The sequence below is a fragment of the Cricetulus griseus genome (genome assembly GCF_003668045.3).
Source record: "Cricetulus griseus strain 17A/GY chromosome 1 unlocalized genomic scaffold, alternate assembly CriGri-PICRH-1.0 chr1_1, whole genome shotgun sequence".
NCBI lineage: Eukaryota > Metazoa > Chordata > Mammalia > Rodentia > Cricetidae > Cricetulus > Cricetulus griseus.
Window position 1 is genome coordinate 194,010,441 of NW_023276807.1, and position 108,305 is coordinate 194,118,745.

At 49.0% G+C, this 108,305-nt stretch overlaps 2 protein-coding genes across 3 annotated transcripts; one reads left to right on the top strand and one right to left on the bottom strand.

The window, feature by feature from the left end:
* The first annotated feature begins 33,181 nt into the window (after positions 1-33,181).
* Positions 33,182-83,689, top strand: Zcchc24 (zinc finger CCHC-type containing 24). Its single transcript, XM_027389085.2, has 4 exons — positions 33,182-33,616; positions 43,753-43,953; positions 75,703-75,867; positions 80,001-83,689. The coding sequence occupies exons 1-4, from the start codon at positions 33,371-33,373 to the stop codon at positions 80,112-80,114; spliced, it is 726 nt and encodes a 241-aa protein (XP_027244886.1). The 5' UTR covers positions 33,182-33,370; the 3' UTR covers positions 80,115-83,689.
* Positions 83,690-94,977: 11,288 nt separating this feature from the next.
* Positions 94,978-101,199, bottom strand: Ppif (peptidylprolyl isomerase F). 2 transcript variants are annotated; one of them, XM_027389084.2, is made up of 6 exons: positions 100,919-101,194; positions 99,661-99,691; positions 99,076-99,164; positions 97,700-97,796; positions 97,005-97,080; positions 94,978-95,886 (listed from the first exon to the last, which is right to left on the bottom strand). In XM_027389084.2, exons 1-6 carry the CDS (start codon positions 101,108-101,110, stop codon positions 95,751-95,753), a joined length of 621 nt encoding a protein of 206 aa, XP_027244885.1. In that variant the 5' UTR covers positions 101,111-101,194; the 3' UTR covers positions 94,978-95,750. The 2 variants fall into 2 exon arrangements, with proteins under 2 accessions (XP_027244885.1, XP_035308700.1); XM_035452809.1 differs by lacking the exons at positions 94,978-95,886; positions 97,005-97,080; positions 97,700-97,796 and adding an exon at positions 97,803-98,091 and having other exon boundaries at positions 100,919-101,199.
* Between the last annotated feature and the right edge of the window lie 7,106 nt (positions 101,200-108,305).

The following is a 108,305-nucleotide window of genomic DNA, read 5'->3' on the forward strand; positions in this document are numbered from 1 at the left end:
AATATGCATAATGGAATGTTTTCCAGCCCTAAAAAGGGCTATAATACGGATGTACGATGAAACTAAGTGGACTTGGGAACAGCCCCTCAGTGGGAGAAGCCGGATACCACAGTCTTGTATGTAGACACTTGTTCATCTGAAGCAGAGGGAAGCTGGATGTGGATGTGGTGCTAGCTGTCATGTTCATATTGTCCCTCCCTCTGTGTTCATCTCTCTGCCTAGCTTACTCTCCTGAAGTGGCTCATGGCTCTGCTACACTCTGGCCTCAGTGTTCAGGTGGGGACTTGCACAGAAGCCCACCTGCTTCTGTGTGGTTGGTGAGCAGAAAATAATACAGATGCAGAGATCACCCAGGCAGTGTTCCCATCTTGGCTTTGACTAGAGTTTGTCCTGTCTCCCTGTGTAAGTCAAGTTCCTGGTTTGTCATCAGGTCCTCATTTGTCATATGGGGAAACATGGTGGTTAAGGAAAGAAGAAAATAAGGTTTTCCTGTCATAAGCCTTCAGGATACAGTAGTGAGTGCAGGAGTACATGATGGCATATGTGTAACACACACACACACACAGACAGACACACACACAGACAGACACACACACACACACACACACACACACACACACACACACACCTCTGGTGTGGGAGTGTGATAGGAACAAGGAAAGGACAGTCAGATGCCAGACCCTTTCGAGATAGACCAGAGGGTTACTTGGGATCTGTGGGCCAGAGAAAGCTTATACATGGGGTTCTACCTACACCAATAGGTTCCCACCCCAGAGTCAGGCCTTGCTCTACCAAGTTGGACAGTAACTTTCCTTGGAGGCCCAGCCAGCCAAGGGAGCATGGAGTTGACAGAATGCCACAAATCAAAGCTGGGCCCAAGGTTTTTGGCTAAGAGACATGCTTCGGGAGAGGCCCACAGCCTGAGAACCCACGGAACCCCAGGTATCTGAGACTCCAGGCTTCACAACAACTTGGGTTGAGTGGCTACAGCCTCTGCATTCTTCTCAGACCCCTGCCTGAGCCTGTTCTGCTGTCTCTGATACTCCTGTTGGGGTGGGGGCAGAGGAAAGTTAGGGGGGCTGGGAGGGGAAGTCAACAGCTGTTCCTGGGCTGAGGGCCTGGGAAATTTGAGCCCAACCACAGGCCACCTCAGGCAGGAGAAAGCCGACTGCTGAGTGCTAGCCCAGCCTCCTGAGCAGTCCCAATTAGCTCAGCAGCCTTCCCTGAGCCCTGAACATCTGCAGGCTGGAGTCTGCTTCCCTATCTCCCAGATCCATGGGGGTGAAGGAGGAGGCAGTGACAGCTGTGTCTTAGAGCCTGGGCAACAGAGACGGGTCCAACAACAGCACTGGCGCTATCTGGCCTCATTCCAGAAATGCTTTCTTTCCCCTTGCTTATGAGCTTGAAGGCGTTTGGATGGGAGGAAAGGAAGAGGAATGACCCTTGTGTAGCCCCAGACACAAGGGCACCACAGGTACTTTACCTCGTTTTAAAAACTCTCTCATGGAGGTCATTATTTATTGCCTTCATTTAGAAGACAGGATCAGAGAGGTTAAGGAACTTACCCAGAGTAACCCAGTGGAAGTATCAAGATAAAAATCCAGGTTAAAAGTACTTACATCTGTATCTTAAAGCCCTTCGAAAAGCCAGAAGGAGGTAGCAGGTTGCTCTGTTTGCTAACTGAGAGCTTCTGGGGACCCTGGCTACATCGCTGGGGTGGCATGCTGAGAAGAGAGGCTTTGCAAAGGCGACTGGATGACTAGATGATCCTGTCCAGTTTTTGCAGTGCAATGGATCTGGGAGAAGAGATCAGTTGAGAAGTTAAAAAGTAGCAAGTCAGCTGGAAAAAAAAAAAAAAGGGAAATTTGGCTTAGAGAGATCTTTGAGGCAGATTGATTGTTGCTGGCCTGGAGCAGACTGACATGTACTATGGGACCCAGCTCAGCCAGGACAGGTTAGGTTTTGCTGCAATAGCAAACAATTCCCATCAACTCCAGCAACTCTTTGTTTCCTGTTCCTGCTACTCATTCAGCACAGGTCAGTGCTGGGGTAGGGTCCGTGGGGGTGGAGGGCTATGCATCATGGTAACTTGTGGATTCAGGACAAGTCAAGCTTCTTCCAGACATAGTCACCCCCAAATTTCAGCAGAGATAAAACTGCACACTGGCTTTTAAATTTTTCATCCATTTTCTTTGGTCGAAGGAAAGCCACACAGCATGTTAGCCAGCTTTCATTCACTGGAAAGATATCTGATATAACCAACTTAGAGAACAGTTTCATCTTGGCTTATGGTTGCTTGGCATCATTGCTTTGGGGCTTGGGTTGAGGTAGCACCATGGCAGAAGCATGTTGGAGAGGAGCACAGTACCCATCTCATGTCAGCAGGGAGGAGGGGCCAGGGTCCTAATACCGCCTTCAGGGGTATTCCCTGTCTTAGTTAGGGTTTTTATTCCTGTGAAGAGACTCCATGACCACAACAACTCTTGTAGAGGAAAGCATTTTATTGGGGCTGGCTTATAGTTCAGAGGTTTAGTTCATCGTCATCATGGCAGGAAGCATGGTGGCATCATGCAGGCAGACACAGTGCTGGAGAAAGAACAGAGAGCATTACATCTGGATCAGCAGGCAGCAGGAAGAAAAAGTGACAATGGGCCTGGCTTGAGCTTCTGAAATCTCAAAGCCTACCCCAGTGACACCCTTCCTTCTCCAAGGCCACACCACCAAGAATACCACCCCCCATGAGTCTATGGGGTCCATTTTCATTCAAACCAACACATACCCCATGGGACTTTCAACTAGGCATCACCTCCCAATAGTGCCAAAGGTCATTATCACTTACCCAAACCACACCCAGGCAAATATTTAACTTGATGGTGAACATAAGTGCACACACCCCACCCTGCCACTGCCCAGGAGCAGATGGGAATGTCTGAGGGACAGCAGCAATGACTGCCACAAAGTCAAAGGGACAAAAGAAAAGGATGTGGGGAGAAGGGGGAGGGCACATTTCAGAATGGTCTTCCCAGCGGTGTCTCTCAACAGAAGCATGTAGACCAAGGCAGGGGGGTGCATCACAGGAAGGCACTAGAATGTTCTCATAGTCACTGCAGACAGTTAGGCAGAGGGCTTGTCAGAAGGACTTATGCTCACACCCTGTTCTTTTTTTCTTTCCTTTTCTTTAATTGAACTGTCTTTTTATGTATTCTCCATGTCTTTCACATCACGCATCTCGATCCCACTCATTCTCTGTCCCTTCGTATCTGCTTTCTGCTCTTGCAACCTCCCTCCCCAAATAAAATTTAAACAAATTAAGAGGAAAAATTAAAAAAGGAAAATCCTGTCATGGAAGCTGTATTGTGACACAGAGTCTCTCAGTAAACCCTTTTTTTCCATATATCTTTACGTGCAAGTGTTCATTGCAAAGAGTCATTGGTCTGGTTCGAGGCCTCTCACTGGAATTCCTCTTGGATATCCTGTTGCTGCCCTGTGTCATGGAGATCCTGCAGCTTTGGGTCTTCAGGACTAGTCCCTTCATTTCCTCCAGCAGATCATAGATGGGGTGGATGTTGGGGCGGGCCAGCACATAACCCTGGTTCTGGGCCTGGGTAGTTGCAGGTTTGGCCAGCCAGCCAGCTCTCCCCCAGGGTTAGCTCTCCAGCATCACCCTGGCTAGTTCACTCCTTGCAGAGATCAGTAAGGGGCAGGGCCAGTTCTGCTTTCACACCCTTAGGGTCAGTCAGCTCTCCCCAGCCTTCAGGGCCAGTTCTACTGTGTTCTCCAGGTGAGGTGCAGGAGTCAATCACCCAAGTGCCACAGCTAGTGAGGGGTGGGGACAGCTCTCCTGCTCCTAGGACCTCAGGGCCAGCTCTCCCACCTGCCACAGGCAGCAGGGGCCTGGAGGAGGCATCTCTCTCCTGCCTACACCACCATATGGCAGACCTCCCATGCTCACCCCTACCCGTCAATAGGGTCAGTTCTACTGTGCTGCCCAGGTGAGGAGCAGGCCCTGCTTTCCTGAGTGCAGCAGCTGGTGAGGCGGAGGGTCAGTTCCCTGAGTCTGTTTCAGGGGGAGTGGGGTAAGGGGGGGTATGTCTCTCCCACCCACATTGCCAAATGACATATTTCGGGGCTCGCTCACCCACAACTCCGTCCACAGGGTTGAGTCTATTATGCTGCCCAGGTGAGGTGCAGGTCCTGTTCACCCAAGTGCTGCAGCTGGTAAGGGGCAGGGGCAGCTTTCCTGCTCTAGGACCTCAGGGCCAGCTCTCCCTCCTGCCTCAGGCTTAGAGAGGTAGGGGTGCAGGAGCCTTGTTCTTTTTCAATGGCCATTGTTAATGTGCAGATTATTTACTAGCTCACAGCTCTTATCTGTTTCCCATAATGTGGGAGTGAGAAATCTAGTAGATTGCTGTGGAGATTAAATGAGCTACTATAAAAAAATGCCTATACCTTGCCTGATACCTGGCAAGCCCTCTCCAAGCCCTTTGTCCTTCTTGTTGTTCCCATTTTACCCTAGATCCTGTGACCTGCCCCTCCCAGAATCCTTGGCCGCATCCCTTCCTCAGCTTCTCACATCCCTAAGACATTAGTCAGCAGCCAGGGCAGGGCAGGGCAAGGAGAAATCTGCATGCTGGCCAAGGACACTACTTTTTCTGCACTACTGCCCCACGGGCTGGTAAGGTTGGAACCTTCTCGATGCAGCCTTTCCTCCCTTACCCACCTCATCCCCACATGTTCCTCAGTTGCCGTGGTCCCGACAACTGCAAAGCAGCTACCTTGTTTAGCTCATCTTCCATTCTTCCCCGACAGTAATGGAGCCAATTCACACACCCGTGCTTTGTGCATTTAAACAGAGCCTTTCCGTAAGAGCCTGCCTGTAGCCAGCTGCTGCATTTGTGGCAGGTTCTGATGGAAGGTCTCCTCTCCCCACCCTAGCCACCACGTCACTATTTGCTTGTCACACCTCAGACTTTTCTGCTTGCAAATGTGGACAGTGTCCCTGGGTTCTTCACTTTCTGTCCACCCCCCTCCCCCGACCCTTCCCATAGAATTGAATATGAACATTTGGGAGACATCAACAGCTGTAGTGTGGTGGGCCAAAATGGGGGCCCCCAGAAGCATAGAGGGAGTTAAGGGAGCTTTTGGAGGAGGCAGACTGACTGAGGTTTGCTTACCTCCCTACAAGTTAAGAGTTCACCAGTCACTGCAGGTCAGTGAGCTTGGTCTGCAGTACTGGCTTTGGACAGTAGGGGAGGACTAACGACTGTGCTGGGGCCACTTAGCTGGGCAGACGCCAGGTTCAGCCCCTTCTCTTAGGTCCGTTTGAGCTGCACCTCATGGCAGGGTTCTAGGCTCTCAGCTCAGCTCTTCCCACCTTTTAGGAGGCTCCCATCCAAAAGGGCTGTTGGAACTGCGGCTTCCACTTCTCATCCCTGGAACTGTCTCTTCTGAACTCCCTACCTCCTAGGGAGTGGCCTCTAGGACCTTGTAAACAAATCTGCATATTTAAGATCCAGAGCTGTGTGTTTCCCCAGTCAGGATAGCCTGACAACCTCAGAATCAAGGCTGTCCATGGTCTCAGCCCTTGGCATGGCTACATCCTCTCTCTCTCATTTGAATGGCAGGTAAAGGGTCTGTCATTTGGGAAAATAGGTGATTTCTAGCAATCTCTGGCTCATAGCAGGGTTAAAAGCCCTGTAGTAAAGAAGCCTGCACCAGGAACTTAAGACTAGCATTTCCAAATTATTTGACAAGCAAGGCTGTTTCCTCATGTTGACTAATACGTTTCACCTCACTCAACAGAGAGAGACACTAGTGACCACTTTCAGCTCTGACATCAGGTGTGGGTGTGTCTCCCCCACCCTGTCCTGTGCCTGTGCCCCACCACCACCACCGTCAGCCTCCAGCACTGCTCAGCTCCCTCAAGAAGGCATCCCGGACCTCAGCAGTACACCTAACTTGAGTCTTCTTGGGACACCAGCTTCAGATAGTTCCCCACTACATGTCACTTTTCAGTGACTTCTGATGGCTTTTGTTGTTCCAGTTCCAGCCATCTCCATTAAGGAGCCTGCTCTCTCCTCCCTTTGTTCTTGTGTGCAGCAAAAGGACCAGCCCCCTAAAGAAGCCCTCCAAGGAATAAAACGACTAGGCTTGTTCTATCTCCCAAGAGTCCAGCCCACTAGCTCAGTCCCCAGTAGGTGGGCCTTCTCTCCCAACCTCCACCCCCAGTTCATCTCATTCATCAACCCTGTCTACAGCAGAGCACTGGCTGGCTTGCTACTGCCTTGGGACCATCTCCAGAGCAGCAGAATGAACCGCAGGGGCTCAGAGGGAACCGGAAGCTGCTGCCCCTGAAGTAAGGGACTTCCATTTACCATCAGCCAGCACAGTGGTTCCAATGGTTGGAATGTGTCCTTTGAAGTTCATGTGTCAGAAACTCAACCTTCAGTCACATGTTCCTAGTGTTTGGAGATGGGACAGTTAGCAAGTAATTAGGATTAGATGAGATCATGAAGGTGAGGCCTCAGGGTGGCATTCAAGTTTACCTCAAGAGGGAGGGAGCTGAAGCCATCACAGGAACTGCCTCACCATGACGCTCTCTGCCATGTTGGGGCTCATCACAAAGCCCCCTCCAGATTCCAGTGCTGTGCTAGACAAACAAAGGCTTAGACTATAAATTAACTGGTTCGGTGTCCCATGAAAACAGACCAAATCAGCCTGCAAACTCATTGTACATCTGTCCCATATGAAGTGCACAATGAGGCTCATAACTTTTTATTTTAAAATTTTCACTTTTGTCATTATTATTGCTATGTGTGTATACAATGTGTGTGATGTATGTGTATGACTCTGTGATGTATATGGATGAAAGTATAATATATGTGTGCTGTGTGTGTGTGTGTGTGAGCATGCTCAACTTCCAGGCATTGATTCTCTCCTTCCACTGTGGGATCTAAGAATCAAATTCAGGGTCTACGCTTGTGCAGCAAGCACCTTCAGCCAGTGAATCTTATCTTGGGCTCACAGTTTAAAACTTTGGTTTGCTAATCTGCTCTTTAATTGTTATTTGATATGCACTCCAGTCCTCCCAAAGTGTGGCTCTTGGAGTCTTTGAATGAGAATCATCTATCATTGTGTCAAATAATTTTAAGACAAAAAGTAATGATAAATGTTTTTTATTTAATTATTAAAATATGTAAAAACAACAGAATTTTAGAAAAGAAGGAAAAGCTCTCTAATAAACTCAGTGGTGCAAAGTTGCTATATTGTCACCATTAAAAAAAATCTGAGGAAAAATACCCCCTCTGTGTAAACAAGTGAAAACCTTATCATACCAACTTGTAGCCTAGGGCCAGTGCTTGGGAATGAAGAGATATGCACACCTGCTGTGGTACAAGTTCACCCGGGGACAGCGTTATGACGCCATGCAAGACTGATGGCTAGTTCTGGACTTCTCTAAACATTTTGTGTCATATGAAGATTTGATTTGATTTTTGGTAAGTGTGCATGTGCACATGTGTGTGCTTGCACACATGTGTATAGGTGCCTACAGAGCTCGAGGCATCAGGATCCCTTGGAATTGGAGTCACAACCAGATACTGTGTGCTGGAATCAGAACTCAAGTCCTCTGCAAGAGCAGTATGTGCTCTTTTTTTTTTTTTTAAGATTTATTTATTTATCATATCTGTCTGCATGTATCCCTGCAGGTCAGAAGAGGGCACCAGATCTCATTACAGATGGCTATGAACCACTATGTGGGTGCTGGGAATTGAACCCACGACCTCTGGAAATGCAGCCAGTGCTCTTAACCTTTGAGGCATCTCTCCAGCCCTAAATGAACTAATTTCTATTAATCTGTGTATTGCCACCAGACTTTGGCTTACCAGTAATGCTCTGACATATTACTCATTTGGTGTCTACATGGTGTCTCCCCCGACTTCCACCTTCCTTCTCTCTGCATCTTTGTTTGGATTTCCTGCCTAGCTATATTTTGTCTGGCCATTGTCTGAAGCAGCTTTATTCATCAACCAATAATAACAACAGATATTCGCAGCATACAGAAGGACATCCCATACCATCTCCCCCTTTCTATCTAATTAAAAAGGAAGGTTTTAACTTTAACATAGTAAAATTATATATAACAAAACAGTTATCAAGCAAGAAATATAGTTACAATATTTAGTCTATTGGTATTTGGCAAAATTAAAGGAAATACTCTATCATCTAGCCTATCTTTGTGAGTCTAAAGTTTTATATCGAATTTATCTTTTATCATAACTAAGGAAAACTATAAGTATCTAGTCTTCCACTCCATCAAAGACCCCAGGAGGATATAATATTACTTAAGTAAACTGGAAGTGCATTGTAAGCAACTTCCAAAATTCTAGAAATGACAGAAACATCTGGCTGGCTGGATAGTCACCCAAAGTTCCTCTGCAATGTTGAGACATTCATCTTCAGTCTATAGGTCTAGAGTGTCTGGCAGGCTTTTCAGTGAAACAGGAAATTTGAAGATTTGATCTGCCTTGTACTGGCAAAGTTTGTCAGTTGTTTTCTTCTGTGTTCTGCAGAATGTCTGGCAGTTTCCTCTGTGAAGCAGGAACCCTGAAGGATCATCTTGGCAAGTTTATCAGTCACTCTCCTGTGGGTCCTGTATGTTCAGTTTATACAGCACACCGTCAAGAAGTCCAGGAAAGAGCAGTTTCTTGCTCAAATGGTTAGCCCTGGCACACTGAAGGCAAACGCCATAACAAGTTTTGTCAATGCCCATCATCCCCTCTGAAGTAATTGGTGCTGCCAGGAGCAGACATGTCTCACTGTAGAGAAAAGTCTAAATTCTTAAAACATTTTAAATGTCATATTCTGTAGGTCTTTGAAGTGTTTTAAGATTGCCTATCCATCTGAAATATATCTCTGTACATCTAGAAAACCTAACATGACTATAAGTTTGACTATTATAGATAATGATTAATCTATTTCTTAATTATACATTACATTTTTTTATGAGTGCTCTATCTGAATTTATGCCTGCACACCAAAAGAGGGCATTAGATCTAATTGTAGATGATTGCAAACTACCATGTGGTTGCTGGGAATTGAACTTGGGACCTCTGGAAGGGCAGCCAATGCACTTAACCACTGAGCCATCTCTCCAGCCCCATACATTACATTTTTAAATGAGCTGCATAAACATAATACCTTAAGCAAGAGTAGAAATATATACAATATAACAAAGTTGACCTGAAGTTTATATCAATAAACTAAAACCCATACTAGTGTAAAGAATTCATTTCTATATCAGTAGGGACTGGGGGAGATGACCACACACACAGTGAGTAAAACATTTTCTGTGCAAGCAAGCACAGGGACTAGAATCGGATCTCCAGAACCCATTTAAATGCCAGGCAGATGTGGCAGCCTGCCTTTAATCCCTGTGCTCAGGAAGGAGAGATAGAGGAGTTCTAGAACAAGTTGTCTGGCTAGACTAGCTGATTTATCTCACTCTGATGAGACAAGTAAGACATCCTGGCTCAACATATAAAGGTGGAAATTGATTCTGGAAGAGACTAATGTGTCAACCCTTGACCTTCACACACCTTGAATACATACATACACAAAAAAGGAAATACAATGTAATTCACTATTTTCATGTTTTTTTGTTTGTTTATTTTTAGATTTGATTATCCATCCCTATCAAATAGGCGAAGACGCTGAGGTTAGGAGCCTGAGGTCACAAAATTTGGGGTAGAAAGGGCAGGTGATGCCCCACACCCCCACCAAGAGCCCTTCCACTCACCATCTCTCAGGTCACTCTACCTTGACAACTGCTATTTTCTCTGCCTGGTGGGTCCCTCATAACTCCTTTCCCTAGCCCATGCCACCCATTTTTTATGAAGAAGCCCAGAGTCAAGTCCTCCATGACTATGTCTCACCCACACTATCACATTGGTGTCCAATGTCTATCCATCTTACTGTCTCATTTGCCAGACTGACCTCCTCAAAGAGCAGCCTACATGTGGCCACCCAAGCACCAGCCAGCAGGTATTTGGCGGTCTGTGAACGGTGAATGGGTGGAGTATGCACACTTCCGAGGATGATAAGATGCTGGTTGGTGGCCTGAGGACCAAATCCTGGCCACAGGCCTGCCAGTTTCGGAGGAGGCTGCTTCATCAGGTCCAAACTCATCCCCAAGGGACTCTCCCATCCCTGGCCCATGTACTCTGCCACCCTCCGTTTCCTCCTTCACCCCAACGCTTATCTACAAATCTCAGCGCTCCCCAAGGCATGCTCAAGAGCCAAGTGGAGCCTTCCATCTGGGTTGAATTAAAGACTTATGTCCTGGAGTCAGCAGAGTCAGCAGGGCTGGAGGAAGACTTTTCAGAAAGAAACCTGACCTTCCTCCTCAGAGAACTAACTCAAAAGAAAAACAATGAACTGATGGAGTAGGGAATGTGGGGAACGAATGATGGGCAAGGTCTTTGCTAGCTGTGGAGGTTCTGAGTCTTGGGGGCCTCTTTTCTCACCTGGGCAGTATGGATGGATAGTGGTTCATGCTTTGTAGTGGAGGCTGAGTGAGGCCAATGAGAGGTGGAGTGTGCACAATTGAACCCACAAATCATTTTATGACAACAAGCCCAGCTCCCTACCCTGTGCCCCACCTCCACCCCTGCAGGAGGCAACCACTCTCAATCCTTTTTAAAACAATTTTTTGGGGGTTTTATCTACGCATCTCCACTGAAATAACTTGTTTGCATTAATGCTTTTGAAGTTTCCATTTTAAGCTTTTCCAATTGACTTTTTTTTTCCATGTGAAATGAAGAGCTGGTTTCTCATATACATCCTCCATCCTTATCCTCTATCTGTCTCTCTGTCTGTCTTTTACACATGTACTTACATGTACAAACAAACACGCGCACACACACACACACACACACATTCTTCCTGTGCTTGCCCCCCCATTATGACTGTGTCCTAACACTGATGAGAGTCACTTTCAGAATTTACATCTATTATGATTATGTAAACAGTATCCATTGCTTAGACATAAGTTTCACCACAGCTACTTTTTCTCCCCTAAGCAGCAATTTTTTTTTTTCTTGTGGAATTAGTAACTATGATTTTGTTCAACTGGGTTTTGGATTGCTTGGTGAAGTTTGTCATCCACCCGCCCCCCCTACACACACATTGTGTAACCAGTCCTCTTTCAGTGGCATCTGGGAACCCAGCCCTCTTTTTCCTCTGTATTCCCTCCCCTCCTCCTAGCTGGCAGCTGTCCTGATCTCTGCACGGTCAGCCGCAGGGCTCCTCTTTCGTTTTCATCCCCCTTCTCTCTTCTGTTTGAGCTCTGCTTTCTAGACCTCAGTCCTTTCTCTTTCTCAGTTTATAGCCTCATTTTCAGTGGAACATATTCCTTACTAGTGTTTTTTTTTTTTGTTTTTGTTTTTTTTTTTAAGGCAATCAATGAGGTAAATATCCAAAGTTTTTTTTTCCACCCTCGAACTTGATTGATGGCTTAACTGAACCTGGAGTAAAATCCTACACAACTAGAATGGTCGGGGATGATTTTTCTTTAAAGCCCTACACTCCAGCACTTTTGTCTAGTTTACTGAGTGCTGGCGCTGTGCTGCCGGCTGCTTCTGTTTCTCGCCAAGGCCGTGTTTCTAAAATCTTTAGGATTTCCTTTTTGTTCCATGTGTCCCCAACATTCCATCCTGTCATCCTCTAGGCACAGATCTATTTTCCCCCAGGTGCAGAGCCTTTGCCAAGTCTTGTTGACCCAGGAACACCCAGCATTTGGGTCTAGGAGATGCTCTTGAGTTATTTTGGGGTGATTTTTCTTCCTATTGTTCTCTCTGATCTCTGGTTTCTGGTGCTATGATTACTCAGATGTTGGACCCTGAGTGGGCATCCCTCTGCCTCAGCTTTTTCACCCTGATTTCCATATCTGTATGTTTGTAGAAAATTATTGAGTCTACCCTTCCTTCCTTCCTTCCTTCCTTTCTTCCTTCCTTCCTTCCTTCCTTCTGCTCTTCCTTCTTTCCTTTTTTTTTTTTTTTTAAAGCTATATGTGGTGGCTCAAGCCTGTAATTTCCATTGCTCAGGAGACTGAAGCAGGAAGATCCTCATGTATTTTTAGGTGAACCAGAACAATATCGAAACACTTATAACAGGGATTGATGTGATAGCTCAGGGGGTGTTTAGGGTTCTTCCAAGCTTCTTCATAGTTTAATAGTGCAGTTCTTTTTATTTTTTTAGATTTATTTATTTATTATGTATACAGTGGTCTATCTGCATGTTTGACTGCACACCAGAAGAGGGCATCAGATTTCATCTGATCTGATGTGATCAGATGTGGTTACTGAGAATTGAACTCAGGACCTCTGTAAGAGCAGTCAGTGCTCTTAACCTCTGAGCCATCTCTCCAGCCCAGTGCAGTTTTTCTTAACTTATTGTAAAGTATTTCACTGTCCAGATGTACCACAGTTTATCTAGTCACCAGTCAAAGGAATCTTGGCTGCCTCCAGCATGGAGCAATCATGAATAAAGTAGCTATACACACTTGTGTGAAGGTTTTTGTATTGACATAATTTTCAAGGCACTTGGTTTAACTTAGTGTGAAATGGTGGGTGTATCTTCTAAAGTACCACCATGATCTGTCACTGGCTGGGAGTGGGGGCCCCTGTCCCCACCCATGCTTAGCAGCATTTGGTGCTGTGGTGTTTGTTTTTTTTTTTGCCATTCTAGGAGAGTTATGGTAGTGAGCCACTGTTGTTTTAATTTGTGGGCTGAGCACTCTCTATCTGCTTATCTCCTCTATTTGCTATCTAGTAGTTTCGCCTCCTGTATCTTTGGAAATAAGTCCCAGCAGCTTCCACAGATGCTCAAAATCTCAGATAGCACCACACCCTCCTTGGGGTGCATGTCTCTCATCACACTCACTGGCCTGGAGAAAAGTTGAATTTCTATTAAATCCGAATAAGATGAACAATGGTTCACAGCCAACCCTCAAGTTTTTAACAGTATATTGTAATGCAAGTTATTCCAAATTTTGAACTATTTATTCTAGAATTTTCTATTTAATATGTTTGGAGGGTGGCTGATGAAAGATAACAAACTTTGGAAAACAAAACCAAGGATCAAGGGGAACTACTGTCTGTCTTTCTTTTGGTCCTGGTGTTTCATCACAGCAACAGAAAACCTAACTAAGACAAATGGGTACCAGGCTGTGGGGTATTGCTATGACAGAACAGGTCACATACATGTTTTGGGGAAGATCATGGAAGGACTTTGAAACGTTGGCTTAGAAAAGCCAGAGAGTTCAAAGCTTGGTAAGCTGTTGAGGGAACGTGGATGGTGATACTGAGAGCAATGCAAAGGATGGAGGCTTGGCTTGTACCAGGGCTGTCTCCCAAGTATTGGGATTACAAGCATGTGCTATAATTCCTGGCTGTATGCTGGGTTTATGTGGCACTGGAGATCAAACCTAGGGCTTCCTGTACGATAGGCCAGCACTCCACCCACTGAACCACATCCTAAACTTATTTTTTTTTTCTGGGGGCGGGGTTTTTCTCTGTGTTGCCCTGGCTGTACTGGAACTCCCTATATAGACAAGGCTGGTCTTGAACTCAGAGAGATCTGCCTACCTCTGCCTCCCAAGTGCACCACCACTTCCCAGCACATCCTCAGCTCTTAATAACCCTCTTATAATAAAAATGCGATGGTATTATTTTTTGTTACTGAAAAATAAGATTCTACTAAAACAGACCTTCAAAGTCTTGTACATTAGCTTGAAGATTTTAATTCTAGCACTGGGGAAGCAGAGGCAAGAGGATCATGAATTCTAGGCCAACCTGGGCTGTATAGCAAGACTCTGTCTAAAAGAAAAAGCATATATATATATATATATATATATATATATATATATATGTACACTTCTTTGTCATTGAAGATCTAGCCTTTTAACTTGAAGTCTGTTTAAACAATGGGTGATTTTGAAGGAATATTACTACCAGAAGCTATTTCTGTAGCTTCTGTTTTGTTTTCTGAGACAGGGTCTCTCTCTATAGCCCTGCTGTCCTGGAGCTTGCTGTATCAACCAGGATGGCTTTAAACTCACCCAGATCCCCCTACCTCTGCCTCCCAAGTTCTGGCATTAAAGGCATGCACCAGCATGTCCGCCTAATAGCTCTTGATTCAATTACCAGGGAAGTTCAGATTGAAGATAACATTTTCGGGGTGTGGGGGGGTTCGAGACGGTGTTTCCTTGTGTAGCTTTGGAAGCTGTCCTGGAACAAGCTCTTGTAGACCAGGCTGGTCTAGAACTCACAGAGATCCGCCTGCCTCTGCCTCCCAAGTGCTGGGATTAAAGGTGTGTGCCACCATTTATTGTTCCCATATGTTTATTTCATGTATATGAGTGTTTTGTTTACACACACACACACACACACACACACACACACACACACACACAATTATATGTGCACATGTGTGCTTAGTGCTGTGGAAGCCAGAAGAGGGGATCAGATCCTCTGGAACTGGAGTTACAGATGGTTGTAAACTGTCATGTGGGTGTTGGGAACCAAACGCAGGTCCTTGGCAAGACTGAGATTCTAGTTTGTTTTCTGTTGCTGTGATAAAACACTGATCAAGATCACCTTGGGGGAAGAAAGAGTTTGTTTGACTTACCGCTTTCTGTTCACTATTGAGGGAAGTCTGATATTGAACTCAAGTTGTCAGGCTTGGTGGCAAACTGCTAAGCCATCTCACCAGCCTGTTATTTTTATTTGTGTGTTTGTGTGCTTTGTGGTGTGTGTGTGTGTGTGTGTGTGTGTGTGTGTGTGTGTGTGTGTGTGTACATACGTGCCACAGTGGTTAGTTCCCTTCTTCTACCAGGTGGGTACCCAAGTAAAATAGTCCACAGTCCTAAGATGTCCCCGTGTTTACTCATCTTTCCCTCCCCACTTGCAATCACTGACCTTGTTTCTTTCTCTGTAGTTTTGCTTTTTTTCAGAATGTCATATGTCAGGGGCCATACAGTTCACAGCCTTTTCAAATTTGACTTTTTTAGCAACATGTGTTGAAGATATGTGTACATTTTTTCAAACACATGGAGGTAATGCAGTTCTCTTGTCCTTCACATACTGCAGGACACATTGGTTGATGTCAGTTGTGGGCCATTGTGGACAATTTGTGGACCAGATTTTGTGTGCATTCAAGTTTTCAATATTTGGGAAACTAAGCAGACAGTTGGCCTATCACTTCTCTTTCTTGTTCCACCTCCGTGTTTATCTCTAGCAGAAAGAACGCCTGCTGCTGAGTCCATAACATGATTTAGCCTGCTTTACAGCTTCAAAACCTGCTTAACACCAGCCAGCTTCCTGTAGTTTACTACTTCAGTTATAGTCTTCCAATCAGTTTTGCATCACCCCCCCAATCCTCATTATTCTAGTGCGTTTCCCATGTTTTCATGCCTCTTACTGTCATTTCAAGTGGGATGGAGTGATGGAGTGTGAGTATCAGCTTCTAAAGAACTAACCTGAGTCAGTGATGGCTCTCTTTCCATTCCCTAAGACTGACATTTGAGTTCCACAGGCATAAGGAAGTCTCTAGGGCTCCCCTGCTCACACGCTGTGGCTATGACAAAATGCCTAAGGCTGAATATAATAATAATAATAATAATAATAATAATAATAATAATAATAAAGAAAAACTTCCTTAGCTGAGTGCTTTGAAGGTTGAGAGTTCAAAATTGGGCAGCCCTATCTGTCCAGTCCATGGGAAGGGCCTCTTTGACTGGGTTACAACCTGGCTGAAAATAGAGAGGGGTCACTTACATGCAGAAGAGGCCAGATGCATAGGGTGTATTAATAATAAACCAATGCAAAGGAGCCAGCACTAATCCCTTCCCAGAAAGTACCCCATGATGTAATCATTCCCCATGTCTTAAAGGTTACACATTCCCTCAGTGCCACCACACTGAGGACCACACTTCAAGCATTCGAATCCTTTGGAGAGGGTGGTCACCCCATCCTAACCCTCGCTGGCAGTGAGGTCATGTCTAATTTGACCTACAGAATACTCTGTGCCTACAAGCCTCCACCCCTTGTCCCTGCTAGGTTCAAGGTCCAAACTTTTGGCCAAGTTTAGGGCTTTGTTGGCCCAGACCTATGGATGCTGAGCTGGAGGTCTCAGGGCATGGTATCATCTGGATATGGCTTAGCCTAGGGAATGGGTGCAAATGGGGATGTAGGAAGGGGTGATGCATGCAGTAGGAGCACCTTGAATGGATTTGTGAGTGTTTCTCAGTGGGAGCATCCTTAGGCTCCACCCCAAAACAAAACAAAACAAAAACCAACAAAACAAAAGAAGGGCGGTGAATAGATCAATAGATCAATGACACCCAACCTCTTGCTAGTCTCTATTTGGTACACCATGTGCAGTTCCTAACAGTATCTCATGGCCATTTTTCTGGGGAAATGACAGAGAAAGATTTGTTCAAAAGACTTTGAACTCATGATAATCTTCCTGCCTCTGATTCTCAAGTACTAGGATTACTGTTATGAGCCACCATGCCTTATTCCTGGGATTCAAACTTGGAGGGTCCTGTGACTTTCCTCCGTTCCAAATCCTTTTCGGTGTTTTGGTTTCTTTGTTGTTTTTAAGATAGTTTTATTATGCAGACCAGACTGTCCTTGAACTCGCATAGATCCACCTGGCTCTGCCTTCTGAGTACTGGGACTAAAACTATGTGTCACCATGTGTTGCTTGGTGTTTTGCTTTAAAACAGAAACTCAGCGGCTGGAGAGATGGCTCAGCAGTTAAGAGCACTGACTGCTCTTCTGAAGGCCTTGAGTTCGTTTCTCAGCAACTACATGGTGGTTCACAACCATCTATAATGAGATCTGATGCCCTCTTCTGGTGTGCAGACATACACGAAGGCAGAGTACTGTGTACATAATAAATAAATAAATCTTAAAACAACAACAACAAAAATCCCAGAAACTCACCTGGTGGTGGTGGCACACACCTTTAATCTCAGAATTTAGGAGGCAGAGGCAGGCAAATCTCTGTGAGTTCAAAGCCAGCCCTCTCTACAGAGTGAGCTCCAGGACAGCCAGGGCTACACAGAGAAACCCTGTGTTGAAAAACCAGCAAACAAAAAAGAAAACCAACAAACAAAAACCAGAAACTCAGTATGTATCCCCAGTGGGTTTAGAACTGGCTATGCCGAACAGGCTGGCCTCAGACTTGCAGTAATCCTCCTGCCTCAGACTCTTAAATGCTGAGATTTCCAACTGAAACACCTTTTGAACAAGTCCACGACTATCTTCTGTCGGGGGAAAATGATTGTCAACTGCTCTTCAGAGTGCAGTTTGGGGTCTTCCAGCCTGTAAATGCTTTTCTTGGGGTTTATTTTAACCATTGTTTTCTGCTGGGTCAAGAGCCTCCCAGTTGTTCTTTTTTCCTCTCTGGAAAACATGCTAGGGGTTTTGTTCCCATGGGAAGGATGGGATGAAAATCTGGTCCCTAGGATGACTCCATAGCTATTTAACCAATTACTGGGGGTTTAGGCAATGTTCCCACTGTCCTCAAGCCTGTGCCAGTAAACTCCCAGCTCATAGCACATAGGCCTCCTCCTGGGATCACAGCTACCCACAATTTGCACATTAATCTTTCCTCTGGCTGCAAAGAGTCCATGGAATGAGTTTAGGAGTGGGGATTGTAACCTGGGTCATAGTCAGAGTACCATGCAGTTGCTGTGAGATGTCACACAAGCAACTTTTTTCTGTGCCTCAGTTTCCATTCCTGTAAAGTGGGAGGTGACAGTCAGAGTGTCCACTTCATGGAGCTTGGGGGAGATCAATCGGAAGAGTTCGGAGCAGTCTGTGTTCCACTGGGGTTAGCTATGTCCTTCCTGCCTCACTTCCTGGAACAGGCTTCCTCTGGGGTCCAGCTGCTCCGGAGCTGCTATTGGCCAGTCTGCAAGGACCTAGAGAACTAATGGGTGAGTTTCAACCTCTGAGGCACTGGCCAGTCTCCAGGTCAGCTGCAGTTTACTGCTCAGAACCAAATGGCCTCCATCATAGGGAGGAGCCCCAGTTGTCTCGTGTCTGTGCTGATTTGGAGAGTGTGGCCCCTAAGTCACCTCAGACTCCCACAGAACCTCCAGTGCTTGGGGTGGCCATGTGCTCTGTGGCATCCCTTGCTGGATTTAGGCTTCCCCAATCTGGCCACATGCACTGTGGGGGTGCACTGGACACACAAGCCTGCAGCAGTCCCAGGGGGCTGCAGAGCGTCCCCGGGAAGGTGCCCCTGGTGCTCCTCTGAAGTTGGAACCCATTGATTCTTCCAATCCTGAAACAGTGCCACCACTTGTAACTCTCCCAGCATCCTGCCCTCCCTCCAGGCCCTCTCTTCATCCTTCTCTTTAAAATATTTTTTTGAGAATTTCATACATAAGTACACTGTGTTTACATCATTTTTACCCTTCCTTCTCCCCCCTTCAACTTTTTCCATGCCCCTCTTCCCCTCTCAAATTCATTACCTCTTCTACAATTATTGTTACACACACACACACACACACACACACATGCACACATGCATGCACACACACAAACCCATACATGTATATATACACAGCCTACTGAATCCAGCTAATGTCATATGTACATGTATTTAGTACTGATTACTTAGGATTGGGAAATTTATCAGAGGTTTCTTTCTGCAGAAAACTGGTTATCTCTCCCTCAGTAGCTACTGATTGCCTGTAGTTCTTCATTCTTTTGTTTTTGTTTTGAGACAGAGTTTCTCCATAGCTTTGGAGCCTGTCCTGGAGCTTGCTCTATAGACCAGAATGGCTTCAAACTCACAGAGATCCACCTGCCTCTGCCTCCCAAGTGCTGAAATTAAACTGTGCCTCTTCATTTAAGTGTGGAGCCTTGTTAAAATTTCCCCATCCATGTTGGCATATAACTGTTATGATCTTGTATGAGCATCCTTGTCATTTCTAGAAGATACTATCTCAAAGCAATCATCTTGGTGCTCTGGCTTTTACTGTCTTTCCATTTCCTCTTCTAAGATGTTCCCCGAGCCTTTGGAATAAGGGGTTGTTCTGTGTAGGTATTCAAATTGGGTTAGGGCACCCAATGTTCACTTATTCTCTGCCTCCTGACCAATTGTAGATCTGCTGCAAAAAAGAAACTGATGAAGGGTGAAAGATGCACTACCTAAGGATATAAGGGTAAATATTTAGCACACAGTTGGAGGCGACGCAGGAAAATGTCAATAGTCAGTTCTCCTCCTCTGTCCAGTGGGTCTCCATAGAACTCACAGCCTAAGCTGGTTAGGACAGAGTTCTCTTTTCAGATTCTTCAGTTGGTGTTGAGACCTCCAGAGAAGCAAAAAACAGAGATTCAGCTGGTGTTTTTAAGCCTTGCCTTTTCCCACAGCCTGATGGTACAACCAAGAGACAAGGAACAGCCCTTCCCCACCCCTTTAGAGGTCCAGCAGTTTGGGGTGGATGCTTGACCAAGGAGAATGATTTCAGAAGCCTAGCTGATCTAGTATCTCCTAGCATTGAAATTAAGTCAAGGCCAGGTGTCTGGTGATGCTCAGCTTGTAGGTGAGCAAAGAAAAGCTTTCAGGCAGGCTTGAGAGTGTGACACAGTTGAAGGACAGTAGCAGCCACACTGAGGGAAATTTGAATGGAGCCAGTTGGGAGAAGGGTGCTGTGCCTCCAAGTGGCTTCCCCCTCAGCTTCCTCTCTCTCTCTCTCTCTCTCTCTCTCTCTCTCTCTCTCTCTCTCTCTCTCTCTCTCTCTTGTCCTGCCCCTATGGGTACTATTGTACCCAGACTCCTAGCAGCTCTTCTTTTTTGCTCCAGATGCTGTGACAGGGTTCTAGTGCTACCACATCTCTACATCCTTAAACACCACCCAAGATGAAAAAAAAGTCCATACCCACCCATAGGGGGTGCAGTAGAGACACTTCCTGTTTTGACCCTTGGCCTTCTTTTTTTCCTTTGATATAGGATTCCCATGCAGAAGAGTGGACCATTAAAGTGTGTTGTTTCTTACTGTAGTCCTGAGTTGGGCAGCTATCTTCTTTGGAGAAATGTCTAATTGGATTATTTGCTCATTAAAAACAGAATTAGTTTTCTTTTGCGGGGAGGAGACAGGGTATCATTCGCCTTGCCTAAGTTTGCCTCAAACTCCCTATGTTGTAGCTAAGGATGACCTGGAACTTCTGATCCTTCTGAGGGTTGGGATTACAAGTGTGTACCACCATACTTGGTTTATGAGGTTCTGGGATTAGATCCCAGACAAGCATTCTACAAACTAAGTTACAGTGTGTGTGTGTGTGTGTGTGTGTGTGTGTGTGTGTGTGTGTGTGTGCGCGCGCGCGCGCGCGAGCACGCATAGGGAGTGGGGTGGTCTGCTTGTATGCAAATGGATGTTTGCTGCTATACTCACCTATGCATGAACATGTAGAGCCCAGAGGTCAATGTCAGGTGTTTTCTTCTTCTCTTCCCACGTTATCTTTTTATTTATTTTGTTTTGGTTTTTCAAGACAAGATTTCTCTGTGAAGCAGTCCTGGCTGTCCTGGAACTCACTCTGTAGACCAGGCTGGCCCGGAACTCACAGAGATCCACCTGCCTCTGCCTCCTGAGTGCTGGGATTAAAGGCCTGCACCACCACGGACTGGCTGTTTTTTATTTTTAAATTCCACTGGTGGGTTGATTCATTATGAAAGGGTATGTGTGCCTGATGCTTCTGTAGAGGTCAGAGTTGCTGCAGACGATGGTTATTTCCTTCCATCATACAGGCCCTTTGGGTCGAACTCTGGTTATCAGTTGGCAGCAAGTACCTTGACCTGCTGAGCAATCTCTCCAGCCCCTCACTTTATTTTCTGAGACAAGGTCTCTCAATGAAACTTCTCAGCTAGACTGGCTGGCCATAGAGTCTCTGGCTTTCCTGTTTCCTCTGCCCCAGCACTGGGGTTAGAGGCATAGCCAGCACACCCAGAGTCTGTGAGTGTAGGGATCCTCATTTATGTCCTCATGCTTGCACAGTCAGCACTTTCTCCATAGAGCCATCTCTTCAGCACCTACCTTGTCTTTTTATTAAAAAGCTGAAATTGTTTTGTTTTTTGTTTTTTTTTGTCTGTGGTGGATGCAAGTCCCTCTGGTGGCCCATGAACTGCAAAATGTCTCCCTGTCCTGTGGGCTTCCCCCTCACTGCCTTGATAGCATGCCTAGGAACACAAAAGACTCTCATTCTCATAGTCTCACTTGTCTACTGCGTGGCCACGTGAGCCTTTGGTGTCATATCCAGGACATAAGTCGTTTCCCCTCTGTTCAGATCCTTTCCATCTGCTGGCTTCCAGATCCCTTCCTCATGTTTGCAAGCCTTGCTTCTAATGCTTGCATCTTGAACAAGTTTATCTGTCTCAGATAACTAATGCCCCCAGGGGTAATGACCAGCCCTGAAAAAACAAGCAAACAGTATGTAATTAATTAAAGCTTTTAATGATGACTGTTGACGATGACCAAGGGTCACCAAGGCCCCCCTGGGTCTGCCTCACACTGCAGAATAATTCCATTTTATTTTCACAGAAGACAACCCTGAGATAGGGGACACCCTGGCATACAGTAGAGCAGAATCCAAAGATGCTATCCTACTTGAAATAAGACCACCATCCATCCTGGCTTCCTGTCAAGCTCAGGGCAATGCTTTTGCTAGGATAATAGTGTGGGGTCCTGAAAAATGTGGTGCCTGCACAGGATCAGGGCCCAGTGTTCTTAACACAGGCTTGAGAGGTGGGGGACTCAGGAAGGTGCTGCTTAGCTCCTGGTCTCAGATGCTCGCTCTGCCAGCTGGAAATTGGAGCCTATCCCACAGGGATATTCCCAAATCAGTTAAGAGCCTTTGCCAGGGCACAGGGGCCCACAGCATGCCAGCCTCAGCTTTCAGGTCTTTCACCCTGAGAGGCTCACTGTGTGTCTGGATGGTATTTCAAGTTCTGCCCTTGCCTCTGCCCAGGCCAGCATACCTGTTTGACTCTGAGGCCACAAGAAGAGTCGAAGCTTGCCATGTTGGATTGCCACTTAACAAAGATGATGCAGAGAAAGAAAATCTTATACAACTGAGAAAATGAGGTGACGGCAGCATTTCCGATAGTGGTGTGAGTACGTGAGGCAAGACATGCAGGAGCCAGGTGCTCCACAGAAACAGCTGACTGGGTAGAAAACAAATGAAGATGGAGGAGGGAGTTTAGAGCTCATGATTCTGGAGGCTAAGAATTCACATGGCATGCCAGCAAGCCCAAGATGCCACCCTCAGCCTGAGACTGAAGGCCTGAGAATTCAAAGCTCTGCTTGTCTTAGTCTTATTGTCTCTGCATCAAGAACATAGCCAGAATTGCCTCAGTTTACCACACAGCTGCTCAGCAGCTCTTCTCAGCAGGCCCCACATCCTGCCCAGTGCTCATCTTCCCTTGCTGGCTTCTAGTCTAGCTCAGATCACTGCACTCAGGGCCCTCTGGAATCTCTCCACCCCACTCAAAGTAAGATCTTCCATCTTTACAGTGACTCATGAAGCTAACTATTGTTCTCATTCTCCTCTGCCACCCTCTACCCTCCACTGTGCTCCTTCATTCTTCTTGATGTCCCCTGGAAACTTGAAACACAGTTCTACCTTGCAACCCCTAACTTCCTGATTTCTGGCTGTGGGTCATCTTCCTCCTGTTGTTTCCAGGCTTTGCTTCATCCCCTTATTCAGCTTTTCATTAGCTGATTCTCAGATGTGATGGGGGATGTCCTTCTGTATATATGTTTCTCTTATTGGTTGACGAATAAAACACTGTTGGCCAATAAGGCAGGAAGATAGATAGGCAGGACTAGGAGATGAGGAAAATTCTCTGGGAAAGGTAGGCAGAAGGGGATGCCATGTAGACCAGGAAGATATGATGCACCAGGCATTCTCCAGTAAGATAAGACCACGTGGAAATACTTAGATTAATAGTTATGGGTTAATAATTAAGCCAGAGCTAGCCAATAAGAAGCCAAAGTCATTGGCAAACAGTTTAATAATTAATATAGCGTCTGTGTGTTTATTTGGGGCTGAGAAGGGCGACAGGACAAGAAACATCTCCAGCAAAGAGAGGCTCTCCCCAGAGGCTTCATCAAAACAATTCTTTTTGTTTTGAAGGACCAAACCCAGGGCCTTGGCGCTTGCTACTACCACTGAGCTAAATACCCAACCCCCATTAAAACAATTTGTGACTTGATTTTTTTTTCCTGAGACAGTGATTCTTTAGTTAGCTCAGGCAGACCTTGAACTTTTTTGTTTGTTTGTGCTTTTTGTTTTTAGACAAGGTTTCTTTATATGTATCTCTGGCTGTTCTGGAACTCTCTCTGTAGATCAGGCTGGCCTCGAATTTAGAAACCTGTCTGCCGGAGGCAGAGGTAGGCAGATTTCTGTGAGTTTGAGGCCAGCCTGGTCTACAGAGTGAGTTCCAGGACAGGATCCAAAGCTACACAGAGAAACCCTGTCTTGAAAAAACAAAACAAAACAAAACAACAACAACAAACGGAACCTGTCTGTCTCTGCCTCCTGGGTGATAGGATTAAAGGCATGCACCACCATGCCTGGCTTGGCCTTGAATTTGTGATTCTCTTGTCTCAGTCCTCCAAGAAACTAGAATTAAGGCAAGGGCCATCTTGTACAGGTGTTTTTTTTTGTTTTGTTTTTTTTTTTTTTTCTCGTTCTCTTTCTCCTCCTCTTCTTTTAGAGGCATGGTTTCAGGTACCACAGGCTAGGCTCAAACTCACTGGGTAGCTGAAGATGACCTTGAATTTCTCTTTCTTCCTCCTCCCCCTCCTTTTCTTCTTTTTTTGAGACAGGGTTTCTCTGTGTAGCTTTGGCGCCTGTCCTGGAACTCGATCTGTAGACTGGGCTGGCCTTAAACTCACAGAGATTTGCCAGCCTCTGCCTCTCAAGTGCTGTGATTAAAGCCATGTGCTGTCACTGCCTGGTTAACCTTGAAATTTTTATCCTTCTGCCTTCATCAAGTGTTAGGATTACAGGCCTGTGTTGCCATGCTTGATTTCTGGGGGTTGTGTCTAGGGCCTTATGGATGCTGGGCAGGTAACTAGGCCATCACTTCAGTCTCCACACTTGGACTTTTCTATCCCACATCCTTGCTTTTTTACTTTCTGTTTTCTTTTAATTTTTCTTAATCTAATATCTTTTATTTATTTTGACAGTTTCATACATTTAAACAATGTGTCTCCATCATATCCATCCCAACTCCTGTCCCCACCCAGGTACCCTTAACATTTTCCTCTCTCCATTTCATGGCTTTTCTTTTTGTTTTTAAATAACACACTGAGTTTGTTTCTTCTTTTTTCTCTCTTTCTTTTTTAGTAACATACTGAGGTCAATCTGTGCTGCCTGTTAGAATGTTGACTAATCTTGTTGGCTTGATCTTGGCAGGCAGCCATAGATTCAATGAACTCATGTGTGCAATGGCCGTGTCGTGTCCAGAAGACAGCATTTCACAGCCCTCCTCCCCATTCTCCAGCTCTTACATTCTTTCCACCCTCTCTTCCCCAATGTTTCCTGAGCTTTAAGGGAAGGACTGATAGAGAGGTCCATTTAGCACTCAATATTCATTGTTCTTAGCACTTTGGCCACTTAAGGGTCTTGCCAATAAGTGATGATCACTGAAGAGAGAAGCTTCTTTGGTTTGAGGTTGAGGCCAGCATTCATTCTATCTATCTATCTATCTATCTATCTATCTATCTATCTATCTATCTATCTATGATGGAAGATGTTCTTCTGTATATATGTTTCTCTTGTTGGTTGATGAATAAAACACTGATTGGCCAATAGCCAGGCAGGAAGCATAGGCAGGGCTACCAGACCAGGAGAAGGCTGGGGAGAGAAGGCAGAGAGAGGCCTCTAAGAGACAACATGTTGCTGAAGGAGTAACATGCTGGATTATGGGTAAGCCACAGCCTCATGGCAATACATAGGTTAATAGAAATGGGTTAATAATTACCTCAGAGCTAGCCAGTAAGAAGCCCTAACCATTGGACAACAGTTTATAAATTATTAAAAGTCTATGTGTGTTTATTTGGGGCTAATCTGCTGTGGGACCAGATGGGACCGAAACTTCCATCTACATATCTATCTATCCATCTATCTATCTATCTATCTATCTATCTATCTATCTATCTATCTAAACAACATAAATGTTTAAGAACTTGTACACTTAGCAAGATAACAGTTGTAGGTACTGCCTTAGGCCCATGACTGTCCTAGTCATAAGCATGTGACAATGTCTACGTTACAGGTTTGAGTTCCTTCTCTGGCTCAAATCCAATTAAAACCAGTTGGTTAATGGTTAGGATTACAGACCTGTGTTGCCATGCTTGATTTCTGGGGGTAACCGTCATGCCACTATTGCACCAATGGGTACATCTTTCCTGACGGGTTCATATTGGAACATGCTGGGTTTGCTTCTGAGTGATATCATTGATGGCTTTTCTTCCCGAGTGATTTGCAAAGCACATTTCAGGACCATGACATTTAGCCAGCAGGAAGGATGTTCTCAGTTTCAGCTTGGTTTCTCTGTCTTGGAACAGAAATGTGTTGTATGTTCAGCAATGGGCCTCACCAGTACCCTCACTTTCTTTCTTTTTTTTTCTTTTAAAAGATTTTATTTATTTATTTTTTTAAGGATTTTAATTATTATGTATTCAACATTCTGCTCCCATGTATATCTGCACATCAGAAGAGAGTACCAGACCTCATAATGGATGGTTGTGAGCCACCATATGGTTGCTGGGAATTGAACTCATGACCTCTAGAAGAGCAGCCAGTGCTCTTAACCTCTGAGCCATCTCTCCAGCCCCCTACCCTCACTTTCTAACATTCTGTTGATCACACAAAGCAGAGACTCTGTGAATTTGGATGAATGAGTAACTCCTCTTCCATCTAGACCAAGCTCACACAGCAGCCAGTGCCCTGACAGGAGTACATGGATCACACCACTTCCTCCCTTACGGCTTTTCCACAACCCTGGCTCTGGCCATCTGTTATCAGGTCATGTCTGTCTACTCCATCAAACTCTATACACACAGAGAGACACACATGCACACATCTGCACACATGCAATGAAGAACAACACAGACAAAATCTCTCCTTAAGATTTGGGATATGAACAAACCATCCTCTATATGGAACCCTAAAGCTGAGGGAATCTTCCATCACCAGAAAGCCTGCTCCTTAACAATCATCATCCCAAGATCCACAGTTGCCTCCGCTTGTGCTGGGGTGGGAGGGAGAGCTAGGTCCTTTGTCTTTCATTCTACTTTCAATGTGTCTCCCCAGGAGTGGCATCTCAGAGTGAGTGACCTGCAGCAATGCTGATGTGAGAACTAGAATTGCAGGAAGCTGGGTGCTGTGGGTTGGGGAGAGTACTGTTTATGGCCATTCATAACAGCTGACATCTTGAAACAAGATGGGCTCATGTCTGAACTTGACCCTGGAGCACTGGGGACTCAAATGGCAGGCAAACTCCACATCTAAGGAGGTTTTATTTGAGGGGCCATTGGAGCAGGGTCTCACTCTTAGCCCAGCCTGAAACTCTTTGAGTAGCAGAGGTTGTCCTCAAACTCGGATTCCCTCTGCCTCAGTCTCCATGATTTCCATGTTCAGTGTTAGACCTTGTCTCAGAAAAATAAGGTAAAGAGTGACTGAGTGAGACACATGCTGCACATGCAAGCATACTCCCTACACCTACATATAATTATATATGCATTCACATATACACATACGTGGAGGCAGAAAACTGGTATGCTGCCTAGCTAACTTTACACAGCTAGATGTGTCTGAAAGGAGGTAACTCAATTGAGAAAATGTGTCCATAAGATCTGACTGTAGAGCATTTTCTTAATTAGTGATTGATGGAGGAGGGCCCAGCCCATTGTGGGTGATGCCATCCCCAGGCTGGTGTTCCTGAGTTTGCTAAGAAAGCAGATTGAGCAAGCCATGAGGAGCAAGCCATTAAGCAGTTCCCCTCCATGGCCTCTGCATCAACTCTTGCTTCTGGGTTCCAGGCCTGTTTGAGTTCCTGTCCTGACTTCCTTCAGTGATGCGCTACAATGTAGAAGTGTAAGTCAAATAAACCCTTTCTTCTCTATAGCTTGCTTTTGGTCATGTGTGTTATCACAGCCATAGAAAACCTAACTAGTTTGCCAGTGACAGTTGGCATTTGTGATAAGCCCCATCCCTTCACAGTATTAATGCATTCATGAAGCAGAGCCCTCATGACCTAATCATCTTTCCTTTTTTGAGATGCGGGGGATCGAACCCAGGGCTTCACACATGCTAGGCAGACACTCTACTCGAACCACATCCCCAGCATCTAATCACCTCTGGAAGGCTCCACGTCTCCACACTGATACTGCAAGGACTACATGTCCAGGACAGGAACCTTGGGGCACTTTCAAATGCAGCAGTGGACACAGATGGCCAGCACATGCTGGCAGTCTCTGCTGGAGTTCCTTGCCATTGTTCAATCCCTGTGTCTCTGAGCTGTTCCACAATGTGCCCAATAGTTTCCATTTCTGAGCCTGTAAACCACAAGGATGCACTGAGTTTGTTATGTTATCCGGTAAGTAAACAGAAGGCTGGCTCTGGGGCAGAGCTGACTGAGCATAGGCGCTTATAGCTGCCAAGTGGCTCAGAGTCCAGTGGTGGGCTGGGTGGGAAGCAAGAGGAGGGTGGATTTTACACCTGTCACATCATGGGAACATGGCAGAGTCAAGAATAGAGAGGAGCTATTTAGTGGGTAGGAGTGAGGGTGGGGGCTATGATCACACAAAGTCACTTTTCAGCTAAGCTTGAAGAGTGAAATACAACAAGAAGACTCCCTTAGCAGGCTGTTCTAGAGGCACTCGTCTGGAGGATGGCATCTGTATGTTAGAGGTGGGAAACAATTTAGGTAGAAACAGGTGGGGTCAGGAATCAGATATAGACAAGTCCCTGAAGTCCCTGAATACTGTGCCCAGTCAATATTTGGATTTTGATGCAGATAACTACCATAAAAAGAATCTGGATATGAAAAGAGGATATGAGGTGACTAGTGGGGGGCGGGGCTCAAATTAACATCAGCTCTGCCTTTGCCCTTTGAGAGGGCAAGGATTTTCTCAAAGTAGCATGGAGAGTTCTGCTCACTGAGCTTCAGGGCCGGTATCTTAATCCCATCTTCCAAACAGATGTCCTGTAAGGTCAAAACACAGAAGGATTCCAGACTGCTTCCCATACTGTGATGGGCAGAAGCCTATATTCTTGTTTGGACCACTGACCCTGCATGACCAGGCATCTCTGGAGTGACCAATACCCCCTGGAGACCTGGGGTCCCTCCAGAGGTGGAAGCTTGCTGACAGACCGTTGATGAGATGCACAACATCTTGTTTTGTTTTCTTTTCATTTCTTGAAAGTGAATGAGATCGGAAGGTAGGAGCAGAGTGGCTGCTGTCTGCCCACTCCATTTTGGAGGATGCCCCTAGGCCTGTTTTCAGTGACTTCCAGGTAGCAGAAATTTAGGGAACTCTGCCAGGTTGCCTGAGCTGTGTGGACAGGTTGCCCAGGCCTCCTGCCCACAGGTTTCCCCTCTCAAGCTCATCTCTCATTGTCCTTCAGCCCTGAGACCAAGCAGGTACCCACTGAGGCCTTCCAGTAGCAGGCCCCCAGGCCACCCATGCCTCCTTGTGTGGTCCTGAGATTCAAGCAACAGCAAGAGATTTTTTGTTTTTGTTTTTCCAATCAGGATACTGTTCAGGTGGGACACTCTGCTTGTCAATGCTTCATAGCTGGGAAGAGTTTGATGTTTAAGACACCAAGCCCTTCCCACCACTCAGAACCTGCACCTAAAGGAGACTGAGCCCAAGGTTGGTGAATGTGTTCACCCTTTGCTCCTCTCTCTCACCCCTCTCATTCCACCATCTCTCTTTCTTTCTCTTTGAGGGTTGGGTATGGAATACAAGGCCTCACCCATACTAGGCAAACAGTCTTCAACTGAGCTACATCCCTAGTCTCTTGCTTGATCTCTTAAAGTCTTGTCAAGAGCCTGTGTGAGGGCTGCAGTGTAGTTAGGCTGTTCTAATGGCTTCACCATCTGCTCACTGAAGCAGGACATCTGGGGTCACTGGGGGAAAAGTCTATCCAGTGTCTAGTAAGTTGTATGCCTTGATGATAAGAAGTTGCCTTCAGTGTACATATGCAAAGAAGGGGAACAGAAAGCTGGGGTGCAAAGGAACTTTTATTTTGTTAGTAAATGCACAATGTGGTCAATGTGGGGACCTGGAGTGTTGCATTAAAGAGGACCTGAAGTCAGGTCTGGGAAGGTCTGTCTGCCATGGAGAGAGCTATCCTGGTGGGGGATGGGACAGGAACAGGAATAAGGAAAGCATTTGTCATTTGCCCTCTCTGCTGTAAACTGACACCTTCTGTGTCAACACACAGTCTAAAAGCACCCAAGTGCCCTGGCCCTGGGGGAGAAGAACCTCAGGCCTGTCCAGTGGGCACTTCATTGTAATCCTGATGCTATTTGGGAACACCAAGAGATCTGCAGACTCCCGGATTCCTCTGTGTGATAAATCACCACGCTCTGTTTTCCAGAGAGATAAGCAGCATGATTTGTACAGAATAGTAAAGTCCCATCTTCCAGGAGCATTTCCTTTGCCTTACTGGCCCCAAGTGAAGACCGATTCCCTCCCCAGGGCCCAACTCCCTCTCCTTTCTTTGTTTCTCCTGTTCTTTTGACTTCAGAGTTCTTGTCTAAAACCCTGTTAGGACTTCTCAGACCCATTTCCTGGGTGACTTCAGGACAGAGATGTCCCTGATACCTCTTCTGTCATCTTCTGAGACAGCATGAGTATTACTGTTATTGAACTGGCCAGTGCCACCCTTCTCTGCCACATGGTTGCTAACAGCTAGCAAATCATGTTCTGGTTACACCCTCTTTTCATTTCACTAGTCCCTGGAGAAGTGGGTAGGGATGGGCTAGCCACCCTCACAGTTTAAAGAGAAGGTAGGAACCTGCCCAAGATTCTCTAAATCCCCATTTCTTTCCTTTGTCCCATCTTGTGGACCATAGACTAGATAGAATACCCAGGTGACTGGAGCCTCACACGAGAATTATCCTACCTCCAGTTCCAAGGTTACCAGTGGGGACAAAGCTGCCAACCTGGGACCAGCAAGGAAACTCAGAGTATGGTTAGGAACAGGTGACTTTGTAATCAGGATTACTGTGTGACCCCAGCAAGTGCCTTTTCTTGCCTGGGCCACAATGCTGCCTCTTGTTAAAGTGTGTGTGTCTGGGCAGGGAGGCACAGGGATGGATCTGGCCCAGCCTATTGGTCTAGTACCAGTCCTCTGGTGCCACCCTGTCACTTCTACCCACAACGCCATCTCACAGCCCATGTTATCTCAGGAAATTTGTAGTATTTGTTTCAAACAGCCATCTTGGGGCTGACCTCAGGCCAGCTGACTGCTAGACAAACAAACTGCCCAAGGCTGTTCACATTTATTGATCACTTATTGGGTACAGAGCCCACATGTTGAGCAAGTATGCTAAGGACAGAGAGAAGGAGAGATTTGCAAACCCACAGAGGCCACCCAGGCTTCCAAGAAATCCAATTTTGCTATCCTTTCATTTGCTTGTCTCTCAACCCACCAAATATTTCCCTATTGATCCATAGTCATGCACTAGGCTCTGGGTAGGAACTGCAAAGAGAGAGAGGGGAGAAAGAGGCAGAGGTGACCAGTTAAACAAGCACCCTCCTGGCATCAAATCATTCTGGAGGCCAGGAAGAGACCAGTGTCTCTTTCTAAGCAAGTGTTGGACAAATCTCAAGGTGAGAATGGGACAGAAGTGTCCTGTTTGGCCAACACCATCTTTCTACTTTTATCTTGTGGTTACCTGTCTGACCTCTACCGGAGTCTGGGTCTGCAATTTATACTAGGGGGGAAATGTCAGTATTTTTGACAGCATAGGGAGACTTTCCAGAAAGCTAGGGAGACAAATAGAGCTGAGTTGCTGGGTGTCTCAGGCTCTCCTCTGGGCTTCCCAACTTCCTAATGTGCAGCTGGATGATATCACCTAGCTTTGAAAAAAAAAACTCATTATTTTACTTTGAATATGTGCATGTGGGGGTGGGGTGGGAGTATGGTATATGGGCATGTTTCATGCAGGTGCTTAAAGAGATCAGAAGAGGGTGTCAGAGTCCTTGGAGCTGGAGTTACTGGTGGTTGTGAGCCACCAGAGAGGGGCATTGGGAATCAAGTTCTGGTCCTCTTCAAGACAGTACTTGCTATTAATTGCAAAACCCTTATCTCTCCAGCCCTTATCACTTACCTTTATAAAGTCTGTGTAGCGTGGTTTCAAATCCTAATTCATATATTTAGAAGCTCAAGGTCTCTCACAGAATTGTAGAAATGCTGAGGTGTTTTGTTTTGTTCTGCTTGAGACAGAGTCTCAAGTAGCCCAAGCTGCCCTCAAACTCAACTAGGTAGCAAGGACGACCTTGAACTTCTGATCCTTCTGCCTCCACCTCCCTGATGCTGGGATTATAGACATGCACCTCTACATCCATCTTACAGATATGTCTTTGATGAATAAAAACATTGAGATTTTATTGGCATACATATTGCCACTTCAATTAATAACTGCCAATTATTTGATAAATGAATTCTTTCAAAACATGGAGATCTGAAATCAAAGGGGATCTTGGTCGGTGACACCGGACAGCTCTTGGTCATCACGGTCTGGTCCAAGCATCTACAGATGTGCTGAGGTGCCCTGGCATGGTGGTTGATGGGAGAGAAGTGGCTTTCCTGAAACAGTTTCTACTTACCAAATCCAAGCTCCCACCCAACAGATACCAAGTCCTAATATGATCATTTCCACTTACAGAGAACACAGGCTGGTTGGCAGAGGTGAGGTGTCTACTCAGAAGTCCCCTTTCTGTCACTTTAATTCTAGGCTGAATGGCTTCAGGGCCAAACTGAAAATGGAGGTGACGAGTCCCCACAGGGCACTCAGTTCCTTTGAGTAGGCACTGAGAGGCTGCACCTGGTTGTTAGGTGCCAGGATATGGGGCAGCACACACCATTCTGGACCCTGAGGTTAAGGCATCGGGATCTGAGAAGTCAGGGGCTAGTGCAGGCTTCTCCTGGCAGATAGGGGTTTCTGAAATCTTCTAGGCCAGGTTGGGGTCCTGGAACACCCACAAGAGACCAGGGAGGGCTGAGGATGGAGCCAGGGAGCAGAAGAGAGGAGAAAAGCCTAGGCCAGCCTGGAGCAGAATCAGAAGTGCAAGGGGTGAGGGGAGAAGGGGAGCCCTTCTTCGGGCAGGAACCCGGGGGCCCCCCTCAGCGCAGGCCGGCAGCAAAGCGGTTCTGCAGATGGAAGGAATTAAGGGGGAGGGGGAGGGGGGAGGAGCCTATAGTGATAGCGAAAGGAGTGTGTGTGTGTGTGTGTGTGTGTGTGTGTGTGTGTGTGTGTATGTGTGTGTGTGGTTTGAGGGAGGCAAGGGAGAGAGAATGAAGCTTCAAACCAGACACTTTTAAAGAGGCGTTGGAGAACACCAAGACAGTCACAGAAATACAATCAGACTAACAGCAAGAAGAGGGAAGAGTGGAAAAAAAAGGTGTGAAAACGAATTAACTGGAGTGCCTGGGAAGTGATGGGAGCCAGTTTACGGTGGAGCAGGCTGAGTGTTTGGGCCCAGCCGGTTCTCAGCTCCGGCTGAGAAGCTGCGCTGGCCAGGGGTGGGGGCGGGAGGAGGCTCGGGAGGGGCCATTCCTGGTATGGGGGCGGGGGGGATGCTGCAAGTGCGGACCCGCCTTCTTTCTTGCCCCTCCCCTACATCCATATTTAGCCAATGGGGGAGCGAGGAAGGGGGGGCAGACGGGTCGGGATGGGCGGGGTCTTGGAGGACCCCACCCTAGAAGCGGTCTCTGGAGGGGTCAGCGCGGAGGCAGATAGCGGATCCCCTGGCGGGGCGGGGCTGGGCTGGGCTGGGCGGGGCGGGGCAGTTAGCGGGCGGGGCGGGGCCAAAAGTTTCCTGCCCAACTTTCTCTGCCTCCTTCCTCCGCCCGCGCGCGCCCACTGCTGCAGTCCGGGGAGGCGGCGGCGGCGGCGGCGGCTGCGGGCAACGCGAGGGGAACCGGGCGCTGGGCGATAGCCGTCGGGCCGGGGCCGCTGGCAGTGGGCACAGGCTCCCCGGTGCCCGCCCCTCCGCCGGGAGGGGGGCGCGAGCGGGCGGCCGGGGAGGGGCCGGCACCGCCACGGCAAAATGAGCCTGCTGTCTGCCATCGACACGAGCGCCGCCTCGGTGTACCAGCCCGCCCAGCTGCTCAACTGGGTCTACCTGTCGCTTCAGGACACACACCAAGCTAGTGCTTTCGATGCCTTCCGGCCCGAGCCGCCCGCCGGCGCCGCGCCCCCGGAGCTGGCCTTCGGCAAGGGCCGCCCGGAGCAGCTGGGCTCTCCCCTGCACTCCAGCTATCTTAACAGCGTCTTCCAGCTGCAGCGCGGAGAGGTGGGTGCCCCAGAGCCAGCCCCGCGCCCACTGCTCCAGACCCCTTTCCTATCTGTTCCGCTCTTCCTGGCCTGGCCCAGGCTGGCCCCACATTGCCCAGCGCCGCTTGGCTTGGCTTAGATCAGCTTTGCCAAACTTGCCGCCCGAAGTCCCTGGGGCGCCCGGAGCGCGTCACCTCCCGGCCGAACCGCTCGGAGCAGCTCAGGCCTGGGCAGGGCCCTCCCGCCCCCTCTTCCAGCTCCCAGCTTACCTAGTAAGCAGACTTTGGGGTGTCTCCGGATTCTCCCGCCCTCTCTCCTAACTCCCAGCTTACCTAGTAAGCAGACTTTGGGGTGTCTCCGGATTCTCCCGCCCCCTCTCCTAACTCCCAGCTTACCTAGTAAGCAGACTTTGGGGTGTCTCCGGATTCTCTTCAGACTGCCAGGGTGCGGCTAGGGCGGGGAGCCCCTTCCTAGTCTTTACTTCGCCCTATGCTATCAACTTTTCTAGCTGCCGGCAGCTGGAACCGAGGGTTTCAGAGCCGGCTCTGAACTCCTCTGGAAGGGCCTAAAAGCATTCTCCCTCGACCTCCATGGTTCTTCGCATGAAGGGCTCCCTGGAAAGCAGTGACTCTTTCAGGGCCTTTTCCTCCTGTTCCCACCATTTGGGGACCCCTAAATCCACCCTGCAATTGCTTGCCCTCCCCCAGCCACATAGGAAGTGGTTTTTGAGGGCTTGACCTAGCAGACTGCTCTGTCCCCTGCCTTCCCAGGCTGGAAGGAAATGAAAGGGAAATCCTTGGGGGGGGGGTGCTGTGGCGATGGGAGAGAGGGCTCCAGCTGCCTAGTGCCTTCTCCCAAAACCCTGGATGTGTTGCAAAGGCTGCCTGTTCAATGGATTCGGTTACAAAGTCTACTGTCGAGTGCTTGCCCCTAGTTAGATAAATACACAGGTGGCCATGACCTCCTCCCAGCCCCTTTTGGGGTGACTTATCCAGAGTCTTCCCAGAATCTATCTACCACCGCCCCCTCACCACCCCCCCCGGCCCCCCCTTTACTCCAGTTTGGGAATTGCTGATACCCTCCGTGCCCCTTTCACTTGCCCCCTTGTGGTTTTCCTATGTTAAGGAGCAGGAGGTAGAGGTATACACATGGGGGTCACTTTCCCTCTTCTTCTGGCCTAGTGGTGGTCTGGGAATAAGACGTGTGTATTCTGAGGCGTGTTGGGGGTGAGTTGTGGAGCCAGAAAGTCACCCTTTCTGGTCTCAATACCACCACGGTTTACTGGAGGACTCACAGACATGTAAAACCCTGGTGCAAGGCCAGCATCTCCCAGGCTGCCCTGCTGACCTGTGGGGTAGAAGTGGTGGGGGGGTGGTGGGGGTGGGGGGTGGGGCTGGGTGTGGTGGCAAGGCTGGAAAAGTGTCAGCAGAGCTGGGGATAGCATCCGTATGCCAAGGCTCTTTATAAATCCTAACACATGTTCTCTGCCCTGAGGAATGGTCCTGGCTGGGATCTTTCTTCCTTATGACACTTTGTTGTCTCGTGAGGAGCTGGCTTCAGGTGACCAATGATTTTGGGGAATTGTTTGTGGAGTGTTTCTTTAGTACCTGGATCTTTCCCATGATTAGTTCTCTTACCAAGCATTTCTATGTAATGGTGGGAATGAGGAGCCTGGGGCTAAGGAGGGACATAGACAATCCTGTGGGAAAGGCAGGTGACTGGATGGGGCTCTGTCAAGGCTCATAGTTGGATGGAAGTGCACTCAAGGGAGGGTCTTTCATCTAGGGATCCAGCGGGGGTCCAGCAGGGACCCAATGAGCTTTTAGTAGACTCCCTGTCCTCCTTGTTCCTCACACGTGGTCTCTTTGCTGCCCATCAGTCAGTGATCCTCTTGGGAAATTTTAACCTCCAGGATCCCAGCTGTGGTTCAGTGAGACCCGTCTCCTACTGTGTTCCTCAGTTTCCCTCAAGAAGGGACCTGGTGTAGGAGGAGCTGAAGCCATGGGGGGCGGGGGCGTCTCTTGTAATCTAACTCCAGAGAGCTCCCATCTCTCCAGGCCTTGGCTTTCCCATTGAGTAGGTTTAATCTCTGCTGTCACCCAGGGTGGTATGTTCCAGGTTGGAGGCATACATAAACAAGAGAATGTCTGCCAGCAGACAGCGTGGACCGAGGAGATCAGAGGGACTTTTCACACTTGAAGACCTATGGTTTCCTTGGGGGCTGGAGAGCTGTGGGCTCCTGGGTTCTGGCTCCCTCAATCTCACCTCCCAGTCCTTGACCTCTTAAATCCTTTCAAAGCTCCAGTTATGGTCTTGGGCATGGGTCTTTCCTGAACTCTGGGTTTAGTTGGTGACTTGATATATAGCTGAGAAGGTGAGGACTCCCTGCCCCCAGGTCAATGCCACCACCAAGGGGCTGGATGCAAAAGCAGCAAGTTTCATGTCACAAGAGGGGACTTTAGGAAGGGACCCAGGGTCCACAAGCATTGCCATTCTGTTCAAGGCCTGGCAGTCCCGGTGGCAGTGCCTGCGGATGTGACTTGCATGCTGACCGCTGACCATAGCCGGTCTGCACCAGCCCCTGTGCCAAGAGCCCACCCCCTCCTGCACCGCCCCCAGGCAGCTCCCTCCACAATAACAAAACACCATGAATGCAGCTGGCATTGGGGGAGGTGAGGATACGGGGGCACAGAAGCCTATTGTGCCCCTGGAACCTCAGCCCTGGGAGCTGAAGATAAGCCAAGGGTCCTGAGTGGCCCTCTGGCTCTGGGAGCAGAGAGGAAGGTGGAAGGATTTACGTACAAGGGCAGGACAAGTTCCAGGAGGTGACTTTCAAGTGGGACATGGACACTTTGTAGTGTCTTAAAAACACTTCTGGGTTCTGAACTGAGACCTGGCAAACCTGACTTTCAGAAACGGCATCTGTGGTCACAGCTGTGTGTCTTCAGAGAGAGACTCCTTGGCTGAGCCTCTCTGTCCAGGTGCTGCAGGAGGAGGCGGGGCTCAGAAGGGGGGTTGGACTGCGTGGATCTTCCTTGCCAAATTCTGCTTGGAATTTAAATTCCCAGCAGTGTAACCACCAGGAATTCCATTTCTGGAAAAGTAGAGTTAAGCATTACCTCTTGGACCCTTGGAGGGTTTTTCTCAGCCGGTCCTGGGCAGTCTTTGTACCCCACTCCCTCCACACCAGGGAAACGAGGCTGCCTCATATCATTTAATTCAGATTCTTAAAACAGCTTTCCCCTTTTCTCTGAGAATAGAACGAGCCAGAAAGTGCAGCCCCACTGTCGAATGACCACCCCTCCTTTGTGAGCATCTGGGGGAAATGAGGACTCAAATAAGCTTGGAAAGCATAGCGTACTTACTGTCTTTTAGTTCACACAGTGCCCGCTAACACAGTAAAGGCTCGGAGAAGTTCAGCAATTCAAGATATGTTAACAGTTCCTCATCCCAACATTTCTTATAGCCAGTGTTCTTCCAGCCATCTGCAGGTCCAGTGATGTCCCACACTGAGTCAGACATGCAGTTCTACTGTGTCATCTATATAGCCTCCTGGGCTGCATAGCTCTAAACTGCAGGAAGCTCTTCTTGGTGACCTACTGAGACTTGGAGACCCCTGAGTCCTCACCATCAATTTCCACAGTGCTGCAGAGCCCACTCTTTGCCATTGTGGCCTGCTCATTGCAGGTTTGTTAGTGGTACCTAGGGTCTTGTACAAGGTTCCAGCTGGAGGACGTGGCTCATATCTGTATTCCTAACATAGGAACACTGCCATGAGTTCAAGGCCAGCCTGGGCTAGAGTAAAACCCTGTCTCAAAAAATAAAGTAGGGCTGGTGAGAGGAATCCGTGGGTAAAGGCTCCTGCCACTAAGCCTGACAACCCGAGTTTAGTCCCTGGGTCCCACATGGTAGGCTGAGGGAACCAACTCCTGCAGGTTGTCCTCTGACCTCTGTGTGCATGCTGTAGTGTGTGCCCACAGACACACAGATAAATACTACGCATAGACATTAAAAACAAACAAACAAAAGTCCTCAGCCTACACAGCTGTTGGGAGTTTGGTTGAAATACCACATGTTCCTACAGCAGGTGCCCAGAGGCTCCCAGTGTGGACATGTGGAGCAAAATCACTCTCCTCCCTAGCAGGGACTGAACTGGATTCCCACAACCTTTGTGGTCTGGTGGAGATGGAAGGCAGGCAGCACTAATACTGGGAAGAATGTCCTAGAGGTATACTAGGGAAGAGTCCCCAAATGTCTCGGGATGCAGAATGGTGACTCAGGCAAGGAGACTGCCACTTGGGAGGAGTTGGCACAGGCAGCCTGACTATCTGCAGTCAAGCTAAATTGACTGCATAGGTCTGGGCTCAGAGGGAGACCACTTAGGAGGGAAGGCCAGTTAAATCAAGTGGTGGGAGGGCAGGGGCTTCTATTATAAGTGACCAGTGACAACAGAACCCAAGGCAGCATACATGAGTAGGGACAAGTGAAAGCAGCAAGCAGCCCTGTTTTGTTTTTTAGAGACAGGGATTCATTCACCCTAGCCCAGGCTGGCCTTGAACCCAGGGCAATTCTCCTGATTTAGTCTCCCAAGTGCTTGGAATACAGGTTTGAGCCACCAACTCATCACTTCTGTTGTATAGAGAGCAAAGAAGAGGCCTGTATGACTTGAGTCATCAGTAGAGCTAGATAGAAACCAATTCTGCATCCCAGCCTAGAGCTATCTCCGTAGCCTGGGCTAGCTCCTACCTGCATCCTCCTCCAGGCTCTGTGCATGCCAAGCACCTCACCTGAGATTTCCTATCAAGCCACAGTACCTCTGATGTTTTGTCTGCATCCACATCCTTTTTTTTTTTTTTTTTTTTTTTTTGAGACAAGGTCTCACATAGACCAGGCTGACCTTAATTTTGTTGACTCCACAAGTACTGGAATTACAGGGGTATGCCATTATGTCCTGTTTAGGCAGTGTTGGTGACCAAATCCAGGGCTTCATGCATGCTAGGAAAGCACTCTCCCACAGCCACATCCTCAACACTGGATCCCAACCCTTTCGAAGAGTCATGGGCACTTGTGTAGGTACTAGGTTCCCGAATGTGTTCGTACTCTGATTGTCCTGGTTTAGGAGACACAGAGGAGTAAAATCCTATTTTCCTATTTTATTCCCATGTCTCTGCCTGGGGAAGCAGCCCTATTGTCCAGAGGAAGAGGTTGCATCCAGAGAGCTAGGGACAAAATCAAACATGTGCCATTGGATCTGTTCTCCAACTCCGGCGCACGTGCTTGTGTGTGTGTGTGTGTGTGTGTGTGTGTGTGTGTGTGTGTGTGTGTGTTGCCAGCCAGCTCCCAAATCATGACTTACTATAATGAATGCTTGGCCTTAGCTTAGGCTTGTTCTACTAGCTCTTTTAACTTAATTTAACCTGTTTCTATTCATCTACATTTTGCCTCAGGGCTTTTTGACTTTCATTCTGTATGCCCTGCTTTACCGCTTCTTCCATGTCTGTCTGCTTATCTGGCCCCTGGCATCACCCTGGCATCTCCCTCTCTCCCTCTGTCACTCTCAAGCCTAGATTCCTCCACCTAATTACTCTCTCTGCCCAGAAGTCCTGCCTATACCTCCTGCCTAGCTATTGGCCATTTAGCTTTTTATTAGACCAATCGGGTGCCTTAGGCAAGCACCACAAACAAATGCAATGCATTTTTACATAGTTAAACTAGTATTCCACAACAGGTGAGGGCTGAGTGGCTTTGGGTGCAGAAGTGAGGGGTTGGTGACTTTAGGAGATGAGAAGATAGTTGTCTGGCTGATAAAAGGAACTCCATAGAACTAGGGGCTAGAATCAGGCTCCTTCCTCTGGGCCTGTCTTGGGTGAGAGCGGGACATAGAGCATCAATGTTTGCCTGATCTCCCTGGGGTAACCTGCCTATGGCCCAGCCATGAACACTGCCTTCACCATTGGCCTTGCCCATGGCTGTGTATTTCCTGGAAGAGGCTGTGTCTCACTTCCACCCGCTGTCCTGCTTCTCCTGCCTCTCTGTCTGTCATCCCATCTCTATGGTTCAGCATTCCACTCTCTCTGAGCCACTTTCAGAATTCTCTGCCTACCTATGCAGTGCCTGCCAGTTCCTCCCTTGCCTATGGTGCCTTCTAATAGTCCTGCAGGAGAGTCCATCTGGGCAGGCTTCTCTGGGGAGAGGGCGACACAGACTTGGGATTCTGCCTCTGTCGTTTACAGTTTACAACAGAACTACCTTCTCCAGGATCCAGCCCTCTTACAAAATCCAAAGAATCAGGTACCACGTCTTGCTTAGCACCAAGGGGCTGTACATCACACCTGACATCATCTTCTGACTACTTTTTTTATAAGTGGAGACATGCCTTGGAGGCTGTGTGGGAGTGGAATCTAACTGGACAACACATTTTGCCTGGGTTGCCTTGGGCAAGTTACTAAGTCTCTTTGAGTCTCAGTTTCCAGCTCTACAAAAATGAGATCAGTGGTCAGATGAATAGTGTCTTAGCAATCAAGGGGAACTAAGAAAAAGAAAAGATTCTGTTGATTATACCAGAGGCACTAGTGGTCAGAACAAACCAGTGTCTTCTCATCTACTTTTCCCTATTAACCCATCAAGAACCTTGGAGAAGGTTCCAGCAATGACCATGAGTCTGATGCTGTGACTCCCCACATATGGTGGAAGGATCCCATGCTTCCCGCCAGCTTCTGCAGCCACTGACCCAGGATGAGGATGTAGTCCAGTGGCTTACATCTATCACATAAGTGGGCCTGCCCTCCTTGGACGACAGGGCCTTGGGAACTCATGCGTCTGTGCTCTGCTTGCTGGCCCTGTGGCATAGGTGAATAGCTGATCACCTTTTACACGCTGGGTCCTGGGTACTTTTCAGAACCCGAGTGTCAGAATGCAGCAATGGTGCACCTGCCCTCCCACCCTTCTGTTCCAAGAGGGCAGGCCCAACCCTATGCTCTGCCCAGTCCCTGCAGGCTAGAAAAACAGCTGGGCCTTGCCTTTCACCTCTGTGGCCAGAGCTCAAATAGGGCTTTACAGAGGAGACGGCTTTCTGACATGCCAAGCCTGCCCTGACCAGGCAGAGTTGGACTCCTGGCTCATGGTTCCAACTGGGTCTGAGTCTCAGCTCTCAGAACCTCCGTTTCTCTCTAATAACATGGGAATGTGGTTGAACCAACTAACTGCTCTCTGAATTCTTAGTCCCAAGTGGTACTTGTCTTGGGTTGGAGCTTGGGCAAGAGAGCTGCAGCAGTTATATAGACTGGCTGGGAGACAGTGGAGGCCAGCATTCTGGGAGGGGGGTTCTATCCTTTCTCTGTCCGTGGAGCTGCTAGGGCATATCTGTGACCCTTGGTGATATCTGGGACTGCTGAGCTGCCAGGGAAGGGAGTGGCTTGCTCAGAGGTCTTTGGCTGTTCGGGGATGCCCGAGGGGCTGTTGTGAGCCTAGGAGTGTGGCCACAAGCCTGGGAAAGGACTAGTTAGGGTATAATTAGTGTGTTTTTGGCATCCACCAAACTTCCCCTTCCTCTTAAAACAGTCTTGAAGGCTGTGGACTTGTTTAGATCCTATCCAGCAAAAATGAAAGAAAGGAAAGGGGGGAATAGAAGAGGGTTGTTATTTTGTGAAATTGCATTTCCCAGCCGTGAGTGTGAGTCACAGGGTTTGGAGCTTCAAATTTCTTGTTTGGATGAACTTTTCTCCAAGAGGCTGGGGCTATGTTGCACCAACTCAAGCCGCTTTGGGATGATAGAGCCAATAGCCTCCTGGCATGGGACATGTCTCCCAGTCAAGATGTAGAGTGACCCAGAAGTTGGTGCTCTGAGGCCAGTGAAGTGGTTGTTGTCGACCAGGTTTTCTGGGTGGGGGTGCGGGGGCTGGGCAAAGCAGATTTGGGTCAGGAAGGAGGTCAGGAACTACCATCTAATGGATTCAGAGTTTTGGCTTGGGGAGGTGGGGGAGTCTGGGGTGAATGGTGGTGGTGGTGGTAGTTGTATTTTAGTGAAAATGTGCTTAGGGCTATGGAACTGTATACTTTTAAAATGTTAAACTGGTAACTCATTATGGATATCTGATCACACACCAAAATATGCCCTTGGTCCCAAGCCACCACTGTGGTGACTCTGAGGTGGGGCCCAGAAAACTGTTTTTGTTACTAGTTTCCAGGTCATTCAATACAAGTTTGGAATACTCATTTCATGTGTGAAGTAGGGGGCAGTGACTGACTCACACGGGCGTTATGGGAACCAGCTATCTCCGTCAGTGCACAGTTCCTAGGGTTTGGCCTGTCACTGTGGCCACCTTGTCTGATTTCTACCAGAGCTGTACCCCTGTACTTTAGAAAGTGATCCTATAGGCCCATTGCCTCCAGGATTGGGACTGTTGCCTTTCAGGGAGCCACTCCATTCTGGGCTTGCCCAGGAGCTAAAGAGTTGTCCCAGACCACATGCTGGCTGGTGCTGATGCTCTCTGTCCTGGGTTTCTTGGTGTGCCAGGTGGCTAAATAGAGGTTCATCAGGACCCACGTGGTTCCCTCTCTGCAGGAAAGCTGTCAAGGAAAGCCTTGGGCAGCTCCAAGTGTGGTGTCTTTGTGTTCTTCCATGGCCAAACTCTGGTCACAATGATGTAATAAGGAGTAAAGGCCCAGAGACAGAAAGGGCCAGTTCAGGGTCACCTCACAGGTGTTCCAGATACTGTCTTACCTGGAAGATGAGGGCTGAGTGACCAGCTTCTGAAGATGGAAACATGAGATTAGTTTAGAAGCTACTCTTGTTGGGTTAGGAACGGTGTACTCCACACCCTAGACTGCTGTCAATTCTCGCCTCCCCCTCCCCATACTGGGGAGACAGAGAGGACTGCCCCTGCCCTACTCTTCCCACCCCCTGCATCTAAGTTCTTGGTTTCAGAGACCTAGTTTCTCTATCCACCTAAGGACTCCTAAAACATGGCCTCATCCATATCAGCCCAAGGCCAGAGCTCATCTCTGCCACTTGGGGCATCTATAGAGGGCTCAGAGGACTACAGCCTTTGTGCCCAGGTTCACTAATGACTTTCTCAGGGAAGCTGCTGCTTTCTAGCGTTGGCCCTTCACGAGGAAAGGGGAGCCCTTGGTCATTCCTTGCCAGCCCCACCACAGGCCCCACCCCCACTAAATTCCAGTGTGCCATGCCATCTGGAGCCCGTGATGCCTATAAATAGAGGCTGTATACACCGGGAGGGCCTGAGTTGTGTATGCTTGGGAGCTCAGCAGGGTGTCTGGTTCCTGTCATGTGGAGGTGGGAGAGGTAGCCACTTCCCTCACCAGGCTCTCAGGGAGGTGGCTCAGGCTGGCCAAGCACCTCTGTGCATTGGCCTCCAGTTCTGCAAAATGGTAGCCACACTGCAAGCTCCCAAGTCTCTTCCGTACTAGATGGGGAATAGAGTAGGACAGAGATGTGTCTGAAGTCCCTCCATGCCTGACAAGTGGTTTCCCATGATGCCATCTGTATTAGTCACTTTTCTTGTTTCTGTGTCAAAATACCAGGCAAGAGCAGCTTAAGGAAGGAAGGGTGTGCTTCAGCACACATCGCACGGTACTGTCCATCATGACAGGCAAGTCGTGCCGTTAGGGGCCTGGGGCTGATGGTCACATTGCCGCAAACCTGATTTGCCTGCCTTTTCATTGAGTCCAGGACCCCAGCCCATGGAATGGTGCCTCCCATATTTAGGGTGGGTCTTCCCAAATTATTTAATCCAATCTGGAAACTCCCTCACAGACATGCTGAGGGATTTATCTCCTAAGTGATTCTAGATCCTGCCAAGTTGATGGTATTAACCCCCACATCTGGTGCAGTGTGTCAAGAACTGATAGTAACAACAGTCACAGCTGTTAATATCATCACCATGTACCCAGGGGTCCTAGGGCCCAGCCATGTGACAAGCACTTTAGACTCATGACCTCACTTTACCCTATGAAGCCTTAGGAGGTCATCCCCATGTTCCCATAGTATAGGCAGGGTCCCTGAGGCCAAACCTACCATTAGAGTTAGGATTTGAACTCAGGCTTTGAGGTTAACTGAAGGTTCTGTGTGAATTGATGTGGGTGGTGAGTGAAAGCCTCCTTCACCGCAGCCCTGAATGGCCTCTGTTCCCACAGGCGCTGAGCAGCAGTGTGTACAGGAATGCTTCACCCTATGGCTCCCTCAACAACATCGCTGATGGCCTCAGTTCCCTTACTGAACATTTCTCAGACCTGACGCTTACCTCTGAGGCCCGCAAGCCCAGCAAGAGGCCTCCGCCCAACTACCTATGCCACCTGTGTTTCAACAAAGGACACTACATTAAGGATTGCCCTCAGGTAATCAACTGGGCTCTCTGAGCTTCCTTCCTGCCTGGGTTTGTGGGCAAGTGGACACCATGGTTTCCCCTGGACCTCTGTTTCCCCGATGCTGATAAGTGAGATAAGGCTGTCTGGGGTGGAGGGACACAGACTCTACTTGGGTCCATTTGCTTGCTCAGCAATCTGCATGGGGGATTCTGGACCCAAACCAGGACCCCACGTGAGGTTCTGGCCCTTTGGGTCCCACAAGTGTTCCTGCAGGGTGGGTTCCATTATAGTGGGGGCAGGAGGCAGCCAACAACCTCTTCATAACTCTCCAGAGGCCCCATCTGCTCACACTCACCAGGAAGGAATGTGGGCTCCTGGCCAGGAATCCAGATGTGCACCCCCTCCCTCAGATCCTCCTCTGCCTAGAGCAAGGAAGGATCAGGGTCCTGGCCTATTTGTGCCCCAGGATAGGCCTGGGTAAAGGCATTGGGTGCAAAGAGACTTGGCATCCCTCTCAGGGTGCAGGATGGGGAGATGGAGGGTGTTGGGGGCAGCCCTACTCTGTCCCCTATACTTTGCTGCAGCTGATTCCACTCTTTGGATGACAGACTCCCCAATACAGACAGGATCCCAGGAGCAAAGACAGCAGCCATCCTTTTCAGTGCAGTTTGAGCTTATCAGTGATTCTTTCCCTCTACTTTTTTTTTTTTTTGTTTTGTTTTTTTTTACATTTTCTGTTTTATAATGTGGTGCTGGATTTATTTTATATATGTAATAGAAATGGAATCCAATCAACTCTGAAAAGCCATGGAGTATTACCCACCAGATGCTGGAAACCAGAATGGAGCTGGGTGGGGAGCCAGGATGGGCTTGCCACTCATGCATCCCAGGCACTTCTCAGGAAGGGCTGTGCCAGGCTTCGGGCCCTGGTGCTTCAAGTCTAGCCCCTACACAGCTGTTAATGGTTCCAGATAGAAAAGCAGAACACCAGGCCCACCCTAGACCTACTTGCCTCTCCCACTGGAAAGGTTTGGAAGCTCACCACTGATAGTGTCCCCCATACTCTACACCCCATCCTTCCATGGGAGCCGTGAGCAAGAGGCCCTTGGGATCATGTGACTTCACTGGAGGCTGAGTGCCACTCCTCCCCCAGGGCTCTGGGTAGAACTCTGATCAGGCAATTGATAAGGATTTAGAGTCTGCCAGTGGCCCACTGCCTGGCAACTCCTTCCCATCTAAGAGCTCCCATGTGCAAGCCATTCAGGACACCTCAAGAACCACCCACTGTGGGCAGCTTGGGAATGGGCCAGCAAGACCTACTCACATTGAGGAGAAGACCCTGTGCCAAATGTACCCTGATAGCGTGTCATACAGTGCAAGTGACTGACTGTCTGTCAGGCTCACATAAGCCTCTTTCTGAGAGGCCGGGTTGAGTACTATGGGCAAGGAAGGAACTCATGCAGAAATTGAACTGGTCAGGAGAGGAGCCAGGATTTTAACCCAGGCAGGTGAGAGTCTTCTGAATACTAGGACAGAGGGGCCTTGGTTTCCAGCACAGTGCTGACACTGGCTTTCCTTCCCACAGATCATTCTTTCTTAGCTCTGTGGCAGGTGAGGGAGGAGGGGCCAGTTGGCAGTGGGACAGATGAGTCTCTGAGAGCTATAGAGCTAGGAAGACAAGAAATTGCTGCTTGGTGTCTCCATGAGTACCCAGGCCACCCCTACCTGAGACCTGTGGTCTGTGCAGCCTAAACCTGCTAGAGCTGGCTGAAAGTGTCCCATTCTGGTACCTTCTCAAACCTGATTGTATTTGGGACTCCTGGAGGCCCAGGGATCTCCCTGCCTGCTTTGGTGGTGGAGGCAGAGTTGGGATAAGGCAAAGGAGAACCCTAACTAGCACATGGGTGCAGTGACACAGGCAGGGGGCGTACCTGGCAGGGCCGGGCACAATGGAAATGCTTGGTACCAGCTGTCAGGCAGTGCTCTCTTTGCTCAGACACCACCATGAAGAGAGCAGCCCTCAGCTGGGTGCTAGATGGTGGGGATTTGCATGGACTATCCACCCTCCGCTGCTGGGCCACGTTCCTCCCTGTACCCTTGCCCTCTGACTCCTGAACCAGCTGAGATTCTTATGGTTTCAGGTGTTTAGCACAAGTCTTTCTGAAGAGAGGAAAGGGGTGAATGAACTTTTATAAACCAGTGATTCGAATGAAATGTTATATACAACAGACCAAAATATGTAATGGTAAGTGAGTTGTGGTGACCCACTACTGGGGAGTGTGAGACAGGAACATCACCATGGCTCATCCATGTTGTATCATGGGTCGTAATTTCTTTTTTAAGACTGAGTGGTATCCCACTGAACTGATACGCCTTCTCAGTCTTCAGTGGACAGCTGGCTGCTTCCACCATGGATAGTGCTGCTGCTGGGGGTGTGGGCTTATAAGTATCCCCAAAAATCCTTGATTTCGGTTTTCTGCTCTGAACTTAAATGTGAATTTTCTTAGTTTATCTTTATCCTTGCTTCTTGGTGTGGGGGGCAAAGGTTGGTTTCCTGTCTGTGCATCTTGTCATTGTTAATGTTTATTTGTTTTTGTTATGAGATATTCTCTCTCCACAGTCCAGGTTGGCCTCAAACTTGTGATCATTGTACCTCAGCCACCCTTGTGCTGAGTATGTTTAAGCCACCATACTTGGCCATATCTTCATTTTTGTTTTTTTCTTGTTTGGAGACAGGATCTTATATAGCTCAGGATGGCCCCAAAATTGCTAGGTAGTACCAGCTGGCCTTGTAATCTTTTTTTTTTTTTTTTTTTTTTTTTTTTTTTTTTTTTTTTTTTTTTTTTTTTAGATAGGGTTTCTCTGTGGCTTTGAAAGCTGACCTGGAACTAGCTCTTGTCGACCAGGCTGGTCTCGAACTCCCAGAGATCCATCCGCCTCTGCCTCCCGAGTGCTAGGATTAAAGGCGTGTGCCACCACCGCCCAGCTGGTCTTGAACTCTTGGTCCTCCTTCTTCTGCTTCCCAAATGTTGGACTTGTGCTACTATATCTGCTTTCACATCTTTGTGTGTGTATGTGTGTGTGTGTGTGTGTCTCTGTGTGTGTGTGTGTGTGTGAGAGAGAGTGATATGTGCATATGTGTGAGCTCCTATGTGAGTCCAGAAACTGGCATCTGGTGTCTTTCTCAGTCACTTCTCTAACTACTTTTTTTTTTTTTAAAGATTTTATTTATTTATTATGTATACAACATTCTGCTTCCATGTATATCTGCACACCAGAAGAGGGCACCAGATCTTATAACAGATGGTTGTGAGCCACCATGTGGTTGCTGGGAATTGAACTCAGGACCTCTGGAAGAGCAGTCAGTGCCCTTAACCACTGAGCCATCTCTCCAGCCCCCTCCAACTACTTTTTAAGTCAGGTCTCTCACTGGAATTACCCAGTTGAGCTTGATTGGCTGGCCAACAAGCTCCAGGGACCCTCCTATCACTGCCTCCCTGTGCAGAGAACGTAGGCATACACGGCCACACCAGGCTTTTACGTGGGTTCTAAGGATCCAAACACGCAGGTCTTCATTCTTTCATGGCAAGCACTTGGACCACAGGGCTACCTCCCAAGACCCACACATCTTCCTTCATTATTGTAAATGTTTATAGCTGTGACTTATTCTGTGAGCTACATCCCATGTTTCAATGTGTCATGTCTTTTATATGCCACCTAGTATTTTTTTTTTTCAGTTTTCCTTCTGGATCCACTGGTTATTTAGCAGTATGATGTTTAATAGCCACATACTTGTGAGTTTTCCAAATAGCTTTTGATGATTTCAGAATTTATTCCACTGTGGTCAGAGGACATGCTTTGTATTGTTCCATTCCTTCCAGATGCATTGTGGCTGTGGTGGAGCTCAGCATGTGGCTGGCCTGGAGACTGTCCTGTGAGAAGGTTGGGTGGGGTGTTGTGGGGATGTCTGCTGGGCATGCTGGCTTACAGTGCTGTTTGTGTCCCCTGTTGCTTTGTTGATGTTCTGCCCAGTTCTCTATCCATTAAGTGCAGATATCAGTGTCTCCAACCATTATGACTGAATTACTCCTTTGTCTTCGTTGTCTGTTTTTCTTCATGTGTTTCGGTGTTCTCTTATTAGGTATGCCCTATCTTTCTAATGGTTATAGCTTTCTGATGAATTGATCCTTTTACCATGATAAGATACTATTTTTTTCCCTCTAGTAACATTCATTTTTGTTTTAAAGCCTATGTTTGGGGTAGTGATAGAGCACTTGTCAAAAACATGCAAGGTCTTGGGCTCAATTCTTAGGTTTCAAAACCAAAACAAAACCCATTAAGTCAGTTTTTTTTTTTTTCTGACTGGCTTTCTAGTGATTGCTTTTAATCTATTCAGATATTTGAATCTGAAGTGAGTCTCCAGAAGATAGCAATGATTGATGGGATATTGAGTCTTCTGCTCAATCTGAAAAATTCCTGCATTTTGATTGGGTTCTTTTTTTGGTTTTTCAAGACAGGCTTTCTCTGTGGCTTTGGAGGCTGTCCTGGAACTAGCTCTTGTAGACCAGGCTGGTCTCGAACTCACAAAGATCCACCTGCCTCTGCCTCCCGAGTGCTGTGATTAAAGGCATGTGTCACCAACGCCCGGCTTGATTGGGTTCTTTAATCCATTCACCTTTAGTATTATTGGTGTAGTTTGATTTATTTCTACCATGAGTTTTTATTTTAAACATCACTTGTCCTTTTATTTCTCTATTACATTCTTATTTCTGTCCTTTGTGTTCATCTCCTAATGTAATATTTTAATTTCTCTAATGATTTTAATGCTCCTTTGTAGTGATCTACTTGTTGGGTGTGGTTTCCATCATCTGTTTTAATTCACCAGCACCATGCACGGAGGTACCACTCCTGCATAGCTCTGTGAGCTGCTGGTTTGGCCTTCAGGTGTTCAGGTGTGCTGGGTCTGTTTCTGTGTCCATCTTTCAGAGTCTGTTGGCTGTTTGGATGTATTGATAAAGCTGTCATTAGATTTTGAGAGTTTTAGGCCATTGTTTCTTCAAATATTTTTCTGTTCTTTTATCTTTTGTTCTGTAGGAGAATTCCTAAATGATCCAAATGTGTTTAAATTTCTTCATAGTTTAGCTGGGGTAGACTATACTTTGCCAGGTCCCAGAGTTGCCCATGAGCCCTGGTATTTCACAGAGGCAGCAAGGAGTATGCAGCTAACACCTTCACCAACAGTGGCCCTGGGCTGGTAGCATGTGAACTGATTCTTTTCCAACTTAAGAAAAGGATAGAGGAGCAGAGGGTGTAGCTCAGTTGGTAGAATGCTTGCCCAAGATGCACAAAGATCTGAGTTCAGTCTCTAGCACTTCATAGGCCAGGGCTAGTGGCTCACATCTGTAATCTAAGCAATCAGGATGGGGAGGCAGGAGGATCAGAAGTTCTGTGTCATCCTCTGCTACATATCAAATTCAAGGACAGCTTGGGATATATGAAACCTCATTTTAAAGAAGAGGACAGATAGCAGGACAGTGGTGGTGGCGCACGCCTTTAATCCCAGCATATGGGAGGCAGAGGCAGGCGGATCTGTGAGTTTGAGGCCAGCCTGGTCTACAAATGTAGTTTCAGGACAGCCAGAGACATTACATAGAGAAACCCTGTCTTGGAAAAGCAAGTAAACAAGCAAAAAATACAAAGAAGAGGACACAGTGAAAAGAACAGTATAGCAGTCTCCAAGGCTCTGTTCACATGACTCTGGGGGCACTGAGTACTACAAGAAGTGTGGAGCCCCCAAAATACAGATAGAAGGTGATGGAGACCAACTGCTCAAGGGGCATCACCACTCCTTGTGGGTGAGGCTATGCCAGGACCTATCTCTACTAGATAGATGTCAGTACGTGTCAAGAAAAACTTACAAGCCAAGAGTGGTGTTGGAAAAAACAGAGCAGACAGCCTTGTAGTCCCTGACTTTGGGTGTGTGCAGTGATGTTTCAGTTTTGAAGCCTGAAGGTAAATAGTCAAGTCACCGTCCAATAGCCCCAAAGCCTCTCACCTTCTCAGTAGTTACGATAATGTTCTTCAGTTTCTATTTCACAAATCTGTGGCTCAGGGAAGGTCAACGCCTTGCCCCTGGTCCCACAGCTAGTAACTATATGAACAGGAACTCAGGTCCTCTGAATCTAGGGCCCAGGCCTTTTGTTTATGTCCTCCTACATACACTGTTTTTAAGATCAGAGGTTTTTGATTTTTGTTTTTTGAGACAGGGTTTCTCTGTGTAGCCCTAACTGTCATGGAACTCACGCTGTAGACCAGGCTGGCCTGGAACTCAAGAGATCCACCATCCTCTGCCTCTTGAGTCCTGGGATTAAAGCTATGTGCCACCACACCTGGCAATATCAGAGGTCTTTAAAAAAGAGAGGCTGCTGGAAATGGAGGACAAAAAGCCATGCCTGCCCATTCTGACCAAGTTGGTGTGCTTCATGATTCACCACGGGTCCAGCCTCGAGGTCTGCTGCCTTGTAAAGCAGAGGGGTCAGGCTAGCATTGGGCTGCCAGATCTGGTGGCAGTAGACACCTGTTGTCTGCAGGGGAGGCCTAGGCAGTACCTGCTAGCTGCCTGCTTGGTCACCTGGGTGCCTGGTGTTGACATCTGCAGCCTAATAGGGCAGGACCCTGAGGCTCTGAACCTCCAGTCCTTCCAGCTTGGCCTGTGTGTTTGATGGGGGTTATAAATGCAACCTTTCTAAGTGTCTCTTGGGTGTAGGCATGCTCCTGGGATAAGCACAGCCAGGTTGGTGTGGCTGGTTTGTCCCACTCTTCCTGCGACCCTGTGGGAGGTTTCAGAGGGGAGGAGCAAGACCAAGGAGGAAAGGCATCTCAGGCCTTCCTGGGCACTGCATGCCCTTGTTCACTGCTGGCACTCCCAGAGGAGAGGCAGGAGGTGTGGCCAGAGCAGGTGGCAAGGGCCTGCATGCCAGGCTGTAACCCTGGGCTTAGTGTTGAGGGCAGGGAAGCCATCTGGGTTTAGGCAACGGGGCTCATGTTAACAGTGTGAAAGATCATTCTGGGGGTTGGGTGGGAGGGCGCCTGGCTGCGCTAGAGGACAGCCTGTGAGGATGGGTAGAAGGTGAGACCAGAGAAAAGGCTGGGGGAGCAGAGGTGGAAGATGAGGCAGCCTGGAACACCACAGGGAATGAAAGAGGAAAGACCTATTCAGGACTCAGAGGCTCAGTGCATTGCAACAAAGTGGGAATGAAAGCCCAAATCAGGAAACATTATACCTGAAAGAGAGCCAAGAGATCCCTCCTGGCTACCTCTCCATAGCACAGGCAGAAGCAAGGTCCATGGTCTTTTTAGGGGTTCATAGAAATGGCTCTTTGTAGGATTATAGTCTCTTTATTTAAAAAGACACCAAGGCAAGACACAGGCCAGAGCTAGGTTATAGAACCCAGCAAGCGCGGCCAGAACAAAAGGGGCCAGGGTCCCCACGTGCAGCCCCTTAAGAAGCTCCCTTATGTCACCCTGGCTTTCCTTCACCACGCCCTTATGGGCGAGTCCCGGGTCCACCTGGTACCTGTCCCAGGACTATTGGGCGGGGCTAGAGTGTCTCCCTACAGCTCTTCTCTTATGTAAGACTATGAATGGAAGTAAATATAATATACACAAAAATATATAATTAGAATCTATCCTGGGTGTCTACACTGACACGGTTAGAAAATACAATTTTTAGTAACTTATAAAGGAAGGGCCACACAAAAGAACGAGTACCTATGGGCATGAAAATCATCAGGTAGACCAAAGAGGGACTGGTGGCTGCTTGCAATTGGATGGTCTTGCTGATTACTGGAAAGCATGCAGGGTCTGCCTGCCATCAGTAAGGGTTCTGATGCCAGTAAGGGATTCCATTAGGAAACAGGAAAGAGCTTGCATTTATGAGCTAAAAGGCCAAGTTCAAGTCATCCTTCTGTGTGTTGCTCTCTACATTGGATGCATTGCCTAATCTGTCTGGGCTACTTCTCCACATCTGCAGTTTGGCCTTGCACTTCTGTTGACTTATAGGCTGTGTTAGGAGTCCGGACAGTACACTCAGGACCTTTCTCTAAGACCCCCCCCCTCCTCCCAGCCATGCCAAGTGTGGCAGCAACCCTGCAAGCCCTCACCTGGAAGCAGAAATTCTCCAGCCTGTACCTCCCTTAAGACTCCCCTCTTCCCAGCCATGCCAAGCCTGATAGTCACCCTGCAAGCCCTAACCTGGAAGCAGAAATTTTCCAAGCCCTGTACCTCTCCTACTCTCAAAACCATGATGAGCTATGGTCTGTGTCTTGAGGGAGCGGGTGGGGTGGGGCGGGGGTGTCACCTGTGCCTTCATGTCCAGCTAAGAGCTGGAGCCCAGGGGAGCCTGGTCCTGAGTCAGCATGCCTGGCTGCTAATGTGATCCAGATGTCAGACGAGCAAAACCATCACCCCCACCCAGCTGGCAGCTCGGGTTTCTTGGAGATTGCAAAAGAAAAAGAAAAATAGAGCAGAGAGAGGCTCAGATCCCAGCAGAGCTGAAACCTTAGGATGTAAATAGTTTCAGGGTCTTGCTAAGAGAGGGGCGTTGGCCCTTCTGCCTACCCTGCTTCCACTGCTCTTGGGCCTCAGCCTTGCCCCTCACCACAGGCTGGAGAAGCCAGTCCCTGAGGGCTTGGGTGTTCAAAGGCAATAAGCAAGGCTGACTAGCCATGTCTGACACCAGCCTGGGTTGTCAACCCCTCATTCCAGTCCTGACCTTGAAGCAGGTTTGAGTATTCCCTGGTGTCAAAGAGGGTGGAGCTGCCCAGGGGACAGACTGAGAGGGACCGAGGATCTGTAGGGTTTCCCCTGCAGAACTCAGGCCAGGGACTAGAAGTTTCTTAGCGTCTCTAAGCTGAGTGACATGGAAAGCTGAAAGAGGTTAGCCTGCTCATTGAGCCCAGCTGCCTCTACTTGTGAGCACTTCGCATAGGAGGAACAGATGAGGAAAGTTCTCAGGCTGAAAGGTTTAAAGCCTCTGGCCAGTCCAGAGCTGCTGTGGCTTGGGCTTGGTTTGAGTGTGCCTCTCAAGGGCTCATGTCTAGGGAGCGTGGCTCCCACTGTGTTGATGGACTAAGCAAGAGGTGGTGGGCCTTTAAGAGGCGGGGCCTGGCTGGAGGCAGTTAAGTCATTGGAATAAAAGGAGGACCCTGGTTATGTCTTGAGATAGGATTATTAAGAAAGAGCAGACTTCTCCCTTTGTCAGGTGACCACTTGGTCTTTCTAGCATTGGTGTCCTTCTCCGTGGGAGCTTCAAAGGACTTGATGTTTGGACTTTTAGCCAAAACTGTGGGTTAAATAAACCCATTTTCTTCATGAAGTGTGAGCGTCAAGTATTATAGTAACAAAACCTAGAAAGTGAGCTGGTGGGGAAACCAAGGGCTCTCCTGCAGAACCTGAGCTAGGATGACGTTATAGAAAGATCTGCAGAGGGAAGGACAAGAGCCAGAAGCAGGAAAGGGAGGAGGAGGAAGAGAGGAGAGAAAAGGAGGAGGAGACTAACTGCATCATTTTGTGATTCCCCTGAGGAACCCTGGGCTGGAGGCAGGTAGGAATGACTCTGCTGGAACCCAGGATGGCTGCCTGTGGGGATCTAGGCTGTGATGTTCTAGCTCCTGGCACAGTACCTAAAATGCCATGAGTGCTCAGAAATGTTCTCAGGGACATTGCTGGGGGCTTGTGGCTGCTGCTTGGCCTAGGGTTTCATGGGCCCTGGTATTGGAAAGTTGTCCTAGAAGGCCAGGACTCTGGTTGTGTCCCAGCCTCTCTCCCTCCCTCCCTTCCAAGACCCCATGCTGCCTCATACCACCCCTGTGTGGCCTCTTACCAGCTGTGAGCTCTGGGAAAGTAAGCCAGTCTTTCCAGGTCTTGTTTCCTCCTATTTCTAGTAAGGATACCGAAAATTTCGGCCTCAGAGTATGCTGGGAGGCTGCTGTTTACCCAAAGCACCTCCTGTATTCTCCAGGCACTTGCACTAAGTCGTAGTGGCTATCGTTATTTTTAGGTTGCAGTTCAGCTCTTTCAAACTGGTTGGGGGTGTCCCAAAGTCTGGAGTGTGCCTCAGAGATGTGGGGTTCCCAGGGGGCTCTGGGCTTCCCCTCCCACCCTCTGCCCACAGAAGGGGCTACTCCTGGGATGGGTTGTAGGGGGCCAGATGACAAGGCTGTGCTTCCTCAGGGGTTTGGGAAGAGACAGTTTCAAGTACTTGGGACCATCCAGGCAAGATTCCTGGATGAGGCTCTGAGGATCTGGTCTACCCAGAGTGGAAGAGGGCTGGTGGGAGCACGGCTGTCCAATCCTGCTGGCTCCAATGGAGGGATGGATTTGCCAGGTCTAACCCTGCGGGGCACAGACAAAAGGGGGCAGCTGTGGAGGTGGCATGAGAGTGAAGGAAGAGGGGTGTGGTGCAGGACACGTGACAGGAAGGAGCTGTGGAGCCAGTTTCACATCCTCAGCTGTCATTCTCTTTTTAAGCATCATATACTGCAAAAAAGAGTCCCCATGATCAGTGCTTCGTCTCCTAGATCCTGAGGGACCGGGATGAGGGCTGAGCCTGGAGGGAGGACTCACCTCCAGCCTTGAGCAACTAGCAAGGCCTGGGAAGCAGAGTGCTGAAACAGAGCACTGCCATCTGTGTCGGTCAGCGTGTTGTCACTATCAGAAATGACACAAGCTGACTTTCTAAACCGGTTTATTAATAGAGCCTGGAGCTTCCACTGAATGGTGTGGCTCAGGCTCAGGCTGGGGCCACCCGTTGGCTGCATGGCTGCATGGCTGCATGGCTGGTGGCAGGAACACACATGAGAGCATATGAGTGATTCAGTACAGAACAGAGGAGAGAGGCAAGGACCGGTTTCCACTTTTATAAGCATTCTCTGGGAGAACCACCAAGGAGTCACATGAAAACCACAGTGATGCCTCACTAAAGTATATCCTAATGATCTAGAGACCTCTTCCTGGCATGTACCACCTCCTACTGCCTCAGCCTCTGGGACTGAACTCCCAACACAGGACCATCAGGAGACATCCAAACCACAGCAGCATCCTTGGACTGGGTCACCTCCTCCAGTCAGCCTCCTCTGATTCCTCCTGCTGTGCCTGCTAAATGCTAGAAGGACTGTGAGGAGTCCCCAGTGCCCGGCTCTTGGCCTATGCTTCTCGCATGGCTTGTATTTATCTCAGGACTGTTCAAGGAAGGGCTGGCTTTGAAGGCTCATGATTCTGGCTAGGCCATCCTTCAAGTGGCAGAGCTTCCCTGAACTGGACTGAGATTTTAATCTTGTGCTTGCCCACCTTATAGCCTTGGTGAGGAAAGGGTTCTCTCACCTTGCAGGGTGCAGTGGAATGTGTGGGCCACGCTGCCTCCCTTGCTTGGCCTCCTTTAGTACTTGGTGTGCAGCTGCTCTCATGAGCTTTGTTGTTGCTCTTGAGATCTTAGCCCCAGAGCCTCACCCACTCGCTAGTAAAGCAGACACTGGGCCCTGTTCCCTTGTCTTCTCCCTACCTCCAATGTCTGTTGAAACTATATTCTTAGGCTATTCTTGGGTGGGCACATGCGTGCACACACACACACACACACACACACACACACACACACACACATGCACATATGCACACACGCACACTCACACACACATGCTCACACACACATGCTCCCACACACATGTGCACACTCACATTTGGTGTTTCTGAGCTACTAAGCCCTACCTTGTGCTGCATCCCATCTTTGCCTTAACTTAGTTGCTTCCCTCCTGTTTCCGTCAGAGCCCAACTTGAATCCACCTCCCTGGGGACTCCTCCCCAGCCATCCCCAGGCCTGTGGGAACCTGGCCTTATGGCTGGGCTGATTCCTGATTCCTTCGTGATACTCCCTGCTCAAGCCCCTGAGGGCCAGAACAGCAGCCAGAAGGTCCTCTAGGATCAGCTGGAGAGCGAGGAGTTCTCAGGCCCTGCTGAGTTGAAGGCAGGAAGGGAAGTTGTACGCTAGGCAGGGCTGCTCATTGCCCTGTGTCTGGTTCTGACCAGCTACAAGGAAGTTTAGAGGCAGGATAACCAACTGGGTGACCTTGAATAAGTCTCATGCCCTTGCTCTGCCTTGGTTTTTCCTTCTGTATAGTGGGGCCATGAATACACATCCAGCCTGTCCCTTAGGGCTTCTGTGAGGATCTTCTGAGCTGACATCTACAATGAAAGGGAACCCAGATAAGCAAAATAAGAAGCAAAATGGCACTTCTGGACCTCAGGAGGCTAGCTGGAGTGTGGTACTTGAAGCAGCCGCTCCTGCTTTAGCAGAGGCTTAGAAATGCAAGCTCAGGTTGAGGGTGTAGCTCAGTGGTAGAGCTCCACCTAGATGTATGTTCCATTTCCCGCAGCAGCAGAGTCCATGTGGTCTCAAGCCTTCTGGGTCATTCCTGGTCACACTGGAGTTCAGGAGCTACTGTCCCACAGTACAGTGACCCCTACTTTCCTTGTCTTGGAGTCAGGATAGTGAGTCTTCCTTCTAGAGCCTGATGAGAGTCTTGCCTAGGAATTCCCATCTGGTTACAGGAAACTCCCTTGCTAGTCTGCTTTGGATCCACACTGGGGTGGGGGGGTGGGCAAAGACACTGAAGGCACTTGTGGGACTACCCCGATTGGCTTGGGAGTCAGCAAGGCCACCAGATCTGGGACAGGGCAAGGTGGGGGGGGGGAGCACCCTCAGCTAGGTGCAGGAAGATGGGGCTTCCTCCAAGCAAACCAAAGACATTTGTACCCAGGTAGTCTCCTTCCACATAAGACAGGGCAAAGGGCCAAAAGTATAGCTGAAGTGTCTGGGTTAGACTGATGACATGGCTCCCTAATCAATCAATCAATCAGGAACATGCCAGTAAGGACACAGAGGGCTTCCATCCCCTGAAATGGTGGACTTGCTGTGTGAGGTCCTGCACATGCCAGCAATGGGGCAGCAGAGGCCTCTCTCTGTCCAGCCTTTCACTCTGAGACTGTTCCAGGTGTGCTTGACATTTTTCATTATGACAAAACATTGTCATGTACAAAGGCCACGCTGAAGACCATGCATGGGATTGAGTTATACACACACACACACACACACACACACACACACACACAATGTTTGAGTTGATCTGCATTCAAAGCTATCCGGGGGGGTGTGCACCTTACAGGTTTCAGGTTGGACATGGAGCTCTAGACAAGAGAGACCACATCATTTATCCAAGGCTGTCACAGCAGGAGATGGATTTTAACTGCCATCCCCAAAGCTTCTCTTTATTATAGGCTTCCTAGGAGTGAGGATCAGCCTTAATGGCCTTGGTGGCCCTTCTGGAAGCCATTTGGTTATGACTGCACATATGTGAGGCCAAAGGCTGTCTTGAAGCCTAGAAGACCTATGTGTCTCCCTCTGTTCTGGCCTTTTTGGTACCTAGGATTCTAGAAGCATCCTGAGGCAGACGTTCCTCTTGGGAGGCATCGGAACCTCTGGAGCTAGAGGAGTGCAAGAAGGAAGATACAAGGAGAGGCTGGGGCCTTGACCTTGGTGTAGGGGCTGGGGAAAACTGCTGTGTGTCCTCAGGCCAGTTGCTTGTAGTCTCTGTTTCCCTTCAACAAGAAAGAGGTTGAACCCAATCAATGATGCTCATCTGGGATTTCCCCTTAAGAGTGCCTGGGATATTTTATCTTTTTTATTTTGGGGGTACTGCAAGTGCTGACTGGGGAGACCTAGAGCAGGCCTAGACACACAGCTTTATCTAGATGTTCAGAAAATTGTGATGGGCAGCTGGGCAAAAGTATAGTGCCCAGTGTGACCTGGGATGGGCCCAGATGAGAGGATCCATAGGTGAGCAAGCTACATGTCCTTCTAAGGTCCCCAGGGCTCCTACTCCCTCATGGCTGTGCTTCATCCTAGAATCCTGGTCCAAGTAGCCATAGAGCTTGTGTCTTGGAAGCAGGCTTCCTTCTAGATGGCCCTGGCTCTCAGGGCTGTGGATTGTGTGATGGCAGGTCTAAGACTCTTTGATCTGTCCCATACCTGAATTCCAACATTCTAAACCTCATATAAATATCTGGGTTCCCATGGGCTTTCCTCTCTGGTTTCTTCCCTGCTGAGGGACAGTGGAGTGTGACTCATAGAATGACCATGAAGATTCAGCAAGATCCTGTAAGGACAAACCTGGCACATCGCGAAGGGACAGAGGCTACCCAAATGCCTGCCAGCTTATCAATCTTGGCACAAAGTCTGCCTTGGTGAGAGCTTGTGTTTGCAGAAGGAGACTGACCTTTATAGTCACTTTAGGAGTGAAATTATGTTTTCTCAGAAAATGGGGTTTTCTAAAAGGCTATCAAAGTACAGGAGGAAGAGTCTAAGGCTATATGAAGTACGAGGCACATTGGTAATGGTGAGGATGATGACGATGGTGATGATGATAAAGATAGTGATGAGGTCATAGTGCTGATGGCGGTGTTGGTGATGGTATTGATGGTAGTGGTGGTGATACCAGTTATGGTGATGATGATAATAGTGACAATAATGACTGCAATGATGGTAATGGTGATGTTGACGGTGGTAATGATTATGGTGATGATGACGGTGGTGGTGATCATGACTGTGATGGTGGTTACTGTAAAATGAATTCCAACCATATGTCAAGCATTTGTTTTCAGTGACTCCGATCGTCATCCTCCCCACTTGGATGATGGCAACCTAAGACTCAGAGAGATGCAGAAATTCCTAAGTACTCTTGCTGCTGCCCAGTGGCATTGCCATTCAAACCTAGGTTCCTGTGGCTATGCATGAAGAGATCTGTTTTCATTTGCCATCACTGGATAAGAGGTTGCAAGCCACTAGATGAGCAGTGGCCACTTCTTTGTGGGGCCACAAACAGCTCATGGCAGGGAAATAGGAGACATATTTTCATTTTTTCCAAGAGAGATGGGACAACTGTGGTTTCTTTCCTCCTTCTGCACGATTCTCATTTCCCATGGGGCTCCTTTTTTTTGGCATTTTTAGGAATCCAGAGCTGCCTGTGGCTGTGGACCCACCCCCAGCCCACCTTGGCTATGGAGATGTGCATGTGCACAGAGCCCCTTAGGCGGGTGGTTCATGGGGAGTGGCCGCATGCTCCTCATGCCAGGCTTGTGCATATTACAACAGGGCCAGGGCCAGGGCCAGGGCTGTGCTGTGTGCCTGCTGCCTAGCCAGGAGCTGGAGGTGGGGTGGAAGCTTCACCAATTGGCTGCCTCACAACCCTGCAGTTGGCTTAAGATGCTGCCCTTTTCTTGGCCACTCTCAGCCACTCATTGCCTGTCATTTGACTTTACAGGGGGATCCAGGTCATTCTGAGGTGTGAGGGACAAACTCTCTCATGCTTTATTCCCTGCGCTCTATGATGCCCAGCCTGGCCTGCACACAGATTCAAGGCCTATCTGAACAGAGCTGAAGCACACCTGCCCGCCCCCCTGCCCCAACCACCTGCCCACCTCGATCTGCTCACCAAGATCCTCAGGTGGCACACCAACTCCTGGGATTCTTGCATTTTGGGCCACTGGGCACACAGCCAAAATGGGACAGTGAGGATCAGTCATGGCACATTTGGGCAAGTTGCAGGAACTGGGGACACAAGACCTGCTGGGCACTTACTTACCCAAGGTCTTTGCATTAGCCCTAGACCTAGGAAAGTACTTCCAGAAGCCTTTGTGGGGTGTGACAGCAGGCCTTTGGAGGCAGGAGCCTCAGAGGCTATGGTGAGTCCCAGAACAGCAAGCCCCCTCGAAGCAGGACTCTAAGAAATGCAAGGGAAGCCAGCAATCCCTGTCTCTCACTGTTTCCCCAGCACTTAGTGCCTGAGCGCCATCTTGCTTCTCAGGGTTTGGAGCTGCTAGAGGAGCCAGGCCTCTGGCCACAGTACCTCTGCTGTGTGGAGAGCCAGTGGGAAGTGATGAAGCCTATGGGTATCTGTATCATGTGTCCAGTAGGTGCCTGGTGGCTGGAATATTGAGCTTTCTGTCCTTTTGGCTCTGGTCTCACTTGTCCCCTGCCCCTTGGTGGGAGGGCTGCTTCTATTGTGGGCTCAGCCTTTTTCTCATTCATCCCTCCTTCCTGACCCTGGGAATCACTCTGGGGCCTGGCAGGCAGCTGGGAACCTTGAGGCCTGCCTTTGGGTGCTCCACCTGCTCTTCTAGCTCACCTATGGGGGGAGGGGTAGAGTCTGCATCTGTGTAATTACAGAGTAGCACCAGAGTGCCCAACCCTGTCCTTAGACCAGCTTTGGAGTAGACCCATCACTCCTGTCACTGTATGGTCATCTCATGTGCTGTTCTTCCTCCACACTTGGCCTGATCTCTTCCATCCATCTCTATTGGAGAAAGACATAGCCGTGGCCAGGCTCTACCCCCATCACTGGCACATTTGCAGAAGCTTGACTGCAAATGCTACTTCAGACTTCTTAGTCTTCACTGTCTCTCCCTGCCTGCCACCATCCATCTGCCACATGTGGCCAGAGAGATTTCAAAAGGCCATAGGGACCTATCCATACCAATCTTTTGTTTTGGTTTTCGAGACAGGCTGTCCTGGAACTAACTCACTCTGTAGACCAGGCTAGCCTCGAACTCAGAGATCCACCTGCCTCTGCCTCCCAAGTGCTGGGAGTAAAGGTGTGTATCACCACTGCCTGGCTATGTCCATGCCAATCTTAAACACACTGTAGCTACCCATGACTCCTAGGCTAAAATACAGCGTTGTGATGGAGTCCTGCCCCCCCCCCCAGGTCTTTGTCCCTCCAAGGCCTTCATCCTCGTGTTTCCCGACACCCAGCTCTGCACTGAACCCTTTTCACTGTGACTTCCTCTGGGTCCCCTGACACTCCCTGACCCTTCATCCCCACCCCAACACACAGGCTCCTGCTTTTCCCCAGCATGCCCCTAGATGGACAAGTCAGTGCTCGAGTGGTTTCTCATCTCTGTTCATTCACTGTGTATTTGTTAAGCTCCTACTGTGTGCCTAGCATGGACCCAGAGAACAAAGAGGACAAGGAAAGAGCAATTCACATTCCTGTGGGGTGACTGCAAAGAAATAGTCAGGGACACCATGATATAAGTCATGTTCAAACAACAGGGTTGTCAGGGACCATCTCTCTGAGGATGTGGCAACTTGAGAGACAAATGAATCAGGGAGAAAATGTTTGGTGACCTGGAGCAAGATCATTCTTGGCAGAGAGAAGAGCTAAAGCAAAGGCTCTAGGGACATCCAGACAAGGAGGTTCTTAGCCTGATGGCTCCAGCACAGCAGGAGCTCAGGCTGCCTGAGAGGAGCTGAGGCCCACAATTGAGAATGTCTCCAGTGCCACTGTCCCTTCTCTCACTCCCTCTGCCTCAGGCTGGGCCGCTCTACTCTAGGGAACACAGCTGGGTGCTTGTCTGAGAGCCCCCTTCCCCCACTACCCCAACATGTGCAGTGGGGACAGGAAGTGTCGGATCTCGCCTCCCAGCTGCCTGGTGGGATGCCACCAAGCCAGGATGGCCTGCTTGGGAAGGGACAGAGGCCCTATTGAGCCAGCTCTCTGGGCCAGCAGGGACAATAGCCACACTGAGAACTAGGAACGTCGGCCAGCATGCTTGTCCAGGAAGTTGCCAGGCCGCTACCGCCCCCTTCTGTGCCACCCCACCCCCAGCCCTCTCTCCTCTGGCTTCTCAGTTTAGGGATGGTAGATGCCAGTGGCCACTTTGCACTGGTGCTGCCTGCTTTGTGCCAGACCCATGCTGTCCCCAAAGAGCGAGAAGTACAGGATCCTGGGCATACTGCCTACAGATAGGCACAGGTGCAAGGACTGGAGGGGGCCACCGGGGAGGGGGTGTACACCCTGAGAGCTGGATGTGGGGAGCTTCCAGGAGGAAGAATCATGGTTCTAAAGCATGTCTGTAGCCAGGGTCAAGCTTTGAAGGCACAACACCCATGAGGCATCTGCAGAGCTAGCTGAGTGACAGGCCAGGAGGAGGAAGAGAGAAGCTATGGTCTGTTGCTCAAGCCTGAGTGCTGTCTATGGGTGGGACATTTATTCCAGAAGGATCTTTGCTGGCATCCTGCCACACTTGCCTTCCATGTCCAGGGGCAGCTGTAAATCCTAAGTAAATCCCTGGTAGAAAGCACTTGAGGTAAGCACCCAGGTGCAGCATTGACCTTCCTAAACTCCAGCTCCCCACCCCCACACTCGCTGAGAGATGGGGAAACCGAGCCCTGGGTCACAGAGCATGGTGGTGAGTGTGTTGGGATCACAAAGGAGGTTAGGGACATCAACACGATCAAACCAACTTGTGAAATATCAGATTCAAGGGAGGGTCTGAATTGTCCCGAATACCTTGCAGTGTGACTTCTACTCAGAGTCAGACTCCTGTGGGGCTCCGTTCTAGCACCCTATTCCTTCTCAGCAGCCAGAATTATTTGAATAAGATATTTGCTATGCATCCTTGTCCACTGGCTGCAAGTTCACAGGGCTGGAGTCCTGTCCTGTTCCAGTGCTTCATGCACAGTGCTGTCCCGCACATTCTGGTTGAGAGTATGGATGCAGTGTCATGGAGCAAGCGGAAAAAACACACCCAGTCATTGTGTGACCGTAGCCTAGTACTTTCCAGGTGCTTGTTTGGCCACCACTGACCAACAGAAGACAAGCTGGGGACAATTAGGTAGCCAGACACATGCCACTACATAGGAAGCAGCCAGGCCAGCTTTGACAGACTCTGCAGAGAAACTGAGGTCCCGGGAAGCTAAGTCACAAACCATAAATGTGACAGGCAGGGCAAGGAGTTGAGCTGGGGTCCAGCCTCTGGAGCACCCTCTCTGGCCGTCAGCCTCCATGTCTGTAGTTCAGGCTGACTGTTCCCAACAGCTGAGTCCATCAGGAGCCATGTACAATGGTGCCAAGGCAAACACTGGTGGGGAGGTGGGGGCAGGAGGTGTGGCTGCCCCATTCCTCTGCTTTCTGAACAGACCGCCGCAGAGCCTAGCAGCCAGGTCTGCACTGCAATCGTTGTTCCTATGATTGCTTCCAGATGCTGTGGACTCACAGGTTTGGGCCTTGGCCAGGGAGCCAGCCCTCCCTCCCCCACTCGCCACCCCTGCCAGTCTGGTACTACAGAGTTGGGCCAGCCAGCCAGCCTCAGGCTGTCACCTTCAAGCCTGCAACCTGCCCAGCTCTTAACTTCCTATGTGGCTTGAGGTTAGGTTGCCTGCCTTCTCTGGGCTATAGAAGAATGGGCATCTTAGGGCAGCAAAAGGACAGAATCTGATTGATGCTACTACTTCACCTCACTGTGCTCAGGATCCTTCCCAAAGTGGGACCACAGACCAGCAGCAGCCCCCAGGGATGAATTGGAAATGAAGATTCAGGGACTTTAGGGGTGGGGCCAGCACTGTTACCATGATGCCTGGGTGCAGCTCCAGCATGAATAAGAATATCCCATCCTCCAGATCCTGAGGTAGGGCCCCTGGAGTCAAAAAGATAAGAGCTGACTTCAAAGCTGTGTGGAAGAAAAGAGGCTTGGCTTAGGTTAGGAAAAGGGGTTAAAACACTTACCTCAGTGTGTGGCAGGGTGTCCATGCTGGTTCATTCTGACAGCCAGCACCTAGCCCTGAGGAGATGCCAGCTCTAAAGGTCTTCTAGGACAGGCACTGCATGAGAGCAGGCCTATGCCTGCATGCCTGCTGCTCCACAGAACAGCAAAGGAGCTGTGTGCAAGAATGTGTGTACCCCTATGACTCAGCAGCCTACAGTGAGTCCTGGCACTGCATGAGGGCCTCTATAGGAGGGGAGAGATCAGAGTGCTCTGGGCATACAAAGCAGTCAGGGAAGCTTCTAGAAGAAAGTGCAACTTCCATTAAATTGACTGGGAGACACAACACGCCAGGTTATGGGACTGAGGTGGGCGCTGAGTGTAAGAGTCATCAGTCAGCCACCAGCCCTGACCTTTGCTAATGGGTTCCTCTCCTTCCTCCTCTGGATTCTTGTGGGATGAGGCTGCCCACAGACAAGGGCAAGGAGAATGGTGGGAAAATGAGACTGTGCAAGAAGCATGCGATATAATGGGAGAAGTCCAGCAGGGGTTTGGATCCCAGCTCTGCTGCTACCTTTTGGCTATGTGACCTTGAGTGATCTGCCATCCTCTGTGTGTGTGCCTTGGATTCCTCATCTATGGGAGTTAAGGACCAGTTGTGGGGAGGAACTGGCTCCAGAGCAGGAAGCTGGCAATTTGTGGAATATGCCATCCTTTGGTCTGCAAAGCTACCTGCAGAAAGCATTTTGGACATGAAGACAGTTGGGGAAGGGTCAGTCCTGTAGCCATGGTTCAGCCCTCAGACACAGAAGCAGGGTGTGGGTGGGGATTGTCAGCCTTGCTTCCTGCTGTGGCCTCCTGGACAGGCAGGAGAGGAGCTCTTCACCTGCAGGACACTCTCCCTGAAGGGGTGGAACACAATGAGGTATGTTACCCAAGTGGCACCTTGCATCACTTCTCTCATTTCCAGCACCAGCTGATACCCAGGAATCGTGGGAAGAGCTGGAGCTGCTAGGGCTGACTGCAAGGGCCTCTTAACTACTGCTCTGCCCATTTGCACCACCACAAGGGGACCTCACACCCCAGTGATGGAGTCAGACAGTAGTTAGAAGTCCAGGGTTCAAGGACATCCTCTCCTTAGTGACCTTACACAGGTGACAACCTCTCTGGGCCTTTGTTTCCACACCTGGAAACAGTCACCATGAAGCTACAAATCTAGTGTGTAGTTGGCCTCAGCTGGATTCAGTACCATCAGTTGCCTATGGCTCTCAGGTCTCCTGTGAACCCAGAACTCCAGTGCTCACAGGTGTGAGGCAAACAGCTTGCTTCTATCAGCTGTCCAGGTAAGGAGGTGATTAACAGGAGACTAGAACTGAAGATGGAAAGGCAAGCCAGGCAGCAGACAGCCAGAGCTGCCCCAAACAGCTGACTTCAGCGTTCCCCATCCAGGGTGGAGCAGATCTCTTTATTGGCACATGGCCACCTCCGCACCCTTCCCCCATTGCTATTTTGAGCTGAGCTCATTGTCCCCTCCTCCCACAGCTGGCTGTAGCCCTCATACCCAGAGTCTCACTGTAGCCTGTGGCCTCCACCTCTCACACAGACACTTGCCTGCCCCCAGGACTGGATAAGGCCTCCCTCCAGACAGGTGGGCAAGCTCTTCCTGGCCACATGCAAGCAGGCCTTCCAGGGAAGACCTCAAGAAGAGCATAATGATTAGCACAACCAAAGGGAAACATCTTAGGAGTGGGCAATGCCCTGCCCAGGCCCAGCCAATCTCTCTCCAGATCTCCTCTCTGAGAGATCTGTGCCCTTTATACCTCTGTTCATGCCCAGGACCCCTCCAGCCATTTGTGGGAGAAGCAGGAGGGCCCTTGCTCCCACACACAATGGTGAGCCAGGAAAGTTTGGAAAATATCTTTAAATTCTAGATGAACTCTGAGTTTGGCATGCTAGAGAGGGGTTAGGGAAGGGAATGACCCAAACCACACAATCCCTTGGAGTCCAGCCTTCTCTAGAAGGTTCTCAGCTAGCCACTAACATGGAACAATAGAGTGAGAATACTTGAGAGCCAATTAGCCCCAGGGTGATTGGGAGGGTGGCCTTTGAGCTTTGTCCTTGAAGGATAGTGGAAAAGCATTAGCATTCTAGGACACCAAACTAGCAAGACATTCACTTTGTTTTTAAATTTTAAGTTTTACAGGAAGAGTTAGTAAACGCTAAGGTTAGGTCTTCTGGGACTGTATGGGAAGGGGCATAAATGTCCTGTGCCCATCATTTCTGTGCTGTAGTATTGGGGACTTCAAGGTTGAAGTGGCCACCAAAAGTTGGGTACTGCCTTGCTGAACTGGAGTGATGGCTACAGCAGGAGAGAAGGGAATCAATCAAATCATTAGGGGAAAGGACCTGCTGGGTGCACAAGGACACAAAGGTGTACACTGGGACTTGGACTCTCTCTGGGGCTGGCCTATCATCATCAGCAAACTACAGGGTGGCTGCAAATCTCCCATCCACCCCTCCCTGCACTACTGCAGCCTGAGTCTGAAGTCACAGCAGGGAGGGAGCTTTTGCAATGCCTGTGATTCCGCCCTCTGCACAGGCCCTCTTCCCCTCCCTACCCTCAGCCCCAATCTCATCCCTGCGGCCAGTGGAGGGAAGCCAGAGGCAGGAAACAGATAGCCAGGGAGTGGCTGTGCTCATGGTTAGAAGTCCTGGCTTTCCAGAGAGTTTTGCCCAAGATTACTTCCCCCTGGTGTGGGGATTTGGAGAGCGAGGTCTGCTTCCATGGTACATGACACAGCCTGAAGGCATTTGAGGTGCTGGGGTGTCGCTGAACCACTGGGCCCTGGGGAGTTTCGTGGTCTCTCTTGGGCTTTATCATTTCCAAGTGTATCCTCTTCCTTCTTGATGTCACTCATTGTCCCACCCTTCCTTGTCACCCTGCAGAGACATAATCTTTTCTCTCTGGTTTCTCCTGGGACTCCCCCTCCTCTGTGTCTTCTCCTCTCTATCTTACTCCCCAACCCCCTCCCCAGGGTTTTCCTGAGGCCTTTTCCTGTCTCTGTGAAAGCTTCCATTGTTCCCTGGACTCTTACAGACCCTAGTGTTGTGGGCTAGGGATGGCATTTTTGTGGGGTGGGAGGGGTGCCCCAGGGGCTGGGCCTTCTGGGCCCATGTGGGACTGTGGCAGGAACCCAGAAAAGGGAGGGGGCTGGCAAGGGGACATGGACAGACGTTGAACTCAGACAAGGAGGCCCTTGAGGCTCAGAGGAAGCCAGGCTGGCTTCTCTCAGTGGCCTGTGTCCCAGCATCCTGCAGACTGCATGTGCCCAGCCCACCTGTCCCTCCACAGCTGCTTCCTCTAGGGCTCCTGGAAGCCTGCAGCTGCCAGGAGTGGGTTGCTGAGGCTCACGGCCTCCTGCCTGCCTGGGTGTGCTGTGTGGACATATGAGTTGGGGGCCAAGAGTTGGAGTGTTCCTGAGGTACAGAGGAAGGAAAAAAAAAAAACACAGGCCTGAGCACCGGACAGAGATTGACCTCAGGTGTGACCCTGGGAAGATTGATGGCTTTTTACCCTTTCTCAGCCACCAGGGTCAAATGCTGATTTTGAGGGGCTGTTAAATCAGTTAGAGATTATGACCTGGGAAGCCAGGGTGGCCTCTGCCTGCAGGCATAAGTTCAGCTGTCCCACAGAGATGAATCTTACTTGGGCTTGACCCTGGGGGCTGTGGCCAGGTGTGGGCCATGACCCCAGAAAGGGTCTTCTTTAGAAGGCCCCAGACTGTGAGCTCTGTGAAGGCAGGACATTCTGTCTCGTTTATTTCCATGTTCCTGGAATTGGTCAGAGTGGGTGTACGATAGATGTTAGTTGAATGAATGAATGTTGATATGTCAGTCTAGGGTCACAGGTCAAAGGGGTTATGTTACTCGGAGCAGGATTGTTCTCTTGTTTTCTCACAGCCATTTCAGGGAAAGGCCAGGCACTGGGTGGAAAGTGTCACACTGGAGTCAATGAGTTGGGTTCAAGTCTCGGTTTTCACAGCAGTGGGGCCCTGTGCAGGTGCCTGGGCTGCCCCCCTGGTGTTTGTGTGTTCTCTTCTTATGGGAAGGGGCTATGGAGGGTCAAGTTAGGAATTCTGGCACATAGAAATTTTCATTGAAAGTTAGGGTCCCCAGATCTTCTAGAATCACCTGCCACTCCCTCTACACACACACACACACACACACACACACACACACACAGCAGACAAAGAAGAACCAGGACCTAATATCACATCTGCTTCCCAAAGCTTGTTTACTTGAAGCGGAAGGGCTCAGGAAAGGTGGCAGGGACAGGGAAAGGAAAGACTTATGGGAGTTCTGGCCTCCTCCTGGGAGAGCCATCAAGCCTCATAGAACCCCCAGCCGGGTGAGGCCATGGTCGTCCCTATGCCTCTTTGGCTTGACCACGGAAGCTCTTGTCATATCCAGAGATCTAGGGCTGGTTTCCCCAAGGCCAGGGTCACTTCAGCGGCCAGGTTACATGAGAGCACACAGACAGGGCAGGATTGGCCCATCTGTTCTTCATTTCCTCTCCCTGCCCCTCTGGCTCTGGCCAGAGCTTCTCAGCTGGTTGCATGGGGGCCAACCCAAGGCTTCCTGAGGAGAGTTCTCAGGGGGCCCCCAAGCACACACTGAGTGAAGTGATGACCCTCCAGGGAGGTGAGTGACCCTGCCTACTTACACCCTCCACTCTGGAAACAGAAACTAAGGCCCAGAGAGACCTGTGACAGTGGTAGCCACTTCCTGCTTCTCACCATCCTGATGTGATGTGTTCTTTGTGCTGTTCTGGCCCATTTCAAGGAGGTTCAGAAAGTGCATCCTGATGGACAGCTAGACAACCACTTGGTCAATGTGGCCTCAGACACTGTTCCTATCTGAAACCCTGGATTTGCCATATCTGGTTCACAGTGGTTTGGGAACTACAAGGACACAAGAGTAAAGGCTACATCCCTACCCCAGACTCGGCAGGGCGGGGTCTGTCCTAGGAAGCTGGAGAAGGTGAGGCTGTCAGCTGGAGAACCCTTTATTCAGACAAGAATCCATCTTGGAGTCAAAATAGACATCCTACCCTGTTGCCCCCTCCTGCCATCAACATCTTTGCCATGCTCCACCTGAAGCTGCCAATGGCTACTATGACTGACATGTCAGCATAGAAGGGGCCATGAGAGGACCAAGCTTCACTCAAAGAATACCTCACTCTGCAGGGAATCCAGGACAAGGTGACCCTTTGGGACTATGACAAGTAAATGCTTACTCCTGGCTTCTTAAGATAGGGGAGCCATGGAGTCTTGGGTAATATAAGGATGATATCCTACCTGATGAAGTAGCTCCGTGGAGCAAATGATGGTCCAAAAGAAATAGCACCCAGAGCTTGCTGGTGCCCTCTTCATTGTCCATACCTGCAGAGACAGTAAAGGGGATGAAAGTAGAAGCTGCCTTTGGTTTCAAAGGGCTCCCACAGCCTGGGCAGAGCCCTGGGCGCCCCCTGGTGGGCAGGAAGGGCCCTGCAGCTCTGGAAGTGAGCAGGGTGGCTGTTGCTTTCCTCTAAGCCAAACTTACTCAGGGTGGAACATTCGTTCATTAGGACCGAGCCTGAAATAAATCCATCCACAGACCCATCTCCTACAGGCACATTCTGAAACCTAGCCTATTCCCTTGAGCTGTTTTTCATATGCTTTTCCTCTACACAGTATTCCATCTCTCATCCTCCCTTTAAAACTTTTTTAAAAATTACATTTGTGTGTGTGTGTGTGTGTGTGTGTGTGTGTGTGTGTGTGTGTGTGTGTGTAGGACAGAAGACAACTTTCAGAATCTTTTCAAACTCCCTAGGCTGCACCAAGTCGTCTCCTGGGATGTTCATAAGTGTCTCAATGGCTCTGTTGTCATATATCCACTGGGAGCAGCTGGGACCTGCTGTGGATTGTCCCATTTCCAGTTTTTGTCACCCTAAATCATGCGGCAGTAAGATCCTAGCAAACACTTTTGCTCTATATCTCTGATCACTTCCTTAAGGCCATTGTAAGGCTTTATTTTATTTTATTTTATTATTTTTTAAGAGTCTGACGACTTACAGCCAGAAAGACCAGTAGAAATGTAGTAGGAGATACTTGTCCAGCTCCTGCTCCCAGCAGCAACTGACAGAGGCTCTCTCTTCACACCTGCCTCAGTGGCCTTCACTAGCTCTCAGGGTCCAGAGGACTACAAAGCTGGAAGTACTCTCAGAGTCGCCAGGCTCAACTTCCTGACCAGGGCAAAGATCCCCTTGGTCCCCTTGGCAGGGTTCCTGGTGGTTATTTACCCAGCCTCTGCTTACATAGCCTTAGTGACAGGGTGCTCACTACCTCCCAGCCAACCTCAAGAGATCTCAGGAGCTGATGGAGAGCCAATGCAACCTTCTTCTGAAATGGAAGCTCCTTCCCCTCCTCTCCCACTCCTCCCCTCCAGCTTTGCCTTCTCCTTCCCAGCCCACACCAGTGCAGCCTCTGCTTCTCAGGTTGCCTTTCTGCTACTGTTCTAGCCACAGCCTTAAGGTCCGAAAGCCCTTCCTTCCCCAGCTCCATCCTGGATGCCTTCTGTGTTGCCCATCAAATCTCCTGGCTTCTGTGTTACATTGAGGGCCTGTCGATGCTACCAGGAGTAGCTTCTGAGACCCACTAAGCTATGCCTGGGCTCCTGGTAGATGCCATTCCCCTGCAAGAGTGGGGTGGAAGGGATAGGATGCCTGGGTCAGGAAAACCTGCTGGGGCCCGGCAGCCTGCTTAGCTGAGTGGTAACCCCTGCAGAGCTGTCTGTTGACATTTATGAGAAGAGTTCAGGCCTCTGCAGGGAGGAGACAAGGGGAAGGAGGTCTGCTAATCTGCCTTCTCTCTGGGCTCTGGGCCCTCTCTCGCTGGTCAGTATAAACAATGTCAGGACAGGGCCTTCCAGGAAGTGGCTCCTTGAAGCTGCCCGCCTGCTGGCCTGTGTCCCTTCTTCCCTTTGCTAAGACTTACATTTGTTCTGTTTGCCACCGCCACCAGCAGGCCCAAGGCATTTTCTCCTGAAATCTCTGCTGAGGGGTCTGTCTCCTCTGTAAGCAGAAGAGCCTGCTGAGCCTCGCTTTCAGCCCCTCAAATACGGATGCTCTCTGGCATCCTGCCCCCACCCCCAATCCTCGGTTTCACCAACTGTCCTGGGTGGAAAGGCAACCTGACAGGTCACGAACCCTGAGCATGAAGTTCAGGACACAGGCAGTGTCCCACAAACACCTGGCTTCTTCCCTCCTTTGTCCTCTGCCAGCACACGTCCATCCTTTACAGCCCTCTCTGGACTTTTGAGGGTCCTTCTGGGAGAATAGTGCAGAAGGTGAAAACACCCAACACCCTTTCTTCTTAGGCTTGCTGGTCTTCCAGAACACGCACCTTGAGATAGCGGACTACACTGCTGCCACAGGACCATCTCATTTCTAAAACATTCTCCTTCAGATTTTTGCCTGGGCCTTAGCCCTTCCCTCTGTGACATCTGCAGCACCTCGGTTGCCCTCTCTACAAGGGAAGAGCCATGCCCCAAACATCAGTGTTAACCGAGTGAGGACTGCTGTGTGTGCCCACACTGGGCTAAGGCACCTGCCAGGGTCCAGATACAGAAACAAGCAGAGATACTGAGAGACTTGTTGAGGGTCCTGGGTAGCAATGGGCAGAACCAGCTTGTGACACAGGAACCTGGCCTTGTAGTCCAGGATCTGAGCTTTTCCTGTGAGATGAGGCATCCGCCAGAGAGCTGACAGTCCATCTTGCCTGTCAGTGTGGCAATGGTATGCTGGGGCATCTGAGCCTATAGGAGGTCAGGCACCCCAGCCCTAGGTATATGGCAGACAACTCCAAAAGGGCCACGTTCTAATTCTGAATGTAACTCTGCTCCTCATTCACTTGTCCAACTGCCTGTTTTTCCCTTTTGTTACAATCTATACCTCATTACACATGTGAGCTCCTGTCACCCAGAATTCTGAGTCAGACACTCTGGGACATATATTCACAGTTTATTTCTAATCCTGACTAGGACCCATGTTTTGCTCCAGACGTGCTAGGATGAATTGATCCCTCCAATTCTGTCCTTTGCCGTGGATGTGGTAGGCAAGCCTCAGGTCTTGAGGGCTCTCTGAGCAAGAAGAGGTCTGCAGAACCAGATTCCAGAGCCAACCTGCTGGGGACAGGTCCTAAATCCCTCCATCAGCTAAGCAAAACCTCTGTGACAAGCCACCCACCTATTTTGTGTATGTGTGTGTTATGTGCTTGCACACACATATGTGTGACTGCGTGCATGCATGTGTGGTGTGCATATGGATGCAGAAGTCAGAGGACTGCATGGGTGTCATGTACCTTTCTTTTGAGGCGACTCTTTAATTGGCCTGGAACTTCACCAAAGTAGGCCAAAGAACCAGAGCTCCCAGACTCTGCCTGTCATCTCACCATCCCTGGGGTTACAAGTATACACTACCACACTGGGCTAATTTACATGGGTCCTCAGAGTCAAACTTGGGTCTGCGTGCTTACAGAGCAAGCATTTCAGCCATGGAGCCTCCGCCCCAGCCCCATCACCCCCGTCAGCATAGGCAGACACCCTCGGAAATGGAGGCAGGAGGGCACATGCGTATGGCGCCTTACTTCTGGATGACAGAATCACGGGCGATATGGATACAGGCTGCTCAGAGCCACAGTACTAGGTGCTGGGTGACAGTGGGGAAACTGGCTTCAGGAGGACTCAGAAAACCTGCACACTGGATACCCAAAGAGCTCAGCCTCAGAGGCAGCCTCTTGTCCCCAGTGAGCAGACCAGGTCATGACAGTGTGGGGTGCATCTCTCACAACACTGCCCTCTCTCAGGCCTTGCCAGGGCTCATATTGAGCCTGCTCCTTAGACAGCACTGTTAGTAGAAAATCCAGTGCTATCAAGCAGGGGACCCAAAATTCAGAACTGTGTTGTACTTGCTTTCCAAGTTTTATTTCCACTCTCAGCATCTCTCTCTCTTTTAATTATTTTGCCTGGACCTCTAGTCAGATATCATCTAGTGATATGAATGGCTTCTGGAAAACAACAACCACAAACACACATAATTAACAGAAATTAGTATCTTACATACTGATACTACTTCAGATTAGTAAATAATAGTAGTGCCAACAACCTCACTGTTCTCCGGGTTCACCTGTATCATTTCACTTAATGCTCAGAATCTAGGGTGGGGCTCAAGATTCTTCCTCTCTAGCCAGACAACCCTGTCACTGCCAGGCAGGGCACCATACTTAATGATGAAACAGAGGGCCAGGTTCTAGGCACCCTCAAACTCAAGGCCCACAAGAGTTAAGCAGGCAAGACATGTGGAGAGAGAGCTGTGGCAACAAGAGATGACTTGGAGAGTGAATGCTGACTCTAATGCTCAGTCACGCCTCAGCTATTGGGACTCCAAGGTTAGCATGGGTCCATAGCTATGGGTAGTCTCCCAGCTTAAAATCCGGTGGTAAGAAATCCAACCTTTAGGGCTGGTGAGATGGCTCCGTGGTTAAGAGCACTGACTGCTCTTCCAAAGATCCTAAGTTCAATTCCCAGCACCCACATGGAGGCTCACAACCATCTATAAGGGGATCTGATGCCCTCTTCTGGCATAAAGGTGTACATGCAGTTAGAGCACTCATACACACAGAATAAATGTTTTTAAAAATAAAACAAATCTAACTTTTAAAAACCATCCTCTGTATGCACGTGTAGGCTTACAGCAGCTTTATTCATGACTACCCTGAGAAGTATCCCAGTGTGCCCTGTGCCATGGCATGGGCATGCAGTGGGTATTATTTGGCAGCAAGAGAGGGTGCAGTACGGGCACATGTTTCAGCATAGCTGAGCCTCAGAAATGTTACATCAAGTGAAAGAAGCCACACAAAAGGAAGACTATAAGCTAGGGAAACCCACAGAGGCAGCAAGTAGATCACAGGAACAAACCAGTAGGAAAGGAAGTAATTATGAATGAGTACAGGTGGCAAGTGTGTCCTAAAATTAGTTTGTGCTGATGGCTGTGCATCTCTGAATATACTAAGAACCACTGAATTGACCATTTTCAATGAGTGAGGTGTGCATTGCCAGTATTTCAGTAAAGGTATCAAGCTGTGCAGGAGAGCACTAGCTTCTTTCATATATAAAACACAAATCAATTTTCTTGTTGCAAATCAACAAGAAAAAGGGCCAGGGTTGAAAAGATGGCTCAGGGGTCAGTGTCTGCTGCTGTTGCAGAGCACTGGAGTACAAGCTGCTATCACCCATAATGCGTGGCTCACAGGGGATCTAATGCCCTCTTCTGACTGTGGCAGGCACACACATTTTTAAAGTTAACCCCCTAAAGGAAACAGTCCATGAAATATAAATAGACCATTGGTAAATACGTGCATGAATGTGTCTTGCTCATTATGAAAGACGTCTGTGAGACCTCGTCTGAGAAGCCTTTGTACCTTTTAGATTAGTGATGCTATGGCTCCCCCTAAGGTAGAAAAGAGCCTTTCAAGACCCTCTGTGGATGCCTGCACTGTAACTAGGACTTGGAGTTGCAAGATCAAATCTAGCATGGATCTCTTTCTTTCCTGAGTTTCTAACAGAGTATTTGTTTCCACCAAAGGTGCTTTTAACAACCTCAGTTTTTTTCTTTCTTTCTTTATGATATTGGCACATTTCCCCTTTTTGGGTAATGGAAGCACTTTATGACTTCTCCTTGACATATGAGTTGTCTGTCACCCTACTCCTGTGCTCCAGGACAATTACTATGTAAAATGAGGGCCACTTGAACATAAGGCACTGTAGATACTGCAGTTCATTTGGTAATAGCCAGTCACTGAATAACTAATGGGCATGTAGCATATATAGCCGGGATACATGGGCCAATGAGACCTGATGTCCCAGGCGCATGGAGGGAGCTCTCGTCTTGTTCCTCAGAACTGTGCTCAGTTTAAAGCTTATGAGTTGTTTATTTCTGAGAGTCTCCGTTGAATCCTTTCAGATGGCTTGAGCATAGACAGCTACACTGAGGAGAGCAAGTATGTGGAAAAACAAATGGGAGCATTAGCTAGAACTCTGCTCCTGGGGATCTGGAATATGAAGCTGCTGAAGCATTGTAGGAGGGGAGGAAGCAGCAATAGGTATTATCACTAAAAATAGTGCGCGGACCCTTTGCCCCAGAAGTTTCACTTCTGGAAATTCACTCTACAAAGGCATATAAGTTGAAACGGTGGCAAGCACTCATGGCGGCACACTACCAGCTCTCATGAAGTCTGCCACCATTCAGCTGTGAAGCAGAATTTGGTAGCTACTGGTACCAACATGAAGGACACACCAAGATTATTTGGGTTGGAGATGTAGCTCAGTTGGTAGAGGACTTGTCCAGCATGCACAAAGCCCTGGTTTTGAGTCCCAGCGTACCATAAAGCAGGTATGGTGGTACATGCCTGAAACCCCAGCGCTGCAAAGCAGGCCTGGAGGATTAGAAATTCAAGATCACTTTTGTCTACGTAGTAAGTTAAAGCCAGACTGTCATACATGAGACCTTGTATTTCAAAAGAGAAAGCAAGGTGATGAGGCATGTGTCATCTGTTTCTGTCTGGTGAGTGACAGGGAGCCTAGACGTATATACTGATGTGTTGTTCGTCAATGTGGAGCTGCCTTTGGGCTGACACAGAGGATGCAGAGATGCCTTGGGGACTAGACCAGAGGGTGCTTTTCTGTCTCCCCCAAACCTCAGAGGCTGAGACAGGAGGTTTGAGCACAGAACCAGCCTAGAAAATGATTTCCTCCAGGTAGGGGAGCCCACACTTGGAATAGGGGACAGCTGGGTCAACACTAGTTTCTGTGCTCGTGCTGTCACATCCCTGGTGGGACAAAGCACCTGTACCCATCCAGCTGCCCAGCAACACCTGAGGTGAAGAAGTGACTCTTTAGAAACCCTGCACCCCACTGTCTCTGTCCTGGCATTACTGGGGAGCTCTTACCTTTAGGATGGGCATGTGTGCTCTGGAGGCGGCCTTGTTATTTTAGATTAGTGACAAAAGGGCTGGCATATGGGGATAAGATGCAGGCTATGAGAGCTGAAGGCTGAGGCCCATCTCCTTGTGTTTACTTCCTGTCCTCCAGGCACGCCCCAAAGGTGAGGGCCTGACACCGTACCAAGGCAAGAAGCGCTGCTTTGGAGAGTACAAGTGTCCCAAGTGCAAGAGAAAATGGATGAGCGGGAACTCCTGGGCCAACATGGGGCAGGAGTGCATCAAGTGCCATATCAACGTGTACCCGCACAAGCAGGTGGGTAGGCGGGGCTTCTGGTGGGGCGGAGATAAGTGTGGGACCGAGGATAAGGTTAGACAGCCTGCAGTAGGTGGGCCTGGGGGTGGGGAGGGCTTTCTCTGGGTGGGGTAAGCAGAAAGGGTAGGCCATGATGACTGACTGGGACACGGAATTAGGATAGCCCAATTTCTACAAGGTGTCCAATGTCAGAGTTCTGAGGATCTGGGCTGCAGGTCTGGGGGACTCACAGAACACAGGCTTCCAACCTAGGTGGAGAGGCAGAGCCAACTCACACACTCAGGGCCAGGGGAATCCAATACCCTACACTGTTCTGGTGTGCCCCAGTGTCTGGCAGGTCAGGCTATTACTTGCTGGGCCCCCTCTGTCTTTCTAGACTATTCCTTGGACGTTGACGGCTTTCCCTCCCTTTCCCCTCCCCATATCCCACCAGCATAGCATAAGTGTAGCCTGCTGACCTTCCAGTCTGGCTCTACACAGAGGGGTCCAATCTAGAAGACTCTTTCAAGGTCTTGAGGCTCCATTTTCTCCACTCACCATCATCCAGCTACAGTTTGTTGAGCACCCCAGTGTCCGCTGGGGAGACTGGGGTACAACAGACTTGTACCCCCATCCCTACTCCAGGCCAAGTTCTGGGTTCCTGGGCTCTTGTGCTTCTCTCTTTGGCTTGAGATTTGGGAATACCACCTCCTTGCTCCCCTTGTGGAGGCAGTGGAGCCTGGGGATGGAGAAGAGCTCTTGCCCTCCCCCAGTGCTGACCTGGGCCACCTCATCCCTCTGAGAAGCCCTGCCCCCACTACATCTGTTTCCTGTCAGGCTCCAACTGTGTCTCCCCGAGACAACCCAGATCTCCCCCCCCCCCAGAAGAGAAGAAAACACTAATGGGCTTTGCCTCCCTGCCGGGGGCGGGGGCCTCCCAGATCAGTCCCAGCTGCTGGGTGTTTCCTTCCACAGAGAGGAGTCATCCCGACAGCTCCCCTAAGCTCCCCACTGGCAGCCTGTGGCTGCAGGCTGAGCACCAAGGCCAAGGAGAAGAGCAATTCAAAGGAATCCCAAGATAGGGCTGGCCAAGAGGGTCAGGCGAGAGCGTGCCCCAAGGATTCAGCTGATGATACTGCCCCTTCAAAATATTACTGATAATGTGTAACAGTACTACTGGTCAATGCATGGAAGGTTCCCCATGAGCCAGGTGCAGTTCTAACCAATCTCTTCACTACAACACTATCAGGCAGGCTCTCTGTTAGATACATTTCATGGAGGAGAAAATAAAGCAGACAGGTTAAATGCCACACAGATATTATGAAGTCTTTGTGGAACACTGTGGTTATAGAGTCCTTTAAGACAGTCATTCTCTCTCTCTCTCTCACCCCACCGGCCTCTCACACACACAGACACACACACAACTAAGCAAAAACAGCACCTGTCACAAAACCTCTGGCCCAGGCTATAGAAAGGCAAGCTGAGGCTGCAGCTGTCACCCAATAGATGAAAGAAGGTTCAAAGCCATCTGACTTCTGGTACCACCAGCCATCGACACACTGCAGAGATGTGGGTACACTGCAGAGACATGGACAGAGCAGTTTCCCATAATACTCTTCACGTCTCTCAGCTATCCTCATTGGCTCTGCCTTTATCCCTGGGAACACTGGACCTCTGTCAACACCTGGGATGAAACCCAGGACAGCAGTGCCCAGCAAGGTGGGCGGAGCAGGGTAGACACTAGTAGTGAGTTCTTGGGGGCCAGGACCACAGGGATCGGAGCAGCCGCACAGGAGGATGCTACATTGGGGATAGAAATCCAGGGATCTGAACAGGTGACAAGAGTGCATGAGATCTAGAGTTAGCCCTGAGCCCCAGGATGAGGACAGCAGCATTCCTGACAGTGTAAGAACCACCATTTCCTCCCTGGAGGCCTCTGGGCAAGACTTTTTTTTTCCTTTTTTTTTTTTTTTTTTTTTTTTTTTTTTTTTTTTTCCCGACACAGGGTTTCTCTGTGTAGTTTTGGAGCCTGTCCTGGATCTCACCTTGTACACAGGCTGGCCTCGAACTTACAGAGATTCGCCAGCCTGTGCCTCCCAAGTGCTGGGATTAAAGGCGTGCACCACCACTGCTAGGCTGGACAAGACTTTTAAATTGCCAAACAGTTTCCTCATGTGGTAACCAACCCACTACTCTTGTGGAAACAGGAGAGAGCACAGGAGGCCCTGGGTGCCTTGGGCCTCCAAGATGAAGACATAGGGACCCAGATTCCCGTTCAAAATGGTCCTCACAGAGCTTACAATGGCCTAGGACTGTGCTCAGCCACAGAGACCAAGCTTGCTGCCCCTGGAGGCATGCAAGCCCATAAAGAGAGTGGTTAGTGCTGGCTCCCATTCTCTGGGACATCTGGAACAGCAGGAGGGTCACCTGCCTCCTACTCTGAATGACCCTATGTCACTACCCTCCTCCCATCAATATTAAGAATAAACAACACCCGTACCTTGAAGGACCATTCCTCTATCTAGCTCCCATCTGGGACCTGATCTGCAAGGAAGTTAAACTCTTCTCTCCCCTGCTGGGATAGAGTAGGAGGGGTGAGGCCAGTCCTCTGGATAGCACTCAGTTCCAAGCCCAGGCTCTCCTTCCGGCTCTTTCTTTTGTAGCTAAAGCTGAAAAGGACTGAGTTGCATGGCACCTGCTTCCAGGGCATCTAAAAAGCATAATCCTGCTCACTTGCAGCCTATACCCTCACCTTTTCGAAACCTCCATTCCATTTGCCCAACTGCTCTGAATGTCGGCTTGGGTCAAGGCAAGGCCTGGACCAGGTGGAAAAACAGCTGGTTGAGTAACAGTCTACCCAGTGGGTAGCATTTATCTCAGCTGCCCTCCCCTGACCATTCTGGACATGTTACTGGTGTCCAAAGGTCTTTGCCCCATACCCCATGTCAGCCTATAGTTTCTGCTCCCCTCTTCTTGCCAGATGGCTCCCAGCTGGCCCTTTCTCTGAGCCCCCATGTCTGTGCCCAGGGCCCTTCTGCAGACAGGTGTCGTTCTGGGGCTGGAAGGAAACAGAGTCTTTGTGGCCAACTGAAATGCTGTCCACTTCAGAGCCACTCCTGGACATCTCTACAGTATTTATAGGTCTTTGTTGGCTGTTGTGAGTAGGGTAAGGAGAGACAGCAGACAGGGAAACACAGGCTGTCCAAAGCACAAAACCAAAAACAAACAAACCCAAAAAACTTGAAGGCTGGTGAGATGCTGCAGGGGGAAGAGCCTTGCTACCAAGAGTGATGACCTGAGTTCAATCCCTAGGACCCACATGGTGGGAGAAGAGAACTGACTTCTACAAGTTGTCCTCTGATCTCCATACTCAGGCTGTGGCACACATGCACACATGTGAACACACACACGCTTAACACATGCACAAGAAAATAAGTGCAGTTTTTTAGAAGGGTACTTGTGTGTGCCTAAGTGCAGCCCAGGTTACCAACAGCTAGCCTCTCTCAGGGTTCCTCCAAACATTACAAATGAGCATTGGGACAGCCTGCTTTATAGATGGAGAGGAGGCTCACAAGTGGCCCAATGGGCCTGATAAGTTGCCTCCTTTCTCTAGGCCTCAGTTTCCCCATTAGAAAACAATGAGGCTCTGTTTATGTAGTTACTCAATAAATGGGCAGGCACTGGGCCAGGAGCCAGGCTGAGGTTGACCCCAGACCCCAAACTGGCTTTATGGAACTAAGAGTCCTATTGCCCCTAGGGCTGAGGGGGTGTAGCTATACCCAGGATAATCTTTGACTCCCAAGACCACTAGAGTGACATGGGGACAGATGTGAGGTGGGGTTCCCTTTGCTTGAGGCTCAGTTTCTTTCATCTAGCATCTCTGTCCTGCACTGATTCTGGCCTAGATTTGGGAGCTCTCTGAGCTTCATTCAGGGGACAGTTGACCAGAGAGGAAGGACTGCCGGTCAAGCCCATGGTTCGGGTCTAAGATACCTGCCTTGGCTCTAGTCAGCCCAGGAATTTCACCTGCGCCTTCTGGACACATATGTATGCAAATGGGCAAAAGGTGGGGGTACCAAAGCATTGGCTGAGCTACCTCTGTAACTGCAGGTTCTCTCCCCCTCCCCTCCACTCCTTCCTTCTTCTCTTTGCAGAGACCCCTGGAGAAGCCTGATGGCTTGGATGTATCTGACCAGAGCAAGGAGCACCCGCAGCACCTCTGTGAGAAGTGCAAGGTCCTGGGCTACTACTGTCGCCGTGTGCAGTGACCTTGGCCACCACCACAGCACCCCTCAGCTGCCACCTCCCTGTGCTGCCCAAAGGGCTGAATGGCCTCATATTTGAGGAGGCCTCACAGACCTGTGGACTTAAGCAGAGGAGTTTCATGTCCTCGTCTTATGTTCTGACCATGTGGCTGACATGCTCCAGACAGGGTGCAGAGACTGGAGGCTCAGGGACAGAGGCCAGCAGAAGCCGTGGTGTACCCGCAGGCTCTCTCCCTGAGTGTCTTTGAGGCCAAATGGCTTTGTATCTGCCACAAGTACACTAAGTGAACTGTGAATCCTGAGGCCTGAGGGAAGTCTTCCCTCTAAGACCAGCCAGGACCTATCCCTCTCAGAACCTTGCAGCTTGCCTCCTATGAAAAGCCACTCTGGGGAAGTCCTGTTCCATTCCTAATCTATATCCACAGAGGGCAGTCGCTTGTTCTAGCAGCCGTGGGGGAGTAGTCCTCTGTTGTGGCCACATTGAGTCCCAAATCTGACCACCCCTGATATCACTGCATTGCACCTGGTAGCTAAGTACAGTCCCCTCTGCCAATGGGACCAGCAGACAGGGGGATATTAAACAGTGAACAGTGCTCCCCCACTTAGGTTCTGTCAGATGCTCTGTCTTCATCCTTTGCCTCCCACCCACATCAGGGATGCCACCCCACAAAATCTGTAAGCCTTTATGGCATGAAGGATACAGCTCTCAGCATTCTGGGACTACTTTATGCCACCTGAGTCAAGGACATCTCATCTCCAGCCTCAGTTTCCCTGCTAGTTAAGTGAGAAAGTGCCATCAGAAAGCCAAGAGGCCCCAGTGAGCTTTGATGACTTGGAAGAAAGCTGGCTGTCTCTGGAACACAGAGTGTCACTGTCGGGGATGGGGTGTCCCTAGACAGCCAGGTGCACTGCCTTCCAAATCCTGGTCGCCACCTAGGAAGTCAGGCTGAGTGATGCCAGGTCCTCTCCTACAGCCCTCCTAGCCTGATATCCCTATCCCCTGAGAAGATGGAAGATGACCCCTCCCCAGGTCTTCTTAGCTCCTCACAGTGGGCAAACCTAAAATGAGCCACAGAACCTCTCCTTTGGAAACTGGGGATAATGATTTCCTACTTTTCTAGGAAGGCAGAGAGATCTCCTGGCATGTCACATGGCCCAAGAGGGCCACTGTCCTGGCCAGGGTCATCAGTGCACCCCCTCCCCCCATGACAAGCCACAGTTCTCTGTCTTTTTCCTCTTCACCAGCTTCCAGGAATGAGTAGCTTGACTTTGCCCCAACACTATGCCTCTATAGAGAAGAGAAACGAAAAAAAGAAAAAAAAAAAAAAAGTCAGACCATGAAACAGGCCTGAAATTCAGTGTTTACACATGGTGCCCAGTTGCCCTTTGTTTTCAAATGAAAATGCTTTGTACGACTGAGGAGTCACAGTGAAGTGTTAACCAAGGGTCCAGGGAGTGAGTGGAAGAGATGGTCGTATCTGCAGCCATTTCGCTGCGGGATAGATTTGGGAAGAACATACCCTCTGAACACTTAACAAAGATATCTGTGGCAGTCCAGAGCACTGGCTGCCACCCTGCTGCCCATGAGTGGTGGCATGCTGGGCTGCAGACTGTGAGCACCCAGCACCAAAGACTCTCCAGTTTTGCTGTTGCACTAGGGCTATCCCATGCCCAGCTTCCTGTGGCTTAGGAAGGGGTTGTTTCTGTCAGTCATCCCACTGGGCCTCTGTAGAGAATGTGCAGTGGGTAGTGTGCTTGTGTCCCAGATGAGGACAAGCTGGGCATGGGTGTGCTTGGTCCAAGATTCAAAGAGCCCGACGACAGTCTTCAGGAAGCCAGGGCTGGCAGAAGGTGGGACATCTCCCTACAGTGGCCATTTTGGTCACTGTATGGACATCTGGTCATAGCCAGGCCCTCTTGCCTCAGGCAGCCCCTCCCTGGTCCTGCCTTGCAATGCTTTGGCTGAATTTGTGATCTTTTTGAGGCAAGCAAAAGATAGCACTATCTAGGCTGGGTGCTGGAAGAGTTAATGCTCAGAAGGCATGGGAGCCCAGGGGACAAGAAAGTGTGTGGTTTTAGTACATACAAAAGGGACAATCGCTTGCAGTCAGTAGATCTAGCGATCTAGTTGAGAGAGAATGGTGTTTACCCCATATGAAGTATTCAATAGCTCTACTTGTGAATTTGTATTTATTTTGAGTTATACTTGACACAGAACTCTTTTTTTAAACAATGCTATGTGTGTATTTTGGGAAAAAATTCATAGATGTTAAAATTTCTGCATGGTTACCAGTTTTTCTTATGACACTGAACTTGGTAGCCTTTTCCCCCCAAATTCTTCATAGTGATTTTGTTTGTATATACTTGAGGGTCTTTTTTTTTTAAAAGAAAAGAAAAGTAGGATTGCTTGATATTATTGAAATTGAAAACAACAAAAAGAGGCATTAAAAAAAAATAAGTGCTTTGAGAGGGCAATCCATATCTAACAGATTCCTAGACCCAGTTTTGCAAGTCTGGTTGATCTGTAAGAGAGTATTTATAGTGAGAACTTTTCTTTTTTTGTGTGTTATTTTTTCTATGCTTTGGTCTGTAAAAAGTATGCAACTGAACTACATTAAGAAGGAAATATTATCTACATAGAATTATTATATGAAGTTGGTACATAATTCTAACGAGGAAAAAAATCTTTGTAATCCTTTATGCTATGTTGGTTTTTGTTTTTTTTCTATTTTGTTTCCTTGGATGAAAATATCAGTATTAAGCAGCCAGTATATTATTCATCTGTTTAGACTTATTAATAAGCTCTTGTCCTGTATTTATATATTTGTGTATTTGGGAAGTATTGCTTTTTTAAGGGGAGTTATCAGTGGACAACATGATAAAAAGGGAACAGAGATCCTTTGGACCTCTTCCTCTGAGGTTGGCAGGTGGCACCTCCATGTAATTATCTTGTTATTATGATTTTATTAATGTTTTAGGGTAGGGCAGGGAATGGGCAAGGGAAAAGGACACATTGGGAGAACGGGTCCTTTGGGCTGCCAGCCTTGTCAGCCAGATGCAAGGAGGTACATGAAAACAGGAGGCAGGCTTCCTCCTCGCCAGAGCCCAGCCTCCCAGGCCCAAGCTCTTTGAACTTGGATCTGTCCACCTGAGCCCTATACCTGCCTTTTAGCATCTAATGGACTTGAATCTACTCTAAACAAAAGTTTAATCCAACCTCACTACATTGTAGCCAGTGCAACAACTAACAGTGATGTAAGGGATGTTGCGGCCTTCTGGGAGGTGGCAATGAGGTCCATTGCTTGCTCTCACGGCCACCTTACCTGTACCAACCCCTGCACCCCCATGTGGTGATCCTGTCCATGTCTGTGTCTGTTCATGTGTGTACATTCAGCTAAGAAGACAAACAGAACCCGTGAGCCCCGCCTGGAGGGTACCTGGAGAAGGCTCCTGACTTCCCTGAAGGGCCGGCCTCGGGGTGGCATTCCGTTGTGTGCCTTATTCCTGGAGACTCTGTATACGGCTTGCCTATGAAAATATAGCCTTTCTGTGCTGTATTAAAAGGACTTTGGAAAGAAGGAGGCTTGTGGGTTTGTTTACAAGGAGCATGGGGGAAGCTGGGCATTTTCACAGATGTGGGACAAAGCAGGGTGGGAAGAACTTGGGTGGCATTTAGTTCCCCCAAGTCTGGTCATACTGTCTTTGTCCTGTCTCCACTATTGATCTGCCTCCTCCTGGCCCCTTTGCCCTCAAGTGAACACCCTTTCCAGAGTGAGGGCTCTCCCCAAGTGGGGCCCCAACTGGGTGAGATTGTCAGTGGATTAAGTCACACATTAGCTGGGATGGGACTCCCACTCCTGGGTAACCATATATAGGAGTAACTCAGTCTTAGTGCAGCCCTGCGCTCCGTTGTGGCTGCACATACTTGAGTATGAGCCCAGGACTGGGGTCCGAGACACTGGTGATCACATGCAAACAAGGGAAGAGGGAAGAGGGAGTTCTTTTGAGCAAGGCCAGGACTTGATAGGGCTGTCACAGGTTGGCATCTGTAGGGATAAAGCAACACCATGAGAGGCTACTTGTCCATGAAGCCTCTTGGCCAAGCACCAGTACTTCCCTTCAGTCTTGCTGTTCAGTCACCTCCAGAAGCAGCAATGCAAAGACATTGGTCTGAACGTGTCCTTAAGTTCTTAAAGACCCCTGGGTGCACTGTGTACCCTGAGCAAGCACCCGGTTTGAGGAGCCTCCTTATGACCCTGGGGGAACTAATAGTACCATCAGTGAGGGGCTGGTGAGGAGGGGTCTCCAGTCCCACTGCAGGGGCATCCAGTTCCTGGCTGGAACTGGCTTACCATCTAAGATTACTGCTGCCTGGAGGGCAGGGGATGGGGAGGAAATTTCCAGGTTACTAAATTTGCATAGGTCAAAGTGCATGTGTGTGGGCAAACTCCTGTCTCTAGACCCATGGCCTCCAGAGAAAACCAGAGGGGAGAGGACAAGACCAGCAAGAACAGTAACAACTAACTCAGGAAGCAAGAGCCTCGACTGCTTAGGGTTGGAGGGTGAACCTTGGAAGCCACCAAGCCCTTTTCTTCAGAGTAACAAAGAGAATTCCCACCCACCCTCGGGTGTGTAACTGTCAGGCAGGCCTGGGTCTGCTTGGATACAGTCGGTGTCAGTCCAGCCAAGCAGGTGAGTGGAGGGGACCCCACACTGCAGAATGAAGAAAGAACAGAATGATTCTCATGTATACAATGCCGTAGCGGGTCATGTGCCAACTGCTGGGACCTCTACTAGCACCTAGAGAGGTGCCAAGCAGAGAGCACCGGGTCCTCTACAGGGTTGCCTTCTAGGCTAGCACTGCCACCCCCATTGCCCATCTCTCTGAGGCCCCATTCCCTCAGCACACTACGCAGATAAAAGAGGGCAGTGTGCATGAGTCCCAGCAGCTGCTTGGCACTGGGACAGGCCCAGGGGAGGTGACCTCTTGGTCTCACTGTCTGCAGCTTAGCCAATAACACTTAGCTCAGACTACATGAGTGAGTGGGAAGAGGAGTGAGCCTTGAACTCAGGCCCCCTGTGCTGTCAGCTTACTAGGAGCTCAGCCTGAAGCTTCCAGGTTGGCTTTCAGGTTTCTGGCCCAGCCTCCTTCCACTCCCACCCCCTCCACTGAGAGAGAGAGAGAGAGAGAGAGAGAGAGAGAGAGAGAGAGAGAGAGAGAGAGAAGAGAGAGAGAGAGAGAGAGAGAGAAAGAGAGAGAGTGAGAGAGAGAGAGAGTGAGAGAGAGAGAGAGAGTGTGTGTGTGTGTGTGTGTGTGTGTGTGTATGTGTGTGTGTGCACTTTGTGCTCCATGGAAAGAAAACAAACCCAAAGCAAACACAGGCTGGATTTCGACACTTCCCGAAGCTGTGGAAATCAATAATTCCCCTGGACAGGAAGGATTTCCGGTTGGACTTAATGCTCACGTCCAGAGGCAGCAGCCACTAAGTGAGAGGGCTAGAAGAGAGAGCCACCAAAGAAGGGATCTTGGAGGAATGTGAGAAGCCAGCCCAGCCCCAGGAACAAGCTAGGGTGCCCAGGAAGGAAGGTCTTTCCTGATGTCACCCACTGGGCATGTGGCAGAGGCAGGATTTGATTCTCAAATTGTCCCCTTCTTCCCAGGCTCTGACAGCTATCTGGGCTTTCTGGTTTCATATGTCTTTGTAATAGTCTTGGGGGAGCTGAAGTAGAGGGGAATAAGACAATGGGGCACGTGGAGAAACTGAGGCTGGGAGGTCCTGATGCCTACAACTGAGGTGGGGGCCTCAAATTATGATCAGCTTCCTTTGGACCAGGCTTGGTGCCCTAGAACTGAGCTGGATCCACTCACTGTAAGATTAGCAACCAGGCCCCACTGAAGTCCAGGTGTCCTGATCCCAGTTTCCTAAGGCCTGGAAGTATCAGGGTTGGGCATCCAAACAGCAACTGGCTGGCCAGGATGCCTGAGCCTGTCTCCCTGGCAGGGAAAAGAGAGGCTGAGATGGAGGAGGGTGATGGTTGGGGAGTTAGGCCTGTTGGCTGTTCCTTCAGAGTGCTGGCCACAACTAGGAACAGCCTGTCCTGGGCCCAGGGCCCCTTAACACTTCCTCCCTCATCTATCCTGATGCTGAAGTCCCAGGGGAGGTGTTAGAGGTCTTGGGTCCCCTGCCCTATTCTTACTCCCACCCCTCCCCCACTTGTAAGCACAAGCATACAAACACACGCCAAGCCAGCTAGCTGTCTTCAACTGTCTGTGAGCCCTTGGGAGGTGGGGGTTGGGGTGCTATGCTTTCCTGGTGGCAGGGCTCTACTGAAGAGGGAGACTACCAGCCAGTGTGCCCAGGAAAGTCCTCCCACTCCCCTCTTAACCAGTATTTTCTCTCAGGAGTGAGGAAGCTTCAGTGCATAAGGGAAATGAACTTCCTGTGGAACTAGCTACCTCTGTTCCCACAAGCCATAAGTCCCTCATCAGGAGTGGAAGATCTTAGATAGGGACAAAAGCCAGGCCTGGGCCCTGAGCCCAGCATAGCAAGAAGTCTCGTCCACAGTTGAAGGAATTCTGTTTTGGGAGCTGTGATGTCACTGGGGTCACATCTACTGGATACTGGATTATCTTGGCTGACATGATACAACTCCTGGGCTTGCTTTCCAACAATCCAGAGTTCGGGGGTAGGGAACATTGAAAGGAGATTGGCTAACAGATAGCAGTGACACCGAGCCGGTCTGGTGACAGGTTGGTTGTGCTGTCTCTTCCCATACCTGGGTCAGAGGTAAACTCCAAGGCAAACCAAGTCAAATGGGTGCAAGGTGGCAGAGGGGCAGATGGTGGAGTGTGCCAGATACTGGGTTACCCAATTCACATACATCATCACTTTTGGTTCTTGGAGTAACTTGTGAGTTAGGGGTAAGAGTAAGCCAAAACCTACAGTGAGGAAGCCAAGGTTCAGAGGTCGAGGGACTTGAAGAGCCCGTTTCTTTACAGCTTCTCAGAGCTGTTCCTCTACCTCCCTTCTACTTCCAGGGAACAGCAGACCCCAGGTCTGATCTCTACCTCTTGCAGCCTCCTTCCCACACAGTCCTGGGTTTGATTGGCCAGCCCCCAACCCCCTGCACTCTGTCCTGACCCCGCTCTCTGCTCTCCTTGGCCCATGGGCTGTTCCTGTCCCTTCACCAGGCACACACCCTGTTAGTTCCATTCCTCTGCCTGTTTCCCTGCTGGGTTTTGTTAAAGAACCATTGCCCAGCACGTCATGGAGATTTCAAACTGTTCTTTGCTCTCCCACCACTCACATGCCAGTCCAGAATTTCTTCTGCTTTGGGGATTGAGAGATTGAGAGATTGAGGGATTGAGGTGTGTGTGTGTGTGTGTGTGTGTGTGTGTGTGTGTGTGTGTGTGTGTGTGTGTGTGTACTAGCTGGCTGGTCCTTTGCTGTCCTCTGGTGGCTGAATTTGAGAGATGCTGGCAGTCAAGCTGAATCTGTAAAAGACGAAAGGGGATTTCCTTCTCTGGCTTACAGAAGTGTGTGTGTGTGTGTGTGTGTGTGTGTGTGTGTGTGTGTGTGTGTACTAGCTGGTCCTTTGCTGTCCTCTGGTGGCTGAATCTGAGAGATGCTGGCAGTCAAGCTGAATCTGTAAAAGACGAAAGGGGATTTCCTTCTCTGGCTTACAGAAGTGTGTGTGTGTGTGTGTGTGTGTGTGTGTGTGTGTGTGTGTGTGTGTGTGTGTGTCCTTGAGGGCTCTTTTGTAACCTCATTATCTTCATCATCATCACCTGTCCTCAGCACAGAGACAACCTCACTTGTCTAATTGCTAGCAGTGTTCCTTTGATGGATAGTCTATCAGCAAAAGGCTGAGGGGGAGAGGATCTTCAGCTTCCTCTTTTCTCCTCATATACTGATTTCGCTGTCCAAATAACCGTGATGTTTCCATCTCCTGATTGGGTCCCAGCTTGTAGGCTCTACACCAGGAGTGGTACCGGGAAAGCCCCCACAGAGACTAGATCTGGGAACGTGGCTGTGCCTTTGGACTTGAAGGAGCAGCTGAACTACCTGCCAGTAGGAAATGGCATGTTAGCAATCCATGGCAGGCAGTGACATCACAATTAATCATGGTATCATCTATGATTAAGTGACAGGAATGTATCTGAGAGGCCAGCTGTCTATAGCACTTGACTGCATGACAGTAAGGACTGTGATGGGTGAATTCTTCTGAGGATGCTTGATTGATTACCAAAAGAAAACGAAGCATTTATGCCCTTCAGTTCTCAGCATAAGTTACACACTGAGGACTCAAAGTCTTCTATAATGGGAAAAGATTCTTGCACACACTGGGCTGATTTCACAAAATATGAAACAAAACCTTAACTGTGTGGTTGCTGAGCCCTCGGTGTCTTTTGAATTCACAGTCTCAGCAAGATTTTCATGTGAAAGAGCATAAAGAATGGGATCCTAGAATTTGGAATGGGGACATGTGGATGGTTCCAAACAAAGCCAATGCCTGTCTATCCCTTGCCCACCTGAGTCTGAGAATTGACTGACTGCTTTGTGTAAAAATACCATAACTGGGGCTGGAGAAATGGCTCAGCAGTTAAGAGCCCTTGCTGCTCTTACAGAGGACCCAGGTTCAGTTCCCAACACCCATATCAGGCAGCTTGTAACTTTTTATACCTCTAGTTCCAGGGGACCTGACACACTCTTCTGGCCTCTGCAGGCACCTTCATACATGTAGTGCTAAACATACACTCAGCCCCCACCCACCACCATATAAATTATTTTTAAAATACCATGAAATACACTTTGAAAGAGGATATGAAGACCCTTATCAGAGACCATGCATAGGTCAAATGTTAGCATCTTCCAGAAGGATCCCAGAGGAAGTATCTTGCATACCAAAAGAATTAGAAGATGCTGCTAAGACATCTTTCTATGCAAACTGAGTAAGAAACAGTTCACATTCCATACAATTCACACATCAAATGGCATATGCAACCATTCCCAGCCCCAATTCTTGAGCATTTTCAAAACTGTATAAAGAAATCTCATAACAGGGACTGGAGAGATGTCTCAGTAGTTAAGAGTGCTTGCTGCTCTTTGCAGAGGACCTGAGTTCAGTTCCCAGCACTCATGTCTGATGGCTCACAACCATAGGCAACTCTGACTCCTGGGGATCTGGACACCCCTCTTTTGGCCTTCGAAGATACTCAAATGCCCATATGCTGTTAATTTTTACATTGGGAATAACTAAGTGATGCCTCCTCTTCTATACTCCCAATGACAAACCTGAGTTTGATTCCACAAAAGACCCACTTAGGGAACCGATGAGTTTATTAGGGTTGCTTTACAGATCATGGGAGAGAAATTATGGGCAGGAGTATTGGTGACCCGAAGGACCAAAGTGGAAGGTATGTGTCTAGCTTAGGTCGATGGGTTCCCCATGGCTTCACAGATGGAGGTACCCTTCTTCTAGTCCTCCGAAGCTTATACTGTAGTCCTTTTCTGAGACCCTGAAGCCATATTCAATTAGGGGAGAGCTGCATCCCACCGATTAGGGAACGTGGCTGGATACTCAGGAGAGTGGTCTCATGACCCTCCCTGCTCCCACCTTCTATAATGGAATGTCAACAGTCAACAAGCCCAGCTATGCTAATCCTTTGTAAGCAGGCACAGTGGTACTCATGAAGATGGCCATTTAGGTTGTCTTTAACTTTTGGTTAGTATTAGTAACCCCACATAAACAGTCACATAACTTTTTGTGTAGATACATGTTTTCATTTCTCTTGGGTAAATGGTGACTCTGTTTAATCACCTGAGGGAACTGTTGGCTGGACCATTAGTGCAGGAGGGTTAGAATGTCTCCACACCCTTGCAAACACTTGCTACTATCTGACTTTTTATATTACCCATCTCAGTGGGTGTGAAGTATCTCATTGTAGCTTTGATTTGCATTTCCCTGATGACTAATGATTTAGAGTGTCTTCTCATGTGCTTATTGGCCATCTATATTTCTTCTTTTAAAAACACTTATCTAGGGGGCTGGAGAGATGGCTCAGAGGTTAAGAGCACTGACTGCTCTTCCAGAGGTGCTGAGTTCAATTCCCAGCAACCACATGATGGCTCACAACCATCCGTTATGAGATCTGGTGCCCTCTTCTGGTGTGCAGATATACATGGAAGCAGAGTGTTGCATACATAATAAATAAATAAATAAATAAATAAATAAATAAATAAAATCTTTAAAAAACACTTGTCTATTGTGTATGTGTGTTATAAGCACACACATGTCACACAACACGTGTGTGGAGGTCAGAAAACAACTTGTAGGAGTCAGTTCTCTCCTTCCATCTTGTAGGTTTTAGGGGTCACACTTAAGTCATCAGGCTTGGTAGCAAGGCTTTATTTACCTTAAGAGCCACCTCATCAGCCAAGGTTTTCTTTTAATCTCAAAATGATGCCATATTCCAATACATACATATAATCAATATAATCCTTCTGTTTCATCTTCCACGTGTTCCCTGGGCCCTGAGAGGGAGTGTGATGTAGATGTCCCATTCAGGGCTGAGAATGCCACGAAAGATTCTCTGTCCTTGGACCAGTTGTGGGTCTGAACTGACTGCCGTCCTTTGTGACTGCATAAAGAAGCTTCTCCCATGAGGGGTGAGGTCTGTCCTAGTCTATGGGGATAAGGTTTAGAAGGCAGCTTGATACTATGTTTCTTGCTTTGTGAACGTTTCATCTGTAGTATCAAAATTCTGTAATTTTGGGGTCTTATTCTAATATTATTTGATTTTTCTAATGTTATGCCAACCTACCATCACTGAGCTAAATCACAGTTGGTTTCCAATTCAGTAGCTCCCAGTTGGGCTAAGTTGTAGTTCAGCAGCAGAAGGCTTGTATAAGGCCTTGAGTTTGATTCCCTAGTGCACAACACACACACAGACACACACACAGAGACACACATACACACACACACACGGAGACACACATACACACACATACGGAGACACAAACAGAGATACACACATACACACAAACACACACACACACACACAGACACACATACATACACATACACACAGAGACACACATACACACATACAGAGACACACACAGAGACACACACATACACACAAGCACACACCGAGACAAACACACAGACACACACACAGACACACACATACACAGAGACACACATACACACACATACAGGGACACACACACATACACACACAAAGACACACATACACACACACACATACAGAGATACACACATACACACAGACACACAGACACACATACACACACATACAGAGACACACACAGAGACACACATACACACACACACACAGACACACATACATACACATACACACACAGACACACACACTTACAGAGACACAGAGACACACGCATACACACACAGAGACAAACACACAGACACACACACAGACACACACAGACACACACATACACACATACAGAGACACACACAAAGACACACATATACACAAACACACATACAGAGACACACACATACACACACACACAGACAAACACACAGACACACATACACACACACATACAGAGACACACACACATACAGAGACACACACACACACAGATACACACATGCACAGACACACACACATACAGCTACACACACACATACAGACACACACATACACACACACACATACAGAGACACACAGAGAGACACAGTCATACACACACACACACACAGATACACACACATATACAGAGACACACAGACAGACACAGACATACACACACACAAACACACACACAGAGTCAAACACACACGCACACACATGCACACACACAGATAAATAAATGACCCAAGAGCAAAGTGCCTTTTATTGTGTCCCATGGCATTCACCAACAGTCCCGGCTATTTGGAAGCAGAAGCAAAAGGATCTCTTGAGTTTAAAACCAGCTTAGGTGAAAGCCAGTCTCAAGAAAGCAGATCAGGGATTGCATGCTCTCCCAGGACCCCGTGAGTCCCAGGCCTTAGGCTTTATTACATTTAGGAGACATTTGCAGAAACTGCTTTTCATAAAGCAAAGTCCTGCAGAACCCAGACATGTATTAGAGCTACGGTTCTCAACCTTCCTAGTGCTGTGACCCTTTAATATGGTTCTTCATGTTGTGGTGACCCCCAACCATAACAGTATTTTGTTGCTACTTCATAACTGTAATCTTGCTATTGTTATGAATCATAATGCAAATATTTGATTTGTGACTCCGGAGAAAGTGTCAGTGGACTCCAACAGGGTTTCGTCCTACAGGTTGAGAACCCACTGTGTTAGTCTCCCATGCACTATGCTAGCAATGCCAGGTGCAAAATAATGGCTCCTGTTTGACACCATTTCCACACAAAGTCCTAAAACAGGCAAAGTGTATTGAACGATGATAGAACTCAGTGGTTGACTAGAAAGAAGTAAAGGGAAGGTTTAGAAAAGACAGCGAGATTTTTTTTTTGTATTAACTGATGGTCATTAATCATAATGTGGTATTCAAAAATCATTGATGGTACAATTAAAATGTGTGACTTTTATACTATATGCAAATTTTACCTCAGTGAAGTCATTCTGAAAAGCTATCATGCATCTCAGAAAAGTGATGCTTTGGGGTTTTGAATACATATGCTTCACATATGATGTCATCTGGAAAGCACATGCAGGCTCACCACTTATGTATGCATTAGGTACTGAGAGCTACTGATGCAGGCATTAGGTACTAACAAATACTGCCAGCAACAAGCTGGGGGTTTTGGTGTTACTTAAAATGGTGCTGCACAAAAACCCAAAACCTTGTTAGGCCTCTGTTAAGTGATCACTCAGCAGGCAATCGGGCAAGGTTTCTTTATTTGGATAAAGCCAAGCGCAGGCCAAAGCGAGGAGGAGGGAGCCAGCAGAAGGGCCAGAAGAGACGGTCCATGTGTCCACAGTGGTCCCTTAAGAAGCCTTCCTGACGTCACCTTAGACTTCCCCTCACCCCACCCTCACCCGGCACACCTGTTCGGGTTATCTGGGGGTGGCAGGTCTACCGTGTCTCCCTACAAGCCTCTGCAGTACCAAGAGAACTGCAGAGGATGACCTTGCCGTTGCCTTTGGGGAGTGGTTTCTAGAAAATTCATGCTTGCTATACCCCTAGATTCCGCTGGATGGAGACACAGTACACATCCTCAGTGAAAAGAAAACACAAGCCCTTCCATCTTCTAACTCTGAGACCCCCTCAGAAGTTGACAGTAGGCAGGTCACAGCTCAAGGAGGTTGGCTTTCCCTTCACCTTGCCACTGGTACTTGGGGCACCCCAGGACAGCAAGCAACTCCAGAGACAGCAACAGCAGCACGTTTTTGACCTGTGCTCTGGGAGACAGCTCAGTGATAGATCATCCACCTAGCACTGGCAAGGCCCAGACTTCACCCCGTAGCACCAGAAAAAATAAATACATAAATTGTAAAATGAGCAAATATATAGATTTACAAATAAATAGATGCTTTAAGAACACTTTATTTTTAAAGTAAATTGCTTAAAGGGGGTGGGGGCAGGGTACAGGCCTATAATCCCAGCTACTCAAGAGGCTGAGGCAGAAGAATCACAAATTCAAAGTTGACCCCAGGCTACAGAGCAACTTCAAGGCCATTGTGGAAAATAAAGAAAAAGGTGAGGTGAGGTATTGGGGGTCAGTGGTAAAGTGCCCGTGTGATCCTCTAAGAATCCCTTTGTGTGTATACTTTTTGTGCTACCAAGAACTCAGGCTTCTGCCCTCTGCCAGCTGTCTTGACAGCATTCTCTAGTCACAATCCAGCCTGTAGCCTTAGTTTACTCACCTGCAAGCTGTTGCTCTGCATGAGCAATGATCAGTTATTCAGCTGAGATCTGATTCTCAAGGGAAATCCCTTGGCAGCCCCACCGTAGAACTAGAAAGTGCCATGCAGACACAGGCCTCAGGGTCCACACCATCACACCTGGGTGTTCTGAGGATGCCTGATGCTCTCAGAACTGCTTTGAAACTATGCTAGTCCAATGAAGCTCCCAACCCATGGAGCTGACTGACTTCATGGAAACTCCATGACTTTGAAGGACTCAGCCTGGCTACTATGACCTCAGAGTGACCAGGCCCACCTCATACCACCTGACTCAGGAATTGCATACCAAATGAATGCATTACTCACCCCAGCCAGAGCCCAAGTCCCTTCTCTAGGAGCTACTGACTTGCTGTGTCCCTGCCCACCTGAGGAAACTTTTAGTCATCTGCTCACCCCAATCCTGCCCTCCCTGAGAATTCAGCAATATGAGGAATTCCAAATTTCAGTGGCCCAGCATGGGCAGGGAACCACACCCCTAACTTTCCATGACCTCAGCTCCTTGCTTAGCCAAGACCCCTTTCCTAAGGATCTGATACATGGGAAATGTCATCCTCTTGTCATTACCCAGAGCTTGCTATGATGACATCAGGCCTAAGGCCATGCACCTGACATGGACCACACCCAACTTGAGATCTAGGTGTCATGTATACAATTATGCAGCTGAGGGAAGCTGAAGCTTGGTCACTGATCAGAGCTGGGACTCTGATTAAAGGTAGCGCTCGTGGTGGGGGCTGTGGAGACTGGATGTTACACATGTAACTCAAAAGCTGGCTCCAGCTGGATACAAAGCTACATGCCTGTAACCCCAGCAGCTTCAGGAGGATCAAGAGAGTTTAAGGCAAGTCAAGGCTACACAGCAAGTTCTAGGCCAGTCCAGACCATATAGCAAGACCTTGTCTCAAAACAAGCAAGCCCCAAACACTTAAGTTTCAGACTGCTTTCTAAAGGCAGAGACAGCAGTTTTATAGAAAATAGGATTTATTATCACATTTGAAAACAGAGGACTGTTCCAGAAATCTTTTACATATATTATCATTGATAGATTGGATTCATTTAGCATACAGAAAAAGCAAAGCCGGCCAGGAAACATGTTCTCCTGAGGACAGTATGCACAAGGGCAGTTTTCAACACAGGAATTCACATTGAGCAGACAGCCCCAGGACACAGGTCTGCCCCCAGGTCCAGCTGCTTCTTTCCCACAGGCTCCCTTCAAAAGTCACAGCAGCCAACCAGCAGGATTCACAGTAACCGTGAGGAAAGGCATTGATATTGGAACGTTCACAAGAGCCCTGAGTTACGTTCAGAAACCAGGCTCAGGGGGTTGTGGCTTGTGCCAACTCAGGTCACAGAGTACAGTGCAGTTAGTGTCACAGTTTGCTTTCTATGAAATCATATTAAATTATGGCAACGAGGAAGACAATATTAAATAGCAACTGCTGCCCCCACTGGTCAAGGATGACAACTGGTCATCGATGCCAATGTCCAAGGCACACATGAATGGCAATTCTGGGGTCACTTGCTGAGAGGATGCATTGCCCAGTGGCCACACTGATGCCCAGAAACAGGATCTGAGGGAGGATGGAGAGTTGAGAGCAGCGTGGTCCTGTGAAGGACCATGTGCCTGAGTAACCTTCTTCATACTCAGTAAGGGACATAGGCACAAACAGTTCTTTGGGGCACCTGTGCTCAGAGCACTTGGGTGGCTGCTACTGTCCTAGCACCTTGGCGACGACTTAGCTCAACTGGCCACAGTCTGTGATGACAATCTTCTTAGATGTCTTCCCACTTTTTGAGCCGAAAGATTCTATTTTCTTCACAACATCCATGCCCTCTTTGACATGGCCGAACACAACATGCTTGCCATCCAGCCTGTGAGGAGGGTTGAGCCAAGTGAGAAAACACCCAGTAAAGAATTATTTGCCAAAGGTACTAATTCTCAAAGGAACACCCCACTCCACCCCACCCAAAGTTTAATGAAGCTTTGTGAGCTCCCCAGCTATGTTCTGGCAGATTCTGGGCTCCCAGGATATGTTCTGTCACTCTGGGCTTTGCCCTAGCAGCTTGATCTGAATCTTGGTGACCTTACCCACGAGAAGTGAGCTATTCTTATTCCTCCCAGGAAAATGATGGCACAGAGCTGCTCAAAAAAGCAAGACATCTGTGCAAACAAACTGGTTCAGCAGGCAAACCAAGGGCCAGGACAAGTGTGAGAAACCTGGAAGTTTTGAGTAGCTCTTGATTTGTGAGTTCCAAGAACAGAAAAAGGACTTAAGAGGCAGAATTGCAAGGCGCATTAAGGCTTCCACGGAAGGAGCAAAGATGGAGCCAGCAATAACCTGCCCGGCCCTGGCAGCCCTTCGTGGCTTGGAAGACAGAAGCTAGCAAATGCCATCCTATCACTTAGGTTTCCTTAATTAAAGTTGTGGAAACAGGCTTTCTGAAGTTCTCTGTCAGCTGCTGCCTCTCAAGTCCAGGAACTTGAAGTCTGGAACACTGAGGACTCCATGCATAGGAAGGTACTGTTTAGTGGAGGTTTTACCAGGGAAAAGGTACTCCTAGACAGCACGGGCTTATGGGAAAGGGGGCTGGAGGGGATGAGGGGCCATGTGAAGCCATGCTAATGGCATTTGAGGAAAACTTGCCTCATACCCAGGATTCCACAAGCACATTCTTAGTGGAGGCAAGCCAAGGAAGAAGCATCACGTTAAGCCAGGCAAAATGGCTTCTACTCAGACCACCACAAGGTCACTTACTGAAAGCATTTCCCCAAATGTGGGGTAGAGGAACCCTTTTGTGTGTGTGTGCAGGTACCACACAAATCAAATTCTAGCCAATGGCACCACTGGGAAGCATGGGTGTGACATAGTCACAGAACAACCCAAATTGTCCCTCAATTCTTTCTCTGTCTGTCAAGACAGATGTACAGTGAGAAGCAGGTTGCCGGCTCAGAGCAGATTCACAGAGGTCCTACAGCATGAACTACTCACCAGTCTGTCTTTATTGTGCAGATAAAGAACTGAGAGCCATTGGTGTTGGGGCCTGCGTTCGCCATGGACAAGACACCTGTAAGACAAGCAGAGGGGGTGTTAAGTCACCCAGGAGACCCCTCATCTGAGATGTTCCTTGGAAGAAGAGATGGCTCACATTCATCAAGGACATAAGAACCTGTAGATCCTGGAACCAGAAAGAACCAGTGCTAACATCTAGACCCTGGAGCTTGTGTGCCTTGACTGCCAGCTAGTTTTCTATGGGAGAGGCTGGGACAGAAGGACTTGAGGGATCTCAGGGGAGAGTTGGAACCCCAGATATGGCCTCTCAGCTTTCTCACATTCTGCCCTGGGCTCTGCTTAAAGACTCCTCGACCAAGTTCCCATAGGGAAGTTTTTGTCTGTTGAAACAAGTCTCACTATGTAGCCCAAGATGGCCTCAACCTTTGGGTTCTACTGTTTCAGCCTCCCAAGTGCTGAAATTACAGTAGAAAGCCTGGTTTTTACAGAATTAAAAACGAGAAAGCCCTCGGGAAACCCAACAAGCTAGAAATGCTGAACTGCTTGGATGCTAACAGAAGAAGCATGATGGGATGTCAGGCAACTGGGAACACAGCTTCCCCGGGCAGCCAGCTGTGGCAGTGTCCAGATGGAACTGCAGAGAGCACTAGAGAGAGGCTCACAGTCCCACATACCTGGTCCCACGTGCTTCAGTGTGAAGTTCTCATCAGGAAAGCGGCTTCCGTAGATGGACTTCCCTCCCGTGCCATTGTGGTTGGTGAAATCGCCAGCCTGCACACAGAATGACTTGTTACCACACAGCTGGCGGCATGTGCCCCCTAAATGGCAGCCCCAACAAACCCAAAGCCCACCCACAGGCAAAGGGGCCAGCAACCATCCAATGCCTGAGACAAAACGGCCAAAGCTTAAAACCAAGCCTCTCGGTCTGGAGCCATGCCACGCCAAGTCTGGTTTCTCGTCTGAGCTCATTTTTCAGTAATCCACATGTCTGAGGTGTTCTGATTTTCAAGCCACAATTCCTGAGAGTCACAAGCAGGTGACCAGGGGTGCTGGTTTCAGAGATGGGCTGGAGCAGGAGAACAGTTCCCTGGGCTGGGTTCCCTCCTTTGCCCCAGCATCACCCTCCCAAAGCTAAAGCCCAAAGGCTCTGTAGACACATGGCACATGGGGGCTGGGAACCTTCCTCAGAGAGCTGGCCCAAGGTTCAGGCAGCCTGGGAAGACCTGCATGGAGTACAGGAGCAGTTCTATGCCCAGTTGTTGGCTATGGCCACACTGTGGTTTCTCAGAGGTGCGAATTGCATACCAATAAGTACCTTGTCCCCAGTACTTTGCCTGTGCCTCCAGAGGCCACTATAAGAAGCCATAAAAAGCTCTCCCAATCAGCAAGCCCCTTCCTGACTCCAGCTACCCACCTTAGTGCCTACCTCATCCACCAACCCCAGGTGGAGCTGGGAGCCTCTGCAGCAGAAAGATCACAGGACTTGGCTGGGTTCAGCCATAGCCATGTCTGCCTTACCTTCACTTCACCACACCCAATGTGTAAGCAGGCACAGCCTCAAACTACTGCTACTTGGTTACAATGGAAAAAATAGGCAGAAAGGACTTTGGAGAGGCCCTGACATCTATGCCTACCTCTAGCTCTCCTGGCATCATTAACCCCTGACCTTGAGTCTGCCCAAGAAGTTTTCGTTGCTAACACATATCCCCAAACCTGACGCAGCAATACTTACAAGTTTGTAAAACAGGAAGAGCATGTACTAAAGAATGTGCTCACTTAACCGGAAAAAGGCCCTTCACCAGGAAGGCATCTCCAAGTCCAGGCGTGTATAATCCTGACTTAGCCATCTTTTCTCCTCCCATGCCCAATGCTCAAGGGCACACAGAATGCCAAGGTTAGAGACTGTTCAACTCTGGTGGAGACAGCCTCCTGCTGTGTCTCTTCCATACACTGGACCCCTTGCTTGCTTATCAGTGATCCTAGTCCCTCTCCCTGCCTCAGGCATCTCCACTGCCAGCTCCATTTACAGCAGAGGCTGTGTTACTGTTACCTGGCACATGAAGGATGGGATCACCCTATGGAAGGTGGAGCCTTTGTAGCCAAAGCCCTTCTCACCAGTGCACAGGGCTCTGAAGTTCTCTGAAGAAAGAGGGAGAGGTATGTTACAGGCAGGCCACCCACTCCCCACCAGTCCCCCAGGTGAGCTGTGTGTGGAGAGACCGTGCCCCTCCTCCTGAGTCCATTCCTGATCACGTACTTCCCTGCCTTGACCCATTGGCAAACACTGTGACTAGAATACAAGCTCTAAGCTGTGCCAGCCAGAATAACAGGGCAAGCAGTCCAAAGACTATGTATCTAACCCTGCCCCATGCCATCATGCAGACGTGGGTTGGAAGCTACCTCTAGTAGCTTACACAAACCTTCCCCCTGGTTCTGAGATGTCTAGCTGCTCTCAGTCTGCTTAGCAGACCTGACAGCAAGGTCCAAAGAGGGACAAAAGGCTGTCTCGGGGAACCCAGCAGCTGGCCTTAGGTCAAAACCCCCACATTGTCACAGTCTGAGTGCTAACTCCTCCCCCAAGCCCATCAGCCTTGCCTGGCTTACTTGCCTGGCTTACTTTCCACCTCAGCCTTACCTGCTGTCTTTGGCACAACATCTGCCTTTAGCTATAGGGAGGAAAAGGAACAAACAAGGATGGTTAGTCCAGCAGGTGCAGGAAAGAGCCCCCTCGACCACCACTCACACCCAGTGGCCAAGGCATCCTGAGAAAGAACCACAGGACCATTCCTTTCCTATGACCACCAACTCTATCATTTCTGGCAGCTGCTTCCAGAAGCCAAGGCTTGCTGGAAACAGCCTCAGTTTCTTGTCTATCAGAAGACACCAGTGTCATCCTGGCCCTCTTCCGGAGCAGAATTGGCAGCCCTAAGCATGAGTTCCTGGACCAAGAGTATCATAGAACCAGTTACCATTCCTCACTGCAGAGAGAAACTGAGGCTCATGGAAGGGAAGGAGGGGACAGTTAAAGAAAGACTGCAGCCCCATCTAAGCCTGCCTCTTGCCTCTCAGCTTCTCTTAAAAACCCTTTGGTGGTGGTCCATGCCTTTATTCCCAGCACTTGGGACTCAAAGGCAGGCTCTCTGTAAACCAAGGCCAACCTGTTTTACAGAGCAGTCAGGGCTACACAGAGAAACCCTGACTAGAAAAAATAAAACAATAACAACATAAGGGGAAACAGAGGAGTAACAACAAATATCAACCACCCCCACCTCTCAGCCCCCTCCCCCAATAAATCGACCAGTCAACACTAACTGGTCTCTTTGTTTAAAGTGGAACAGCCTGAAGGCAACTAGGGCCTCGCGATACCTTGGTGACTGTTTCCTACTTTTCAAAATTTTAAGGGTCGAACAGGAGCTAGAGCTGAATGTGAACCTCAGAGAGTGGAGAGGGTTGGCCTCCTAGTTGAACCATCTTCCCACTTGCATTCCCGGGATGCCTCCTCCTAAGTAGCCAGGCCCTGGGGGTGGATCCGGAGTGCGCTGGGCATTAAACTCAGGCCACTACGGGCAACACCTGGGCCTTCGACTAAAGTTCTAGGTCCAGCGTCGGACTCAGAGGGTCTCAGAAGCCCAAACTCTGCATTGGCCCGCCAGTGGGCTGTCACTCAGTGCGAAATGACCTTGACCTTTTCCTCCACACAAGCCCTCCCTCTCGCCTCCACACTCCTCAGGGTGTTGAAGCGCCCTGGAACAGACCAAACTTATGTCGCTTCTACTGAGGTCCAGGGTTTGGAAGTGAGAGGCCCAAGGTCACCCGGCGTGCCAGGAACAGAACGGGGCCCGAATAGGTTTGCCCTAAGCCCAAGCCGGGCCGGTCGGGTTCAGGGTCCTCACCTCCAGCACCACGCGGCCGAGTGGCTGCCCATCGGCGCCCACGTCCAAGTACACGAGCGGGTTCCGGGAGGAGGAGTTCGGGTCTCGTGCTCCGCTGTCGCTGCAGGCGCGAGTCGCGGAGAGGAGCAGCGGTGCGGAGCGCGGGCTAGAGAGCAGGCCCAGCAGGCGGGGGCCACAGCGCAGCGACAGCATCGTGGTCGCGTGACGGGCAAAGGCGCGCGAAGAAGTCACAGCAGCAACAAGGTCACACGACCCAGGAAGCGATAGCCTGGCCACTCGCCGCCGCCTTTATTGGTCGGCTGGCTTCGAGACCACGCCCCCTCCGCTCAAGCCTCCGCCACGCCCCCTCAGAGACTGTTTGCTAGCGGCCCCTGCTGGCTTCATGGGGGCAGCTCAATCAGTTTGTGTACCGTGCCCCACCCCCTATCTGCTCACACAGGGCGGGAAGTCCTTTGAAAGAGCCTCCAGACCAAGAGAGATGCTGACCCTGAGAATCAGAAAGACGAGGAGGGGCTCTAAGGTGGATTAGAAAGGGAAAGATAATAGAAAGAACAGATAAGCAGAGATACCCTTCCAAGACACCCACAGTGGACCTCAGGCCTCTGGATCCTGGGCTGAATCTGTTTCCATTTGCTTCTAGAGATCAGACCCTTCGCCAGCAAAACTGAAAATGCTGCGTGCTCAATGGTGCACCTGCCAGGCTTCAGTCCCAGGACGACTCTTCCTCCACAGCTCACACTGACAACCCTTGTCCCCACCGTCTCCAGCCAGGCTAGGGAGGTGCTGGATTAGGTCTATACCCACTAGTACTGGAATACACATCTTTGCCAGCTGTACTGCTCCTGCAGGTAACTTCTTAAGCAACCAGTCTTAAGGGATGCCAGAAAGTTGGCAGTGCATGATGCAAAGGGAAAGGAGCTGCAGGGGAGCCACAGCCAGGGATTCAAGCCCTTGTTAACTGTGCATAACACAGCCTGGGAAGCAAATGAATGCCAGCAAATGAGGGCACATGGACCAACATCTTTGGTCTTCAGATGAGAAACTGAGGCTAAGAGAGGAAAATGTTCTGGCTAAGGCTAGAGAACCCTGGCTCCCTACTGCTGGCATGCACCAGTCCTTCTGCAAGGGAGCAATAAGAAATTTGCCCTGCTTTTCATTCACACCTGTTCTAGGGATAAATAAACAAGAGAAGCATTTGTTCACTGATAAATGCTGTGCCATGGACAACAGTGATGGGCATAGCCTAGACTGATGCAGGTACAGCTTGGGGATGGGTTGGTGAGGGAATCCCTATTGCAAGGTCTCAACAGCCTAAGAGGTAAGAGAAGGAGAGGGGCTGAGCCTTGGGAGCAGGGGAGCCTGGCCTGCCCCATCAGCTTGTGGGAAGGTATCCAGCAGCCAGGCTGGTCCAAACAAATCCATGAAGTCAGGAAGTGCTCTCTGCTTCATACACACATGCCAGCCTGACCCCTCTTGTGAGTGTTCACAGTCCAATGCTTTGTCAACCTTATGCTTTGTGCTACTAGCCTGGTGGGTTGTTTCCTAGGCCCCACTCTAGGGGGTTGGACCACACCCAACCCTGCAGAGTGCCTCCTCTTTTCTTAACTATTTATTTTCATTTTGTGTGCATTGGTGTTTTGCCTGTATGTATTTCTGTGTGAGGGTGTAGAATTTCCCAGAACTGCAGTTACAGTTGTGAGCTGCCATGTAGTTGCTGGGAATTGAATCTGGGACCTCTGGAAGAACAGCAAGTGCTCTTAACCACTGAGTCATCTCTCTAACACAACCCCCTCTTTTCTTGTCAGTGGATACCAAAGTGAGCAGCCTGCATGGAAAACTCACTTGTTCTCTCCTCTGCCAGAGCCACTGGCACATGTTCTGTATCTGTGCAGCAGCAGAGCACAGTTGGACTTGAAAGGAGTGGAGAGCGATGCCCTGCTAGAAGGCATCCAAAAATGCCAGTTGTAGGCCTTGATACCTACAGCCTTTAATATACCCAAAATGGAAACTGAGGAAACTAGTTGTCTTTCGAGTTTGCAGAGATGGGGGTGGGGGCTCAATCTCTCTCCTACTGTGATAAAGTATGCACACTCCTGCCCCAGAAGAGAACTTACCTTCATTCACGTGACTCTCTCCTCCCACAGCCTTCCCCAGCCTCAGACCTCACCCACCAGCTGGTGATTCAGAAAGAGCTCCCTTTCCCAGGCCCCACACTGCGCTAGTGAATTGTCAAGAACATCGTGTTGGGCTGAGACCAGTCTGTCTGACTTCAAGGTCAGGGTTATTGTCTGCCAAACCCACCTGGCTGTCATCGGGGAGCAAGACTGGGGCAGGGCGAGAGAGAAGCCTTGGAGGGACAGTACAGGAAGACAGAAAATGAGGTAACCAGGAGTAGAGGAGCACAGGGGACATGGAGGCATGATTTCCACCTTGGGGAATCAGCCTAGACATGACCACCTCTGGGTACTTCAAGGCATAAGAATGGGAAGAGGTTATTCTGGGGGTGGTGGTGGGAGAATGAGCCAACAACAGTCCAGATTGGGGCTAGTTAGGGCATCTTCGAGAAAAGGCTGTGATTTTAAACATGAACTGAAAATGCCATGCGAGGAGAGTCACAGGGGTCTTTAAAGGCCAGATGAGGCCTGGTGTAGGTAGTACTGGAAGCAATAGATAGTACAATGCTTCCTCCTCTGCTTTCCTTCTTTCGTGTTAATCCTTCACACTGTTTGGCAAACACATTGGTCACTCCCCTTGTATGAGCCAGAGAAAACTTCCATCTTTACCACAGGCTGGATTCTGGCATCATTCCTACCTGTCCTGTCTTCATTAGTATCAGAAGAGGCAGTCCCTAAGCTGAGCTATGGCTAAGCACATGCCCAGCCCTGAGGACATAGGGCCCAGCTGAGATTACATACTCAGCTGGCTCCTCCCTCTTATAGACTGGGCCATCTTCAGAAGTTACTCCCCAAACTGCCCAGGTAACTCCTTATTCAAGAATGCTGACAGTTGATGTTCTCTGGGACCCTGTAACAACATGCTTGGGCCTCACAGAACCAAAGGGCAGTCAGGAGAGACTGGCATCAAAATCATGTTCTGGAGTTGCAAACTAAGATGCCCATGGGAGCCAAGAATAATGCAAGCTGGGAACAACAAGGAATGAGTGGAAGATAAATTCTTCCACTAGTGGCTGAGTCATGTTTTAGCTAGAGAGGTCCATAGGTGGGACTGTAGAAGCAATGCAGCCAGGTCCAACAGATCTCTTTTCAAAAATGTATATGTCTGTGTGTATCTCTGTGTGGATACGCACACAAGTGCAGGTGCCCATGGAGGCCAGAAGAAGGCATCAGATCCTCTGAACACTTGTGAATCACCTAATTTGGGTGCTGGAAACTGAATTCAGGTCCTCTGAAGGAACAGCAAATGCTCTGAGTGATTGAGCTATCTCTCAATGCACACAAAATGAAAATAAAACCCTGATATGAACAAGGGTTTCATGTAGCCCAGGCTAGCTTCAAGCTTTGCTATATAACCAATGACAACCTTGAAATTCTGATTCTCCTGTGTCCCTGATGAATGTTGGGATTACAAGTGTGTACCACCACACCTGGTTTAAATGGTGTTGGGGATCAAACCCAGGGCTTCGTTAGGCAAGGGCTGTACCAATTGAACCACCATCCCCAGGCTCAAAATCTAGTTTTTAAGACTGTTGGAAACTATCAGGGAAATGCAAATCAAAACAAGTCTGAGATACCATCTTACTCCTGTCAGATGGCTAAAATCAAAAACACCAACGACAGTTTATGCTGGAGAGGATGTGGAGAAAGGGTAAACACTCCTTCACTGCTGGTGGGAGTGCCAACTCATATAGCCACTTTGGAAATCAGTACGGAGATTCCTCAGGAAAATGGGAATCAGTCTACCACAAGATCCAGCAATTCTACTCTTAAGCATATACCCAAAAGAAGTACATTCATACAACAAGGACATCTGTTCAACAATGTTCATAGCAGCATTATTGGTAATAACCAGAAACTGGAAGCAACTTACATGCCCCTCAACTGAAGAATGGATAGAGAAAATGTGGTACATTTTACACAATGGAGTACCACTCAGCGGGAAACAAACAAACAAACAAACAAAACAATGGAATCTTGAAATTCGAAGGCAAATGGATGTCACTAGAAGAAACCATCCTGAGTAAGGTAACCCAGTTACAAAAAGACAAGCATGGTGTGTACTCACTCATATATGGATTTTAGACATGGAGCAGGGGATTGCCAGCCTAAAGTCCACACTGCCAGAGAGGCTGGGAAACAGGGAGGACCCTAAGAGAGACATGCATGGTACCCCAGAGAAGGGGAAGGGGATAGGATCTCCTGAGCAGATTAGGAGCATGGCAGGAGAGGAGAGGGAGCTGGTAGAAAGAGAGGGGGAGAAGAGAAGGTTGAATAGGGGGAAGAATAGAGGAGAGCAGCATGACAGATATCATATCAGAGGGAGCCATTATAGGTCTGAGGAGACATCTGGCACTAAGGAGATTTCCAGAGATCTACAAGGATAACACCAACTGGCAATCTAAGCAATAGTGGAGAGGCTATCTTAAATGCCCTTCCCCAATAATGAGATTGATGGCTACCTTATATGCCATCCTAGAGCCTTCATCCAGTGGCTGATGGAAGCAGAGGCAGACACCACAGCTAAACACTGAATTAAACTCCTGGAACCCAGTTGCAGAGAGGGAGGAGTGAAGAGTAAAGGGGTTAAGACCAGGCTGGTGAAACCACAGAAACAGCTGACTTGAACAAGGGGGAGCTCATGGACCCCAGACTGATGGCTGGGAGGCCAGCCTGAGACTGATCCAGACCCCCTGAATGTGGATGTCAGTGAGGAGGCCTCAGCAATCTATGGAGCCTCTGGTAGTGGATCAGTATTTATCCCTGGCATATGAATGGACTTTGGGAGCCCAGTCCACATGGAGGGATGTTCTCTCAGCCTGGACACATGGGGGAGGGCCTAGGCCCTGCCCTGATGGCATGACAGACTTTGGGGATTCCCCCATTGAGGGCCTCACCATCCCAGGGGAGTGGAGGGGGGGTTGATGGGGGCGAGGGGAGGGAGGGGGAGCTAGGACTGACAAGTGAAGCAGGCTTGTTTCTAATTTAAATAAAAATAAATAAAAAAAGAATGTTGGGCCAGATGTTGGTGGCACACGCCTTTAATCCCAGTACTCGGGAGACAGAGGCAGGCGGATCTGTGTGAATTCAAGGCCAGTCTGGTCTCCAGAGCAAGTGCCAGGATAGGCTCCAAAGCTACACAGAGAAAAACAAAAAAGAAAAAGAAAAAAGAAAAAAGAAAAAAGAATGTTGGAAACTATTTCTTCTTCTTCTTCTTCTTCTTCTTCTTCTTCTTCTTCTTCTTCTTCTTGTTCTTCTTCTTCTTCTTCTTCTCTCTCTCTCTCTCTCTCTCTCTCTTTCTCACTTTCTCTCTCTATATATATATTTCTTTTTCTTTGGTTGTTTGAGACAGGGTCTTGCTGTATAGACCCGAACGGCCTATAGCTCACTAAGTGTGTCAGGCTGGCCTTGAACTTGCATAAAGTCTCATGCCTGTGCCTCCCAAGCAAAGGGAGGCACAGTTTACAGACTGCCTCAGCTTACACATTTCAGGTGTTTGCCACCTTACTTAGCTTGGGAATTCATTTTAAAATAAAATTAAACATGAAATCAGCCTTGAAAAACATATCCAATGCCAAGCAAGACAAGGCAGGTGCAGTGCCGTGTGATGGCGCATGCAGGTGTGTGAGGCAGACACAAATGCTGTGGCGATCGTATCGTACAAACTGGGATTGTCTAGAGAGGCTGTGCAGGAAGCTCTAGGGTGACAGCAGGTGCCCTGTGTGGGCGCAGGGCGTGGTTTCATACTGAAGGCTGTGTAAGTTCACGGAGGTGTTTGGCTTGTTTTTGCTTCTTTGAGCTTCGGTTTCCTCATCCGCACAGAGGAGTGAATAATACGTATTTCATAGGAGTACTCCTGCTAAATAGAAGTGAACTTGAACGTACAAGGGCCTCAGTGAAGGAATGAGTGAGAAATGAATGAACGAATGAAGGAATGAGTGGATGAATGAATGCCTTTCTGTCCAGGCCAGCGGAAGAATCAGATAAAGGTGGGAATTTTGTTGTTGGCAGTGGTTTGGGTTTTTGAGACACAGTCTCATTACATTCTGTAACCCACAGCAGCTTCAGACTTGAGATTCTCCTGTCTATTGAGTACTGGAATCATAGGGTGTGTGTCCCACCATGTCTAGATAGATGGGTGAGTTTGAAAGCTTGATGTCTGGACCTTAGTTGGGGTTCTTTGTGGTTTTATGATGGAGTTTTGCCCCTCTCACCCATTGCTCCCTTAGGGGAATCCTAGTCCCATCCTTGCCCCACTCTGCACATTAGATTTGGAAGCTCTATGTATGCAAATGTAGAGCTTAGCCTTCAGCCATCCCCATGAAGTCAGTAAGGCAACTGGCTTAGGCTGTATCCTTACTTCATGGAGGATATGGGGGCTCTAAGTCATAGCAGCGGGAGGCTACACAGGACCCAGCAGCGCTCTTTCCATTGTATTGAAAAAAGTTATACTAAAAAAGTTGTTCTTGCCACCCACACCACCATGGAGGCAGGCAGTCTGTAAACTGGTCCAGGTGATACACACAGCTCTCTGTGGGGGTGGGCCTGATCTAATGCCCCGATTATAATGAACAGAACATGGCCTATGTGGAAAAGGAGCACCCAAAGGTCATTTGTGAATCTGCAATTTCTTCTCTGAACTTGTGCTTTTTTCCCCAGTCCCTCATTCATTCTCTCCCCTCTGAATGTGTCTTTCTCTTCGGTCTTTCTCTTACACACACACACACACACACACACACACACACACACACACACTCACACCACTGTCTGTCATATCGTGGAGGGACACAAGCAGCCTTGGAGGGGGCCCTGTGGAGAGGAACTAGCCTGACAGTAGCTACATGCAAGATCTTGGACATGTGTCTTCTGCAGCCTTCCAATCACCATGTGTTTCAAAGTTCAAAAGAACCTTGGGGTGACTGTATCCCCAGTTCACTCTGACCTGCAGTCTCCTGAGCAGAGGCCTCCAGCTGGCCCATGTCTCTTGAAGTGCAAAAACTGTAATAATACACATTTGTCATTAGAAGTCACCAAGTATTGGGTCACTTGCTCTGCAGCTATAGGTAGCTAATCTCTAAAGTATTCCTTCTCAGGCATAGCTCTTAGAGGAGCCCATTGCTCCATATCTAACAGTTACTGACCTGTCTCAGCAGGTTTGTCACCAGCTGCTCTTGGGAGAGAACATATAGGCACAGGCAGGGAGAATGGGCTCA

Excerpts from the sequence above, each read along its gene's own strand:
- Zcchc24 (XM_027389085.2), top strand. The coding sequence starts at position 33,371 with ATGAGCCTGCTGTCTGCCATCGACACGAGCGCCGCCTCGGTGTACCAG. Across the intron at positions 33,617-43,752 it reads TCCAGCTGCAGCGCGGAGAG|GCGCTGAGCAGCAGTGTGTA; the intron begins GTGGGTGCCCCA and ends CTGTTCCCACAG. Across the intron at positions 43,954-75,702 it reads ACATTAAGGATTGCCCTCAG|GCACGCCCCAAAGGTGAGGG; the intron begins GTAATCAACTGG and ends CCTGTCCTCCAG.
- Ppif (XM_027389084.2), bottom strand. The coding sequence starts at position 101,110 with ATGCTGTCGCTGCGCTGTGGCCCCCGCCTGCTGGGCCTGCTCTCTAGC. Across the intron at positions 97,797-99,075 it reads TCCCATCCTTCATGTGCCAG|GCTGGCGATTTCACCAACCA; the intron begins GTAACAGTAACA and ends TTCTGTGTGCAG. Across the intron at positions 95,887-97,004 it reads TGCACAATAAAGACAGACTG|GCTGGATGGCAAGCATGTTG; the intron begins GTGAGTAGTTCA and ends CCCTCCTCACAG.